At 39.5% G+C, this 121,896-nt stretch overlaps 1 protein-coding gene, 1 non-coding gene and 1 pseudogene across 7 annotated transcripts; all 3 read left to right on the top strand.

Annotated features, from left to right (window-relative positions):
- Positions 1–23,801: 23,801 nt before the first annotated feature.
- ABL2 (ABL proto-oncogene 2, non-receptor tyrosine kinase) lies at positions 23,802–119,399 on the top strand. Of its 6 annotated transcripts, none has more exons than XM_027565449.1 (13): positions 23,803–24,275; positions 100,119–100,181; positions 101,413–101,583; positions 105,258–105,553; positions 108,723–108,995; positions 110,058–110,142; positions 111,089–111,266; positions 111,832–112,016; positions 113,317–113,469; positions 114,343–114,432; positions 116,940–117,113; positions 117,657–117,890; positions 118,200–119,399. In XM_027565449.1, the coding sequence occupies exons 1-13, from the start codon at positions 24,119–24,121 to the stop codon at positions 119,378–119,380; spliced, it is 3,240 nt and encodes a 1,079-aa protein (XP_027421250.1). In that variant the 5' UTR covers positions 23,803–24,118; the 3' UTR covers positions 119,381–119,399. The 6 variants fall into 6 exon arrangements, with proteins under 6 accessions (XP_027421248.1, XP_027421249.1, XP_027421250.1 ...); XM_027565452.1 differs by lacking the exon at positions 23,803–24,275 and adding an exon at positions 96,714–96,880; XM_027565447.1 differs by having other exon boundaries at positions 23,802–24,275; positions 117,657–119,399.
- Positions 35,131–35,202, top strand: TRNAS-GGA. The gene has a single exon. It is a non-coding gene; the product is annotated as a tRNA-Ser (tRNA).
- Positions 87,151–89,150, top strand: LOC113906807 (annotated as a pseudogene).
- Positions 119,400–121,896: the final 2,497 nt, after the last annotated feature.

The following is a 121,896-nucleotide window of genomic DNA, read 5'->3' as shown; positions in this document are numbered from 1 at the left end:
TTCAGCAGCGTGTTATTCAGCCTCCATATGTTGGAATTTGTAATAGTTTTCCTGTAATTGAGGTCTAATCTTACTGCATTGTGGTCAGAAAAGATGCTTGGAATGATTTCTATTTTTTTTAATTTACCAAGGCTAGCTTTATGGCCCAGAATGTGATCTATCCTGGAGAAGGTTCCATGTGTGCTTGAGAAAAAGGTGAAATTCATTGTTTTGGGATGAAATGTCCTATAGATATCAATTAGGTCTAACTGGTCTATTGTATCATTTAAAGTTTGTGTTTCCTTGTTAATTTTCTGTTTAGTTGATCTATCCATAGGTGTGAGTGGGGTATTAAAGTCTCCCACTATTATTGTGTTATTGTTAATTTCTCCTTTCATACTTGTTAGCATTTGTCTTACATACTGCGGTGCTCCCATGTTGGGTGCATATATATTTATAATTGTTATATCTTCTTCTTGGATTGATCCTTTGATCATTATGTAGTGACCTTCTTTGTCTCTTTTCACAGCCTTTGTTTTAAAGTCTATTTTATCTGATATGAGTATTGCTACTCCTGCTTTCTTTTGGTCCCTATTTGCATGGAAAATCTTTTTCCAGCCCTTCACTTTCAGTCTGTATGTGTCCCCTGTTTTGAGGTGGGTCCCTTGTAGACAACATATGTAGGGGTCTTGTTTTTGTATCCATTCAGCCAGTCTTTGTCTTTTGGTTGGGGCATTCAACCCATTTACGTTTAAGGTAATTACTGATAAGTATGATCCTGTTGCCATTTACTTTATTGTTTTGGGTTCGAATTTATACCCCGTTTTTGTGTTTCCTGTCTAGAGAATATCCTTTAGTATTTGTTGGAGAGCTGGTTTGGTGGTGCAGAATTCTCTCAGCTTTTGCTTGTCTGAAAAGCTTTTGATTTCTCCTTCATACTTGAATGAGATCCTTGCTGGGTACAATAATCTGGGCTGTAGGTTATTTTCTTTCATCATTTTAAGTATGTCTTGCCATTCCCTCCTGGCTTGAAGAGTCTCTATTGAAAGATCAGCTGTTATCCTTATGGGAATTCCCGTGTGTGTTATTTGTTGTTTTTCCCTTGCTGCTTTTAATATTTGTTCTTTGTGTTTGATCTTTGTTAATTTGATTAATATGTGTCTTGGGGTGTTTCGCCTTGGGTTTATTCTGTTTGGGACTCTCTGGGTTTCTTGGACTTGGGTGATTATTTCCTTCCCCATTTTAGGGAAGTTTTCAACTATTATCTCCTCAAGTATTTTCTCATGGTCTTTCTTTTTGTCTTCTTCTTCTGGGACCCCTATGATTCGAATGTTGTAGCGTTTAATATTGTCTTGGAGGTCTCTGAGATTGTCCTCATTTCTTTTAATTCGTTTTTCTTTTATCCTCTCTGATTCATTTATTTCTACCATTCTATCTTCTAATTCACTAATCCTATCTTCTGCCTCTGTTATTCTACTATTTGTTGCCTCCAGAGTGTTTTTTATTTCATTTATTGCATTATTCATTATATATTGACTCTTTTTTATTTCTTCTAGGTCCTTGTTAAACCTTTCTTGCACCTCCTCAATCCTTGTCTCCAGGCTATTTATCTGTGATTCCATTTTAATTTCAAGATTTTGGATCAATTTCACTATCATTATTCGGAATTCTTTATCAGGTAGATTCTCTATCTCTTCCTCTTTTGTTTGGTTTGGTGAGCATTTATCCTGTTCCTTTATCTGCTGGGTATTCCTCTGTCTCTTCATCTTGTTTAAATTGCTGAGTTTGGGGTGTCCTTTCTGTATTCCGGCAGTTTGTGGAGTTCTCTTTATTGTGGCGTTTCCTCGCTGTGTGTGGGTTTGTACAGGTGGCTTGTCAAGGTTTCCTGGTTAGGGAAGCTTGTGTCAGTGTTCTGGTGGGTGGAGCTGTATTTCTTCTCTCTGGAGTGTAATGAAATGTCCAGTAATGAGTTATGAGATGTCTATGGTTTTGGGGTGACTTTGGGCAGCCTGTATCTTGAAGCTCAGGGCTGTGTTCCTTTGTTGCTGGAGAATTTGTTTGGTGTGTCTTGCCCTAGAACTTGTTAGGCCTTGTGTGGTGCTTGGTTTCAGTGTCAGTATGGAGGCGTTTGATGAGCTCCTGTCAATTAATGTTCCTTGGAGTCAGGAGTTCCCTGGAGTCAGGGTTTGGACTTAAGCCTCCTGCTTCCAGTTATCGGTCTTATTTTTACAGTAGTTTCAAAACTTCTCCTTCTATACAGCACCATTGATAAAACATCTACATTAAAGATGAAAAGTTTCTCTATTGTGAGGGTCACTCAGAGAGGTTCACAGTGTTACATGGAGAAGAGAAGAGGGAGGAGGGAGTTAGAGGTGACCCAAATGAGATGAGGTGGAATAAATAATGGAGAGAGTGGGCTAGCCAGTAGTCACTTCCTTATGTGCACTCCACAACTGGACCACTCAGAGATGCTCACAGAGTTATACAGAGAAGAGAAGAAGGAGGAAGAAGACAGAGGTGGCCAGAAGGATAAAAGGGGGGAATGAAAAGGGGGGAGACAGATCCAGCCAGTAATCAGTTCCCTAAGTGTTCTCCACCGTCTGGAACACACAGAAATTCACAGAGTTGGGTAGAGTAGAGAGGGGTTAGGGAGGAGACACAGGCGACCTGGTGGAGAAAAAGGAGAGTCCAAAGGGAGAGAGAGCAGTCAAGCCAGTAATCTCGCTCCCTAGTGAAAAATGGGTCCTGAAGATTGGGTTCTTAAAGGTACAAAATTGGTAACAAATACATAAAAGCAAAAATTAAAAATCTAGAGTAGAGTTTGGAATTTCAAAAATACGGTGTTAAAGAAAAGAAGAAGGAAAAGAAAGAGAGAAAAATGAACAAAGAAAAACAAACAAGGTCGCGAAAATTATAAAGAAAATACAGGTACAAAATTGATAACTAATACCAAAAAGCAAAAATTAAAAATCTAGAATAGAGTTTGGAATTTCAAAAATACAATGTTAAAAAAAAAGGAAGAAGAAAAATAAATAGAGAAAACAAACAAACAAACAAAAAACAAACAATGTCGCAAAAATTATAAAGAAAATACAGGTACAGAATTGATATCAAATACCAAAAAGCATAAATTAGAAATCTAGAGTAGAGTTTGGAATTTCAGGTATACAATGTTATATAAAAGAAGAGAAAGAAACAGAGAAAAAAAAAAAAAGTCACAGAAATTATAAAAAAACTATAGGTACAAAATTGATAACATATACCAAAAAGCTAAAATTAAAAATCTGGAGTAGAGTTTGGAATTTCAAAAATACAATGTTAAAGAAAAGAAGAAAAACAAACAAACAAACAAAACAAAAAAACAAGGTCCAAAAATTATAAAATATATATATATGAAGTTTGCTGAAGAAGAAAAAAAATAGGGTTTTTTTTTTTTTTTGCAAAGTAATATGTTATAAAAGTGAAAATTGAAGGAACAATAGAGGACTTAAAAAATTTTTTTTTAAATTAAAAAAAAAAAGAAAAGAAAGAATGATTGTAAAAATAGTAAAAATATATCTAGGACTTTCTCTGGTTTTGTTGTGAGTATTGTGGGTTCAGTTCATTTTTGGCTAGTTCCTTGGTCCGACTTATATTTCTCAAGATCTATAGGCCCCTTCCTATGTAGTCCATAGTAACCATGGGGTTTTAATCTATTGCCTGTAGCTTCCAAGGCGTTTCCCTCTGTTATAGCTTCTTCTGTTTGCTGGTCTCTTCAGTGTCTGGTTTCCGCCCTGACACAAAGGGGACGGTGGAGGACACTTTTTTTTTTTTTTTTTTTAGGCTCACTTGTTCAGTCGCGCTGTGGGGAGGAGGGAGGGATGCTGCAAACAAACAACACTGGCGTGGGCTCGCAGTGCCTCAGCCACACTGGGTCTGCCCCCGCTCACGGCGCGTGTAGCCTCCCTGCCCACACTGCTCGGGCTCTAGGTTGTTCCGCCGGGAACAATCCGAGGCCGGCCCTGGGCTGCATGTACCTCCCAGGTCCAAGCCGCTCAGGTTCAGGCACTCGGGTAGTCCTCAGAGGCGCAGACTCAGTTGGGCCTGCGTTTTGTGCTCTTCCCAGGTCTGAGCAGCTCAGGTGATGAGGTGTTTGGCGAGCGCCAATGCTGCGACTTATCGCCTTCCCGCCACTCGGTTATCTGGGTGTAAAACCGGCGCACCTTCTCAGGCAGATGTTGACTGTCCAGAAACCCAAGAAGTTTTAGTTAGCAAAGAAGCCTGCTTACAGTTTTATAGATAATGTCTCTCTGGGGCTGCGATTGCCCCCTTCCGGCTCTGGCTGCCTGTCACTGGAGGGGGAAGGTCTGCAGCCGGCTATCTCTGTTCAGTCCTTTGTTCCGTGTGTGGGCCTGGCGGTGTCTCAGGTTAGGGCTGGCTTTTTGCGAGGTAGATGTCCCACAGTCTGGTTTGCTAGCCCAAATTATTTCACTCAGATAGCGCTCAGGGTATTCTGGCCAGATTCTTACTCTAAGCGATGCAGCCCGCGCCGCGCCTCCCTGCCCAGCCCCCGCTTGCTAATGGCGTGTGCAGGCGTCTGTGCTGCTTCTCCGCTGGGGGAGTTACCGTAGGGCTTGCAATCTGCGAGTTTTAATTGTTTATTTATTTTTTCTCCCTGTTATGTTGCCCTCTGTGCTTCCAAAGCTCGGCACAGATTCGGCAGTGAGAAGGTTTCCTGGTGTTTGGAAACTTCTCTCTTTTTAAGACTCCCTTCCGGGGCCGGAATTCCGTCCCTCCCTCTTTTGTCTCTTTTTTTTTTGTCTTTTATATTTTTTCCTACCTCCTTTCGAAGAGTTGGGTTGCTTTTCTGGGTGTCTGATGTCCTCTGCCGGCGTTCAGAAGTTGTTTTGTGGAATTTACTCGATGTTTAAATGCTCTTTTGATGAATTTGTGGGAGAGAAAGTGTTCTCCCCGTCCTACTCCTCCGCCACCTTGGTTCCTCCCCCCCAAACTAGTACCATCTTGATACGAAGCATAATAAGCACAGCCAAAAGTGAATCGTTACAAGGCTTTTAAATTGCCCACTTAAATTGCATCAGAGTAAGGCAACAATGCTTCTGGGCAGGAAAGCTATGACAAACCTAGACAGTGTGTTGAAAACCACAGACATTACTTTGCCAACAAAGGTCCATATAGTCAAGGCTATGGTCATCCCAGTGGTCATTATGGTTGTGAGAGCTGGACTGTAAAGAAAGCAGAATGCCAAGGAACTGATGCCTTCCAACTGTGGTGCTGGAGAAAACTCCTGAAAGTCCTTTGCACAGCAAGGAGATCAAACCAATCTTAAGGAAAATCAACCCTGAATACTTGTTGGAAGGACTAATGCTGAAGCTGAAGCTCCAGTATTTTGGTCATCTAATGTGAACAGCAAACTCATTGGAAAAGTCCCTGATCCTGGGGAAGATTGAGGGCAGAAGGAGAAGAGGGTGTCAGAGGATGAGATGGCTGGATTGCATTACTGATACAATGGACATGAACTTGGGCAAACTTCAGGAGATGGTGAGGGACAGGGAGGCCTGGTGTGCTGCAGTCCATGGGGTCTCAAAGAGCTGGACACGACTGGGCAACTGACTGAACAACAACAAGGCAAAATGAATGATCCTTACTGTGAACTGGTAATCAGTGCTGCAAATATCAGCCTAGGAGTAAAAACAGCCATCAGTGACTACATAGATGGGGTAATTCGTGTTGGAGCCATTTGACACTAAAACAGTCTTGCTTTCAGTATCTGTTTCCATCCTATGGAGGAGTTTCCTATTTAGTGGGATTTTTCAGTGCTACAACTCCAACAACCTAGAAAGGTTGATCTCTCTAGTTCTGGCAGCAATCCCTAAAATGTCAAGAGAGACATAAGAGATTGGCAATGCTCAATTTCAGAAATATATTCCTCTGAGACTATAATCAATTCCTAACTAGTAGATGGAGCTTCCCTGCTGGCTCAGTGGAAAAGAATCCATCTGCCAATGCAGGATATGCAGGTTTGATCCCTGGGTTGGGAAGATTGCTGGAGTAGGAAATGACAACCCACTCCAATATTCTTGCCTGGGAAATCCCATGGACAGAAAAGCCTGGTGGGCTACAGTCCATGGAGTGGCAAAAGAGACATGACTTAGCAATTAAACAACAATAACTGATAGATAACTTATCAGTATACATCCCAAAAAAGCAGTATTCACTGAAGACAGCCATTGTTCACTGTTTTTACAATTCTAATATACTGTTGTCCATTTTATTTTATTATCATTTTTTAAATAAATTATTTTTATTTATTTATTTGGCTGTGCTGGGTGGGTCTTAGTACACAGGGTCTTTTGTCTTTGTTACTAATACAACACTGTAAATCAACTATACTCCAATAAAATTAAAATATAAGAAAGGAAAAAATAAAGTACCCTTGTTTCTTTTCTTGATAAGGTTATTAGTCAATGAAGTTAACTTCATAGACCTATATATTTTTTTTGGTAAAGCACTGAAACTTTCGACTGAAAAAAATTCGCAACCTAAAAACTGAGAATATGCTTCACTCGAGGACATTAATTGAGGACTCTAGCTTGGGAAATCAGCCTCTCAGACAGCTTTGATGACTCTCCCAAAGAGGTAAGGGAGGAGCCAAGATATACAGGAAATTTTGCGGAAAAAAATGTAGTCAAACATTAAAAGATTACTGCTAATCACACAGGAAAAACAGACATATCAGGTTAATGAGTGTGGGCTTTTTCTATGTATGCAAGAGTCTTGGCTTGTTAAAATTATTCCTTTGATATGGATCTTAACAATCTAGGGCCAGTTTTCTGTATTTCTTCCCCTCAGGAAGAAATACCCCTCAGGGTACACCTTTGGGTATTGTTGCAGTGACTGATGGCTTTATGGCCACAATATTCTCTTTGTTTACTGAAACGGTAGGCAACATTCTCTGTCCATCGAACTATTTGAGAGTAAGTCGCTGATGCAATGTGCCATTTTTCCTTAGATGTGTCATTATTCCCTAGTATATGCATGTATGCAAAATTGCTTCAGTCATGTCTGACTCTTTGCGACTCTATGGTCTGTAGCCCGCCAGGCTTTACTGTCCATGGGATTCTCCAGGCAAGAATACTGGAATGGGTTGCCATGCCCTCCTCCAGGGGATCTTCCAAAACCAGGGATGGAACCCGCATCTCTACGTCTCCTGCATTGGCAGACTTGTTCTTCACCACTAGCACCACCTGGGAAGCCCATTCCTTAGTATATTCGTGTGCATTTCCTATAAACATTCTCCTATGTAATCACAATACAACTATCAAAATCAGAAAATTAACACTCGTGCATAGGGATCTTCTATTTCAGAAGCTATTGAAGTTTTGCCAAATGTTCCTTAGAATAAACAGAGCAATCCAAGATGATATTGTCTTTAGATTGTGATGCCTCTTTCTTCTCTTATTCTGAAATAGTCTTTCCTTGATTTTCATGATGCATTTTTGCAGATTAAAGAATGTAGAATGTCTCACATTTTGGAATTTCAATGTTTCCTCAGTCAAACTCATTTTTGGTAGGAATATCCATGTTCTCTATTTGTAACCTGTCAGCGGGAGCAGGATTCTGATTAGTTATGGTGATGTTATTTTATTTTGATCACTTCATTAAGATGGTATCTGTTTTCTCCATTGTAGTGTGTCTTTATTAATAATTACTTATTAATAAGTGTTTTGTAGGGAGATTCTTGAGAATGTATATAACTCATGATGTCAAACTTTCAAATTATTTATCTATTAATTCATGTAAATATGGACTTACAGCTTCTTATTTTATTCAATAGTTTTCTCCATTTCCTTATCTCTAACATCCTTCTCAAATAGTGAGCAACCTGGCTCTCATTATCTTGAATGTATTTACTTTTTTCATAATGATTTATTTTGATGCTCAAATTTTCCAGGTTTGTAAATGAGAGCCCATTCACACCAACCCTTGTGTTCTTTCAACATGCCTCACTTTCTCTGAGCATTGCCTTCTGGCATAGATCTAGAGTCATCTATTTTCCTGCCCCAGGCTTGTTTCAGACCATTTTCTAAGGAACTCTTGTTCTTTTTAGTAGAGACTGGTGTTTAGAAGCCAAGATCTAGGTACGAGATGTGCTATTGCTATTGGGGTGTTTCTGATCTCAAATCGTTTCATGGTCAGAGTAGGGAATATTATATATTTTAAATTATATATCATATTTCATAATTACTAGTAAATACAGATTTACATTTCAATCTATGTAGATAGAAAAACCATGAATACACCCAGAGCTGGCATCATGGGTATGAGACCTGTGTGGTTGCACTGAACCCCATACTTAGAAACACAGCTGAAACTTGGTTTAAAACTCTGCTTTCACCATCTTGAAATTTTAAATTTTGAACAAGGAACCCTCCATCTCCATTTTGCACAGGGCCCTACAAATTAAGTAGTCAGTTCTGAATACACAAAAACCTTCCAGTATAGTGTAACACCATAGGGTTCCTTTTAATTTTTCTCTTTCTGTATTTGTAGCTCCTTCCCCTGGTAGTGAGAAACCTGGTTAACATTCTGAATAAATTATAAATTTACTTATTTGATTATGCCCCTTGTATGTAACTAATCTCCCATGACTGCTGCTTCCTCCCTTATGTGGATACTCTCCTCATAGCATTTAGACTCTGACACCCCAGGCTGAGTTACCCCTTCCACATGGTTGCACTTCTCACAATATTCAGGTTCTGACAGTTCATGCAAGACTGTTTCTCCATGGAGACACCCTGCTCAACCTACTTGGGCTCTGACACTCCCTCTCCCCACTGGCTGGCTGTCTTCCCAACATGAATTCTTCTTCACCCTCCTGGGGCTCTGACAGCTCAGAATGAGCTCTGGAGGTACAGTTTTTATACAAAGAAACAAATGGATATAGACTAGACTAGAGAATATGAGTATATCATAAGAGTATATATTGTTTCCTGAAATGTTTAAATTTCAGTCATATACCAATGTGTGAGTATGTGAACATACATCCATGTATGTGTGTGTATCACTGGATTGTAATGTAAAATATATGCTTTTACTATGGAGCAGGGTAAAATAAAATTCAAAACCACTGATACATGCAGTATGATTCCAGTTTTGCTTTAAAAAAATGGAATCCACCCCCACACACAAAATAAAAACATTATAACACAGGGTGCCCACCCTAGGACACTCTGTGATGACCTAGAGGGGCAGGATAGGCAGGGAAGGAGGGTGGGTAGGGGAGGGAGGCTTAAGAGGGAGGGGATATGTGTATATATATAGTTATGACTGATTCTCAATATTGTATGCAGAAGCCAATACACCACTGTAAAGCAATTATCCTTCAATTTTTAAAAAAGTAACAATATGAGGCGATGGATGTGTTAACTTTATTGTGGTAATCATTTCACAGTATATATGTATATCAAATCATGTTGCATGCCTTAACCTTGTGTAATGTTATATGCCAATTATATTTCAATAAAGCTGGAGGAAAAAAGTGAACCAACTGTTAGCAATTGAAGGAAGGCTTAAAGGACAACTTTGAGTTTTTAATCTATGTTCTGTATAACTCTAATTCTTAGGACAGCAGAAGTTATTATTTATTTTAAAGATAAAACTAACAAAAACATACATGTATGTGGTGTATCTATACACAGAAAATTGAAAAGAAAAACATCAAAATATTTATCTTTTTGGTGTTATAGACATGGTACTATAGGCAATATTTGGTATTATAGACAACATGGTGGTATTATAGACAACCTTTGTATTTTTCTGTATCATTTTCCACATTTTCGAAATCTCTTGAAATGAGAATTTATTACTCTGGTAGTTTTCCATTTACATTTTCAAAAGAAATGTACTTGATAAATTATTTGTAGGAAAGATAGAAAGTAGAGATTTCTAACGGAGAAGGCAATGGCACCGCACTCCAGTACTCTTGCCTGGAAAATCCCATGGATGGAGGAGCCTGGTAGGCTATGGTCCATGGAGTTGCTAAGAGTTGGACACGAATGAGAGACTTCACTTTCACTTTTCACTTTCATGCATTGGAGAAGGAAATGGCAACCCACTCCAGTGTTTTTGCCTGGAGAATCCCAGGGATGGGGGAGCCTGGTGGGCTGCCGTCTCTGGGGTCCCACAGAGTGGGACACGACTCAAGCGACTTAGCAGCAGCAGCAGCAGCAGAGATTTCTAATGTTCTATTTTACTTAAAGGCCACTTTGCATAAACCAGACACTGTACTAGAAGCTGGGATACACTGGTAAATGAGACCAACCTCTGCCCTCATGGAGCTGAGAATCTAGTGAGGAAGACAGCTACTAGACAAGTAATTACAATAATGGGGGATAAGTGTTGGTAGTGGGTAATGAATTGCTTTGGAAGTGCATAGGATTTTGAAGGCAAGATAATCTAACCTAGATTAGGGGTTGGGAAGTCTTCCCAGGGGAAGACTTGGGCTAAGAGACAAGTAGGACTTAGCCAGTCAACCTGAAAAAAGTACTACATTTTAGGCAGAGGGAACATTGAGATATAAACTCAGCTTGCTTCTTTTGCAGAAAGCAGAGTCACGAGAGATACAGTTAGGAAGCTGGAGAAGAAACAAGGAAGCTAAGGAAAGTCTGTCAAGCCCTCTTATGGAAAACCTGTGAAAATATCTTTGCAGCTTCTTCATCTGCACTTGCAGCCTTTCTACATAGCTCAGGGGAAAATACAGTAGTTTTGAAGTCAATAATCACTTATTCACTAAAGGAAGACACTTGTGTGTACAATAAAGGATGGCATTTCTATGAAATTGTCAGCTTTTTTTAAAAAAAAGTCTTCATTTATTGCTAAAAGTTTATTATCAGTCACTTCAAAACATTAACATGTTGGGAAAGATCCTTTTTTTTTTTTTTTAACATGTTGGGAAAGATCCTAATGGAGTATCATTTACCTGCTTTATAGACGTCATTTTCCAGCATACCATTTATGTATGAGTGTGCATTTCTTCTCAGTCATGTCCAACTCTTTGCAGTCCCATGGACTATAGACCATGAGGCTACTCTGTCCATGGGATTTTCCAGGCAAGAACACCGGAGTAGGTTGCCATTTCCTCCTCCAGGGGATCTTCCCAACCCAGGGATAGAGCCCTTGTGTCTCATACACTGGCAGGCAGATTCTCGGCAGACCCATGTATGAATGATATACATTAAATAAATAAGATTGAAGCACAGCATTTGTATTGGCTGTATTGATTAGGGTCACAACAACAACCAAAAATCTCAAACTAGCGTTAGCAAAAAATGGATTATAAATATAAATGCTTGCTTTTCACTCTGCTTATCAATTCCCTGTTCTTCTCTGCTCCAAATGAGGGGAAACATGGATGCCAAAACATCTTGCACATTACATCTCACAGTCCAAGTTCTCAAAGAAAGGTTGCTGCTGCTGCTGCTGCTGCTAAGTCGCTTCAGTCGTGTCTGACTCTGTGGGACCCCAGAGACGGCAGCCCACCAGGGTCTCCCGTCCCTGGGATTCTCCAGGCAAGAACACTGGAGTGGGTTGCCAGTTCATTCTCCAATGCATGAAAATGAAAAGTGAAAATGAAGTTGCTCAGTTGTGTCCGACTCTCAGTGGCCCCATGGACTGCAGCCCTCCAGGCTCCTCCATCCATGGGATTTTTCAGACAAGAGTACTGGAGTGGGGTGCCATTGCCTTCTCCCAAGGAAAGGCTAGCCCCTCTCAATTTCAATTCCAAAATGTTCGGGGAAGGATTGTAATTGGCCACGCTTGGGTCAACTGATCATCCCAAGACCAATCATTTTGGCTGGGGGTGAAGAGTGAAGCAATTTTGTTTTATTCTGAGAGATTCACATATATTAACTCCTCATACAACCTCTGAAGGTATACATTAATATTAACCTCATATTATAGATAAGGAAATAGAGCGAGGAGTCTTCAGAAGGAAGGCATCAGTTCAGTTCAGTTCAGTTCAGTCTCTCAGTTGTGTCCGACTCTTTGCGACCCCATGAATCGCAGCACACCAGGCCTCCCTGTCCATCACCAACTCCTGGAGTTCACCCAAACTCATGTCCATCAAGTTGGTGATGCCATCCAGCCATCTCATCCTCTGTCGTCCCCTTCTCCTCCTGCCCCCAATCCCTCCCAGCATCAGAGTCTTTGCCAATGAGTCAACTCTTCCCATGAGGTGGCCAAAGCATCAGTCCTTCTAAAGAACACCCAGGACTGATCCCCTTTAGAATGGACTGGTTGGATCTCCCTGCAGTCCAAGGGACTCTCAAGAGTCTTCTCCAACACCACAGTTCAAAAGCATCAATTCTTCGGTGCTCAGCTTTCTTCACAGTCCAACTCTCACATCCATACATGACCACTGGAAAAACTATAGCCTTGACTATAGCCTAGACGAACCTTTGTTGGCAAAGTAATGTCTCTGCTTTTCAATATGCTATCTAGGTTGGTCATAACTTTCCTTCCAAGGAGTAAGCATCTTTTAATTTCACAGCTGCAGTCACCATCTGCAGTGATTTTGGAGCCCAGGAAAATAAAGTCTGACACTGTTTCCACTGTTTCCCCATCTATTTCCCATGAAGTGATGGGACCAGATGCCATGATCTTTGTTTTCTGAATGTTGAGCTTTAAGCCAACTTTTTCACTCTCCTCTTTCACTTTCATCAAGAGGCTTTTTAGTTCCTCTTCACTTTCTGCCATAAGGGTGGTGTCATCTGCATATCTGAGATTATTGATATTTCTCCCGGCAATCTTGATTCCAGCTTGTGCTTCTTCCAGCCCTGCGTTTCTCATGATGTATTCTGCATATAAGTTAAATAAGCAGGGTGACACTATACAGCCTTGACGTATTCCTTTTCCTATTTGGAATCAGTCTGTTGTTCCATGTCCAGTTCTAACTGTTGCTTCCTGACCTGCATATAGGTTTCTCAAGAGGCAGGTCAGGTGGTCTGGTATTCCCATCTCTTTAAGAATTTTCCACAGTTTATTGTGATCCACACAGTCAAAGGCTTTGGCATAGTCAATAAAGCAGAAATAGATGTTTTTCTGGAACTCTCTTGCTTTTTCCATGATCCAGCAGATGTTGGCAATTTGATCTCTGGTTCCTCTGCCTTTTCTAAAACCAACTTGAACATCTGGAAGTTCACGGTTCACATATTGCCGAAGTCTGGCTTGGACAATTTTGAGCATTACTTTACTAGCGTGTGAAGGAAGGCATACATCATAGCAAATGCTGAAGTTAGCCCAAACAAACTGGTAGCACTTCTGGTACCCCACACCCACCATTTCCTTTCTGACAATTCTTCCCATTACCCATCCAGAGAAACTTTCATGATATTCTGCGTCTTGCTGTTTTTTTTTTTTTCCCAGATAAACTTTGGAGATCTTTTTAAGCACTGTGTACCAATTTCATTGTTTTGTTTTTTTTTTTTCACCCACTGTTTAGTATTACATTAACTATTTCTATGTTGATGAACAGTTACTCTGGGTTCAATTTTTCACAATTAAAAACAATACTGTGACGATACTTGAACATGTATTTTTGTGTAATTTTTAGGAATTGCTGGGTAAAAGAATATATAAATTGTATACACAGTATGTATACTGTTTTTAGGAACCAAGTATATGTATTGACAGGTACTGCTTCAAAAATGGGTTTCAATTTACACACGGCCCAGTTTGTCCTTCATACTAACCTCAACAACTCTAAACAGGTAACTTGTAAATCCTGGGGCATAGATAGGGGTTAATGTGGGCTCAGAGAAGGGACATCTATTCTAGTGTGTCAGTTAAGGCTTCTAGGAGGAAGTGACTCCTAGGCTGAGATGGGATGATGCTAGGTGCCAAGGAACACCAAAAATTACTAGGAAATCACGAGAAGCTACGACAGAGGCAGAGAACAGATTCTCCCTCATAGTCTTCAGAAGAAACCAACCCTGCCGACATCTTGATCTCGGACTTTTAACCTCAAGAACCATGACAATAAAATACTGTTAAGTCATCCTTTGGTACTTTGCTACAACAGTCTTAACCTCATTCTCCAGTAGATTAGATTGTTTACATTAGTTTGCTAAGACTTTGCCCTAACAAAGTACCACAGAATGGGTTAGTTAACAGATATTTATTTTCTCAATCTTCTGGAGGCTGGAAGTCTGAGATCAAGGTGTCAGTAGGATTGGGGCTTTTTCTTATTCTTTACAAAAAACTTTTTTGTTGTTGTTGTTGTGCTGTGTGCCATGGGGGATCCCAGTTCCCTGACCAGGGATCAAACCCATGCCAGCTGCATGGGAAGCATGGAGTGTCAACCGCTGGACCACCAGGGAAGTCCCAGGGTTGGTTTCTTCTGAGACCTCTGTTTGGTTTGTGAATGGCTATTAAGAAATGAAATATTTCCTGCCATATCAGTAATCAGGGATGTCACAGTCATCAGCAATTGCAGCCCTCCAGTGTGAGACACTCAGGAAGGAAAGAATACCTGCCATTTAGCAGCCATCAGACTGCAGCCACTCCCTCTGGTGAGCCCTGAGGAAACTCAGGATGTGAAAACACAGGATATTGGCCTCAGATAGCTAAGGTGCATGTCAAAGGAATGATTTCAGTGAGCCCCGCCTCTTGCATCTTCCCATACATAGGAAAGCGCTAAATTCCCTAACTTGGGATATCTGATTTTCTTTAATTTACAAAAATCTTTTGATTTTCATACTACCTGCCCTTTGTTGCAAAGCTTCTATATATCCTGGCTCCCCTCCCCTCTCACCTCTTCAATGCAATTCTTTCAGGGTTACTGGAGATGCTGCCTCTCAGGCTTGAAGTCCTAAAAATTCCCACCAAATAACTCTCAACTTTTGTGTTGTGAATATTTTTTTAAGTCTACACTGTCTTCTCCCTGTGTCTTCACATACTCTTGCATTTGTGTGTCTGTATTCAAACTTCCTCTTATAAGGACATCAGCCATATTGAGTTAGGACCCACCCTTAGGGCTTCATTTTGAGTTGTTAACCTCTTTAAAGACCCTATCCTGAACCTTTGGCTCAATGGTAAAGAATAAGCCTGCCAATGCAGGAGACATAGGTTTGATCCCTGATCCAGGAAGATCCCATATGCCATGGAGCAACTAAGCCTGTGTGCTACAACTACTGAGCCTGTACTCCAGAACCCAGGAACCCCAACAACTGAAGCCCATGTGCCTTAGAACCCATGCTCCGCAACAAGAGAAACCATTTCAATGAGAAGCCTGCACACCACAACTTGAGAGTGGCCCCCACTTTCCGCATCTAGAGAAAAGCCTGTACAGCAATGAAGACCTAGCACAGCTATAAATAAATAAATAAAAAGTGTTCTGACCCTACCCTCAAATACAGTCACTCCGTGAGGCACTGGGGGTAGGGCTTTAACATATGAATAGGGAGGGAGGTGTAATTCAGCCCACAACAAGAGGCCAGTGGGAGAAAACTGATACAGTAGCACCAACTGCCAGACACGTGAGTGAGGCCATTGCCAACCTTGCAGCTCGGCTGAGGCTCTAGCCAAATGCTCCTACGTGAGTGAGCTTAGGTGAAATCAGCAGAACTATTCAGATAGTCCACACAAATCCAAAGAAGTCAAAAATCACTGTTGTTTTAAGCCACTGGGTTTTGGGATAGCTTCTTATTCAGCAATATATAACTGAAAAAAAAAACAAACCCATTTCATGTAAATTCTAAACTGGGCTCAGTTCCACTACACTAGTTAGTGATAGGCTACCTGTTAAGTGGATTGTTCAGTCAGCTATTTCATTATTACCATAGAAAAGAAGTGGTGCTAATTTCTTAATTTAAAATGAATAGACATTATTGCTACTAGTTTATATAGCATTTTGCCCATTGTTCGAGATAGTCTCTTAATAATTTATAAAGTTTTTAAATCAAAACAATATTGAATTATAGACCCCTGGGACTGAAAGGAACAAGAGGTCATTTACTCCATCTCTTTATCTTCAAAGAGCGTGACAATTCTATTCCAGCCAGATAAGAATCCTCCTCCTCACTGACATCCAAAAAAACTTTTAAAATGTCGATCTGTAAATGGAATGATATTTGGCACTCTCTAGGCCTTTAAAGATTTAATACAGTGATGCAGAGACAAACCACACTTAAAACTCAAAGTGCTGCGTGCATAAACAACTTAAAAAGAACAGATAAAAGAGATGTGATGGATATAGGCATACTTGAGCATATTGTGGGTTCATTTCCCAACCACTGCAATAAAGCAAATATTGCAATAAAATGAGTCTAACAAATTTTTTGGTTTCCTAATGCATGTGAAAATTTATGTTTATATTCTGCTGGTGTCTACCAAATGTGCAATAGCATTATGTCTTAAAAATGCCACAATGTACATACCTTAATTAAAAAATACTTTGTTACTAAAAATGCTAATCATCATTTATGCTCTCAGCAAGTCAGAGTAGTAACATCAAAGATCTGAATCACAGATCACCATAACAAATATGATAATAATGAAAAAAATTGAAATGTTGCCAGAATTACTAAAGTGTGACACAGAGACACAAAGTTAGCAAATGCTATTGGGAAATGGTGCCAACAGGCTTGTGTGATGTAGGATTGCCACAAACCTTCAATTTTTTTTTTTTTAAACAATATCTATGAAGCACAATAAAGTGAAGTAGAATAGGTTTGCCTGTATATACAATGGAATTTCATTTATGAAAAAGAAGAAAATCGTGCTATTTGCAGCAACATGAATTGACCTTGAGGGAAGTGTGTTAAGTGAAGTAAATCAGACAGAGAAAGAAGATTATTGTATGGTATCATTATATGTGGAATCTTGAAAAGCCAAACTCATAAAAACAGAGTCTAGAATGGTGGTTAGCAGGGGCTGGGGGTAGAGGGGAGAGGAGGATTGTTATTGGTCAAATGTACAAACTTCCACTTCAGTTCAGTTTAGTTCAGTCGCTCAGTCATGTCCAACTCTTTGCGACTCATGGACTACAGCATGCCAGGCTTCCCTGTCCATCACCAACTCCCAGAGCTTCCTCAAACTCATGTCCATCGAGTTGGTGATGCCATCCAACCATCTCATCCTCTGTCGTCCCCTTCTCCCCCTGCCTTCAATCTTTCCTAGCATCAGGGTCTTTTCCAAAATAAGTCAGTTCTTTGCATCAGTTGGCCAAAGTACTGGAGCTTCAGCTTCAGCATCAGTCCTTCCAATGAATTTTCAGGACTGATTTCCTTTAGGATGGACTAGTTTGACCTCCTTGCAGTCCCAGGGACTCTCAAGAGTCTTCTGCAAGACCACAGTTCAAAAGCATCAATTCTTTGGCGCTCAGTTTTCTTTATAGTCCAACTCTCACATCCATACATGACTACTGGAAAAACCATAGCTTTGACTAGATGGACCTTTGTTGGCAAAGTAATGTCTCTGCTTTTGAATATGCTGTCTAGGTTGGTCATAGCTTTTCTTGCAAGAAGCAAGCATGAGTAACTTTCACCTACAGGGTGAATAAGTTTTGGGATCTAATGAACAGCATGGTTATTATAGCTAATAATACTGTATTATATACTTGAAAGTTGTGAAGAGGGATTTTAAATGTTCTTATAATAGAAACGGAGAAGGCAATGGCACCCCAGAAGGCAATGGCACCCCACATGGGGTCACTGGGAGTCGGATACAACTGAGCAACTTCACTTCCATTTTTCACTTTCATGCATTGGGGAAGGAAATGGCAACCCACTCCAGTGTTCTTGCCTGGAGAATCCCAGGCACGGGGGAGCCTGGTGGGCTGCCATCTATGGGGTCGCACAGAGTCAGACACGACTGAAGCGACTTAGCAGCAGCAGCCTGCCGGTGCCAGCCGGCAAAGTCAATCAGGTCCCGAGAACATGCACGGCGGGGCTGAGAAAGAAAATTACAGCAAAGGATTTCTGCAACAAAGATGGGGTTGAGAGGTTCAGACACGTCTCCACAAAGGGAAGCGGTCTGACACCAACTTTATTCAGCATCTTATATTTATACAGAAGAGAGTGAGAAAGACAAGACAGTTGACATTTTTTCTTGGTTGGCCTATACATCTTACAAACAGTCGCAAGAAATCTTGAGAGCATGGGAATGGCACCCTGTTATTATTTCTTACACCAGATAACATTTCTCTGTGCGTGAGAAGTTTGCACAGAACTCCATGTGCCTGCAGTAAATAAGCGCCTAATCTCTGGGGTGGTGGGACAGAGAGCTATGTTTGCAAGCAAACCCTCAAGGACTGAGGCAGCTCCCAGAGCTGTGTCCTTCGGACAAAGGACCCTGTTCTCACGGGCAGCTCCCTGCAGCAGCCAGTACTCTTGCCTGGAAAATCCCATGGACGGAAAAGCCTGGTAGGCTGCAGTCCATGGGGTCACTAAGAGTTGGACACGACTGAGCGACTTTCCTTTCACTTTTCTCTTTCATGCATTGGAGAAGGAAATGGCAACCCACTCCAGTGTTCTTGCCTGGAGAATCCCAGGGACGGGGGAGCCTGGTGGGCTTCCATCTATCGGGTCACACAGAGTCGGACACGACTGTAGTGACTTAGCAGCAGCAGCATAACAGAAAAGAAATGGTAGGACTTCACTGGTGGTACAGTGGATAAGAATGCACCTGCCAATATAGGGGACATGGGTTCCATCCCTGATTCGGGAAGATTCCACATGCCACTGAGCAACTAAGCCCAAGCACCACAACTGTTGAACCTGTGCTCTAGAGCTGGGCAGCCACAACTACTGAGTCTGTGTGTTGCAGCTGCTGAAGCCTGCATGCCTAGAACCTGTGCTCTGCAATAAGAGAAGCCTCTGCAATGAGAAGCCCATGCACCGCAGCAAAGAGTAGCCCCCACTCAGCACAACTGGAGAAAGCCCACACGCAGCAACAAAGACCCAGCACAACCAAAACTAAATAAATAAATATTATATAAAAAGAGAAATAATAATAGTATTAACTAACTCCATGGTGGTAATCATTTTACAATATACGTGTATCAAATCCACACACTGTACACCTTAAACAATGTCGTATGTCAATTAAATCTCAATAAAGCTGAAAAACTGGAAAAATCCTGCATATGAAATTATATTTTTCTTCCAGTTTATCTACATAAACATTTTGAGTCCATGTAGATAATATAGACAGAGGTTAATATAACTATACAAGTATATGCATTGTATAGGTAAAAGAAAAGATTTTGAGAAACCTGATAGCTGCCAAATATTTGAAGGGCTGTTATGCAGAAGAAAAGTGAAAAGTAATCTGTGTAGTTACTGGGTAGAACTAGGAATAAGGGTGAAACAGATGGAAATTTCAGGGTGGCATGTATCATTTTATCTCTGCTGCTGCTGCTGCTGCTGCTGCATCGCTTCAGTTGTGTCCAACTCTGTGCGACCCCATAGATGGCAGCCCACCAGGCTCCCCCGTCCCTGGGATTCTCCAGGCAAGAACACTGGAGTGGGTTGCCATTTCCTTCTCCAATGCATGAAAGTGAGAAGTGAAAGTGAAGTCGCTCAGTCGTGTCTGACTCTTAGCAACCCCATGAACTGCAGCCTATCAGGCTCCTCCGTCCATGGGATTTTCCAGGCAAGGAAGAACTTTTTGACAATTAGAATTCTTGGAATTAAATGGGCACCCTCACTGGAATTACTGTACAGGGAATTCCAGAAGATTATCCTAGATGATCTCTGAGGTTCTTTCCAACACTATGACATTGAACCATGTGTCAAAATTAAACACATTTCGGAGATATGCGTGCATGTGTGCTAAATCACTTCAGCTGTGTCCGACTCTGTGCGACCCCAAGGACGGTAACTTGCCAGTCTCCTCTGGCCATGGGATTCTCCAGGTAAGAATACTGGAGTGGGTTGCCATGCCCTCTTCCAGGGGATCTTCCCCACCCAGGGATCAAACTCACAACCTGCATCTCTCACATCTCTGGCACTGGCAGGTGGGTTCTTTATTACTAGTGCCACTTGGGAAACATTTGGGGGAATGTAGAAAAAGCTAATTGAATTTTACAGGCAAATAATCATTATCAGCTGTGGCTGTTTTAGGTATAGGCTGAGTAGAGTACAGGGGAACTATTGTGTGTCTATGGATAAGTCTGAGATTTTCCTAAGAAGGAGGCAAGATCTGAGTAGATTTTGTAGATTGTAAATTCAAGTCCTGAATACTGTAAAGGGAGTCACTTCGGTACCGTATTGGGGAGAATCTGAGTATTGCAAAAGTGAAGTGAAAGTCACTCAGTCATGTCCAGCTGTTTGTAACCCCATGGACTTTACATTCCATGGGGAATGTCGGCCAGAATACTGGAGTGGAGAGCCTTTCTCTTCTCCAGGGGATCTTCTCAACCCAGGGATTGGAACCAGGTCTCCTGCATTGCACGTAGATTCTTTACCAGCTGAGCCACAAAGGAAACGCAAGATGAGTAGCCTATCCCTTGTCCAGGGGATCTTCCCAACCCAGAGATCGAACTAGGGTATCCTGCGTGGCAGGCAGATTCTTTACCAACTGAGCTATTAGGGAAACCCTGAGCATTGCAAAAATCAGAGCTAAAAAGGAAGAAATCCTAAAGTAGGCTTATTGAATAAAATATACATGCCTACCATAGAAGGGGTGAGAGTTTGAGCAACAGGAGTTGATGAACATTAGGCAATTATAATCCAGGGTATACTGGGAAATAATTTTAAAACATCAGGTGAAAGTTTTAGACCTTGTACATTATGAAGGGGAGGGGAAGCACAGTCAAAGCAATGACAGGAAGAGGTATTTTTGTTTTAGTGAATTGTTTGGTGCTAAAGGTGAGGAATCTCAAAAGAAAAGGCTAGTAGCAGGAGAATTCAGCAGAAAGATGACCTGGATATCCATACAAATGTAGAGAAAGAAATATGGACTAATATGGGAGATAATGTAAGACTGGCAATACCCTGGAAATCCAGATGAGTCAAGACAGGGATCAGTGAAGCACCGCTTACCTGTTCCTTGCTTCTGAAAATTGTGGTATTACTTCTATTACAGGGAAGGTAAAGATGATGAGTATCTTTGTCTTCATTGTGCCTCATTGATGACGATGGGTTTGATTTTTCATGCCATCCCCTGGCCATTGCTCAGGTGAGGCTGTCCCTATGCTACTGTGCACCATGCACTCTACCTTTTTTTTTCATCTGGTTTCTATACCTGCCTGGTCTTCATCTGGCTTTTGCTCCTGCCTGGAGTTCACAGCTGCCCTCAATTCAGCTTGAGCTAGTACTACTTGGGATTGTTTTAAGTGTTTCAATGGTTTCAAGTGTGTAATTCTCAGGTGAGTCACTTGGGCTTGATTTTATTGAGATGAAATAGTGTCCCACACCTAAGTAAGTAGTTTCTCCCTGGTCTATTGCCCCTCACTCCCATTCTGAAAATTCCCATTTCACTTTGAAAAATATATCTTATATTTGCCTTAGTTTTGTGCTCCATCGTGTCTGACTTCTTGCAATCCCGTGGACTATGGCCCGTTAGGCTCCTCTGTCCATGGGATTCTCCAGGCAAGAATACTGGAGTGGGTTGCCCACTTCTCCACCGGCATCTTCCCAACCCAAGGATCGAACCCACATCTCATGCATCTCCTGCATTGACAGGCAGATTCTTGACCACTGGGAAGCCCTTGCCTAAGTCTAGGCAGGATCTTAAGAATCCATGGTGGAGGAATCTTCATATGCTAAACAAAAGTAGTATTTCACATATAATAGTTTGCATGTGCAGGTACTGGTGATGACCAGGTAGGGATGCCTAATAAAGTGATATGATTCCATGTGTTTTTATTGGTAGATTGGTGTTTTTCTTTTTAGTTAAATGCAAGGTGTCAGGTGGTGGTGGTGCATGGCTCACCTGAATAAATACTGTAGAATTTGTTCCATGATCTAAGCATATTGCATTTGAAAAAATTAGGCCTGGAAATTTGATGAGCTTCTGAAAAAATTACATTTTTTTGGTACTAATAGTGCTTTTTATATACCAAATACTGTTTTAAGTGCCTTATTTTACATTAGCCAATTTAATTGTCACAACAGCCCTATAAGGTAGGTACTATTGCTATCACCATCACCTCACAGATGAGGAACTGATGCACAAAGAGGTTAAATATTTGCCTAAGAACAAATAGCGAACATGTATGTAATCAGAGCTCAGTTTTGAACTTAAGCAGTCTGGCTTAAGTGCCTGTCCTTAACCACTGCACTATGCTATACCCATCCATTGCATACTGTTAAAGAATTAGCAGAGAACCCAGATCTGTTTCCAAGTGACATTCTCTCAGATAATAAAATCAAACAGCAAAACCAATTCTGGCTCTATGATCACCTTTATCCCTTATCAGTGATTTCTATTTTTTTTGCAAACACTTTGGGAATTAAAAGGAAAAAAAGTATTTAAACACAGGAAAACTTTGATCCAAATGAAAAATTCATATTGTATCCAGTGCTAAAGCACAGTGTTTCTTTTGCCATTTGGTGGGCAATTTCAGTTATTTCTGATGATACCCTGGATGGCAATGGAATAATTTCATAGAGCTTTTATTGTAGTGAATACTAATGGTTCATCTTTCATCCTGAGATCTTTCATCTCTCCAAAGGAGAGCTCATCCACCTTTTCTCCTGGACCTTATCTTCCCAATGGTTGTTTTGTTGGTTTTTGCAATGGCTCCTATACTGTGCTTTCAAGCAAATTTTCAGTAAGTTACCTCCAATAACTGATACTTTTAATAAAGGACATAGGGAAGCTAATTGAATAGCTAAAAATAATTATCAGGTTAAGAATGTAAAAAACTGAATATTAAGATGTGAGAGTGTGCAGTGAGGGGGAGATAAGTGAATATACAAATATATGTCTGTGTGCTTGCGCTTTAAAAACATTTCTCTTTTCTGCCTGAGTCACTGTCTTTGGACAATACAGGCAAAAGTAAGTTCTGACTCAGAAACAGAGTCAAAGGTAATTTTATTTTTCTGTCATCAAAAGAAGACCTGACCACGTGCACTGTATATAAAGCATGCCGGTGTGAAGATTAGCTTTACTGACAAGCGACGTAAGAGTAACAGAAACACATACGTAGTTAGATGGTAAAGAAGTTCAAGAGGACTTCATGATAATATAATAGGAGGAATCGGGTTATAACTGCTTCCCCAATGAGATTGTAGAGTACAGACAACCAAGGTGGGTGCAATTTCCCATCATGAAATAATTTCAAAAAATTACCATGAAATAATGTACTTTATTATGTTCACGTAAATTTTATATCATTTAATTTTGACTGTATGTCTGCTGCTGACACGGGTGTTTAAAGGAATCCTCCAGGGTATTTTAGATAGCCTCACCTGGATGGCAAGCACCAAACTTCTTGTGCTTTTCCGTCCCAGCTGAGTCGGCTAAAGAACTGTGCGCCCTGGGCGCTCAGCGCAACTGATTGATTTGACAGGTGGAGGTGGGACAGGGAAACCTTTAAACCGACCGACCCCCCAAAAGGCGGTAAGCGCGTTGAACCGAACTTGGGAGGGGTCGGCTAAGTGGATTCGGACGTGGGAGGCCGAGCTGCCGCGAAGGAACAGAGGGCGGAAAGACCTAAAGCAGCTGTAGACGTGCCAACGAGGTGGGTACCGGGGGTGGAGGTGGGGGTTGACCCACCCTGCGAGGAGGCGGGGGCGCGCGGGAGGGGCGGGGGCGCGCGGGAGGGGCGGGGCCGCCGGGAAGCCCGCCCCCTGAGTATAGCGGAGATGACTGGTCGGGTTGCGGGCAGGAGACGCTCTGTCCCACGCTCTCCCAGTGCTCGGTGGTTTAAAGATGGCGGCGGCGGCAGCAGCGGCAGCATTGGGGGCGCGGAGCCGCGGGATGGGAAGGGAAAAGGAGAACCTGTGAGGCGTCGGGAGGCAGCGCGGCGCCTGCTGTGAGGAGTCGGGTGCGGAGCCGCAGGCTGCCGGACCGCTCAGGGCCGGGGCCTGGGTTGGGAAGGAGAGGCCGGAGCAGCGCCTGGAACCCCGAGGCCAGAGCCGAGGAGGAATGTGACCAGGGGTCGTCGGGGGCGCGGGAGTAAGCTAGCGCAGGGATGGGGCAGCAGGTGGGCCGCGTCGGGGAGGCTCCGGGGCTTCAGCAGTCGCAACCCCGCGGGATCCGGGGCAGCAGCGCAGCCAGGCCCTCTGGTCGCAGGCGGGACTTGGTGGGGCGCACCGCAGAGGCCGGCTTCAATATCTTCACCCAGCATGGTGAGTGTGTCCGGGAGCCGGCGTGAGGACGTGGGGGAGGCCGGAGGTGGAGTTGGGGCGGGGTGGGAGGCAGACAGGCAGCCCTAGGGGGTCGAGCGGGTGGAGGGGTGCCCGAGAGTGGGGGCGGAATCGGCTGCCATCTGGGCCAGTCACGGGAGGCGAGTCACACCCCTCCCCCCTCCCGTCTCCATCCTGGCTGGCAGCTCCCGGGGGCGGAGGAGGAAAGAGAAGTGGTCTTAGGGATCTTGGATGGACTGTCGTCTACACTGGACACGACTGTGCGGCTCGGGGGGGACGGTGCATGGTATCCTCAGGGGAGAGGAGACTGAGGGAGGTGTAAGCTTAATCCAGGTGTTAGCATAAATAGGTTGTTATCGAAGGGACCGTGAATTGTGCCTGGAGGGATTGGGAAACAGGAACTGAATCTCAGGACGTAGTGGTTTGTGAAGTAGACGAACAAGCCAGGCAATGAGCGGTATTAGGATAGTGAACAGTGCCCTGAAATACACTTCTATGGGAAAGGTAAGAATAGTAACTCAGCATTTGAATTTTTTTCTTTTTTCCCCAAAGTGGAACTGAAGGGTTTTGCTAAACCATCCTCTGTTCTTCTCTTTTTGAAGTGAAAGTGAAGTGGCTCAGTCGTGTCCGATTCTTTGCGACCCCATGGACTGTAGCATACCAGGCTTCTCAGTCCATGGGATTTTCCAGGCAAGAGTACTGGAGTAGGTTGCCATTTCCTTCTCCAGGGGATCTTCCCGACCCAGGGATCGAACCCGGGTCTCCCACATTTGTAGGCAGATGCTTTACCCTCTGAGCCACTAGGGAAGCCCCTAGTGGGGCTTTTGTGTAGGACACAATTCTGAGATGGCTGGCAGGGGTTTGACGTGGGTGGGCATAGTTAGGACTTTGGGTAGGAACAAGAGTTTTTCTGCCAGTCATGTGTACATGTATACAAACATATATCCTCTCTATGGTCTGGAACCTATTACTTTGGCCTCATATAAAGGTATTTTTAAGTTGTCTCCATCTCCAGTTTTTAATATCTGTTGATCATATAATACTCCAAGAATTTATGTATATTATATGCTTGTCCCACTGTACTAATGTGTAACTTACAAATGTACACAGAAGCAGAATTTAAGAAAGGATGAGATGAAAAAATAAACAACAAGAGTTCTAATATATTCTTTCCTGCAGTCCAGGGAAGAATGGACTTTTTTGCACTCCTCTTAGCTGCACCCACACCTTTTGAGGCCACTTGTCTAAAGGAAGAAGGGAAGAAAACTGACCTTCATGGAGTTGAGATACCCTAAGATCTGAGGGAGGCTGAAGAAATAGATGTGACTTGTATATAAAGGACTGGATAGTTGAGGTTGGCTGAGCAGCAGCAAACTGGACTTTCACTGAAGAGGCATAAGGAAAATAATAAAAGAGAAAAGAGGGTGTTCTTTTCTGCATAGTGTAGGGAAGAAGAGGAAGGAAATGTGAACTGTTCCTTAGAAATGGAGTTTTGGAGGAAGTTAAGACAAATGGTCTTATGCAGAGAAAGAGATGGTGAGTTGTATCAGAGTTCTGGGTTTGGACTTTGTGAACAAGCTGAGTTTCTTAATGGAAGAGAGGTGATTTGGGCCATTCGAGTGTTATATGTCTTACTATTAAAGATGCGAGTGAGCCTCTCTTCCAGAGATAGGAACATTTTTTGAAGGTGCCATATAAGTTAGTCTTTATTGAAATCACTTCCTGCATTGCAGGAGGAAAGAATGGGTAAATAGTTTTCAGGGAAGAAGTGATCCAAGTAGCTTTGCGTTGTGGAAGGTGTTAGTATGTATTAAACTTGGCCTGGTGGGCAATGGTGATCCTCTTCGTTTAGTCTCTATTCAAGACCTAAGATTTTCTGAGGAGGAGGAGGTCATGAAGAAGGGAATAGGAAGAGATTTTGAAGGGTGGATAGGATTTGGATCTATGGAGCAAGAAAAAGGGCAGGCTGTGCAGGAGAAACAAGTGTGGACAATTGAAATGAACTTATTTTGTTGATGAAATAATGAGCAGACATCTGTCATGAATGAAGTAAATCTTGCAGGAGTGAATCCTTGAACAAAAATTGCAGGAATCAAGTTCTGATCCTGGCTTCACCTGGCTGGATGATTTAGCTACTTACTGTCTTTGGGTTTCTTGTTAAATGTTAGATTGGATGATCTCTAAGGTACCTTCTGACTCTAAGATATTATGATTCTAATTGAGAAGCAGTGGGAAGAAAACTTTGATTACGTTGGGTTATGGACTGAGTTATCGAAAATGTGGCAGAGGAGTTTATATCCTTTCACTTGATTGGTTAGTAAATAGGATATGTAAAGAAACCTAAGTATGAGGTGCTCAGAGACTTGGCCTTGAATGGAGGCAATGGAAACAGGTGGGGTTGAGTTTGAGAGATACTTCATTCAAACAAACAAGTTTTTTGAGCACCTATTATGTACTGGGGATGCTGCTGTGAACATAACAAGGTCCCTGTCCTTTGTGTATCTTAAGGGACTTTATGATCTGATGTAGAGGATGAAGGAAGAGAGATGACCCTGAATACTTAAGGTTATGAACTCTGGAGCCATTCTGTCTGGATTTGAAACCTGACTTGACTGCTTATTATCTGTAACCCTGGGCAAGTTATTTAACCTTTTTGTGCCTTGGATTCTTCATTTGTAAAATGAGGATAATAAGAATACCTGGTAATAATAGTACCTAGATTAATGAGTTAATGTATGCAAGGCACTTAGAATATGCTTGGCATGTAGTAAGGGCTGCATATGTTTTGGTGTGGCCATTACTCCTCCTCCTCTTATTAAAAATAAGGATGAATCAAAGACAAAAAGATTTTGAAATTGCTTTTATTGACAAGTTTGGAAGTTACAAGTTGATTGAAAAGATGGGAACATGGTAAGTTTGTTGCCAGAGACTAGTTTGTAAAGAATAGAATTGGCAAATAATACCTAAACAAAGGAGAAGTGAGTACTATTTTTAGACAGATGGGTATTTATAAACTTCTATAGCTCAGAGTTTCTCAACTTCTGCAGTATTGACATTTTGAGGTGGATAATCCTTTGTTATGGGAGCTGTCCTGTGCTTTATAACGCGTTTAGCATCATTCTTGGCATCTGCTAAGTAGATGCCAGTAGCACCTCTTTCTGGTAATCCCCACCCTCTCCTGTTGTAACAACCAGAAATGTTTCCAGACACTGCTACATTGCCCCTAGGTGAGAACCAGTGCTTAGAAACACATGGTAAATTCTGGTTTGAATGAATAAATTGAGTTAGAAGCTTCTTAGTGGACCTATTGTTTGACATTTACACAAAAAACCTGGCAACTAGTGTGCAAATCAGTCTTGAATTTCAGTATTGATGTATTAGCACATAATTTCATATATTAAAGCTAGGCCTGACAGACTGAGTTTACATGTAGGTTTAAATGTAGATTAAATATTGTATGTAGTCAGAAATTATGCACGTTATAGAAATGCTTTATCAGAGTCCATGATTTTTTGGTATTTTCTCATTGAAAATGAGAATAGTATTTTTTATTAAAATGTAAGTTGTTATAATAACTTGCTTTGCCAAAAATGCTTTTTGTGAATGTAATGTAGAAGGAATAAAAATAGTTGGGCTGTTTTTGGTGTGAAAGAGGTGAGTGCTGTGACTTTTCTGAACTCTGTTATTGAACCTTTTCGGTGAGCTGACATTTCATGATTGGTAATCTAGGCTTGAATACTTTTTCTTTTTAATATCTGATATACCTCACAACAATTGAGTGATTTCACTTCAACTTTACTTTCTTCTCTCACTCATTTGCTGTAAATGCTATTAAAAATAAACCTTAAGTTGTGAAGTTTTGAATAATAAAATTTTTCCCTTTTTAAATCAAGCTCATCATTTTAAGTGGTCTCATTTACTTATTTAGGATCTGTAGTTCATGTTTTAATATTGCAGAATGAAAGACGTAGGCACCACAGGTTGTAAATGATACGGTAGAAAAGAACAGGAAGGCTGTTTGCAAGGGAATTTTAATTATGGTGACCTAGTGTAGTGGTCACTGATTCTTACGAGAACTAAACTTTTACAAGTAAGTCAGCTGTTATATTTTTATTAACCTCCATATCTGTGTAAGACACAAGTATATAGTTGTGTGTGTGTATTTTTAGAAGAGTAACAATAATTTGTGGCACAGATTCTTTTATTACAGCCCAATTGACAGTAAGGTCACAGGTAAATTTTGAAATCTGAAGTTTCTCCTTAAGGGTCTTCAACTTGCTTTAATAAGGAAATAAAAGCCAAACAAAAGAAAACCCAGTATCTTTACCCCTTCCTATCCCTATAGTGTAATCATTGTTTTCTTTCCTCTCTGCATTCTTAACTATCAATGTCAGTAATGATGATAATTTATATTTGTGTAGTTTTTTAAAGAGCTTATGAACACCTTTTATGTCCTTTATCTTATTTTGATTTTTTCAATTATAATTGACCCTTGAACTACACGGGTTTGAACTTCAAGAGTCCACATGTAGGCAGATTTTTTTTTCAATAAATATGTACTGTAGTTTTATTGTAATAGGTTGAATCCACAGATGCCAGCCCCCGATGTGGAGGACCCACCTGTAAAGTTATAAGTGGATTTTAACTTCTTGGAGGGTAGGCACTCCAACCCCCAAGTTGTTCAGGGGTCAACTGTACTCTGAAATAGGTGAGGACAGATACCAATCTTCCCATTTTATAGATGCAGAGTAAAGAGAATTGAGTGACTTCTCAAGTATTTCAGCACACAGCTCTTTAAGTTATGTGCTGAAACTCAAGCCTTTGTCTCCACATCTTGCCATTGTGTAGAGATTTAAAGAACGTAAGTTTTAAAATTAGGTAGAGTTGGATTCAGATGTTGCCGTGTCTTACATTAGTAAATGGTTATAACGCCAACCTCAACAGTTGAATTAAATAATAAAATTTTGTAAGGCTCGTAAGTAATAAATAGTAGTGTTGTTGGCACTGTTATTTACCTCAAAATGATTGTGAAAATGACGAGTCTCATATGAAAATGTTGTAAGCTATCGTAAAAGCATTCTGAAATGTAGCATTGTCTTAGTATTTACATTTTAAATCTGTTTTCTCTAAGTCTATTTTTCTCTCAAGCTACTCTTGATTATTAAGGGACTTTAAGAAAGCAGCAAAAAGATAGGGGAATTTTGGGACTCTGAAATCACCTTAGGCCTGCCTTCCTTGAGGTTAAATGTTATCCTTTTAGGGTGATTGGTTTTACGGTTCTTTTGTACTGGTGTTTTTCTTCCTTCAGAGAAGTTGAACCAGAAATACAAGGCAAGGCAAATGTAAAGTTTAGGTTGAGACCTCATTTTAAGCTGGCACATTTATTCGCTGCTGCTGCTGCTAAGTCACTTCAGTCGTGTCCGACTCTGTGTGACCCCATAGATGGCAGCCCACCAGGCTCCCCCGTGCCTGGGATTCTCCAGGCAAGAACACTGGAGTGGGTTGCCATTTCCTTCTCCAATGCATGAAAGTGAAAAGTGAAAGTGAAGTCGCTCAGTCGTATCCGACTCGTAGCGACCCCATGGACTGCAGCCTACCAGGCTCCTCCATCCATGGGATTTTCCAGGCAGGAGTACTGGAGTGGGGTGCTATTGCCTTCTCCGAGATTTATTTGCCAGTTAATATATAATGACTTTTTATTTTGTAATGTCCTTCATTTAACATCCTTTAAGACCTTTTTGTGTCTCCTTACTTAATGTTAACCTCATGAATCTTAACAGATTTCTTCTGCAATAGATAAATTTGAAGTTTCACTGTTGATACTTCACCTAATTATATAGAGCTGTTCTCAAACTTTTGTGTGGAGACCCAGATTGCTGGGTCCTGCTCTGAGTTTCTTATTTAGGTCCAAGGTGGGATTTGAGATTTTGCATTTCTAACAAATTTTCGGTGTTGCTGGATGCTGCTGGTTGGGGCCCCACGTTGGGAACTGTTGGTAATGTGAGAATAAGAGGAGTGGTGGATCAAAAGTAATTCAAAGATTGTCAGTTGTCAGAAGGCATAATGTATTGACTCTTCTACTTAAAATTGGTTTATAATTCCCTTTGTTCCAAGTCTGGTGTCCACATGCAAGTGTCCACTGGTCTTACACCACCTTTTTGTGTCAGGAAAAGATGCTTTGGCCTCAACCTTTTTTTTTTTTAAATCTCTGAAAGTTTATATGTTGAAATTCAGTTGAGAGATGCACTTTTTAAAGAATTTTGTGTCAGGAAAAATGGAGGGAAGAGACATAGGGTTCTGCTGATAGACCTAGAGTGGGCCCTAGTCCCTGGAAGAAGCCGTGAAGAAGTAATTGCCACTTATTGAGTGCTGCTGTGTTGGCAAGCATGTTCTAAGTACTTAATATCAGGGTTTTTTTTTTTTTTTTTTTTCACGTAAACTCCATAAAATCCTGCTGTCCAAATTGAAAAAGATTATAGGCCAAAGATGGGATACCTGTTTGTGATTCTACAGGTATGGTATGATGGTGCCTAGTTTCCTTTTGAGGTTTGTGTTTATGTATTTGTATGTGTGTGTATATGGGAAGATTACTAGTTTTTTCTTTTTACCCCATCTCTCTTGAGACCAATGATGAGGTTTTCAGCATGGGAGACCAGGGTTGGGCTTCCCAAGTGGCTCAGTGGTAAAGAATCCACCTGCCAGTGCAGGAGACAAGGATTTGATTCCTGGGTCAGAAGGATCCCCTGGAGAAGAGAATGGCAGCCGATCCCAGTATTCTTGCCTGGAAAATCCCAGAAACAGAGGAGTCTGGCAGGCTATAGTCCATGGGGTCGAAGAGTTGGATACGACTGAGCGACTGAGCACACAGGAGACCAGCATTAGATCTGTATATTGACTCTGTGACTATGGATTGAGACTTAGGTACCATGGTCTAACACAGGGAGCAGTAGGCAATCACAGTGCAGTTTGAAATCTCATGATAATGTTGAACTACTGGCTTAACCTCTAGATTTAGTATTACTAACACTTCTTATTTAAAGACTGACACCCCTACCCCCGTTGATAGATTATACCTTTCCTTTTCTCTTTGTATTGGTGTGTTTATAGCCACTTAAAGTGATCTGTTTATCATTGCAATATGCAACTTATAAGGATGTTTCTCCTTTTTAGGTAACATGACAATCTTTTTGAAAAAATTAATGTGACATTCCAGAGTATTTTCTGTATTTCTATGTTCAATTAATAGTAATTGCCTGTGTTAATGTTGCAAAGAGAATTTTTAGGTACAATTTAGGCAGAATTGCTGTCTCAAAGAATGATGCTGTTTTAGATACTGATTAAGACGCTGATGAAACAGTTGAAAAACTAGCCTTGTTTTGTGTGTCTATGTGTGTAGAAGTACATGTTTTGTATAATAACTCTTGGTTATTAATCTCTGCATTTTTGGGTTGAGGGCATAACTATAAAATTTGATTATTATACTAATTATAGTGATTTCTCAGTTCAGTTATTTTCAGTTGAACTTTCACTCAAATGTACAGATTAATATACCCATTAAATATAATACCATGGCAAGTATAATTTTGGTTGCTTAAAAAAAGAACTATATCGAGCCTTTTCTGTCTCTTTTCTTCATGGTATAACTGTGCTGAGTCTATGGTGGTGGTGCTTCAGGCTCCTCTGTAGTGAACTCTGCCAGTATTGGCTTTTGATCCAGCAGAACACAAAGCTCACCAGCAGGCCCAGGCAATTTATATTCCCTGACTTGCTTTCCAAGGAAGGGGAGGGTCTAGAAACCTTTCAGTTGATGTGGTCAAGGTCAAAGAAAATGTTCTGTTCTGGCTTAATATACAGTATGTACACAGATAATTTTGTTAACACATTCCTTTCTCTATGCTAATTCCAGCAAATTAAAATAATAGTTAGGACTAAAGAGTGCCACTTAGCGTCTTGTGGTTCCAAGTAATTACTAAGAAAACATTTTCTAAAACTAACAGTGCTAACCGGCACAGTTCTTATCACCCATCTGTTTCTTATGGGGAAGAAAGGTTGACACTTGAAGGTATTTGTTATAGTAGCTTTTTTTTATTTTGAAATTTGCATTTTTAATTGTATAAAAATCTCTAAAGAGGTATGTGTGTGTGCTCAGTCGCTTAGTTGTGTCTGACTCTTTGTGACCCCATGGACTTAATGTGCCAGACTCTTCTGTCTGTGGGATTTCCCAGGCAAGAATACTGGAGTGGGTTGCCATTTCCTTCTCCAGGGGATCTTCCCAACTCAGGGATTGAACCCGTGTCTCCGGCATTGGCAGTTGGATACTTTACCAGTGAGTCACCAGGGAAGCCTATATGTAGTACATATATCTGAAGCATATATAGGTGTTATTTCACACTGTTATTTCTCCATGTTTTGCAGAAAGAAATGTCATTTGTGACTAGCATCTAGAATAAAGCATGTAATTTATTGTATATGTATGCAGTGAGGAAGGTATTAAGTTTGGTAAATACATTCCTAACGTTGACAATTCATAGTCACAGTGCTACATCAGTGGTTGAGACCTCTGAGCATTGATTTTTGGTACATGTAAACCTTTTAGCTGTGAAAAAGATGTGTTCTATGGATACTACAGAGGAGTTCCAGATTCTCTCCAGATTGCTTTGGGACTTGTGTCTAGCTTCTGAATCAAAATATGTATTTTTAATTTTGATAATCCATTAGCTAACTCTAAGACCAGATTCTTATGCTATGTTTAATTCTGTGAAACTGAGATTTAATTTTTAAGAAGGTATGAGGAAAGAATATTTTCTTTGATAAATATGTATTTTTATCAGAAGTTAACTTTCTGATACCAATAAACTCTGGTCTATTCAGAAATAGAAATAAAATGTGAAGAAAGCTTTTTTTTTTTTAAAAGAAGTATTTCAAACATACAGAAAAGTTCATATAGTAGAATGTCCAGGTACCCATCACCCAGATTTAACAATTGTTAGTTATGTCACATTAAAAAAAATTATAGAGACAGTTGAATACGCTTTGCAGACTTTCTCAAACCCATTCTTCTCTCCTTATCCTGAGGTTAACACTACCCTGATGGTGTTTATCCTTCCCTTCCACATAGTTGGATTTTATTCCACTTGTAATTATCTATAGAGTGTATGTGTGTGTGAACACCAGTTTGTAACTTTGTATGTTTGAAAGATTTACATAAATGCTATGCCAGACATATCATCTTGCAGCTTTATTTTTTATCCTGTGTGATTGAGATATATCCGTGTTGAAATCATATAGTTCAGTATTCCATTGTATACCACAGTTTATTCAGTTTTCATATTGATGGTAGGTTGCTTCCAGTTTTGCATAAAATAGATGGTTGGAGCTGCTATTTGTTCTGACCAGAAAGCTCTTTTTAGTTATTTTTATCAGAGAAATATATGCAGACAGTTTATAAATAGTCAAAGAATATGACAAGTTTTGGTGGGGGGGTGGGCAACAGCCCCATCCCTCTTCCCAGGTCAGCAGTGTCCAGGATGGCAGTTACTAGCCACATGTGACTGTTCAGCAAATGTTCTTTGTCCTAATTGAGAAGAGCTGTGTTAAAATAACATTACATTTTGAAAACTCAGTACGTAAACAAGAATATAAAATATCACATTAGTATTTTTATGTTCATTACCTGTTGACATGATAGTGTTTTATATGCCAGATTAAATAGATTATTAAAATTTAATGATTAAAAAATTTAACTTTGCTGCCATAATATGTAAAATGACATATTTTTGCTTACGTTTGTGGCTCCCATTTCTGTTGGACAGTCTTGTTTTAAATAAGCTCTGTGAGAGCAGGAACTTGATCTTGCCCACCACCAGAGCAGTGACAGGCACAAAGCTGATGCTCGATAAATTTAAATGAGTTGATACATTCAGCAGGTGTAGAGAGGGTTTTTTTTTTTTTATTGTTCACTTAGGGTGCTTTGAGTTTTCTTTGCAGTTACTGATTGGTATAAAAGTTACTTTGAATTTGGCTTCATTATCCAGTGTATGTTTTTCCTTTTACTACCCTATTTTTAGCTTAACTACACTTTCAAGTCTTAGGATATCATAAAGTTTTCATTCTGTCTTTATCATTATATTTGTAATTTTCTATTTTGAAGTGAAGTGAAAGTCACTCAGTTGTGTCTGACTCTTTGTGACCCCATGAACTATACAGTCCATGGAATTCTCCAGGCCAGAATACTGGAGTGGGTAGTCTTTCACTCCTCCGGGGGATCTTCCCAACCCAGGGATCGGACTCAGGTCTCCCACATTGTAGGCTGATTCTTTACCAGCTGAGCCACAAGGGAAGTTAATCCTGTTGTTTGGGAAAATTCTAATGGATTTGTAATTTCTTTGATTTAATTATTTCAGATTACCGATTTCTTGAGATTCTTAGCTGTCTTCAAAGAGAAAAGTCATCTTGGCCATGGCATGTGTCAGGATGGCTTTAGCTCTGTTAAATTTTCTACCAAGCTATTGCTTTCTCAAGTCCGGGGTCACGGTTATCCTTTTATATTTATGTTTATTCTTTTTTCTTAACATATAAAATCTTTTTATTTTAAAAATTCTTCCTCTTTTTTTCCTCTAGCTTATTGGGATATAATTAACATAATATTGTGGAAGTTTAAGGTACATATACAGCTGTTTGATACTTTTATATATTGTAATGTGATTACCATTATAGTATTATCTAATAACACTTCCATCAAGTCACATAATTACTATTTCTTTTTTGTGGTGAGAACATGTAAAATCTACTCTTAGCAGTTTTCAAATATATAGTATGGTGGTGGTATAATCACTAGTCCCTGGTGGCTCAGAGGTTAAAGCGTCTGCCTGGAATGCAGGAGACCCGGGTTCGATCCCTGGGTTGGGAAGATCCCCTGGAGAAGGAAAATGGCAACCCACTCCAGTACTCTTGCCTAGAGAATCTCATGGAGGGAGGAGCCTGGTAGGCTACAGTCCATGGGGTCGCTAAGAGTCGGACACGACTGAGCAACTTCCCTTTCACTTTCATGCTGCTGTATATTAGATCTTCAAAACTTGTATAACTGGAAGTTTGTACCCTTTGACCAGTGTCTCCTCATTCCCCTACTTCTTAGGCCCTGTTAACCATCACTTTTCTCTCTCGCTTCTCTGAGTGCAGCTTTTTTAGATTTCCACATATAAGTGATATCATACAACATTTTCCTTTTTCTGTTCGGACTTACTTCACTTAGTGTAATGCCCTCAAAATTCATCCAAGTTGTTGCAAATGGCAAGGTTTCCTTCTTTCTCATGGCTGAAATATTCTGTTGTGTGAATGTATATACACACGTATTTATCCATTCATCTCTTGATGGACACTTAGGTTGTATTCTGTCTTGGCTATTGTGAATAATGCTTAGTGAACATGGGAGTGCAGATGTACCTTCAAAATCTTGTTTTCAGTTCCTTTGGATATAAACCCAGAATAAGATCATTGGCTCATATGGGACTTATGTTTTTAATTTTTTGAGGAACCTCTATACTGTTTTCTGTGGTGGTTGCACCAGTTTACATTCCCAGTAACAATGCAGAACAGCTCCTTTTTCTCCACATTCTTGCCAATCCTTGATATCTCTTGAGGTTTTTTGGTGGCTTTTCCCCCCCTTTGGTTAAATGATAGCCATTCTAACCAGAATGGGGTGATAGCGCTTTGTGGTTTTGATTTGCATTTCCCTGGTGACAGTGATATTGAGCGCCTTTCCACATACCTGTTGGCCACTTGTATGTCTCCTTTGAAAAAGTGTGTATTCAGATTCTCTGCCCATTTTTAATTTCTTTCTTTCTTTCTTTCTTTGGCCTCATGGTGCAGCTTGTGGGATCCTAGTTCCAGGGATTGAACCCAGGCTCTCATCAGTGAAGCACAAAGTCCTAACCACTGGGACCACCAGGGAATTCCCCGCCCATTTTCATTTTTTCACTTTCTCACTGTTTTTGGTTGCGCTGCATGCATGTTATTGCGTGCGGGCTTTCTCTGGTTGCAGAGAGTAGGTGCCACGCTCTAGTTGTGGTGCATGGGCTTCTCACGGAGGTGGCTTCTCGTTGCCGAGCACAGACCAGCTTCAGGAGTTGCAGCGCTCGGGCTCGTTAATTAAGGCGCACAGGCTCAGTAGTTGTGGCACAGGGGCTTAGTTGCTCTGAGGCATGTAGAATCTTCCTGGACGAGAGATTGAGCCTGTGTTCCCTGCCTTGGCAGGTGGATTCTCATCCTCTGTGCCACCAGGGAAGGCCTCTGCCCATCTTTTAACTGAACTGTTTTTATGCTATTGAGTTCTATAAAATTTTTCCTCCTTAAGATTAAGAGCTTGGTACATAGATGCTCGAGAAGTCTGTCTTAAATGATTATTTCTCAATTTTTGTGTAATGCACCACCTGTCTGTGGTTTTTGGTTATCCTTCTAGTTTAGGAAATTTTGACTCATTTCCCTGGTTTCCACATTATTTGCCCAATTTTCCCTGTTTTCTTTATATTTATATATTAGTTCTTACTGATCTTTTTTCAATACCTCACCTTTTTTTTTTTTTTTTACTATTATAAAGTTTCATCAAATTTATTTTGATTTACTTATGTTGAACTATAGGTATTACATACTCTCTGTAGTTACTTCTTTTCCCGTAGCAGTTTTCTGTGGTTATAATATGTGTGAGTAGGACTCTTGGTTACAAGTGGGAAAGACTAACTCTAGATTATGTAATACACAGAAAATTTGTGTGGAGATAGTGGAGACTCAAGGACAGGAATGTAGTTAGGCCGGCCCAGAAACAGGAAGTGGAAGGCTGCTAAAATCTCAGGCAATATTTATTTATTCTGTCTCTTGTTTTTTCTTCTGTTTGCTCACTTTATTATCTCTTAGACATTTAATTCATACCACAATTTCCTTTTTTTTTTTTGGTAATCTTTCCTGGTCAAAAGGATGGTCGATATTAAACTAAGGCTCTTAGTCTCAGTTGCATATTCTCAGGGTTGGAATCACCGCTGTGATTGGTGGTCAGATCACCTCTGTAGCATTGACATTTTAGGCTGAATGATCCTTTGTGGAAGTTGTCCTGTGCATTGAATTTAGCAGTGTCTCTGACCCTATCAGCGAAATGCCAGTAGCACTCACCATCTAACTGTAACAACCAAAAAATATCTCTAGATATTGCCAAAATTCCCTTGGAAGTAAAGTCACCCCTGATTGAGAACTCTAATCTAGAGTGTACTTGACTGCTCTGGGCTTACCACTGTGTGAGAAGGATGTTTCAGAAAAGCCTTGTGAGCTAGACAGGTCCTCAAAATGTCTGAAAAGTGTTTCCAGTTTTTTGTAGCAGCTATAAATTTAACACTGTTTTTCATTATTTTAGGTGTTTCTTTTTAAAATATTTTTTTCTCATTTAAAGTATTTGATATTAATATGTTTCTTATTAAAATCTTAAACTGGCACTGTAGAACTTGCTGTTTTTGGTCATTACTCTGAATCTCTAAATTTCTCAATCTCCTGCTGATTTGTTTCTTTTCCTTGAGGGTGAGTGTATATATATGTGAGGATGTTGGTTGTTTTAAGATAAAATTTATGACTTTGGTAGCCAGACAGGCATAGGTAGAATATACTGTTTTTTTTTGGGGGGGGGGGGAGGGGATGCTGCATGGCTTGCATGATCTTAGTTCCCTTATCAGGGATTTAAACCTGGAGTTCTAACCACTGGACTGCCAGGGATTTCTCAGTTATCTGATATATTTAATTTACAGGTAAGTAAACTAATGCTTAGGTACATGAAACAAGTTGATTATGGACATGTAGCTTAGAAGAGCACAAAAAATTAGGGTCTAATTTTTATTATCTTTCTAGGTTTAGTTTGTAGTTAATCTTTAGTAGTATTTATGTAATAATAATCAGTGTTTATGTGCCAGGCTCCATGCTTCAGATGTTCTCTCATTAGTCCTTGGCAAATAATGAAAACGGGTCTCATAATAAGACATGTCTGACTCTTAATGCTATTCTCCTAACCATTGTGCTTTAATAGTAACATCATAGCATTGGGAAAGGATTGGGTGCTTGTGTCCCAGACTCTTTATTCTATGATATCACTTAATCCTCAGCACAGCCTTGGAAGCTATACATACTAACTGGTTTTACCTATGAAGGCGTTTAGCTGAGAAGGAGTAAGTATCTTACTTACCTTAAGGCCACATAACTGACAGGAAGCAGAGCCTGACTTGACTTGTGGTTTTCCCAAGTTTCTGCTGCACCTAGGGGGAAATATTACACTGATGCTCCACTGTCTTCACAGAGCTTTCATGATAATAAAATAGAAGGAAAAATATAATATAATGTATATCAGATCAGATCAGTCGCTCAGTCATGTCCGACTCTTTGCAACCCCACGAATCGCAGCACGCCAGGCCTCCCTGTCCAACACCAACTCCTGGAGTTCACTGAGACTCAGGTCCATCAAGTCAATGATGATATAGTTCACTTTATTAAGGATAATAAATATTACCATTTTGTTTATTTTGAGACTAGTCTTCGTGCACTTGTTTGTGACTCTTTAGGAATTTTATAAAATTGAGTTTAAAAGAAATACTAATAAAAGAGAGCTAGATAATTACTGTTAACAGGAAAATAGTTTTTAAAAAAATCATATTTAAGAGATCATTTTTTATCCTACCAGGAATGACTTTTTGTTTGCTCCCTCATCTTGATATAAACAGTTTTCACACTTTGTAGTTCTTGAAGCTTTTGGGTTTTCTAGTTGAGTGCTTTTGATTATAACAGCAGTCAGTGCCATTTATAAGTATGCTGTTAATATTGTGGTTGCTGGTGTTAGACTATGTAGGTTTAAATCCTGGATTAAATTTATGATTTAACATACCAATATTTTGACGTGAGTGGAAAATAAATAGCTTGCTGCGGTAATACATAGTTGCTAAGGTCTCTTAAGGTTCTGAATTTTTTATATGTATCTGTTTCCTCATCTGTAAAATAGTCATGTGAAATATTATAGAGTTATGAGAATTAAATAATTATTATATGTAAAATGCCTCATAGAGTTATGAGAATTAAATAATTATTATATGTAAAATGCCCAGAGGTACGTGATAAATCTTAAGTCCTCAAAAATTGGGTTTCCCTGGTGGTTCAGATGGTAAAGAATCCACCTGCAATGCAGGAGACTTGAGTTTGATCCCTAGGCTGGGAAAATCCTCTGGAGGAGGGCATGGCAACCCACTCCAGTATACTTGCCTGAAGAATCCCCGTGGACAGAGGAGCCTGGAGGGCTACAGTCCATGGAGTTACAAAGAGTCGAACACGACTGAGTGACTAAGCATAGCATAGTATGTTTTTTTAAAGTTGCCTTTCTAACATGTTTGTTGGTTAATATACTTAACAATTATGGTAATATTAAGACTGAGATAATTTTGATAACTTAATACCAAGCAGTATATTGTATTTAGGTTTCTTCTGTGTCTAAGTGTAATTCCCGGATTTCAGTGCTTCTGAATATATAGGTAAGTATAATGTATAGTTTTATTTTGGTACAGTTATCAGCATTCTGATTGGATATTTCTAGCTCTTCAGTTAGATCAGTCTTCTCTTTCACAGAGGGCACTTCGAAAGTATCCTGAAATGCCTTCTCATTCATATGAATAGAATAATTGTAGGGGCCTTAAGAAAAAAAAGGAAATGGTGAAGCAGTGGAGTGAACGCCAGTAGAAGTGTGTGTTATATGTGGGTACTCTGGGGATCATGACTCTCCATTGATGGGAATCATTGTAGATCTGGGCCTAATGGAAACTAGAGCTAGTAAACCATTAGAAATCAAGACTGCATACTCCATCTTTCTCTTTTAGGGGCTGTAAGGTTTTAACAACTTTTTTTTTGCTCTGTACATCTGTTCGGTTTTTCTTTCTTCCAGCTGGCTTTCTCTGTTTCAGCTTGTGGTATATGGAGTGTAATGGCTGCTTAGCTTCTTCAGCATGACAGCTCACAGTGTATTCTTTTGGCATTTATCCCTGCTGCTAAATGGCTCAGTCTTTTTCTCTTGTAAAATTTAAGACATTTATTTATTTACTGAATGCTCAGTACCTTTGTATAGTTCAAAAATCAAATGGTGCAGAAGTGTTTCTGCGACCATGTTTTCCTTGGCCAGTCAGATTTGGGCAATCCAAACCACCAGTTTCTTGGGTATACTTTCGGGGGGGGGGTAGTGTGTGTGTGTGTGTGTGTGTATCCCCCCAGTCCCCCAGTCCTTTTTTTCTTTAAGACCAATGGAAGCATATTGTGTAGACTGTTTTGCATCTCACTCCTACCCCTCCTACTTAATTTGTCTTAGAGATTCTTCCATGTTAGTAAATAAAGAACTTGCTTTTTTTTTTTTTAATGCATGGCTTTTCATTGTATGGATGAATTATTTGTTTTCAAAAGGTACTGTGTAGTGAAAAATGTATCATTTTAAACATATGCTAGGAATAGCTATAGAATAAAAGCCTTGAATTGGAATTGCTGACAGGATATAGGGATTTCAGAATAGCCATTTACTGAATAACTGTCTTTACCTTTTTGTATACTAAAATTCTGTGTGCATTTGGTTTTGTTTCTGGATTTTCTGTTCTTTCTGATTTGCCTAATTATGTGTCAGTATCACACTGTTTTAATTATTGTGTTTTTATGATGTGCATTATAGCATGGCGGTTAATAATATATAGACTTCTGTGCTAAACTGCCTTGCTTTAAACCTTTACTTCCTTAGCTGTGTGATCTTGGGCAAGTTACTTAATATCCCTGTAGTTCAGTGTCCTTATTTGTAAAATGGAGATGATAATACCTATCTATAAGGTTGTTATAAAAAAATAAATGAATTAATAAACTGCTTATAGATATAAAAGCAAAGTGCTTAGGAATAATGTTTGGCATGTTATTAGTGCTATGTAAGTATTAGCTCTTCATTGTTTCTACCATCCAGTCTGGCTAGTTCATTTCTCTGTATTTGCAGAATATTACTGGCTATTCCTCCTTGCCTTTTTTTTTTTTGTATTAACTTTAGAGTCAGTTGGTTTGTCTAGTTAGATAGAATAGGTTATGGGTTAGTAACAATAGCTCCTCCCCACCCCAGTCTTAGGGGATTAACATGTCAAAAGTTTGTCATTCACAATACCTGTTCAGTGAAGATCACTGTGTGTATTGGGGGAGGGGGGTCTTGGCAGAGGTGGGAGAGGGATTCTGCCTATTTGGAGCTTCCCTGGTGGCTCAGACAGTAAAGCTTCTGCCTGCAATGCAGGAGACCTGGGTTTGATTCCTGGGTTGGGAAGGTCCTCTGGAGAAGGAAATAGCAACCCACTCCAGAACAGAACATGCGTCCCATGGAGGGAGGAGCCTGACAGGCTACAGTCCATGGGGTCGCAAAGAGTCGGACACGACTGAGTGACTTCACTTTTGTCACCCAGAGACCCAGGCTGACAGTCTTACATCATCATTCTAGAATGCTGGCAATTGCATTGCAGAGGGAAGGAGAGATTGTTGAATCAAGTGCTAGTGGAAACTTTAAAAACCAGAAGAGGCATCAGATCAGATCAGATCAGTCGCTCAGTCGTGTCCGACTCTTTGCAACCCCATGAATCGCATTTCTTATATTTCATTGACCAGAGCAAGTTGTTTGTCATCACATCATGCCATGGGGATGAGGAAAGTGCAGTTTTGCTATGTGCCTGGGAGGATGGAGAGCAATAATTAACTACCTTAGTTTGCTCTGTTGGTTGCTAAGTATTAGGTCATTCTTTGTGTTATATGCAACACACTTTTTGTTGTTTAGTCGCTAAGTCGTGTCTGACTCTTTTGCAGCCCCATGGACTGTAGCCCGCCAAGCTCCTCTGTCCCTGGGATTTCCTAGGCAAGGATATAATGCAACACACTAAGCCTTTCCTTTAGAGAGAAGACCCAAATTCTATCAAGTAACTATGCTGAGCTCAAAATCTTTAATCTCTGAGTCTGTCAGTCAGATTCAGGGGAGTGTTCCTTGGTCCAGACAGCTGTGAATAAAAGATGTTATCAGCTGGTCTGTTAGAAAAGCATCTTAGTATCTTCTCAGGTTCTTTGGTTGTGGGAATGGAGATGTAAAAATAACTTCCACTTTCAACTCTATATATGTCTATATTATTTGACAAAATTTTTTACAGTTAGCAGATACTGTGTAAAGAGAAATATCTTAAAGACAACCTACCACAAAAGAATCCTCTTACATCCTATTTATGTTAATTAAATAATGTTTAAGTGACACAGCCAGAGCTGGACTGTAATGTAAGACTTATTCTAGCCCACTGTGCTTTCCAGTGTACCAAGCTGTCTCTCTTAATGCATGGACTTTGGTGTTACAGCTTTTTAACAATAATATGAATGTAGTTTTTGTTGTTGTTGTTATTTGCAATGCATACAGAAAGGAAAAAAGTTTACTTTGAGGAGGATAATTTTGGTGAAGATAATGAAAGTGAAGAATTATCTAAGACAGTTCCCTGTGTTATTTGTACAAGTATAAAATGTTCATTTATTACAGAGATCTTGCTTCATCTTTAAACTAGAAAAGGGGGTGAAAATCCATATATTTACTACTCGTTTCCTTCATTTCTCTAAGGGGAAAGGAAAAAAATTAGTTTGTTTTACTGTAAAAGTGGCATATTTCATTATAGAAAAGAAAGAAAATGAGCAAAAAGTAAAACAAACCCCAAACCCACCTTCCTGTTCTGGTGTGTATCCTTTTAAACTTTGTTTTCATAGTTTGTGTTGTTAACTAAAAAGTATATAAAACGTGTGTGTTTAGTCACTCAGTTGTGTCTGACTCTTTTGTGACCCCATGAACTGTAGTCCACCAGGCTTTTCTGTCCATGGGATTTCCCAGGCAAGAATATAGGAGTGGGTTGCCATTTCCTTTTCCAGTGATCTTCCAGACCTAGGGATAGAACCTGGGTTTCCTGCATTGGCAGGCAGATTCTTTACCACTGAGCCACCAGGAAAACTGTGTATAAAACATTCATGAAGTTTTTTTGTTAATTATTTTTTTTACTTTATATATTTCAAAACTTGTAAATTTCTCTTTCTAGAACTTCTGTTTTATTTATCCTCATTACATTATTTAACTTTCATGCTTTTGTCTTAGATTTTTGTTATTCATGTTTCCTTAGATAAGTTCTTCATTGAAGCCCTCTTCTGTATTCTTTGGAGCTCATATTAAGTATATTTAAGGCCAGAAAACATTAATGGGAGAGACTAGAGAAAAAAGCAGAAGGCATTTCAGCAATTATTTCGGGGTACTGATCAGGATACAGATCAGTCACTAAATCACGTACAGTCCAGCGTTGCTTAATTTGCTGATATAAACCAAAACTAAGAAAGTGTGACTTTCTATATGTGTATTTAAAAACCTTTCCCCTTTTTCAGTTCAGTCGCTCAGTCGTGTCTGACTCTTTGCGACCCCATGAATCACAGCACACCAGGCCTCCCTGTTCATCACCAACTCCCGGAGTTCACCCAGACTCATGTCCATCGAGTCAGTGATGCCATCCAGCCATCTCATCCTCTGTCGTCCCCTTCTCCTCCTGCCCCCAATCCCTCCCAGCATCAGAGTCTTTTCCAATGAGTCAACTCTTCGCATGAGGTGGCCAAAGTACTGGAGTTTCAGCTTCAGCATCATTCCTTCCAAAGAACACCCACAGCTAATCTCCTTTAGAATGGACTGGTTGGATCTCCTTGCAGTCCAAGGGACTCTCAAGAGTCTTCTCCAACACCACAGTTCAAAAGCATCAATTCTTCGGCGCTCAGCTTTTTTCACAGTCCAACTCTCACATCCATACATGACCACTGGAAAAACCATAGCCTTGACTAGATGGACCTTTGTTGGCAAAGTAATGTTCCCCTTTTTAAGCTGAAGTAAGATATTCCTATGGTCTTAATTTTACTTTGAATAGCACATACTTAGTCTGAGGAACTGGCTCGAAAATAAAAATGTGGAGGAGGACAGCAAGGTTATGTTCTATTCCCTTTAAAATGTCATGAGTTGTTTAACTTCTTTCAAGAAGAAGGAAGCGTGGGTTTACTGTCTAGTTTTTAGGTGATGATTTATAAAAGAATGGAGAAGGCTGTGGAGCACTCCTACAGGGCTAACAGCTAATTTGTTACTATACATAGCAATGTGTAGAAATGTAATGGAACCGAGGCTTCCTTTTTTCTTTTCCTTTTTAAAGTATTACAGTTTACTGGGTCTGTTGCAGTATAAACAATCAACAATATCAAATTGCATCGAATAATTTTATCCCAATGTGCTAAGATTAATTTAACTGTCTTTAAGTCTTAAAAGGATTTTTTTTCCTCACAAATATTCTCCTTTAGGATAGATACAGAATTTAATCATAACATTGTGTATCTAGTATACTTGTGGCTTGTGAAGGAATTTTAAAAGTTGGGCATAGGTAGCTGATATTAAAAAAATATAAATCTCAGGAAAGGAAATTTTAGTTAAAATGATAGGAAATGGGGACACATTTTGGATAGAAAGCAGGGATCGCCAAAAACAAAACAGCAAAACATTGTTTCCAAAGAGAACATCTAAGTGGTACAGAAAAAACTGAACATAGCCAACCTGAGATGATAATCCTTAGAACCCCCTGCTTACAAGGTTGGCTCCTGACTGGCATCTGGTAACTTGGATTTTGAGAGGGTTTATTTCCACCATTCCCAGAACTGTGAAGAGTGGTTCACTGTCTAAACTGTTAGCACAAACAATGTGGTTTATGCTAAACACCTACTTTCCTTCTGGGAGTCCTACGAAGTAGGTAGAGGGTGTCTACATGACCAGTCCTAAGAAAAACCTTGGATACTGAACCTCTAAGGAGCTTATTACTTTGTGGACAATAACACATATTGTTAAAACTCATGACTGGAGGAAGCGTGTGTCTTTTGTGACTCCCCTGGGAGAAGACTCTTGGAAACTTGTCCCTGGTTTCCTGCAGCCTTCACTCCATCTGACTTTTCACTTTGTTGATTTCGCTCTGTATCCATTCACTTCAATGAATCATTACTATAAGCACAACTGTGTGCTAAGTCATCCTAGTGAATCATTGAACCTGGGTGTGATCTTGGGTACCACTGCCCACCCTCCAACACAGCAGTGGATCCAAGGAATTTAAACTGGGTTGTACCGTGCTCATGGAAAAAGCTTCTACATGGAAGCGAGCAATAATGTTTTTTTTTTTTTTTTATGTCTAAATAGGGCTTCCCTGGTGGCTCAGTGGTAAAGAATCCGCCTGCCAATGCAGGAGATGTGGATTTGATCCCTGGGTCAGGAGGATCCCCTGGGGAAGGAAATGGCAACCCACGCCAGTGTTACCTGGAAAATCCTGTGTACAGAGGAGCCTGTGGGGTCACAAAGAGTTGGACACGACTGAGCAACTGAGCACACGTCTAAATAGGGTAGTAGATAGAATAAGTGAAATTAAAAGTAATTTGGGGGTCTGCAGGAGAGGGAAAAAACTCTTAATCTATGACTGAGAAACTTCAGTCCAAGGTTCTATTATTGTGAAAATGGATCTTGATGGCAGGCTATCTGCTAAGGTTCTGTACCTCATAGAAATTTTATTCTAAAAAGAGAACTTAAAATGAGACAAGTATGACGCAATGCACTGTGATATAAAAAGCACAGGGATGTTGGAGCTAGACAGGTTTCAGTCAGAATTGGGGTTTATTAATTGTGTGCATTGTTTGAACTTGCTTATCTCTTCATCATAAAATGAGGATGATAACACTGGCCGTGCAGGCGGCTTGATCGTTAAACAAGATAATGTGTACAAATCTCCTACCACTATGTGTCGCACATAAATGGCTTTACAAGTTGTTAGTCTACTTTTCTGTTTTTCAAGATTTAGAGAGATTGGAGAAATTTAAAGGAGAGAAAGAGAGTGAAGTGAAGGGTGAAGCTTGTTTTTCTCTTATTGGTTTGATGGGAAATTGGGTAGGAAGGTTAGTGAGGAGAGAAGAATCATTAAGTTTTAGAACATGGAATTTTAAATTTATCTTCAAAATCACCCAGGAACTTTTTATAGTTTAAAAACTAAGAATATTTTAAGTGCAAACTCAAGAAGGGATGAGAGGAGGCATAGCAACTCGATGAATGTGACACTTGAGTGTTAGCAAGTTTCGGTAACTGATTAAACACATCCAACCTAATCTCTCATGAGGAATACTCCCTGGTGATAACGGGACAGTTTTGACTAATTTATAGGCATGATTTCCTATTAGAATTTTTAGAACCAGTGTTCAGAAATAATGGCATCTTAAAATAGAATTGTGTAATTCTGGTATATATGTGTTTTTGTTCTTTTTATAACTTTTTATTTTGAAAGTTATGATTATAGAATAATTACAAGAAAAAATGAAGAACTCTTTTACTCTTTGCCCTGTTTCCCTCATTGTTAATGTTTTCTGTTTCTTTTTTTAAAAATTACTTATTTATTTTTGGACGTGCTGGATCTTCACTGCTGCTCAGGCTTTTCTCCGGTTGTGGAGAGTGGGGGCTCCTCTCTAGTTGTGGTACTCGGGCTTCTCATTGAGGTGATTTCTCTTACCATGGAGCACGGGCGCTAGGGCACACAGGCCTCAGTGGTTACGACACATAGGTTCAGTAGTTGTGGCTCCAGGGCTCTAGGGCACAGGCTCATTAGTTGTGGCACACGGGCTTAGTTGCTCCATGCATGTGGGATCTTCCCGGATCAGGGCTCGAACCTGTGTCCTCTGCATTGGCAGGCAGATTCTTTACCACTGAGCCACCAGGGAAGTCCATCCCAGGTTGTTAATGTTATATATCAGTTGTTTTATTATATTGCCTCCTTCCTTTTCTGCCTTTTACTCCTTTGCTTCCTCTGCTTAACTAGAAGTGTGTATCAAAATCACCTATAGAATATTAAAAAGAAAAAAATGTGTTCCTGCTAAACCAAGGAAAAACACCCTGCCTGGTAATTTGGATAGGTACATCAGATTAAGAATTAGTTCACTGTAATATGATAATAGGGGCTTCCCCGGCGGCTCAGTGGTAAAGAATCCTGGCAGTGCAGGAGATGCAGGTTCAGTCCCTGGGTTAGGGAGATCCCCTGGAGAAGGGAAGGGCAACCCACTCTAGTATTCTTACCTGGAAAATCCCATAGAGAGAGGAGCCTGGTCAGCTACAGTCCATGGGGTTGCAAAGACTCGGACACGTCTGAAGTGACTGAGCACAGCACAGCCATCATAATAGATGTGAGGTGCTGATATCATTGTGGCTTCAGTTTGCACTTACCTAGTGATTAATGATGTTGAGCATCTTTGCATGTGCTTATTGTTCATTTATATATCTTCTGAGGAGAAATGTCTATTCAAGTCTTTTGCCCAAAAATAAAGCAGGTGTTTTTGTTGAATTGTTGGCCTTTTAAAAAAAATTTATTGATTGATTTTTGGCTGCACTGGATCTTAGTTGCTGCGCGTGGGCTTTCTGTAGTTGTGGCAGGTGGGGCTACTCTTCATTGTGATGTGTGGAGTTTTCATTGCGGCGTCTTCTCTCGTTGCAGAGTGCAGGCTCAGTAGTTGTGGTGCATGGGCTTAGCTGCTCCATGGCATCTGGGATCTTCCCAGGCTAGGTACTGAACCTCTGTCCTCTGTGTTGACAGGTGGATTCTTAACCACTGGACCACCAGGGAAGTCTCTGTTGGTCTTTTTTTTTTTTTCTGTTGATCTTTTTTGAAATGTCTTTTGTTTCTTCATTTAGAATCATTACTCTTACTCACTGGAAAAGACCCTGATGCTGGGAAAGATTGAAGGCAAAAGGATAAGATGAGATGGTTAGATAGCATCACTGACAGAACCTCCTGAGTTCTTTGATCATCTTTATGATCATTACTCTGAACTCTTTCTCTGGTAGATTGTCCCTTAGTTCTTTGGGTTTTTCTCTTGTTCCTTTATCTGAAACATATCCCTCTGTTGCCTCATTTTGTCTAAATTGTTTTGTATTTTTATGTATGTAACAGGTTAGTTATTACATATGTATGTAATAGGTGTGTAATAGGCTTGTAACCTGTGTAATAGGTTTCTCGACCTTGGAAAGGTGACCCTCTGTGGGAGATGTCCTAAGTGTCCTAGCAGTGCACGTCCCTTGCAGTGTCACCCAAGGACCAGGCACCAGCTGGTTTCAGGGTGTTGTCTGGCTTGAGTTTATGGATTCCGTCTGCAGGCTGCTGAGATGTAGTTTTCTTGGCTCTAGTGTCTGCCCCCTGGTGAGTGAAGCTGCTCTTGTGCAGGCTTCCTGGCAGGAGGGGCTGGTGCCTGCCCACTGGTGGGTGAGCTGGGTCTTGGCCGTCAGGTGGGTAGGGCCATGTCTAGGGGTGTGTCTCAAGGCACTTGTGGGCTTAGGAAGTCTTAGGCAGCCTGTCTGATGATGGGTGAGACTGTGTGCCTGCCCAGTTTGTTTGGCCTGAGGTGTTCTAGCACTGGAACCTAAAGGCTGTTGGGTGGAGCCACGTCTTGGTGCCAAGGTGTCAGCCTCCAGGAGAGCTCACTCAGATGAATTCTCCCTGGTATGTTTGCTACCAGTGTCTATGTCCCTAGGATGAGCCACAGCTGGCTCTCCTGCCTCTCCAGGGGACCCTCCAAGACCAGCAGATAGGTCTGGTCCAAGCTTCTATCAATTTACTGCTTTTGCCCTTTGTTCTGGTGCATGAGATATTTACAAGTGAAGTCTTAATTTCCTCTCATTCTGTGGAGCTCCTGCAGTCAAGCCCTGCTGGCCTTCAAAGCTGTATGCTCTGGGAGCTCCTTTTCCTGGTGCTGAACCCTTGGGATGAGTGGTCTCATACGGGACTCAGAATTCTCACTTTTGTGGGAGAACCTCTTAATTTCCAACTTGAGGGTTCCCCACTCAGGGGTGGGAGGGTATGGGATTTAATTATATTGCAGGCCCATCCCTCCTACTTGTCTTGTTGCAGGCCCATCCCTCCAACCACTTGTTGTGGTTCCTTCTTTGTCTTTAGTTGTAGAGGATCTTTTCTGGCAGGTTCCTGTTTTTGTCATTAATGGTTGTTCTGCAGTTGTGATTTTGGTGTGCTCCTGAAAGATGAGCTTAGACTCCTTCTACCCTGCCATTTTGGCTGCTCTCCTTTTTATGGTATCTTGAATTAGATTTGTTCTATGTTGAAATGCCCCACAGACACTTAGGCTATGTCATGGGTTACTCCCATGAAATCACTGCAGAATACTGCTGAACACAAAGCCTGAGGCTTCAGATACCCTGCTTGGCCATGGGCTTGGCAATCTCCTTCCAAGTAATTTTCCTAATAAACTTCCTTTGCATTAAATTGTATTATTAGAAAACTGTTAAAGGAGATTGATTTTGAATTTCTAAATTGATGCTCATTTTATGTAACAGTTCCTGGAGGAAACTATACTTGAAACAGTGGAAACAATGTTTTATCAAGAAACAAATTTGATTCTGTCTTTCAGGGCCCCCATTGAATTCACAATTATGAAATTTTAAAAAAAGTTAAAAAGTTTTGCTTTGACCGTGGGAAAAAATACGCTTTTCAGGTAGGATTGTTAGTGAATTTGTTATGATCAAATACATAAAAATTCAATTTAATAACCAAAAAAAACCTGTTCCTCATCAGTCCACTAGGGGATACTCCAGTGCTTAAGAAGAATATTGAGTTGCTACGATAGTTTGAAAATTATCTCTTAATAAAATTATTACTTTCCTGTTTGCTTACATTTAAAAAGAATACACTTTTTAGGACTGGTTTGGGTTATTAATTTGACAGTAATAATCATCTTTGGGAGAATTTGCAGCTTTATTAAAGTATAATTGACAAATAGAAATTGTGCAGATTTAATTAAGGCATCAAATTGTATGTTTGCTGTGTTTTAGTGTATGTTCATGATACAGCATGCATGATGTTTTGATGTTTACATTGTGAAATGAGCACTCCAGTCGAGCTGATTAACATATCCAGCACCTCACGAGGTTATTTTCTTTCTCTTTTTTTTTGTGGTGAAGTCACTAAAGACCTACTGTCCTAGCAGATTTCAAGTATACAAATACATTTTTAACTCCAGTCCCTATGCTGTACATTAGATCTCCAGAGTTTATTCACCTTGCATAATTGAAATGTTGTACTCTTTGACCAGCATCTCTCTATTCCCTCCACCTTGCCTGCACAACGACCATTCTGTTCTCTGCTTCTGAGTTTGACTATTTTAGACTCCATGTATAATTGAGATTATGGGATTTCCTGCATTTTTTATAGTGTGCAAATTCATAATATGATTTGTCAGCTGCTTTTTCAGATGGTGTTGTCTTAGATTTCAAGCACTTTAGAAAAACTGGTTATTTCATCCTTAGTACAGGAAAGTAATGGTTCTAATTTATTTTGTAAGTTGTGTTCTTCCTTGGAAGATCAGAAAAGCTGATACATGGTTTTAATTTGTTACAATTTTCTCCGTTTCGTTATAATAACATACATCTTAGCAAGTATAAAATACGACCTTAGTTGCACGTAATGCAGAGGATAATTTATGCTACTGTTAAAGGAATTCAGCAGTGTTTAATATTACCTTGATTTCTTTTTAGTAATTTAAGGAGACTCGATGCAGTTACTTATTGCCTTAAAGAAAAATGTATAAAAAGTTGAGTTCCATTTTTAAGTTAGCAAAGACTCAAGAAAATAATTTAGACTCTTTGTGTTTATTAGGAAAAGGTTATCACACTTAGTATTTCAGAAAATACTTTAGTTAACCAAAAATTTATTGTTTTTCCTAAGCCATTTTTTGATTTTTGTGTGATGTGATTGTATGAGTTTTCTACAAAGCATAAAATTCATTCCTATGTACCTTGAACATAGATTCTTTGATAGTTTTTTTCAAAGAATTTTTTTTTTTTTGATGTGGACTCTTTTTAAAGTCTTTATTGGGTTTGTTACAATATTGCTTCTGTTTTATGTTTTGCTTTTTTCGCCCTGGAGGCATGTGGCATCTTAGTTCCTTGACTAGGGATCGAACCTCCACCTCCTGCATTGGAAGGTGAAGTCTTAACACCTGGACCACCAGGGAAGTCCCTGAACATAGATTCTTTAAAGTGACTTATCAGATTTAACTCATCAATTCATCTGATTCCTGCTATTTATAAGTACAACAGATGGATGAAATCGTGATAGCATGATTTGAAAATAGAACGTCAGGCAATCTGGAATAAGAGCAAGTATATATATTTCTCCAATGAAATTGAAAGTGGTATAGGAATTACTGAGAATTTGTTTTAATGTGAGCTTGGGTGATAATTTGATAGGATATTATGATGATAACAGTGTTGTATAGAAGGATTGCACTGTATTTTCTTTTATCTTTATACCCCTGGCAAAATGAGGAGAGAGCTAGAGAGTGTTGGGGTAATCCAGCCTTTTAGTTATGCATCTGGTTAGCTTTCCCTGGTGGCTCAATGGTAAAGAATCCGCCTGCCAATGCAGGAGACATAAGAGACACAGGTTCGATCCCTGGGTTGGGAAGATTTCCAGGAGAAGGAAATGGTAACCCACTCCAGTATTCTTGCCTGGGAAATCCCATGGACAGAGGAGCCTGGTGGGCTGTAGTCCATGGAGTGGCAAAAGAGTCGGACCTGACTTAGCAACTAAGTAACAATGCTGGAGCATATCTTAGAATATTCTTTGTTACTGCTGTCCTGGTGACAAAATTTCTGGTAACAGTGTCCTTGGCAAACAACCTCATAGTTACTTAGTACAGATGTTACCACACTTGGTGTTTTGATGGCTGTTTTACCTTGTCTGAATGAACTAGTGAATGTAGTTAACAGCTTGCTAGTGATACTAGAGTAAGAGAATTAGTTATTATGATTCAAGAGTAAGGGAACATTTAAGAAGGAACATAAAACTTCTTGTTGTGCTCTGAGAAATTCCTGAAGAATCTTACTAAACTATCCAGGACAGGAAGAACGTCATGCTTTTACCATTAGTGTCCCATGTCTTGAAAATAAGAATGAACTGGGAAGGTTATGTTATTCCAGCATAAATATATGTATTTTTAGTTAATTTATTTTTTAATTGAAGGATAATTACTTTACAGAATGTTAATTTCTGCCAAACATCAACATGAATCAGCCATAGGTATACATAGTCCCCTCCCTCTTGAGCCTCCCTTCATCTCCTTCTACCTTCCACCCCTCTAGGCTGTTACCTAGCTTTAGTATTACTATCAACTTTTTAAATGTTATTAAAATTAATAGAAAGTTAACATATTAATATAGTTCAAGATTGAAATTAATGCATTAATATAATAAGTGAAAAGTTAACACACTAATATAGTATTAACACGTTAATACAGTTCAAGACTTAAGAGACATACATTTAATCGTCCTGTATCTCTCTCTCTTCAGCCATCCAAGTCTCTTCTCTAGAGGCAATCAATATTCCCAGTTTAAATATACTTTTAACATTTATTATTTAAAGGACTTCTTTGGCATGCATGAATAATTAAAGTTGATAGCATGGATTTTAGACTCAGATGTTTAAATTTTTCATTTACAGTTATCCCTTGGTATCTGCAGGGTTTTAGGACCCTCTGCAGATGACAAAATCGGAGGATGCTTAAGTTTTTTTTATAAAATGGTGTAGTATTTGCATATAACCTACACATACCCTCTATATACTTTGAATTATTTTGTGATTAGTTATAATGCCTATACATTGTAGATGCTATGTAGGTAGTTGTAAATACTGTGTACAGTATTTCCACCCTGAAAGCCTTTGCTGCAGATAGTTTTGCTGCAGTTTTACCACACAACTACTTGACCATAAAATAACTTTGCCTCAAATGCTAAAATAGCAAAAAAAGAAAAGAGACATTAAAAAGGGCCTAATGAAATGTGAAAAATTGAAAACAAAAATTTTAAAGCAGTAGTACTCCTATTATGAAATGTGAAAATAGAAAAATACTTGAATGTTATGTGAAATGAGATAAGATTCATTGTTATAGTTGTATTCAGATATATTGAGAAGAAAGCAATACTTCTTTCTCAAAGTCAGTCACTAAGGATATAGGATATAGTGTTGAATGTAAGTTCTTTACACTATAAAAAATTTTGCTGTTAAGTCTCTTCAGGTCTCTCTGGAAGTAAAATGGACAAGGGAGATGGCTATTTCTTTACATGTAACATAGAACTGGTAATATTCATCTGGACTACATCTAACCATTCCATCACATGTCCATCCTTATATTTTGCCAGATCATTTAAGCTAGATTAAGTGCCAAATACCAGAATTCTGTCTGCGTCACATTCTTCACTATTAAATAACAAGAAATTTTCACCATTTTCAAGAAACTTAAACTCATCAAGAATCACGTAACCATTTCTTTTTGGGGGGATAGGAGTAACTTGAGTCTTCTTTTGTGTCCAACTTCTAATATCAAGTGATAAAATTGGTAAAGATGGTGTTACAGAACAAGCTGTTGTGTCTAAATTAGCTGAAGAATCAATAATTAATGCTCTTGAAGACTAATGTGAATTATTAACCGCCTCTTTTGTAGTTGCCATAGCTTGGTAAACTTTTGGTTTTATTGGGTGGAAAGGATGACTGTGTCCACCAAAAGATTGGGAAGAACCGATAGGTTATCATTTTTTAGTGTAATAAATCCAGAACTGTTGATCAGTTTATCTTTTAATGCAGAATGGCCTTCTGGCCAATTAGTTGTTTGGCCAAACTGCTTGCCACAAAGTGTGTCATGGTGAAAATACCTAGAACCTATAAATACAGTGTAAATGCTATGTAAATAGATGCTGGCATGTTGCAGATTCAAGTTTTACTTTTTTGGAACTGTATGGTTCACCCTTTTCATTTGAAAAGACCCTGAGGCTGGGAAAGATTGAAAGCAGGAGGAGAAGGGGATGACAGAGGATGAGATGGTTAGATGGCATCACCGACTCAATGGACGTGAGTTTGAGGAAGCTCCGGGAGTTGGTGATGGACAGGGAGGCCTGGCATGCTGCAGTCCATGGGATCGCAAAGAGTCGGACACGACTGAGAGACTGAACTGATGGTTCACCCCTCCCCCCAAAAAATTTCCATCCATGGTTGGTTGAATCTTGTCAATGTCTAACCCATGGATATGATGGGCTGACTACATTTAATATTTGCACTATCTTGGTACTGGTAATATGGCATTGAACAAGTGAAACTACCTGCCTTCTTGGAGATTGTATTGTAGTGGGTAGAGACAGGCTCTAAATATTTATTTACTATATCATGAGTTCTGAGAGAAAAATAAAGCTGGGTAAAAGGACAGAGTGATAGGGGAGATGCAGGTTTGGATAGAGTGCTCAGAGAAAGCTTCTGGTAGTGTTGATACCAACCAGAATTGTTGGCCTTTCCCTATCAGTAGAAATCAACTAGAGAGGCCAGACCAGAGCCTTTGTTGAGGGCTCTGTTGCAGCAAGGGGGAATGAAAACAAAAGGTTTCCTGCTTGGTTACTCACTGGTGGGTGGTGGTGGGGAGTGGTGGGGAGGTGGCAAGAGCATAGGGACTTGTCCAAGGATCGGGTCAGAGGGGTGGCTTAGGTGTTTTGCTCCCCACTCTGGTGTTGTTGGGTGCAGGGGGGCATGCTCAGTCCCCTGCTTTTGCTCCCAACATCCTCTTTTAGCTCTTGGTTCTTCAGAAGTTTAAGTAGGGATATGGGGCCTTTTTGCATCTTTTGTCCAGAGTTTGCCCCCACTGGGCATGAGTGCAGTTATTGGTTTGTCCAGGTACAAGCATTGCAGCACTGCAGCAAAGGGTCTCAGGTCCCAGCCTGTCTAAAGATGATATTTCAGTAGAGAATTGAATGATCTGAAGGACTGAGACTTAGGACTTCCAGGAGAAGTATTTCAGAAAGAAGACCATCGGAGACAAAATTCTGAAGGATATTTGTAAAGCAGAGGTTTTTGTCCATCAAGTATGGCAGAGGAGGCTAAACTGGCTAGAGAGGACTGGCATTGGGGGAGAATGCTAGGAGATACATAGAGGGAGAAGGGAGGTAAAAATTATATGAATTATATGTAGGATGGGAATCTATTGTGGTAGGTTAGATTTTAAAAGATTCAGTCTGGGGACTTCTCTGGTAGTCCAATGAGGCTCCATGCTCCCAATGCAGGGGGCCCAGGTTCCATCCCTGATCAGGGAACTAGATCCCATATGCTGCAACTAAGATCTGGCACAGTCAAATAAATAAAAATAAATTTTTTTCTTTTAAAGGTTCAGTCTGTCTGTTCTGTGGAGAATAAACTCTTGGGGGCAGAGGTGAAAACAGACTAGTTATGAGTCTGAAATAGCCATAGAATAAATCTGTGGCAATGTGCTAGATACAGTGACCTTTATCAAATTAGTCTGGTATCATTTCTCTCTAGGATTTGACTTCTAGGTTGAATAATAGGGTAAGAAAAGAAAAGTGAATTCATAATGAATGATTATTTTTAAATGGTAACTTTAGATATTATAGTTAAACTCTGTAATAATTTAAATTTGTTTGTATAGATCCCCAAGCATCACTTGCATCTTAAAGAAATATGGTAAGATTCCACAAAGAACCTCCTTTTATAGTAATATTATAGTATATAGTAAGTTTTTTCTTAAGCCTTCCAAAAAAGGCTGTGTTGCAGAGTTTTGCCAAATATCAAGTGCTGTTTTTTCCTCTCCAATTTGACTAGGTGACATTTTGAATTTGAAGTTGTTTTGGTTTCTTCAGCATCTATCAATATGCTGAAAAGTATTTAAAAGTCAAAATTCTTATAAGACTTTAAGCAAGTAGGTTGCTGGTGATGAAAATAAATGGAGTATAAAAATGTCAACTTGTAAAATTTAAACTTTCAAGTGACTGAGAAATATCTCAATTTGCTGGCAAACCTGCCGTGTTTGATATTGTGGAAAGGAGTTGCATCAAAGGAGATTTGAGGATCTCAGAACACTTAATATCTAACTGGATGAATAAAGGCACTTTGAATCAGAAGTGAAATCATGGATAACGGAGACGTAAAGATCAGACATGGTAAAGATGTAGGAAATACAAAAGCAATACAGACATTGTGAAGCCTACATAGATAGTTAATGTTGGAAGGAGAAGAGGAATAGAGTATGAGAGTTAAAGGGAAAGCCAGTATATTGAGAGTTTATGAAAACTTTTAAATAAGGAATTGCTGGATCCAGTCAAGTTTAGGGACTATGTTGAAATTGAGATATGAGATAGATGGAGCCGCTGGGCTAGATAGCTGGTGTTTGTCATGTGGAATAAAACTGAAACTTTGTTCTCACAGGCTCCCCAGGTTCAGTTCCCGGCCAGTGAACTAAGCTCTCTCTTCTTCTGGACAGCTCACTGCTGTCTCTCTGAATGATCTCTGTTTCCAAGGCAAACCATTCCGTATCACAGTAATCCAAGTCTATGCCCCAACCAGTGAGGCTGAAGTTGAACGGTTCTATGAAGACCTATAAGACCTAGAACTAATGCACAAAAAAGATGTCCTCTTCATTGTAGGGGACTGGAATGGAAAAGTAGGAAGTCAAGAGCTACCTGGAGTAACAAATTTTGCCTTGGAGTACAGAATGAAGCAGGTCAAAGGCTAACAGAGTTTTGCCAAGAGAACGCACTGGTCATAGCAAACACCCTCTTCCAACAACACAAGAGAAGACACTACACATGGACATCACCAGATGGTCAATACTGAAATCAGATTGATTATACTTTTGTAGCCAAAGATGGAGAAGCTCTATACAGTCAGCAAAAACAAGACCGGGAGCTGACTGTGGCTCAGATCATGAACTCCTTATTGCCAAATCCAAACTTAAATTGAAGAAAGTAGGGAAAACCACTAGATCATTCAGGTATGATCTAAATCAAATCCCTTACGATTATACAGTGGAAGTGACAAATAGGTTGAAGGGATTAGGTCTGAAGGGATTAGAGTGCCTGAAGAACTATGGACAGAGGTTTGTGACATTGTACAGGAGGCAAGGATCAAGATCATCCCCAAGAAAAAGAAATGCAAAAAGGCGAAATAGTTGTCTGAGGAGGCCTTATAATAGCTGTGAAAAGAAGAGAAGCTAAAGGCAAAGGAGAAAAGGAAAGATATGTCCATTTGAATGCAGAATTCCAAAGAATAGCAAGGAGAGATAAGAAGGCCTTCCTCAGCGATCAATGCAAAGAAATAGAGGAAAACAATAGAATGGAAAAGACTAGAGATCTCTTCAAGAAAATTAGAGATACCAAGGGAACATTTCATGCAAAGATGGGCACAATAAAGGACAGAGGTGATATGGACCTAACAGAAGCAGAAGATATTAAGAAGAACTATACAATAAAGATCTTCATGATCCATATAACCACCATAGTGTGATCAGTCCCGTAGAGCCAAACATACTGGAATGCAAAGTCAGGTGGGCCTTAGGAAGCATCACTACAACGAAGCTAGTGGAGGTGATGGAATTCCAATTGAGCTATTCCAAATCCTAAAAGATGATGCTGTGAACATGCTGCACTCAGTATGCCAGCAAATTTGGAAAACTCAGCGGTGGCCACAGGACTGGAAAAGGTCAGTTTTCATTCCAATCCCAAAGAAAGGCAATGCCAAAGAATGTTCAAACTACCGCACAATTGGATTCATCTCACACTCTAGCAAATAGTGCTCAAAATTCTCCAAGGCAGGCTTCAACACTGTGTGAACTGTGAACTTCCATATATTCAAGCTGGATTTAGAAAAGGCAGAGGAACCAGAGATCAAATTGCCAACATGTGTTGGATCATCAAAAAAGCAAGAGAGTTCCAGAAAAACATCTATTTTTGCTTTATTGACTACGCCAAAGCCTTTGGCTGTGTGGATCACAACAAACTATGGAAAATTCTTCAAGAGATGGGAATACCAAACCACCTGACCTGGCTCCTGAGCAATCTGTATGTCGGGCAAGAAGCAACAGTTAGAACTGGACATGGAACAACAGACTGGTTCCAAATCAGGAAAGGAATACATCCAGGCTGTATATTGTCACCCTGCTTATTTAACTTATATGCAGAGTACATCATGAGAAGTGCTGGACTCGATGAAGCACAAGGTGAAATCAAGATTGCCGGGAGAAATATCAATAACCTCAGATACACAGATGACACCACCCTTACGGCAGAAAGCGAAGAAGAACTAAAGAGCCTCTTGATGAAAGAGGAGAGTGAAAATTTGGCTTAAAAACTCAACATTCAGGAAACTAAGATCATGGCATCCAGTCCCATCACTTCGTGGCAAATAGACAGGGAAACAATGGAAACAGTGACTGACTTTATTTTCTTGGGCTCCAAAATCACTGCAGATGGTGACTGCAGCCATGAAATTAAAAGACGCTTGCTCCTTGGAAGAAAAGCTATGACCAACCTAGACAGCATATTAAAAAGCAGAGACATTACTTTGTCAACAAATGTCCATCTAGTCAAAGCTATGATTTTTCCAGTAGTCATGTATGGATGTGAGAGTTGGGCTATATAGAAAGCTGAGCATCAAAGAATTGATGCTTTTGAACTGTGGTGTTGGAGAAGACTATTGAGAGTCCCGTGGACTGCAAGGAGATCCAACCAGTCAATCTTAAAGGAAATCAGTCCTGACTACTCATTGGAAGGACTGATGCTGAAGCTCCAATATTGGCCACTTGATGTGAAGAACCGACTCATTGGAAAAGACCCTGGGAATATCGAAGGCGGGAGGAGAAGGGAAGGGGATGACAGAGGATGAGATGATTGGATGGCCTCACTGACTCAATGGACATGAGTTTGAATAAGTTCTGGGAGTTGGTCATGGACAGGGAAGCCTGGCGTGCTTGGGGTCCATGGGGTCGCAGAGAGTTAGACACAACTGAGCGACTTCACGTTCACTTTTCACTTTCATGCATTGGAGAAAGAAATGGCGACCCACTCTCTAGTGTTCTTGCCTGGAGAATCCCAGGGACGAGGGAGCCTGGTGGGCTGCCGTCTATGGGGTTGCACAGAGTCGGACAAGACTGAGGCAACTTAGCAGCAGCAGCAGAGCGACTGAACTGACTGACAAACACTCAAAAAAAGATCTCTGAATGTGAGTTCCAAAACTGTTACATTACACATTATGTAGTTATAGCCTACAAAGACATTGATAAGTTTCTCTATTCTTAATTTCTAGTAATTTCATCTCCTTGTATAGGATTCCTATAGTAATTTCATCTCCTTATATAGGATTCTTTATATAGGATTTCCTTTGAAAAACCCACTGAAGCATTCTTGCCTGGAGAATCCCATGGACAGAGCAGCCTGGCTGGTTACAGTTCATGGGGTCGCAAAGAGTTGGATATGACTGAAGCGACTTAGCAGTATAGGATTCCTAAGACTTATAAAGTAGTTATTGAGAGTTTCGAGTTGATGTTTTAGAAGATAACTTCAGATTTTTTATAAGTACTTACAGAAGGAACTTTATCTAGAAAAGTAGTATATATTTTTATTAGTAAATTCTCATGTGTTTTTATGAGTTTTTATTTTTGACATAGTCTTTATCAACAGCTACTTACTATCTTTCAGATAGTAAAGGCTACCCTTAACTCCAATTATGTAATAATTTATTTTTATTTCTGCTGCTGCTGCTGCTAAGTCATTTCAGTTGTGTCCGACCCTGTGCGACCCCATAGACGGCAGCCCACCAGGCTCCCCCGTGCCTGGGATTCTCCAGGCAAGAACACTGGAGTGGGTGGCCATTTCCTTCTCCAACGCATGAAAGTGAAAAGTGAAAGCGAAGTCGTTCAGTCGTGTCCGACTCTTTGTGACCCCATGGACTGCAGCCTACCAGGCTCCTCCGTCCATGGGATTTTCCAGGCAAGAGTACTGGAGTGGGGTGTCATTGCCTTCTCCGTTTTATTTCTATGTAAGTTAAAACAAAATAAGACATAGCTTCAGTTTGGTTCATGGTATTAATAAGGTTTGAGCTGAAAATAACCTTAGGATGATCTCTTCCTTTTGCCAGCCTTAATTTTGCAGATGGGAAAATGGAAATAGTAGATTTTCATATCTATGACAAGAAAAGATTATACCTGAGGTCTTCTGATTTTTGATTCAGTGCTTTTCTGTAAGTTTTACTTCTGTTTGTTTTGCATTACGATTTTTGACTATTTCAATTGTATATTAATAAAGACAGTTATTTTTTGTTGTTAAATTGCTGCTTTATGATTATCTTGAGTGGTACTCTCTTTACATTGAGATGCTAACAGCCTTAATTATCTTCCTCTAAGAGGAAGTCAATTGGACTTTCTAGGAATATAGTATCGAAACCTTTTAATCTTAATTTCCAGCTTTCTGATTGTGTTTATTGCTTTCTTACTTATTTTGATTTGAATTAAATTTTGCATTGCTGAATTTATTTAGAAGAGTTAAGTTTGCAGTGTATAAGTAGAAATTTTTTTGTTAAAAACTTAGAAGGCCTTACTAATTTTAATAAGAAGGATCAGTTTAGCTTTATAGGTGGATTTATGGCATATTTTAGGAGATGCATTATTTTTTTTTTGAGGTATAGATAACTGCAAGTAGATTCAATCGTTTGGCTCATAAGAATCATTGAAACACTTGATTTGACAAGTAGCTAAGAATGTTTTTAGTAGTAGTTTAATGTGCTTGTTTAAAAAATTGAGAATGTATCTTTATAATTTAAAATTTTAAATACCTTTATCCTTAAAATTTTGTTGATATTATTTAGCAAGTCAAATATTTGTAGATATGTAGAAACAAACTTTATTAATTCCTAAGAAAATATTTACAGTTTCCAAAACTTTGAGGTAATGAGGCTGTTAAAATACGCATAAATATTGAACCCTAAAGCTGCCTGTTGTATGTAAAATGGTATATCTAATGATTCCAGCCAAAGTGGAGGGAAAAATGGAAGCTGGTTATAACTGAAATGTGCTCTTTATGGAAGTGTTGTGAATTAAATTGCTTTCTTGAGCAATATTTGCATAGCCAACTATACTCAACATTGGTTATAAAATTAATGATTGGTAGGAAAAGTCACAACTATTAAGTGGCAAAGGAAAGATCACCTCAACTCCTTCAGTGCCCAGCACCCGCGTCCTGAAGGTGATGCGCACTGTTTTCCTTGATTGTGAATTTTAACCAATAGCTGTATGTAATGGGCTTCCCAGTTGGCTCAGTGGTCAAGAATCTGCCTGCAATGCAGGAGGCTCAGGTTTGATCTCTGAGTCCAAAAGATGCCCTGGAGAAGGAAACGGCAATCCACTCTAGTATTCTTGACTGTGAAATCCCGTGGACAGGGGAGCCTGGTGGGCTACAATCCATGAAGTTGCAAGAGAGTCGGAAATGACTTAGCGACTAAACAACAACAGTAAATTCTATGTGATACAATTGTTTTCCTCAATTAGTTGTATCCAGTTTGAGTTTTGAAAACTGTAGGAGAAACACCTGTGCCTGTCCCTTTTACTTGAAAGATTTTAACTGGAAAGTATGCTACAACAATAAGTTGGAATTATTAGTAGATATAGTCAAATATTGTCCTGTAGGTAGTTTCCAGTAAAAACAACACATAACAAATATGTAGTCAAAAGTTTCTGAAACTAAAAAAAGGATTGTTTGTTACACAGTAAATCAGTTTAATGGCAGAGTGGTTATATTTAGCATTAGTGGTATTATTAAACTAATATCAGTTTTAATGGTTTAAAAATATAGTCATTCTATTACTTTCTTTTGAAACATCTTTCCTGGCCCTTACTTAAACATTTTGATGCATTTTGATGCAGTGGTTTTCTTATGGTAGCATATTTAAGAAGCTGACTTAAATGTAATTTATATCTTTTTGTTTTGTAAGTTTTATCTTCTCAATTCTGAATGTAGTGTAGTGGGAACAGTGACTTGGGCGCCAAAATCACTGTGGATGGTGATTGCAGCCATGAAATTAAAAGACGCTGCTCCTTGGAAGGAAAGCTATGACAAACCTAGACAGCATATTAAAAAGCAGAGACATCACTTTGCCAACAAAGGTCCATCTAGTCAAAGCTGCTATGGGTTTTCCAGTAGTCATGTACAGATGTGAGAGTTGGACCATAAAGAAGGCTGAGTGCCAAAGAATAGATGCTTTTGAACTGTGGTGTTGGAGAAGACTCTTGATTGTCCCTTGGACAGCAGGGAGATCAAACCAGTCCATCCTAAAGGAAATCAGTCCTGAATATTCATTGGAAGGACTGATGCTGAAGTTGAAACTCCAATACTTTGGTCACCTGATGGGAAGAGCCAACTCTTTGGAAAAGACCCTGATGCTGGCATAGAATGAAAGCAGGAGGAGAAGGGGGCGACAGAGGATGAGATAGTTGGATGGCACAGTCGACTCAATGGACATGAGTTTGAGCAAACTCTGGGAGACAGTGAAGGACAGGAAAGCCTGGCATGCTGCAGTCCATGGGGTTGCAAAGAATTGGACATGACTTAGGGAACAACAACTGGAAGGAACGAGTTAAAAAGATAGAATCTGTATTCAGAAGTGGTTGCGTGAAATTGAGATTGCTGAGAAGGGTGTATTGCAGGGTGTGACTGAGGTAAGGTTATGTTTAGTTCTTTGATCTTCACAGCAACCCTATGATGTGGATAGTGTAAGCATGTTATATGGATGAACAAACTGAAGTTCAGAGAGGCTGGACAATTTCCCCAAGGTCACAAAGCCAGTCGGCTGCCTAGGACTTAGACTGTATTACTCTGACTCTCACTCAGTACTCTCTCCTCTACCATACTGTATCAATTTTCTGAAAGTTGGTGACTTGTTATTTTCGCTTTGAACATAAATGGCAGTCTTGAGTGAAGATTTTTGAGAATATACATAAAAAAATTATTTTCCTCTTCAGGAATCTTCAGAGACTAACTTAGGCATAAGGGTGATGTTAGAGGGGTTCGTTGCTACTGTTAAGCACTTAAACACATTAAACACTTAAATAAGACAGTTTTTGTTTAAACTCCCTTTTTTAAGGGGGTTTAAGGTGGGTGGGGACAGGACAAATAGGAATGTACTGTTCTTTCAGCAGCATGCCTGGACAGACAGCTGTGCTCTTAGAATGTGTCTGCCCAAATCCATGTGCATTCTTTATGGTGGCAGCTTGCACCATGGCAAGTCTATAGGAAAGGATAGTGGGCTATTGGATGGGGTCCATTTGCGATATGATTCTCTTCTCTTTCGCCGTAAGATAGTAAATATCGTATTTTTTTTCTTTGTGGTCTTACACATTTAGCTTTGTGGTGGGGTCCAGACTTTGAAGAGTTTTTAAACTTTGAAAGAAGAATGAGGGAATTAAGTATAATATGAACTCATACATTTATACATTTTGTAAAAATGTTTGCCAGAGTAGAAAAAATTGGGTGTCTAAATTGCAGATTTTTTTCTCTTCTTTAAAAGGTTGTTTAAATTGTGGCAAAATACAACGTAAAATCTACCATCTTATCAAGTGTTTTAATATGCTCTGGTTGTATTTTGTTAATACGATATTCTGTTTAAAATGAATAGTTCTCTGTGGGTAACTCTTAATGCACTTTGGCCAGAGGGACTCTGCTTTTCTGTTACCACTCTTCTATCTGCTACTGGTACGGAAACTTTTTACCCTATCAGAGTGGAGTCTGGTGACAGAGTAAGAGAAGAGGTAGACCTTAGTTAGCTCCTGGTGTTCATATGGTATCTTTGAAACATGGATCATATCAGCTCCTTTTTTCCCTGTGAAGCCTTCTGCCAGCTCTTCAGAGAGATAGTATAGGAAAGCCTGAATCAGAGTATATCGAAGTCTGATCTTGTCAGTTCCTTAGCTTTTTTCGTTTCTTACCATCTTCAAGATGAGGTCTGAACTCCTTAGCAGAGCATCCAAGGCTTTCATAACCTCGTGCCTGCCAAGTTTCGTGCATGCTCTCTAGGCTTCGGCCATGCTAAAATACATGTTGTTCTTTAAACATGGTCTATGCCTGGCAAGTAGTAGGTAGTCTAAAAATACTTCTTGAAAGAATGGGAAAAAATACACGTATGTGTACATATGTATATATGCATGTCTCTCAGTCGTACTTTTCTACATGCCAACGTGTAACTTTTATTCCAGAGCTGACTCGGCTTTCCTTTTGAGACTCAGGCTAAGAATCCTCTTTTAAGAGGCTTTCTCTGCTTTTGGCTACACTCACTAGCCAGCACTCTTGCTCTGTGGTACCAAAATATTTAGGCCACATCTCTGTATATAGCCACTGAGTTACTTTTTTATTTCTCCCACTAACGTGAGATTGAGGGCCAGAGATCATGTCTTATTTACCGCATTACTCCCTAGCTCTTTACTTAATCTTCACAGGTACTTTCTGTTACAGAAAGTGTATAAGATAGCTGTTGCTCTTGTTTCCTAATATTTACATTTTGTAGCATTATATATTGAATATTCCTGGCTTTTAAATTTGCCTTTCCAAAGTGAAAGGGAGTGGAATTGCTGGGACATGTGATAAATCAATGTTAAGCTTATTGAAGAACCACCAAAATGTTTTATTTGGAAGCTGACCATTTTATATCTCTTCCTGTAGTGTACTGGGATTCATTCTTAGGAGATAGTTCTACTTATAAGGCCTTTGCTGTGCCATTCCTGCTGCTCTGTCATGTTCGACTCTTTTGTGACCCCATGGACCGTAGCCCACCAGACTCCTCTGTCCATGGGATTTTCCAGGCAAGAATACTGGAGTGGGTTGCCATTTCCTTCTCCAGGGGATTTTTCTGACCCAGGGATTGAACCCATGTCTCTTGTGTCTCGTGCACTGGCAGGCATATTCTTTACCATTGCACCACCTGGGTATGCCATTTAACTAGTAATATATTACCTTGGATGAGTCTGTTAATTTCTGTTTGTATTTCAGTTCCTTCATCCTTAAAAATGGTGTTTGAGTTAGATAATCTTTAAAATTTCTCCTGGGGATTCTCAGGTGGCTCAGTTGTAGAGAATCCACCTGCCAGTGTAGGAGACCTGGGTTCTATCCAGGTCTTAGATACTTCTCGCTGTATTGAGTATTTTATAAGTATTTTTTTTTATCACTGATAAGAAAGCAGGTTACTTTTAAGAATGTAGCATCATTTACATGTAGATAATTATCTCTAGATGCCTAATAGAAGCTTGAAATAAAGGGGAGAAAGGCATCAAGGAAAACTGAAAACACACACAACTACGGTTACATGTAGCACTGCAGTTACATACCAGAGTGTGTCACACATATAGTGAGTAGGGAGGCCAGAAGTCTTGGATCCTGTGTGAGGGACACTCTGTTAGAAGGCCATAACACTAATAGGCCATAATGAGTTAAGGTAAAGAAGTTTTAGGAAGAATTTTTCCCTTGGTTACTGATGATTGAACAGGGAGAACAGTCTGAGTAGCTCTTATTCCCTGACCAATAGCTTTTAAAGTGGTTATGTAACCTGTTAATATACAGTTTACTTCAACTTTGCAGGAAAAGGGCTGTCTTGTACACTTAAGTATTTTACAAGTTGATTTTTAGTACCTATTTTCCAGGTAGCCCCAGAAAAACAGAATTTGTGAGAGAGGTAACAATTTTAGTCTATTCTTGCTTCCCCAGTGAATTACATGAAGTAATTGCTATTCAATTAAATGAATTAGGAATTCCCTGGTGGCTCAGTGGTTAGGACTCCATACCTACATTGCTTAGGGCATAGGTTCCATCCCTAGTTGGGAAACTAAGATCTTCCAAGCCACATGGTGCAGCAAAAAAAAGAAAAATAAATTAAATGAATTAATTGCTATTAAATCCAAGGTTCCTTATTTTCCTGTTTATTTGGGTTTCAGTGGATAAAGAAGGAAGCAGTGTTAACAGCTCATTCCCCTTCTGATAATGCCCTTTGTCCCAGGACAAGATACCCCCAAAGACTGTAGTTGGAAGGGGATGGTATGTCATAACTATTCTCGGAACTTGACTTGGCTGTTTCTGTGCTGCTTTGGCAGAAGCCAAAGGGTTGGGTTGGATCTCAGGGTATCTTTGAAATAATCAAGATACTTAGTGTAGCAGCCCAGCCTGCAAGCACTTTTTGTTTGTTTGTTTGTTTTCAAATCTCTCTAAATCCTTGTTCTTCTTGATAGTAACATAAACCTGCACCTCACTAGTCCCTGCCTTTTCCCCAGGGTGTTTAGTTACAGATTTTTTTTTTTCCTATTGCTATACTCACTCCTAAATTTGGTTCATCAAAATCTAGAGTTTTACTTTGAAAAAATGATCAACTACTTGTATTTTTTTTTTGAATAGGAAAATGTAGCAGCATTAAAAATGAGCTGCTTTTAATAATAGCCTAATAAGGGTTTTGTTTTTGTGAATAGCACTTGGTTATCCAGATATTTGCCATCATCTCCCAAAGTAACAGATTCAGAATTTTAAGAACTCTTTAATGCATATAGTTAAAAAGGAGCTATGATTGATTTTAGTCTGTTTCTTATAACCTCTTTTGATTGTGCAGACTGGTAAGAATTTCTAGCCTGTAATCTCCTTTATTAATTTGCTTCATCATTTCTTTCATCAGCTTTTATGTTTTACTGGCTAGGGCATGAGCTCACATTCTCATTTATTAGATTTACAGGAGAGCATGCCAGACAGTAGTAAAGCTTCCTAGGATGTTTGTCTGCTGGGAGATTAAAATTAAGAGCTAGATTCCTTAAGGACATCCATCTAGGGAGAGTACCTCTCCCTTCCCATCAAATAACTAATTTATTTCTTTTAGGTAGCTTCAGATTTGTCTGTTCTTATGTTCTAAGTAAGCCACCAGATATTCGCTAAGCTTTTACTACTGAAATATCCTTGGCTGTGGAAGTCTAGCTTTTACCAGCTCCAAGTGACTGATAGTGGCTTTTCTTTTCTGAGGCTAGTCAGGAAACAGAAGGCTGATTCCAAAGAGTAAAGGAAAAAGGTAAAGGAGCTGGCTCAACATCTAATATCAGTCTGGCCTAGCATTCTGTCCTTATTCTTCTCTATGGTTTTGGCATCCCTAACTTCCTGTTGCTGCTGTGGCCATGCATGTTTTCTGCTTTGCCTATTCGTGCCAAAACCCACAAACAGACAAATCCCCCAAGAACCCCTTATCCTTTATATTTTCTAAAAGTGCTCTAAGAAATTTCACAGGGAGTAGCCAAAGGGAAAGGCACTAAGAGAAGGTCGAGAGATAACCCCTCTTTTACTTCTCTGCCGTCTCCTTTTTGCTTAGAGTCAATAGAAAAGTTGAGGGACATCAAAAAAAAAATTGTAGAAGGTTATAAGACTATATCTGGACTGAATAAAGTATATTTATGTATATTTAAAAATTTTTCAAACTGATTCTCAGGTGTACATAAGCAAGGGATTTCAGGGGGGAATATCAAAGAGAAACAAACTTGGTATTGATATAGAAATATCAATAACCTCATATATGCAGATGACACCATCCTAATGGCAGAAAGCGAAGAGGAACTAAAGAGCCTCTTGATGCAGGTGAAAGAGGAGTGTGAAACGCTGGTTTAAAATGCAACATCCAGAAAACTAAGATCATGGCATCCTGTCCCATTGCTTCATGGCAAATAGATGGGGAAAAAATGGAAGCAGTGACAGACTTTATTTTCTTGGGCTCCAAAATCACTGCAGATGGTGACTGCAGGCTTGAAGTTAAAAGACAGTTGCTTCTTGGAAGGATGACTAATCTAGACAGCGTATTAAAAAGCAGAGGCATCGCTTTACCGACTAAGGTTCGTCTAGTCAAAGCTATGATTTTTTCAGTCATGTACTTCTGTGAGAGTTGGACCATAAAGAAGGCTGAGCACCAAAGAATTGATGCTTTTGAATTGTGGTGCTGGAGAAGACTCTTGAGAGTCCCTTGGACAGCAAAGAGATCGAACCAGTACATCCTAAAGGAGATCAGTCCTGAATATTCATTGGAAGGACTGATGCGGCAGCTGAAACTCCAATACTTTGGCCACCTGATGCGAAGAGCTGACTCATTGGAAAAGACCCTGATGCTGGGAAAGATTGAGGGCAGGAGGAGATGGGGACGACAGAGGATGAAATGGTTGGATGGCATCACTGACTCAATGGACATGAGTTTGAGTAAACTCTGGGAAATAGTGATGCAGGGAAGCCTGGTGTGCTGCAGTCCATGGGGTCACAAAGAGTCGGACAACTGAGTGACTAAACAACAAAACTATAGCACCAGAAAGGTTTTGGGTGTCTGCAAGTAGTAGAGATGGGCTAAGTTGCTTATTCCTTGATCCAAGATGAGGAGGGTGGGAGTAGGGGTTCCCAGGGCATGCAGGGGATGGGAGGGAAAGTCAGAAACAGAGGGACAGAACATGTTGGGAGTGAAGAGGTGCTCCACAGCTGTGTCTAAGGCATATACCTAGGTCAAAATACAAAACAAAACAAAACAAAACATAAAGGAAATTTTTTTGTTTTTATTTGAAATTTGATATGAATACACACAGGCACACTCACAAATGATTACTAAGGGGAAACCATAATAAAAATTCCATTTTACTAATATATTTGAATCTTTTATCCCCTTGTAAATAAAAGTATCATGCTTCAGGGTGTTTTTGAGTGTCACTGTAATTTATTCTTTTGAAAAACATTTGTTTTGCTTCTGTATAGTCAGTCACATATCCCGTTAGGTTCAAATGTCATTCTTTTTTTAATTAGGATCCAGATAAGACCTATTTATCTCAAGGATATTTTAAATAATTGATAGAACACATCATATCTAATGTAATTGCTATGTATCTTTAATCTTCTTATGATCTATAGGTTCTTTGCCTTCATTCTCAATATTATTTTGTGCAAAGGAAAAGGTTATTTCTAAAAAGTCATTGAAGGCTTTGTAGCTTTAAACTTTTAGATACCCCTCGTCCAAGGTAAGGAGCAATGGCTGCGCTTTGCTGGAGCAGCCGTGAAGAGATACCCCACACCCAAGGTAAGAGAAACCCACGTAAGATGGTAGGTGTTGCAAGAGGGCATCAGAGGGCAAACACACTGAAACCATACTCACAGAAAACTAGTCAAGCTAATCACACTAGGACCACAGCCTTGTCTAACTCAGTGAAACCAAGCCATGCCCCTGGGGCAACCCAAGATGGGCGGGTCATGGTGGAAAGATCTGACAGAATGTGGTCCACTGGAGAAGGGAATGGCAAACCACTTCAGTATTCTTGCCTTGAGAACCCCATGAACAGTATGAAAAGGCAAAATGATAGGATACTGAAAGAGAAACTCCCCAGGTCAGTAGGTGCCCAATATGCTACTAGAGATCAGTGGAGAAATAACTCCAAAAAGAATGAAGGGATGGAGCCAAAGCAAAAAGAACACCCAGCTGTGGATGTGACTGGTGATAGAAGCAAGGTCCGATGCTGTAAAGAGCAATATTGCATAGGAACCTGGAATGTCAGGTCCATGAATCAAGGCAAATTGGAAGTGGTCAAACAAGAGATGGCAAGAGTGAATGTCGACATTCTAGGAATCAGTGAACTGAAATGGACTGGAATGGGTGAATTTAACTCAGATGACCATTATATCTACTACTGTGGGCAGGAATCCCTCAGAAGAAATGGAGTGGCCATCATGGTCAACAAAAGAGTCTGAAATGCAGTACTTGGATGCAATCTCAAAAACAACAGAATAATCTCTGTTTCCAAGGCAAACCATTCAATATCACAGTAATCCAAGTCTATGCCCCAACCAGTAACGCTGAAGAAGCTGAAGTTGAATGGTTCTATGAAGACCGACAAGACCTTTTAGAACCAACACCCAAAAAAGATGTCCTTTTCATTATAGGGGACTAGAATGCAAAAGTAGGAAGTCAAGAAACACCTGGAGTAACAGGCAAATTTGGCCTTGGAATACGGAATGAAGCAGGGCAAAGACTAATAGAGTTTTGCCAAGAAAATGCACTGGTCATAACAAATACCCTCTTTCAACAACACAAGAGAAGACTTTATACATGGACATCACCAGATGGTCAACACCAAAATCAGATTGATTATATTCTTTGCAGCCAGAGATGGAGAAGCTCTATACAGTCAGCAAAAACAAGACCAGGAGCTGACTGTGCCTCAGACCATGAACTCCTTATTGCCAAATTCAGACTGAAATTGAAGAAAGTAGGGCAAACCACTAGACCATTCAGATACGACCTAAATCAAATCCCTTATGATTATACGGTGGAAGTGAGAAATAGATTTACGGGCCTAGATCTGATAGATAGAGTGCCTGATGAACTATGGAATGAGGTTCGTGACATTGTACAGGAGACAGGGATCAAGACCATCCCCATGGAAAAGAAATGTGAAAAAGCAAAATGGCTGTCTGGGGAGGCCTTACAAATAGCTGTGAAAAGAAGAGAAGCGAAAAGCAAAGGAGAAAAGAAAAGATATAAACATTTGAATGCTGAGTTCCAAAGAATAGCAAGAAGATATAAGAAAGCCTTCTTCAGCAATCAATGCAAAGAAATAGAGGAAAACAACAGAATGGGAAAGACTAGGGATCTCTTCAAGAAAATCAGATACCAAAGGAACATTTCATGCAAAGATGAGCTCGATAAAGGACAGAAATGGTATGGACCTAACAGAAGCAGAAGATATTAAGAAGAGGTGGCAGGAAAACACAGAAGAACTGCACAAAACGATCTTCATGACCCAGATAATCACAATGGTGTGATCACTGACCTAGAGCCAGACATCCTGGAATGTGAAGTCAAGTGGGCCTTAGAAAGCATCACTACGAACAGAGCTAGTGGAGGTGATGGAATTCCAGTTGAGCTATTCCAAATCCTGAAAGATGATGCTGTGAACATGCTGCACTCAATATGCCAGCAAATTTGGAAAACTCAGCAGTGGCCATAGGACTGGCAAAGGTCAGTTTTCATTCCAATCCCAAAGAAAGGCAATGCCAAAGAATGCTCAAACTACCGCACAGTTGCACTCATCTCACACGCTAGTAAAGTAATGCTCAAAATTCTCCAAGCTAGGCTTCAGCAATATGTGAACCATGAACTTCCAGATGTTCAAGCTGGTTTTAGAAAAGGCAGAGGAACCAGAGATCGAATTGCCAACATCTGCTGGATCATGGAAAAAGCAAGAGAGTTCCAGAAAAACATCTATTTCTGCTTTATTGACTATGCCAAAGCCTTTGACTGTGTGGATCACAATAAACTGTGGAAAATTCTTCAAGAGATGGGAATACCAGACCACCTGACCTGCCTCTTGAGAAACCTGTATGCAGGTCAGGAAGCAACAGTTAGAACTGGACATGGAACAACAGACTGGTTCCAAATAGGAAAAGGAGTTCATCAAAGCTGTATATTGTCACCCTGTTTGTTTAACTTATATGCAGAGTACATCATGAGAAACGCTGGACTGGAAGAAACACAAGCTGGAATCAAGATTGCCGGGAGAAATATCAATAACCTCAGATATGCAGATGACACCACCCTTATGGCAGAAAGTGAAGAGGAACTAAAAAACCTCTTGATGAAAGTGAAAGTGGAGAGTGAAAAAGTTGGCTGAAAGCTCAACATTCAGAAAACAAAGATGGCATCCGGTCCCATCACTTCATGGGAAATAGATGGGGAAACAGTGGAAACAGTGTCAGACTTTATTTTCTTGGGCTCCAAAATCACTACAGATGGTGACTGCAGCCATGAAATTAAAAGATGCTTACTCCTTGGAAGGAAAGTTATGACAAACCTAGATAACATACTCAAAAGCAGAGACATTACTTTGCCAACAAAGGTCCATCTAGTCAAGGCTATGGTTTTTCCTGTGGTCATGTATGGATGTGAGACTTGGACTGTGAAGAAGGCTGAGCGCCGAAGAATTGATGCTTTTGAACTGTGGTGTTGGAGAAGACTCTTGAGAGTCCCTTGGACTGCAAGGAGATCCAACCAGTCCATTCTGAAGGAGATCAGCTGTGGGTGTTCTTTGGAAGGAATGATGCTAAAGCTGAAACTCCAGTACTTTGGCCCCCTCATGCGAAGAGTTGACTCATTGGAAAAGACTCTGATGCTGGGAGGGATTGGGGGCAAGAGGAGAAGGGGACGACAGAGGATGAGATGGCTGGATGGCATCACTGACTTGATGGACATGAGTCTGAGTGAACTCCGGGAGTTGGTGATGGACAGGGAGGCCTGGCGTGCTGCGATTCATGGGGTCGCAAAGAGTTGACACCACTGAGCGACTGATCTGATCTAATTTGATTATATCAGCTGCTTTCTAGATATGCGTCAAACTTTCTTGATGGTTTTGAAAGAATGCGTGTTGAAGTTTTTTAACTAAAGTTTTTATTTATAATTTATAATTTTTTTTAGTTATTTGTAATTTTTAATACTAGTTGCTAAATGTCCAGATTGGACTTGTTATATACTTATTTTACAGTGTACAGTTTTCCATAATATTCTGAGTAGACATTTGTCTGAGCCTTTAACTCAATATTTTTAGAAGACATTTGCTTGCTTTTTGGCCAAAGTTAAAACAGAGCTAGTCCGTGTGTACTGAATATTTTTTAATAGGGATAGGTGAAAAGGCTTTATGACATGATTTTAGGAACACCAGCAGTCTTTTTCTGTCTATGGCTAAAATTCTTTGGGTTATTTCTTTCATTTTTAACTGCGTAACCTATTAAGATGTAGATATCACTATTTAGGGAGGTGGTGGGATTCAGTGCCATTATTTGTGCATTAGCATCTTAATAGAAGTTACTTATTATATCATCTTTAAATTCTAATTTTTCTAGAGGCTTTGCCTGGGGGAGTGAAAAAGTGAAAGTGTAGTCGCTCAGTCGTGTGCCGACTCTTTGCGACCCCGTGGACTGTAGCCTACCAGGCTCCTCTCTCCATGGGATTCTCCAGGCAAGAGTACTGGAGTGGGTTTCCATTTCCTTCTCCAGGGGATCTTCCCGACCCCAGGGATCGAGCCTTGGTCTCCCACATTGCAGGCAGGTGCTTTAACCTCTGAGCCACCAGGGAGGCCTGGGGGAGTAAACACCCTGAAGTTGTTGTTTAGTGAAAATAAATGGAGGCCATTCTCTTCCCCTAATACCACTCTCCAATCAAAGGTAAAAGCACTGCAGTCCTTCAGATAGAAAGAGATTTACCTGGCACAGTCTATGTGCATTCATGTATGTGTGCATACAGAAAATAGTAGAAGTATTGTGAGGGGTAAAGTCCTTGGGAAAGAAGGAGACATTCATAAGGGAAGTCAGGGAAGGCATAAGGGAATGTCTCTGGGGACCAAATAATCAAGCAGTCAAAACTGAGTTGGTTAATATAGTGACTCAGGGTTCACTACAGTTGAGACAAGTTTTTCCACGTAGTGACAGTGCATGACACAGATCAACGTAATCTGGAAATTGTTCTTATCTTTAAACAGGTTTGCTTGCTGATACTAAGTATTAAAATACCTCTGAGTTAGGAAATTTTCTATTTTCTGCTTGCCTTAGTTTTTCAGAAAATTGAGACTTAGATAAATATCACTTCAAAACAGCGATTTCAGATGAAAATCAAAGTATAATACAAATGAGAATAAACCCTTTTGCACACATACGGAATCCAACCAGTCTCTCAAAACACCAAGCATCTCAGGAGAAGGATCAAAAGCCAAAACCAAGGGACTTTAAACAATTATGAAAAATATAAGCAGGGAAAAGTCAAATATAGAAAATAAAGTAGTTCCTGTTGAATCACTTAAGAACACTAATTTCATTCTAACTCTATAGAAAAATCTGCTAATAAGGTAATTATTTTATTCATTAAGACCAAACATTAAATAGTACCTCTTTAAAAAAAAATAATACAAATCCCCAACATAGTTGTATTTGAGAACAAAGAATTAAGTGCAGAGTGGAAACTTCAGTAATCTGTTAGCATTGATTAATACATACAGAAATCCTCATTCACTCAAATTTTTGTATTATTCTGTTCAAGGGACTATAATTGTGATATAACTGCTGACTGGCAATGTGCGCAGAAGCTCATTGATAATTCTACTAACCTCTTCATAACACACATTTTGGACCCACTTACAGCAGGTTTTACCATTGGCAAGATACTAAGGGGTATACAAAGATGAAAGAGACTGCTCAAGGAACTTGACATCTAAGCTAGAAATCTGGTTAGAATAGGTTCATTTTACACTGTTAGGAAATAAACTGCATGTACTTAATAGTACTACACCTACATACAAAGAAATGCACATAAAATTCAATAAGGAACTCTGTCAAACTTCACAGAATGAGTTTTTATGTACCCAAAAAAAGAACAGTAAAGTCACCCAACTAACGACTCTTGGTCACAAATGTTCCTTATTGATGCTAAGAAACTTCCCCACAGTGGGGGAAATCACAACACAGACCACACATAAATACCTTTCTCTTCACTAAAAGTAATCATAGAGCAAAAGCTTAAAACAATTCATGACAAAGCAAAAAGCAAATCAACTCACCTTAAAAATAATAATGTTATCAGCATTTTCGAAGAGCAAACAAAGACTGAATTAAAAGTTAGTATATGCTGCACTTCAAGAGAAGGTAGCTCCTTAGCCAGGTCTTATTCTAAGCAAAGTCATGAAGTAGTCCTTGACATCCTTTTCCTGACTTCCCTTATGAATGTCTCTTATGAATGTTTTTACCGTTACTTATTGGATATTTTTGGCGTGGTTAATATTACTAAATGAACTAGAATTTGGCTGAAAACTTGAAGCCAAATTTTACTGGATGAATAAGTCATGCTAGTTACTCTCATATAGCAGTGTTTTCATACTTTTTTGTTCACATGTTTCCTATAAGGACTTTTGGAGAATCTAGGTTAGAGAATGTAACTGTAAAAGAATAGTATGAGGGAGACGTATGTATCTAATACAAACAGGTGTTGGTCACATGAATCTAATCATGTATTAAATTAATAGAACTGTACCCCAAAAGAAAATAGATGTGTACTCTCTTGCACATATTTTGGGTGACATCTAAAAAAGTTTTCATCCCAAGTTTAAATAGTTGCTGATTATATGATTTTTGATGTGTTATAAATAATATTTTAAAATAAAACATTGTTAAAAAAAGTAAGAATCTAAATATCACAGTGATTTATCGCTTACCATTACCATCTAACTGCTGAAAGGTGTTGGTTATTCTTGTTTTCTCTGGATTTGTGTTTCTGTCCTACTTCCCTCATTGAATTTTATCCTAATGTGGCATTTTATTGACCGTCCAAACTCATATCATAGTTCTCTGCATCTAAGATAGGTATATAAATTGAAATTGAATGTCTTTTAGTTTCTCTGTGTTTAAAAAATTGTATGCTTGATTTAGGATTCTAACCTGTTAGTACATAAGTGTGTTAGTTGCTCAGTCATGTCCAACTCTTTGCGACCTCATGGACGGTAGCTTGTCAGGCTCCTTTGTCCGTGGAATTTTCCAGGCAAGAATATTGGAGTGGGTTGCCATTCTCTTCTCCAGCGGATCTTCCTGACCCAGGGATCGAACCCAGGTCTCCTGCATTGCAGGCAGATTCTTTGCCTCTGAACCATGGGGGAAGCCTGTTAGTACATAATCAAAACAATATACATTTTTGATATTTAAAAGTAAGATTTTATTAGAAATACGTTAGATCAGCTATTGCTGCAAAAATGCTGTGTAGCAAATAATCTGAAATTTTCAGTGATTTAAAACAGCATTTCTTTTTCTCTCATGAGTCTCTGAGCTAGCTGGGCTTTGGTTGATCTCAGCTGAGTTTTACTAGGTTCAGCTGGGTTTGGCTCCAAACTCCTAGGTCTGCTCTGCATGTCTCAGTCTTCTCTTGAGGATAGTGAAAACACCAGAGGGATGAGAAGCACACATGAAGGCTGTTAAGGCTCTTAATTCATAATTGGCATCCTGCCCACACGGTTGGGCCAAGAAAGTCATATGACCAAGCAAGCCCAACCTCAGTGGGGCAGGGAAATATTCTCTCTCTATTCTAGTGGAAGAAAAGCTGTGACAAACCTAGACAGCATATTTAAAAGCAGAGACATTACTTTGCCGATAAAGGTCCATATATTCAAAGGTGTGGTTTTTTCAGTAGTCATGTATGGATGTGAGAGTTGGACCATAAAGAAAGCTGAGTGCCGAAGAATTGATGCTTTTCAACTGTGGTATTGGAGAAGACTCTTGAGAGTCCTTTGGATTGCAAGGAGATCAAACCAGTCAATCCTAAAGGAAGTCAGTCCTATTCATTGGAAGGACTGATGCTGAGACTGAAGCTCCAATACTTTGGCCACCTGATGCGAAGAGCTGACTCATTGGGAAAATCCCTGATGCTGGGAAAGATTGAAGGCGGGAGGAAAAGGGGACGACAGAGGGTGCGATGGTTGGATGGCATCACCTACTCAGTGGACGTGAGTTTGAGCAAGCTCTGGGAGATGGTGGAGGACAGGTAAGCCTGGCGTGCTGCAGTCCATGGGGTAAAAGAGTCGGACACAACTGAGTGACTGAACAGCAACAACATTCCAGTGGTAGATAACTGCCGAGTCTTTGGGCCAAAGATTTGGATGTATATTTTTGTAACAGGGAGGAACTGAAAAATTGAGACTAACAGTCCAGCCTGTTTTGTGCACTAAAAAAGATAACTTTATGTATTTTTGGCTGTGCTGGGTCTTTGTTGCCGCACGGGCTTTTCTCTAGAAGCAGGGAGTAGGGGCTACTCTAGTTGTGGTACGTGTACTTTTCATTGCGGTGGCTTCTCTCGTTGCAGAGCATGGGCTCTAGAGCGCACAGGCTTCAGTAATTGCAGCTCCCAGGCTGTAGAGCACAGGCTTAATAGTTGTGGCACGCAGACGTAGTTGCTCCATGGCATGTGGGGTCCTCCCAAACCATTGATCGAATCTGCATCTCCTGTGTTGGCAGGCGGATTCTTTTCCACTGAGCCACCAGGGAAGCCCTATTTTGTGCATCTTTTAATGAGATACTTTCTTTCATATCCGTGGATTTTATTTACTAGAATTTCTGAGATACCTAAATTGAGATTGGAACCTGTAGAAGTTAGCCAGGCAAAATCTGGGTAGAGGCAGTGGGCCACAGTATTAGTGGGTAAGGGAATAATATTCGACAAAATCAAAGAGGGTTTGGGGAATTAGAGAGTTGGGTATGTCACAAGCATAAGATGAGAGGCTGGCTGTTTACCAAAAAGAGAATGGGTAGTAGAATAAGGCCCAGGTCCCCACAGAAGAGCCTTTTATGCCATGTGAGGGAGATTAGACTTTAACTTGAATGCAATGTGGGGAAATCATTGGAAGGTTTTAAGCAGAGAGGTTATGTGATCAGATTTTCCTGTGCTCTAGAAGAAAAAAATCATCTTTGTCTATTTGTGCATTTTAGATAGATGTTAGATGGTAGCTCAGACAGTAAAGTGTCTGCCTACAATGCGGGAGACTTGGGTTCAATCCCTGGGTCGGGAAGATCCCCTGGAGAAGGAAATGGCAACCCACTCCAGTACTCTTGCCTGGAAAATCCCAAGGACTGAGGATCCTGGTAGGCTACAGTCCATGGGGTTGCAAAGAGTCAGACACGACTGAGTGACATCACTTGACTTCACTTAGACCATGGCAAAAACCTAGGTGAAGAATGAAGGTAGCCTAAACTAAGGTTGTGGAAATAGAGCCTGAAAGAGATGATGTTGAGCCACAGAGAATTAAAGTATTTTTATCTAGGGAGTACATTGATCATTTTCATTTATATGTAATTTGAATGTTAGAATAAGGGCAGTTTTTCAGTTAACATCAGTCCTCAGTCTTTAATTTTTATAACGGTATGAACGCTAGCCTGCTTGCATGCATGCTACGTTGCTTCAGTCATGTACGACTCTCTGTGATCCTGTGGACTGTAGCCCGCCAGGCTCCTGTGACCATGGGATGCTCCAGACATGAATACTGGAGTGGGTTGCCATGCCCTCCTCATGGGGATCTTCCTGTCCCAGGGATCAAACCTGTGTCTCTTAAGTCTCTTGCATTGCAGGCAGGTTCTTTACAGTGGTACCACCTGGGAAGCCCAACAATGTGTGTTAAAAAGGATTTTACTATTTACTACTTGTAAATTTTTTTGTTGTTCAGTCGCCAAGTCATGTCTGACTCTCTGTGACCCCATGAACTGCAGCATGCCAAGCTTCCCTGTCCTTCACTATCTCTCTGAGTTTGCTCAAACTCATGTCCATTGAGTCAGTGATGCCATTCAACCATCTCATTCCCCGTCACCCCCTTCACCTCTTGCCCTCAATCTTTCCCAGCATCAGGGTTTTTCCAGTGAGTAAATAGTAAAGGATGGTTTTTTTGAATCCCTTGGGAAAAAGAGTTAATAAATGAATGTCTTATTGAAGCTAGAGAAACACTATTTAGCTGTTTGTTCAGTGACTTAGTGTATATTATCTATTTCCTTGGTTTAACTGTTCCTTCGTCCATAATTCAGAATATTCAGAATACATATTTGGGGGCTTCTCTGTTGGTTCAGTGGTTGAGAATCCACGTGCCAGTGAAGTAGACACAGGTTTGATCCCTCATCTGGGAAGATCCCACGTGCCACAGAGCAGCTAAGCCCGTGTGCTACAACTATTGAGCCAGTGCTCTGAAGCCTGGGAGCTGCAACTACTGAAGCCTGCATGCCTAGAGCCTGTGCTCAGCAACAAGAGAAACCACTGCGGTGAGAAGCCCCCGCTTGCTACAACTAGAGAAAAGCCTGTGCAGCAGCAAAGACCCAGCACAGCCAAAAAATAAATGAATGAAATTATTTGTCTGGAAGAAAAATTCTTGAAATTGTTACTGCTATTAATGGCTTCTAATTGCCAACAAGATAAATCTGCAATTCTTGGTATGGCATTCAGTGTTCTCCAAGATTTGGTCCTTGCTTAGCTTTCCTGCTTGAGTTTTCTTAGCACTTCATTTCATGCGTATATACCCTCCTCCGCACAAAGAACAAGTGGAAACCCTGGGGTCACACTAATTTCTTTTTCAATTTCCATCATGTGATATCACAGTTTGCTGTCGTTAATTCCTTTATTTTTAATGCCTTCATCCTCATTCACTTGACTTCAGATCGTTGATAGAAAAATGACTTGTATGTCTTTAAACTGGAGGTAATAGATGAGGCCCAGATTTCATTTTTCCAGTTTACAGATATATCTCAGGTGCTTTTTATTGTGCTTGGTACAAAGTGGATGTTTGATAAATATTTGAATAATTATTGATGAATTAATACTGAGAGTAGGCATTTTAGAATCTCCTGTGGATTGAATTATTTTGTTTACGTGGGCACAGACATCATATACATTCCATGCAGAGATGTGTGTGTGTGTATGTGAATGTATGTAAGCAGTTGTTGCATGCTTCCCTAGTCTCAGTGAAACAGCTGACTCCTTGGATTACAGAGGATTGTATTGTAGATCTTTAGGAATGGTCTAGGTTTGTTTGTGAGTCCCTCCCTAGGAATGTTAGCTCTGAGCTTGCATTCAAGTCATTGTACCAGGTGTTAGTTACACTGACTTTGAGAATTCCATGAGGGAAAGAGGATTGGCACATTCCTTTCATCCCTCAGATATTTCGTTATCTTCTGCTTAAATAACGTTGGCAGTGACACATTGCTGTTAACATGCAAAGATCTTAGAATGCTGAATTCCACAAATTTTGTGTGCTTTGGCAGGCTATTACTTTCCTCTAAACTTTTATCACAATTCTTAAAGGTATTTATTTATATCTAAAATAAGTGTGGAAAGTTTAGATTCTTAAGCTGCAAATTCTCATTTGTAGGTATTTCTAAAATTTAGTGTTCTGCGATATGGCATGACTTTTTATTTTCATAACTGGTGTGAAAATGTATATGCTTCAGCTCCATTTTTTTTCCTTTTTTGTTTTTATTTTTAAAATTATCACATAGTAAAGTTGGGTTTTTTGTTTGTTTCTTTTACAGTTCTGTGATTTTAATCTCTGCAGATTTGTGTAATCCAATAATCAGAACAATTACATCATTTCAAAAAACTTTCTTGTGCAATCTCTCTGTATTCACATCTTTCTTCCAGTCCTGTACCCTGGCAACCACTGGTCTGTTCTCTATCATTATGCAGTTGACCTTTAAATATTAGGTTGGTGCAAACGTAATTCCAAGAAGACTGCAAGGTAATGATACTCAGTTAGAAAAACAATCTGAAATGGCAAATTTTGAAGGGATAGGCAGCCCACCATGTTTTTGAAATATAGATTATTTAAAGTGGTGTGTTAATTCCTGATGTATAGCAAAGTGATTCTCTTTGTGTATGTATATATCAATATATGTGTGTGTGTGTGTATATATGTATTCATGTATATTTTCAGGTTCTTTTCCATAAGCCATTTTGAGTTTATTCTTAAGCCATTATGAGTTTATTCTTGTATATGGTATGAGGGAGTGTTCTATCTTCATTGATTTACATATGTCCGTTTAGCTTTCCCAACTCTACTTGCCAAAGAGACCATCTTTTCATCATTGTATATTCTTGCCTCTTGTTGAAGATTGATTTTAGGTGTGTGAATTTATTTCCAGGGTCTCTGTTAAGTTCCATTGATCTATACGTCTGTTTTTGTGCCAATATCATGTTGTTTTGACTATTGTATAGTCTGAAGTCTGGGAGGGTTATGCCTCCAGCTTTGTTCTTTTTCCTCAGGATTACTTTGGCAATTTTGGGTCATTTGTAGTGCCATATAAATTCTAGTATTGTTTGTCCTAGTTCTGTGAAAAATGTCATGGACAATTTGATAGGGATCACATTAAATCTATAGATTGCTTTGAATAGTATTGCCATTTTAACAGTATTCTTCCAATCTCAGAGTATGGGATGCCTTTCCATTTCTTGACTCATCTTCATTTTTTTTTTATCAGTGTTTTATACAACATATAAGTCTTTCACCACTTTGGTCAGGTTGGTTCCTGGATATTTAATTTTTTTGATTTGATTGTAAAAGGGATTATGTTTGTAGTTTTTCTTTCTGATATTTCATTTTTAATGTAACGAAATACAGCCAATTTCTGTATGTTAATCTTGTATTCTGCTACCTTGCTGAATTAGTTTATTCTTGTAGTTTTTGTATGAAGTCTTTAGGGTTTTCTATGTATAGTATGTCATCTGCATAAAATGCCAGTTTTACCTCTTACCTTCCAATTTGGACACCTTTTATTTCTTTTTCTTGTCTGAATACCGTGGCTAGGACTTCCAATACTGTGTCGAATAGAAGTGGTGAGAGTGGACATCCTTTTCTTCTTCTAGATTTTAGTGGGAAGTCTAGCCTCTTTTTTAAACAGACTGATCTCTTAAACTCACAGGGAGAACATCAAGAAATCATCTGAATCAGAAATCCCATTATAAACAGCTGTTGCTGATAATTTATGAAACAATCTGTTAGTACATTTGAGTCACTGTCTTGTATAGGACTACTTACCACTCCTTCACTGGCAAGATGTGATAATCTTCATGTGCTCTGTTACTGTTACACCATCCATTACTTTAGTTGTGAGAAGAAAAGAAGTTAGCACAGACCCTCTCTGTGTATTGGAAAATTAATTGGTTTTGGACATCAGGTTCTAAGGATCACAGCTAAAAAGAGATTATCTGTCCTTAGAGTATGCATTTTAACAACGTTAAACTGGATGAAACCAGTTTTCATTGGAGCATCCAGTATAGTCTGATAGAAAAGGCAGAAACTTCATTGCTAAGGTCTGAAAATAGGACTTGGTATACATTCCTTCTAATCAGCATTTTCATCTTCATCAACCAAATAACTAACTTTTTATGTAGCTCTTATGTTGTATCAGACACTGTTTTAGCATCTTTACATAGAATAACATTTAATTCTTCTGCCACTTCTGTAAGAGTAGGTACTATCATGCTCTCCTTTTTGGATGCAGAATCTGAGGCATAGAAATGTTAGCTTGACGAAGGTCACACAGTTAAGTGTAGAACTAGTATTCAGACACAGAGAATCTGGCTTGAGAGTCTCTGCTCCTTACTGTGCTCTCAGTCAGTTCATTCAGTTGTGTCGGACTCTTTGCAACCCCATGGACTGCAGCATACCAGGCTTTCCTGTCCATCACCAACTCCTGGAGCCTGCTCAAACTCGTGTCCATCAAGTTGGTGATGCCATCCAACCATCTCATCCTCTGTCGTCCCCTTCTCCTGCTGCCTTCAGTCTTTCCCAGCATCAGGGTTTTTTCCAATGAGTCAGTTCTTTGCATCTGGTGGCCAAAGTGTTGGAGCTTCAGCATCAGACCTTCCAATGAATATTCAGGACTGATTTCCTTAAGGGTAGATTGGTTGAATCTCCTTGCAGTCCAAGGGACTCTCAAGAGTCTTCTCCAACACCACAGTTCAAAAGCAGCAATTCGTCGGTGCTCAGCTTTCTTTATGGTCAACTCTCACATCTGTACACGACTACTGGAAAAACCGTAGCTTTGACTAGATGGATCTTTGTTGGTAAAGTAATGTCTTTCCTTTTTAATATGCTGTCTAGGTTGGTCATAGCTTTTCTTGCAAGGAGGAAGCGTCTTTTAATTTCATGGCTGCAGTCACCTTCTGCAGTGATTTTGGAACCCAAGAAAATGAAGTCCGTCACTGTTTCCATTGTTTCCCCATCTATTTCCCATGAAGTGATGGGACCAGATGCCATAATCTTAGTTTTCTGAATGTTGAGTTTTAAGCCAACTTTTTCACTCTCCTTTTTCACTTTCATCAAGAGGCTCTTCAGTTCCTCTTGGCTTTCGGCCATAAGGGTGGTGTCATCTGCATATCTGAGGTTATTGATATTTCTCCCGGCAATCTTGAGTCTAGCTTGTGCTTCATCCAGCCCGGCATTTCTTATGATGTACTCTGCATATAAATTAAATGGTGACAATCTACAGCCTTGACGTACTCCTTTTCTATCTGGAACCAGTCTGTTGTTCCATGTCCAGTTCTAACTGTTGCTTCTTGTTGTTGTTGCTGTAAATAGAATGGCTTTATTTGTTTTCAGAGTTATTAATTGTTCAGTTTCCAGGCTCATAAGTGCCAGAGGTAGAATTTCAATCTCACTCCAAAGTTGTCTCTTTGAGTATAGTCATACATTAAAATTAAAAATGCATATAGTTTGCATTATGTGGTCTGTTTATCTGAGAAATTGAATATTTCTATCAGAGTTAAGATGAGGAGTAATAGTGGTAATAGATGTAAGTGGTTGGCTTAGATAAGCAAATATTCATCAATTATTAGATGTTAATTTTCTCCTATTCCCTATTTTCTAAATTGCTCCTAAATGATGTGGTGCTCAAAAGTCCAAAATTTAAGTTTTGTTTCTGTGGGTTTGGTGTAACATTGCTTTTTTCAGCCTCTTATTCTTCCCTGTCCTTTATTTCTTTTTCTCACAGTCTGGCTCAGCATTTAGAAAATGTTTTGATATCTGATTTATATTCTTCCTCAATCTATCCTATAAGTGTTGTTGTTCAGTCGCTAAGTCATGTCTGACCCTTGGTGATCCTGTGGACTGTATGTAACCTGCCAGGCTCCTCTGTCCATTGGATTCTCCAGGTAAAAATACTGGAGTGGGTTGCCATTTCCTTCTCCAGAGAATCTTTCCCATGCAGGGATCAAACCTGTGTCTCCTGCATTGGCAGGTGAATTCTTTACTACTGAACTACCAGGGAAGCCCATAAATGTTACCAGTGAGCATGATATTCTGTCCTTCTACCATCAAGATAGAATTAGTGGGAATCTAGCAAAACTGATCAGGGAAGTTGATGTTAGTCATACTTTCGGGTTAATTTAAATACACAAAGCCACTACTCTTGACCTGGGCCTGGTGTTCTGGTGAAGAAATGCTGCTAGTTCCTGCTTGTAAGAATTACATGTTTTTATCTTTTGGGTACCTATAAAGTATTCTTTTTCCTTCCTTTCTGCTCTTCCCTCCCCTCTTTCCTTTTTCCCCCTCCTTTCTTCCCTTTTCCCTTACAGCTCTCACCTGATCTTTGATCTTGTAACCTGGAAGGACCTTATTGGTGGTGGTGGTGGTGGTGGTGGTGGTGGTGTTAAAGCAGAGTTTTTTGCTACACCATGTTGTAAATTAAGCTAGTGATAAGAATGAAGTTTGGGAAAAAAAAGAAGTTTGAGTCATAGTAGACAGTCATGTAATACATAGTATTTATGTAGTACTTATAGTACTGTGTATTTTCAGACAGATCTTCTAGTAAAAATAACTTTAATAGAGAGCTTTATTAACTAAGATTATCATTAAAATTTTTCAGTGATTTTGTAATTTTATTGATATCTTGTTTTAAGCTGGAGAGTTTAGCAATGAAATCATAGGGATTGAATTCTGAGTATGTTTTTATAGATTATTTGAACAAATATGTGTATATGTATGTATTTATTACTATCAGTCCTAAACCAAAAGAACTTTGTAACTTGAAGTATGTTTTTTCCCTTCTTACCTCTAATCATTCATGCTTTAGGGAGAGTTCTATTGGTTTGGACAGCCAGTGCTGCTGAAATAAGGATAATGAATAAGGTCTTTGTTTCTTTTAGTTCAGGCCATTGGAAATATGAGTTCAGCCAGCAGGAAATAGCTTGCAGCCGGGACTCAAGTATAGGGAGTGTAGTATATACACATACACACGCCTCTTCACAGACATTGGAAAACTAGCTCCACCAGTCTGAAAAAGGAGAAGTCAGCTTTTTTGATTTTTAATATCACATGAAAGGATAACATACCAAGTTATCTGCAAGGCAGTGACAAGTGTCCTAAAGAATAAGGTTAGAGGACCTTTAGAGCTCGAAGAAATATTTCCTAATGATAACCACATGTACAATTTTTTTTGTTGTTTGGGATGTTTGTGAGATGAGAAGTAAAGACACCTTCTGTTTTGGTCTAAATATAAGATTCTTCAAAGAAATGAAAGTTGTTAGTTAATTAGAGAAAAGGTGGTATTTTTTTAATGCATTTTGAGTTCTGGCATGACTTATACAAATTTTTAAAACTCTTCTCTGAGTTATTGTGCCTTGACTGTGGAAAAATTTGTAATTGCTCTGCTGCTGGAAGTAAATTCCAGAAATTTCCAGTTTCTTTTGTTGAAATAGACTGGTTGGTGAACACATGTATGTCATTCTGATTCATCTCTTAGGTTTGACTTTAAATGTCATTCTATGCATAGATAGACGAATTGAGGTCATTCCACTTGCGGAGTCTGGCTGTCTTAAAATTCTTCTCCAGAAGGTAAGAAAAAAAACATTTCTCAGTAGTTTTTGTACCACTCTCTACTGAGGCAGCCTCAAATAGTAAAAGGAGCACGGGCTTAGGAGTTATATAAGACCTACACTTTCGAATCCTGGCTTCACCAGCTTACTTTGGAACTTGAATAAGATACTTAGCATTTCTGAGCATTTGTACATTGGTGATAACAAAAACCTGTCCTTCAGGGCTATAGTTAATATAAATTGTAAAGTATCAGTGAAGGTATGTAAAAGTGCCTAGTTTATAATGTGTATTCCATAAATGGTAGCTATTATTGTAATCATACTATAGAGCTAGAATTGCTTTGAGTTGTTTTAAATTTGCATGGAAAACATGCTGGTGGGCGTTTTGTGAACATTAATTAAAAAATACTTGAGTGCCTGCTATATGCACAGTGCAGTTATTAGTACAGAGAAACATTAGTGATCATATTGTTGAATGCAAACAGGTATCTGTTTAAGGAATCTTATTTGCAAATGGCTGGATGACTCTTTCCCAAATGCAAATACCTTAATACTATCTCACAACAACTATACCTTCAAAAAAAAGGACAAATGATAAAGTGAGAAATATTGAGAAGGGGATGCCATTAGGGAGATACTAAAGAGTTCTCTTAGAGACAACACAATCCCTGAGTTCTGCTTATATCACTCCTTTAAACTCTCTTGAAAGAATTCTCTTTCAAGAATGACATCTGCATGTGGAACTAATTAAGCAAGGCAGATACACTTTCTGTTAATAGAAAGAGTTTTCCCCTCAAGCCCATTGAAGAAATAGTTAGCTAGGACCAAACTGTAGATCATACCTCCATAGTTGCATGAAAAGACCATACCTTCTAATAAAAAATAGGAGAAAAACACAGTAGATAGCGAAAATGTGGCCCAGTCAAAATCTCTGAATATAATAAATTACAGCAAGTTTTTTGGGTAAGGTTTTGGCAATTTTTTGGACTCCAAAATCAATACAGGTGGTGACTGCAGCCATGAAATTAAAGGATGGTTGCTTCAAGAAAGAAAAAGCTATGACCAACCTAGACAGCATATTAAAAAGTAGAGACATTACTTTGCTGACAAAGGTCCGTCTAGTCAAAGCTATGGTTTTTCCAGTAGTCATATATGGATGTGAGAGTTAGACTATAGAGAAAGCTGAGTGCCGAAGAATTGATGCTTTTGAACTGTGGTGTTGGAGAAGACTCTTGAGAGTCTCTTGGACTGCAAGGAGATCAAACCAGTCCATCCTAAAGGAAATCAGTCCTGAATATTCATTGGAAGGACTGATGCTGAAGCTGAAATTCCAATACTTTGGCCACCTGATGCAAAGAACTGACTCATTGGAAAAGACCCTGATGCTGGGAAAGATTGAAGGCAGGAGGAGAAGGGGACAACAGAGGATGAGATGAGTGGATGGCATCACCGACTAGATGGACCTGAGTTTGAGCAAACTCTGGGAGTTGGTGATAGACAGAGAAGCCTGGCGTGCTGTAGTCCATGGGATCGCAAAGAATCAGACACGACTGAGCATTTGAACTGAACTGATAACAAGTTCTCCATTTCCTTGAAGGTGAAGTTGATAGTCAAGATTTGAATTCTGTTCTGTGAGGAAGATGAAGATCTGTGAAGGGAGAGAGGAGACCTCAACATCTCCCTTGATGTTGACCAATACATAATTAAGTATGACATTTAAAAATAAAACTATAAGCTCATTACTTTCTGAAATAGACTTTTTGAAAACTTTGCTATTTGGTTTTAAGAACATATGATGGCTATTTTTACTTTTGGGTAGTTGATATTTTGCCCACAAAATGAGTAAAATACTTTAAGATTGGATTATAACATGTTTCATTTTAAATTTGGTTCATCCTTGAAAATTGAAATTGTTTATGCTTTATAAAGGTATAAAAACTACTTACCTATTGATGAAGTTGCTTTGAATTTCTTTCTAAAAAGCATATTGTGGGACTTCGTTGGTGGTCCAGTAGACTAAGACTCCAGCCTTCCAATGCAGGGGGCCCAGGTTCGATCCCTGGTTAAGGAACTTGATCCCACATGCAACAACTAGAGACCTGGCATAGAGAAATCAATCAATAAAGCATGTAGCTTTTATAAATCTTGAATCTTAGGAATCTGAATACATAGAAGAAAAATCTAAATGATATAGATCAAATTTGCACACGTCCTAGTAAATCTACAAACTAAATTCTTTCTATTTCCAAGTTCCAAATCTTAAGTTATAGGAATTGGTAGCAAGGAGATCAACCAGTCCATTCTAAAGGAGATCAGTCCTGGGTGTTCTTTGGAAGGAATGATGCTAAAGCTGAAACTCCAGTACTTTGGCCACCTCATGCAAAGAGTTGACTCATTGGAAAAGACTCTGATGCTGGGAGAGATTGAGGTCAGGAGGAAAAGGGGATGACAGAGGATGAGATGGCTGTATGGCATCACCGACTCGATGGATGTGAGTTTGAGTGAATTCCGGGAGTTGGTGATGGACAGGAACTGCGTGCTGCAGTTCATGGGGTCACAAAGAGTCGGACACAACTGAGCGACTGAACTGAACTGATATACATTAATTTTAACGTCAAGGCTAAAAATTGATACGAGTATGTGTTTGAGAACATGTGTAAGAACAAGATAAACTGGATATAAATGTATGAAGAATATTATCAGTATTTATTTCTGGGTGATCAGATCCTGATTGCTGTTAATTGTCTTCCTTACTGTGCATTTTGGATTTTAGAACATGGGCAAGTATTGCTTCTGTAATTAGGAAAAAATGACATGTCAGCAGATATTAAATATATATTCTAGGAAAATGGTTATGAGTCACGCATATAATCCATGCCTTTGAGTCGGGTAGTACTGGAGTCAGACATTTAGGGAGTAGTACTTTGTATTTTTCTCTGTTGTACGATTTTTCCTCCCTCCCAGATAACAGTATCAGTGATGGCTTTCTCCTGGCTGGCAGCATAGAGGCCGTAGGATGCCTGGAGTTGCTGTAAAATATGTGAACCAGCAGTGTTTTATCAGAGCTCTGGTGGCCTTCCTTAACAAGTCTGGAAGCTGAAAGTCCTTGAATGGGTGGACATCATCACACTGACCAAGCATAAAGAGGTTGCTCCTTACAATGAGAACTGGTTTCTACACATGAGCTGCTTCCACAGCATGGCACCTGTACCTCTGGGGAGGAGGTGGAGTTGGCTCAGTGACCAATATCTGAGGGCAAGGGGGGACCCTCAGATACAGTATCATGCCCAGCCAAGCCACTTCAGTGGAAGCTTCAGGAACATGGCCCATTGGGTCCTCCAAGCCCTGGAGGGGCGGAAAATGGCACAAAAGGACCAAGATGGGGGCTGCAAACTGACACTTCAGTGATTGGGACAAAATCACCGGACAAGCAGCATCTGCCAAGAAGAAGCATTAGAACCAATGATGCTGGGTTACAAATTGCCTCATTCATTAAAAAATATTACCAATGATAAAAACCCTGTAATTGTAATGCAGTAAAGAGTTATATGCAGAGTACGTCATGAGAAACGCTGGACTGGAAGAAACACAAGCTAGAATCAAAATTGTTGGGAGAAATATCAGTAACCTCGGATATGCAGATGACACCACCCTTATGGCAGAAACTGAAGAGGAACTACAAAGCCTCTTGATGAAAGTGAAAGTGGAGAGTGAAAAAGTTGGCTTAAAGCTCAACATTCAGAAAACGAAGATCATGGCATCCGATCCCGTCACTTCATGGGAAATAGATGGGGAAACAGTGGAAAGTGTCAGACTTTATTTTTGGGGGCTCCAAAATCACTGCAGATGGTGACTGCAGCCATGAAATTAGAAGACGCTTACTCCTTGGAAGGAAAGTTACGTCCAACCTAGATAGCATACTCAAAAGCAGAGACATCACTTTGCCAACAAAGGTCCGTCTAGTCAAGGCTATGGTTTTTCCTGTGGTCATGTATGGATGTGAGAGTTGGACTGTGAAGAAGGCTGAGTGCCGAAGAATTGATGCTTTTGAACTGTGGTGTTGGAGAAGACTCTTGCAAGTCCCTTGGACTGCAAGGAAATCCAACCAGTCCATTCTGAAGGAGATCAGCCCTGGGATTTCTTTGGAGGGAATGATGCTGAAGCTGAAACTTCAGTACTTTGGCCACCTCATGTGAAGAGTTGACTCATTGGAAAAAACTCTGATGCTGGGAGGGATTGGGGGCAGGAGGAGAAGCGGACGACAGAGGATGAGATGGCTGGATGGCATCACTGACTCAATGGACGTGAGTCTGAGTGAATTCTGGGAGATGGTGATGGACAGGGAGGCCTGGTGTGCTGCAATTCATGGGGTCGCAAAGAGTCGGACACGACTGAGCGACTAAACTGAACTGAAAGAGTTATAAACATTATTTTGGGTGAAAGTGAAAGTTGCTCAGTCGTGTCTGACTCTTTGCAACCCCATGGACTATATATGTAGTCCATGGAATTCTCCAGGCCAGAATACTGGAGTGGGTAGGCTTTTCCTTCTCCAGGGGATCTTCCCAACCCAGAGATTGAATCCAGGTCTCCTGCATTGCGGGCAGATTCTTTACCAGCTGAGGCATCAGGGAAGCCTGAGAATACTGGAGTGAGTAGCCTATCCCTTTGCCAGAAGATTTTCCCAGCCCAGGAATTAAACCGGGGTCTCCTGCATTGCAGGTGGATTCTTTACCAGCTGAGCTATCAGGGATTACTTACTGACCCAAAGAGAGTTAACCTTGTACAAGTTTAGGGGCTCATCAGTTGTTTGTTTTTATTTTTGTACCTTTCACTTCTGGTTAGTCATGCAAATCTTCCCACTTGAGCTCAGCACATTTATTCTTTCAGTGAATTTATTTTCAAGGAAGGGACAACTTTTAGACTACAGAGGAACTAAAATTTTAAATTATGGTGTCAAGTTTACTAAGCACTTTACATGCATTTAATCTCATTTAAGGATGCTGTAGAGTACTTGCCATTATTTTCCTGTTTTACAAATGAAATTTGTAAGATACTTAAATAACTTAATGAAGGACACCTCAATTTTTCACTGGCAGAGCACAAGGTTTCTTAATACAGAGTCTGAAGTCTTGGATTTAAAAAACAAAAAGCTTGTTAACATTTGAGATTGTAGTCTTTTTGTAATCAGAGGCCAATATTTGTTCCTAAAGATGTGAATGCTGAGAGTAACGTAGTATAGTGTGAAATTGATGCTCTTTCTTATTAGAATGCTGGTTAGCTGCTCTGTTGGGAGGTTGAAGGTTAATAACAGGTACGATATGGCCAGTTTAGAGATCATCTAGTTTTTACATAGCTTTGTTTCTTTATCTCAATAATAATGGAATTGAACATATTTTAAGGACTGCCATTAGATCCTGAAATATTAGTGAAAGTACCCCTGTCTTAAAAGGGGAAAAAGTGGAAGCAGTGAGATTTTACTTTCTTGGGCTCCAAAATCACTGTGGACTGTGCCATGAAATTAAAAAGATGCTTGTTCCTTGGAAGGCAAGCTATGACAAATTTAGTGTATTAAAAAGCAGAGACATCACTTTACCGACGAAGGTCCATCTAGTCAAAGTTATGATTTTTCCAGTTGTCATGTTTGGATGGATGTGGAGAGTTGGATCATAAAGAAGGCTGAGCGTGAAGAATTGATGTTTTTGAATTATGGTGCTGGAGAAGACTCCTGAAGAGTCTTTTGGACAGCACGGAGATCAAGCCAGTCAGTTGTAAAGGAAATCAACTCTGAATATTCATTGGAAGGACTGATGCCGAAGCTCATTTAACCTACTTATATGATTGTATTTGAAATAAGTTGCCTGTAGCTGGATCATATATCTGCGTTTAGGCTGTTGTCATATAATGTAATTATTAATATGTGGATTTAGGTCTGCTGTTTTTATTTTTTTCTGTTTGTTCTTCTGTTTCCCTTTTTTTGCCCTCTTGGATTATTAACACTTTTTCTTTTTAGTTTTGCTTTTTTGTCTGTTGTATTTTTGGCTATATCTCTTTGTATAGGTTTTCTAGTGGTTGCTGTATGGATTTCAGTATACATATTGAACTTTTCACACTCTACCTGGATTCATCATTTTACCACTTCGAGTAAAATATGGAAGCCTTACTGTCATACAGTTCTCTCTTCCCTCTTTATGTTACAGTTGTTACATTTACCTGCATTGAAAAGTCCCTGCAATGGGGTTAACATTTTTTGTTTCTAACCATCAAGCATATTTTAAACAACTCAAGAAGAGAAGAGTAGTCTATATGCTATTTACTATTTTTGTTTCTCTTTATTTATTCCTAATGAATAGTTTCCTTCTGGTATTTCCATTCTGTCTGAAGAGCTTCCTTTAACAGTTCTTTTAGAGGAGGTCTGCTGATCGCGAGTTCTTCCCTTCAACTGAGAAGTCTTTGTTTCATCTTAATTTCTAAATATTTTCTGTGATTATGGAATTTGGGGATGACAGCTTTTTTCTCTCAGCACTTGAGATAATGTTTTTTCATTTCTTTTTAGCCTTCAAGTTTTGAAATTCAGTTGTCAGTATTCCAGCTCTCTTGTAAGTGTGATCCTGCAATGAAGTAGTGAAACTCCTCACCTTACCTCAGTCTCTTAACGGACTTTACTTCTGGCCTAGAGCCTGATGTATCCTGCCTAGTAGATGCTTTGCACATCATACTCACTCAATAAATAATTAACTGGATGAATGAAATGTGATATAGATTAAAAGAGCCAATATTTTAATAATTTAATAAGTGTGGATGTAGAGTGGGTAGTATATATAGTTCTCAGATTTTCAATGAGTATATATTACTTTTATAAACTGAGAACAATTTAGAAAGAAAACGTCATACTAATAACTTTGTTGTGTTTAGTCTTACTGGCTTTCATTTATCATTTTTTGGTGATAATTTTTTCATGCTCACTTTCATTTTATTTATTCTCTAAAATGTTAAAGGTGGTATTAGATGGCTTAGGTCATTAAAAACAGCATAGAATGAAAAGTTTTTTAAAAAATACTTTGAGTGTCTTTTGTTAATTTTTATAGTTTTCTAACTTAGATGGCTGTCGTCATTGAAATTCATTCCCCACAGAGCTGTTTGCATATCCTTTCAGTGTCCTTAATGACTTGATGAACCTTGCCTAATTTTTATTGTGGGAGTTGTGTAGGCTTTTTTGTTTTCCTTTTTTCTTTGAGCTGTGTGACTACAGACAAGCAATATTTAATATAAGGGTTAATGTGAACTCCTGAGTGTCCTGTCACTGTAGCTATTCTTTTCTTATCCAGAAATAATACATAGAAATTAATTATTGTCTGAACAATAGTTGCTTTTGTAGAAAAGTATTGAATTATTGAGAATTTTTTTAGGGGGTCCCTTATTCAGTGCTGTATAGTGCAATTTAGAGGGGGGTTGACATGCTTTAGCAAAAAATATTTGTTGATTTGTATTTGTGTGTGTAAGTTTATAACATAAATGGAGATGTCTAGTTGCCAATTAGGAACTGAACAACATAAACAGCACTGATTTTTTTTTTCCAACTTCACGAATGAACCTCTTAATTGGCATTTTTTTCATGTTCATGATCCAGAATTTAAAAACTTAGTGTTTATTCTCAGTTGTCCTCATTTAAGACTGTGGCATTTGGCATGAAATATTATGCAGCTGTACATAGGAAAATAACTATTTCTATGTGCTACTGTGGAGTGATCTTACAGTTAAGTGAGAAGAGCAGAGTGGAGAAAGAGTGTGAAATATCCTACTGTTTAAGAAGAAGGGCGGGGATGTGAGCATGTATCCATTTACATTAAAACAGTGTAAGAATAAAGCATATAAATTTAGGTTTCCTCTAAGGAAGGAGTGACTAGGATAGAGAAGGGTGCTTCATTATGTAGATTCAACTTTGGAACCATGTAAATATTTTATGTAATGAAATAAAATGTATAAAGCAGAACTGAAAAATTGAAAATAAAATGAAGCAGATTAACTCATGTGGATATCCTTGTAGCAACAGTTCTCAAAATTTGATTGTGTTCAACAAATCCCTCTGTTGACATTTGCACTGATGGTGCCAAAGCACTGTTGGTAAAACTGCTTAGTCCTTGATAGAAATCAAGGTAGTGACATTAAACTGTACCTAGCCATCACTGCATTGTCACCGCCACACTCTCGCTAAGAATTTCCTTGATGAAGCAGTAAAAATGATTATGTTTATAAACAGTCTTGATTCTCAGCTACATGTCTTTTTAGTATCCTATGTGACAGAATGGAAAGCGTGCAGAAAGCACTTCTCTTGCTCACCGGATGCTATGGCTGTGTGTAGAGAGACCCGTGTCCACGTGTGCTGTGCTTCTAACTGAGCTGGCTGCTCTTTTCTGGGAACCCTGTTTTCACTTAAAAGATTGAATGACAAACCATTCAGAATTGGGATTTGGTAGACATTTTCTTGAAAAATGAATGAAGTAAATTTGCTATTTCAAAGAAAACAGGGGAAAAAAAGACAAAGAAAACAGGAATTGTTGGAAATGGTAGAATTTGGGCTCTTAAACAAAAATTAGAATTTTATAAAATTAGTAATAACCATTGTGATTGTGAGAACTTACCTGGTACTCAAAATTTTTGTGGTGAGATTGATGGTGATAGTAATGAACAGGATGTATCAAAGTTACATAATGGAATATATCAACATTTAGTGGATATATTTCCAGATGATCAATACATGATGTTAAAAAATGCAGAGTACAAGATAGACTTATTTCAAGTACAAGTTAAAATAATTTTAGTTTGACAGATTATAAAAATTTTATCTATTTGGTTTCAGATTTCAGTATACAGTTAGGCTTTAAAGAACTACTAATTGTCGAGTTTTGGTATAGTATCAGAGAAGAATATCCATCATTATCTGAAAGATTGTTAAAATATCTTTTCCTTTTATACCTCCATATCTGTGCACAGTTAGATTTTCGTATACTTCAACATAACATCACAGTAGATCAAATGCAGAATGAAGGTTCATCCATCTCGTTTTAAGACGGATATTAAAGATATATGCAAAAAATGACAGTGTTACTATTACCTCTTAATTCTTTTCAAGAGTAGTTATTTTTAATAAAATGTTAACATATGAGTTTATTGTTATTTTGAAATTAATATTACAATTTCTCAGTTTTAATTTCAAACATGGTAGATAATGATAGATACAACCTACATGACAGAGGTCTTTGGAGAGTCAATACTAATTTTTTTTTACAAGTTTTTAAGAAATATTTATTTATTTATAGCTGTGTTGGGTCTTTGCAGCACACAGGCTCTTCCTTGCTGCTCATGGACTTTTCTCTAGTTGCGGTGCATGGGCTTCTCATTGTGATGGCTTCTGTGGCAGAGCGCAGGCCCTAGGGTATGCGGGCTTCAGTAATTGTGGCTCACAGGCTTAGTTGCTCCTCGACATGTGAGTTCTTCCCGCACTGGGCGTCGAACCCATGTCCCCTGCATTGGCAGGTGGATTCTTGACCACTGTACCATGAGGGAAGTCAAATACTTATTTTTTTACTTTAAAAACTGTAATTAGAAAATATACATAGCATAAAACTTACCTTTTATACTATTTTAAGGTATACAGTTTAGTAGCCTTAAGTACATTCACAGTGTTACATAGCCACCCAAGTGCAGAGCTAGATTTCCAGAGCTAGAATAGCTTCTACATATTTCATATAAGTGGGATTGTACAATATTTGTCATTCTGTGTCTGACTTATTTCACTTAGCATGATGTTTTCAAGGCCCATCAATATTGTAGCATATATAAAAATTTTATTCCTTTTTATCGTTGAATAAATTCCATTGTGTGTACCATATTTTGTTTATTCATCCTCTGTACTCCTGGTTACAATATAGGAGGATTAAAAAATGGAACTATTCATTATTGATAATTTAAATAGCAGATTTACTGATTAAATAGTAAATCATATGGTATAGAATATAGATATCTATAGAACATGAATTATGGAGCCTCTTTCCCTTTTATTTTTTGTAATTCAGGGAAGGAGAAATTCAACCTGGTATTTGAAATTCTGAGTCATTAATTTGAGGTAACCCGTTAGTCATTTAACTCTTACTTTCCTCATTATGTTAACAGTACTGGCTTCATAAAAGGTTAATTAGTTATTACCTACACCAGAGTCATTCTTTCTTTAAGCTTGCATTATAACTTTTGTAACATCTTTATTGAAGGCTGTATCAGTTTTACTATCAATAATTTTACCCTGTTACTTTGGTTGACCTGGAACCTAGCACAGTGGCTGGTACATAACAGCTACTTAACAAATATTTGTATAATAACAGACATTCTAGAATTATTTTTGTAGGTTATATCCCTAAAGTCATCCATCATTGGTGGATTTCGCTAGTTTCATTCTTATAAGGCTCTTGAGTTTTATTTAACTTTGTTCTATATATTAACAAAGATTAGGCTTTTACTTTCAAAACCTTTAAAGTTTTCAGTACTATCATGCCACGTTTTTAACCTTTATTAAGCAATAGAGCCAAACTTTTACTGAAGGCCCTCATTTCCTGGCTTCTGTGCTTATGAATCAGATTGCAACTATTTCTTTAACTTTGGATTTGTGGTTTCTTGAACTACTTTAAGTGATGCAAAAGATGACTGTTGTTAGGCGTTTCCTCTCTTTTAAAAGTGTATTTGGTGTTTTATTGTAAACATGTTTTCTCCAAGGAAACTTCTGTACATCTCACTTCATCATCTCCTAGGAATGAAATCCCAGCTACATGCAGTGACGCCTGTGTATTTTATCATTTGTTACTCTTGTGTGTTGGTTTTTACTTATTTAGTTTTTCAAAATGTTCCAGAGTTCTTGAAGTAACTCTATTCTGACTCAATGTTTTGCTGATTACTAGACATTTCCCTTTAGGTAACTCTCCACCCACATTGGACTTGTAAATGTTACCCTGCCATTGGTTCCCTTTGGCCACTGAGTTCATGAATAAGTGTCACATGCATGTGGTATTGCTTGTCAGAGGCTAGAATTCCAAGACTTCCTCTGTACAGAGAACAGTTAAACTTTCGTGCTTCTGGGCAGAGGAATGGTCTTTGGGATGGTTCTGCTTCCACCTAATTGTTATGGCAGAGATCAGGACACATCGCTTTGCTGTCTATGCCATGAGGCCTCAGAAACGGCTCTCCCCAGCTTGACAGGTATGATAACAGGGGTGATCATTTGCGGGAGGGTAGATAACCACAGTAATCAAGCCTGAATGAGATTCCAAAAAATTTGTACTGCTATCGTTGTTAACATCTTTATTCTTGGCTAGTGAAGCTTCATGTGTTTTTTCCCTGGTAGGGCCTTAGTAATAAAAGAATAAATGAATAATGTGCAGTATTTTTTAGTTTTAAGATATGTGTGGCTTGATATTGAGAACAATTGAATGGTTTATCCAACCACCCTAGTTTTTAAAAGCAGTATTAAAAAGTATTAGCTTCCTTAGGGATTTGCCTGGTGGTTTAGTGGTTAGACTCCACACTTTCACTTCCGTGGGCCCATCTGGGTTTAACTCCTACTTGGGGAACTAAGATCCTTCAAGCCACGTGGCATGGCAAAAAAAAAAAGTATTAGTTTTTAAGAATATGCAGTCAAAGTAGAATTCTGGCAAGGTAAGTGTTTATAAAAATGCCTGGAAATGCCTGCTAAACTGAAATTTTTTATTAATTTCTCCAATTAATAACTGACAAATTTCTACTTAAACTGATAAAATTTATTGAATGACTAATTGGTGAAAGTGTTTTTAATAAAATTAAACATTAAATTTAGGAATTATCTGTGAATTTGAGTTTGAGTCTTGTTTAGTCCTGATAATTTTCTGTACAAGCTACTCTTACTAGTTTTACCTTATTTTTATTGTATCCTACAGGCATATCAGTAGAAAAAAATGACCTTTTCTTAATAGGCATAATATATTTCTGCTGGGACCTATTTCTGGGTTCCATATTCCATAAGTAAAAATTAGAGTCTTCTGTTGCCTCATCGTGAGTCCATGATGTGCCTCCATAATAGTGATTAACGAAGGATAACTCGCTATCTAAGGTACCTTATATATAGTAGTCACTTAACATTGTTCAAAAATAAAACATTCCCAGCCTGCGCACTTGTATTTGGGCAGATGCAGTAGCTCTGAATCATCCAGATTTGTCTGTCTTAAGCTGACAAGGAAAGGAGCATAGGCTGGATCTACTGGATAACACTGTGGCATTTACTTTCTATAGACCCCCCAGCCCTTTTTGTCTTCATTCCTTAGTTTTTTTGCCTCCATTTAGCTCTTTAACTCCTTATGATTTAAAACATGTTCATTCTCAAGAAAATGTTAGGATGTTTCTTGTCTTTGGAAAATTTCCTCTTTTGTTTGGTGCTAGTGGGTAGGATGGTGTTTAAGTGGATATCCTGTGCAGGCAGATTGTACAGGAAACTGACCCTTAGTTCTATGAGAACAAAAGAGTGAGTGGGAAGAAAGAAGAAAGGAAGGAAATAAGATCTTTTGACTTGACCAAAAAGACTGTAAAAACCAGAGATGGGAAGAAGGGGATTGGAGAATAAAAAGGATTGTTTTCCAAGATGTGGTTCTTTTTGTACTTTGGCCTCTGAAATGATTGTCTTCCTGTATTTATTATTTTGTATATTTGAGAAATGTACAGTATTGTTTGGCATGTGTATATGTTTTAAGTTTTCATAAAATTGTGCTGAAGGTCTCATTCTCTTTTCTCCTTTTGTCACTTAACATGGTTTTAAGAGGCTGACTTGCCTTTCAAAATCCTCCTTTGAATTTGATGGAGTTCCTCTCCAGTACAGATGACTCACGTGTCATAGACATATCCTTGCATTTTGACAGTCTGTCATTCTACTGTCATCAGTGCAAAATCCAGTTTAAATGTGCTCATCTAATTTAAATGCTTTCTTTTCTCTGAAACCTTTTCTGACTGCAGAGTTTTGTCTTCTGTCCTCTCAGTGTATACTCTGTAAGTGTAGCAGAATGTGTGATTCATTTATTCAATAGATTGTTTTTGAGAGCCCCTTATATACAGTAACTGTTCTGGGTGCTTGGAATTTATCAGTGTACACAAAGCAGATAAAAATTACCTGTCCCCATAAAACTAATATTCTAGTGGGGTGGGATAATAGCTCACATGAATATGATGATAGACAAGTAAATTGCATTTTGGGGCGTGATAAGATCAATGGAGAGAAATTAGTAAAGGAGACATAGGGGATGTGGAAGTGTTGTCAGGAACAGATGCATTTTAAAGTAGGATGGTTAGAGAATGCCATACCAAGAGGGGAACATTTGGGTGAAGTGTCGTGTCAGTGGCTTAGGGAAGGATGTTTTGGGCAGGTGGAAAAGCCAGTACAAAGGTCCTGAGGTGGGAGTGTGCCTGCCTTGTTCAGGTAATGGCAGGGAGGCCAGTAGTCAGAATGAAGTAAAGTAGGGAAGGAAGAGTAGGAAGATGAATTGGGCAAAGGCCCTCGTAAGGACTTTAGCTTTTATTCTAAGATAGGGAGCTGTCAAAGAGCTCCAAGTTTGGTCATCCTAGTTTATTTCAGTGGATAGTACAGCTGTTCCTATTCACTATGCTTATGTGCTTAAGAAGCAAGATACCTGTTTCAGATTATCTTTTCAGGACATTTGGACATATCTCAGGTTTGTTGTAACTTTCTTAATGTAAAATGATTTAATTAGCTGTGAAAATTAAAAAACACATTCTTTTTAAGAGGAAGAAGGAATGTGAAGAAGTGAAATAAACTGTTAGGAAAGCATCTGACCTACAAGAGGAATTTCTGTCTATAGGATATCGACAGCTACGAAGCCATTTAAAAAACACTGGTTAATGCTATTTTAAAAGACTGCTTTTTTTTTTTCTCATTGTTTCCTGTCACTTATATTTTTATGAAACTTAGTTACTAATTCAGTCAAAATTACTGAACACATATTATATGACTCTTGCTAGAAAAAAAGATAAAGTTCTTATGCTAAGAAGCTTATTTTGTAAAGCTGGGGAAATGAACATAAATGGAGGATAAAAATAAGAGGTATTACTGTAGCAAGTATAATGTATATGAGGCTTCCAAGGGGAGGTTACATTGAAGTTGAGTGTTTTTAAAATGAATAGAAGTCAGTCTGTCAAAGAAAAAAGAGGAATGATTTCACATTCTGGGAAGATAGGACTATGTGAACAAAGGCAGAAAGGCAGGAAGCATCATGGTGTTTATTCAAATTTAAAATTCAAGGCGTGGAATGGGAGAGAAGGGAAGCTGGAGAAGTATTAATAGGTGGAGATATGATTATAAGAGACCTTGAAGGCCTTGTTAAAAGAGATTTTTAGCTTGATGGTGAACTATTGAAGTATCTTAAGAAGAGTGACATGGTCAAATTTTTGTTTTAAATAGATCACTTTGCCAGCTGTTTGGAGGATGGATTTGAGGGAGACAAGACTGGAGGCAGTAGTCCAGGTGAGAGATGTTGGGAATCTGAACTAAGACATTGGCAGTACAGGTGGAGAGGAGGGCTTGGATTGGAAAATAAAACCACGGATTCAAGGGGTTTTCTTCTTCATATATGATAAAACCAAGTTTAAATTAAAAATGAGTGGAAGAGAGGGAGACATACTAGAAAAGAATTGTTATATGACAGAGGCAGTTGCATAGTGGCAGAGTGCCACTAAAACCCATTTTTAGTGACTAAGAAAATTGCTACTGAAAGAACAGTGTGTTTTTGGTAGGATTATTCTGAACTGTGAGAAGCAGGTGATCTTAAACTAACATGGTGTAAGGATCACCTATTTGTTTAGTGTAACTAAATTTAGGAACCACAAAGCCTTGAAGAAGAAACCAGGTCTTACAAGGCTTCAACCATTACAGGTGATAGAAACTCAATAAATCATGTCCGTTGCCAGCTGTATTTTGAGTCCTAATTAAGTTACAGTATTTTATTAAAAATGTATGAAAAGAAAATAAGGAAAAATTGTTTTTTATTAAAACAATTAACAGTGGAAAGCTGTTATGTTATAGACTGTACATGGTAGTACAAAGGTATTTTGGGATGCCAAGAATATTTTGTATTAAACCAAAATACTTTTCTGTTTAGTAGATAATTTTAGGGTTTTTTTTTCTAAAAGCACTATTTCTATAATTTTCTATATGTAAATGGAGGGCCTGGATTAATACAATCTATACATATTTCTTAAAAATCTCTGTTATCTTTTCTGAAATTTGTTTTATATGGAGATAGTAAGGGGAGAAAGGTACTTTGGGGGGACTTAACTTCATTTATAAAACATACCTATTCCTTCTTAAAACCACCATCATCTAGACAAAATATCTTGTGTGTTTTATAAAATGAACTGGCATTTCTTTTTGAGATTTTTTTTTCTTTCATTTTGAGGAAACTATGTTTCCTATTCATTTACCTCTGATTTTGGTTCATGCATAAGCATCACAGCTAAATGCTCATTTTGTGTTCTTTGCTCTATCTTACTATGTTTTCAACAAGTAGATTTCTCTCCTGCTTAGGAGACATGCCATCTGCTCATTCTTCATGACTCCACAACCACGTGTATGGTTTTGTTCCTTGCTGGAGCCATCAGTATAATGCCAACAGCTAAAATACTGTCTGTGTAGTGAATTCAAATGAATCTCCAGCTGTTGGACTTGGTGTAAACTCCTTTCTCTCTATGTCTTTCAGAAGCCTTGCATCGCCCCTACGGTTGTGATGTTGAACCCCAGGCCCTGAACGAAGCCATCAGGTGGAGCTCCAAGGAGAACCTGCTTGGAGCCACCGAGAGTGACCCTAATCTCTTTGTTGCACTTTATGATTTTGTAGCAAGTGGTGATAACACACTCAGCATCACTAAAGGTGAGCTTCTACGTGACATCCTCTCACTTTTCAGTTTTTATTAGTGGTTAAGAAATAATGGGATCTGTTCTGGATTCTGCCTCTGACTGGAATTAGGTAGGTAATTTGGGCCCAGATACCTCTGATTCATTGGGGATAATGCCACCTTATCTACTTCATAGAGTTTTCATTAAGGCTAAAATGAGACAAAGTACATTAGAAAAAAAACACTGCACAATATATACATAAACTCGACTCCTTCTCAAAATTCTGTTCTATAGATAATATGCCAGCATCTGTCTGCCACAAAGGTAAGGTTTACCGTACACCTCTTTTCAGTGAACTGTGGCTCACTAAGAGTCGGGTTTCCAGACCCCAGTGCTACTCTTAAGTGTCGTTTGTGGGCTGACTTCCTGTGAGAACCATTCGTTACCAGTCTACACTGAGATTAAGAACTTGTACTCAAAATGTAAAACAACTACATTGCTAAGTACACTTATTATTTAGTTCAGCTGACATTTCTTTTTTTTAACAAAGCTGAAGAAAGTGGTCCAGTGATTCCCACTCTGGCACAAGCATCTTACCTTGCTGTGGACCTGCTTTGGGTAGCACTGGCCTAGACAACTTATCTCTCATTTGTGTTTGTGTGTGTTAGTGAAAGGACTAGCAGGAAGGGTTTCTATTGCAGTAACACTCACAACAGAGTAGTAGTACTGTTTTCAGTAGTAAATTCTTAACAAAGAGAACACCAAGAACATAATCATGTAAAAACCATCCATTATTGGTTTTCTGAAGAGGACAGAAAATGTGGAATTTTTATGAGAAAGAAATAGGAGTGTGGGCATTGTCATTGTATACATGAGTTGGATTGATAATCTGCTTATATTTTTCTTGTCTTTTGAATGTATTAAAGCTTCCTACTAGGAAAAAATAAGATTCTGGATAATTTTTAGCTACCTGAAAGTATAAATTAAATGATTCTTTGTCAAACAATACTTCTCTTATTTGTAAGGTTTGAAATGAGATAGTAAATGAGAGTGGATCACCAAATTAAGAAGACAGGTCTCCACTCAAGGAATGTTACCCTGAAGTAAAATATTTTTATACATCAATTCTTAAAATCCAGCCAGATTCATCAAAGGCAGAAATCCTTAAAACTGAGTTTCTGGGGTATATGTATATCCCAGAGTGGGGATGATGGTATGTATACATGCATTTGATGGTATTTGTATGTGTGTGCAACTGTGTTTTATGATGGGAGGAAAATTTTACAGTTTTAGGATACAGGAGTTCAGAAATATTTTATACTCTGTGTGGTAGGTAGTCTCTTTGGGCTACAACACAGTCTTTTACTTTAAGGTGCTTCATTGGGAAAGTTGGTGAAGGTGACTCAGAACACTCTTTCCTAGATACAATTTTCATGTCAGTATTTTCCAAGATTGCTCAGTCACCAGCGATACATTGATAAAGAAAGCCTTTTGATTCATCAGTTACCAGTTATACATCTCAAAAAGTGGGATTTCATTTATCTTATAATCAACAGTGATTTCTTTTAAGGGCTTCCCTGGTGGCTCAGCTGATAAAGATTCTGCCTGCAGTGCAGTAAACCTGGGTTTGATCCCTGAGTTGGGAAGATCCCCTGGAGAAGGGAATGACTGACTACCTGCTCCAGTATTCTGGCCAGGAGAATTCCATGGGCTGTATAGTCCAAAACCTATGAAATGCCAGGTTTTTATCCAGGTTCTTATTTTTAATTTAATATAAAATATTGTCATGCTAAAGCTGTTTTTTTATTTTAAAAGACAAAATATATTTTTAATTAAATAACAATACTTATTTTAGTAATTTCTTTGAAGGCAATATTTTGCCTGAATTAAAAAATCAGGTTTCTCTGGCAATAAGGTCAATGTTTATTCCATTGTTAATCTTCATGGTACTCAAAAGTTCCAGAGTAGAAAATTCTCCTCCCAACTGCCAAAAAAGAGAAAAACAAATAGCCCCAAACCTAGAGTGTTCGACTATATCCTGATTATGATGACCTGTCATTATCAGTTCTTTGTAAGGAAAAATAATGTACTTGGTAAAGAACTTAGTCTTCTCAGTTTCTTAAGAGTATTAGAGAAAAGCTGCTGACTGACAAGTCTTATATAGCTTTTCTGACAGCACTAAGATTTGTTTTCCCTGCAGATATGATTGGGGAGTATTTATCAGCACGCTTGTGCATTTCCACCGCCACTATCTACACACTATCTACCTGTACACACAGGTAGTGTGTGTACAAGTAGATACAGATAGTGTGTAGATAGTACACACACTATCTACCTGTACGTGTGTATATTTTCTGTGTGTGTGTGCGTGCGCACGTGCACATACCCGAGTTTTTTCTCACTGAATGTCTCACAACCCAGGGTCTTAGTGAGATAGTAGGGGCAAATAGAAAGTCATATTGTGGCAAACATTTCTGTAGACCACTGAAAAAAGATGACTGGCAGAATAATAATTTTGAGTTTTTCCCCAGCAGTCTTTGCTTGGTAAGTACTGGGCCATGTGCTTTTGATTGCTGCGGCTTTCTTCTGTTCTCTGACACTGAGAGGTGGATGTGAACTCTACAGGAAGGCTTGCATCTCTCAGATATGGGGGTGTAAGGCCTTATAAGGATTTATATTTTTTTTATGACCTTGCCATGCAGCATGTGGGATCTTAGATCAGGGATCAAATCCATGCCTCCATGTATTGGAATCATGGAGTCTTAACCACGGAACTGCCAAGGAAGTCCCAGGAATCTTTAAATTATCATTTACTGATAATGATATCTCTTACCTTTTCTGTTTTGCCTGGGCTGCAAGTACAGGATAAGGAAGCATGTTTAGGGAGTCTGAAGTTGATACTCACAACTTTATTAAAGAAATCAAGGACATTGAAATTGATAGCAAAGATACTCTGAGTAACTTGAGTCTTAGGCTCCAACTTTAGTCTCAACTTCTCTTTGCCACACACTAGTTTGAGAGGAGCAGATGGGGGATTCATTCGTTATGGGGAACGGGAGGGAAATTATTTTAAAACTTCAGTCCTGGAAAAGATTGTGCTTTCGAGGTCCTGACTGCCGACCCCTACCTCCTCACTTTTCTTTCTGAAATATTGCTGATAGCTCTGTGGTCTGTGCTTTTTTGTTTTTTGTTTTTGATTGATGGTTTTTGTAGCCTTGGCCAACTGAAATTTAGAAGTAATTTTGTGTTTTACATGTCTAATCCCTAATCCTTGATTGCTGTTAGCACTGAACCATATATATGTTCTGTGACCATATATATGTTTTGAGGAAAAAATTCATTTCATTTTTTTTTTTTTTAAGAAGTGAGACCATGTCCTATTCCAGACATTTGAGTGACCTTTTATTCTTTGTGTGCTACCTTAGTTATGTATATGGAGTTTCCTGTAGTATAAAAGCTTTTGAAACCCTATTGATAATGCCAGAAAAACATGTCTAAGTATGCTTCTTTTGTTTAAGCTACAAGCTAAAAATATCAGTCAGGCTATGATGATAGCAAAGTTCATTTTCATTATCTTTAAAAAAACTGTGCTGGTTTAAAAGTTCTTGATTCATTTTTTCAGTGAATTTCAAGCTTGACAGTAGACTGTTTCTGTTTAAGATAAAGTCTTACATCTTTTCTTTCCCTCTGTAATGATCTCCTGGCCAGGTGAAAAGCTCCGAGTCCTTGGTTACAACCAGAATGGAGAGTGGAGCGAAGTTCGCTCTAAGAATGGCCAAGGCTGGGTGCCAAGCAACTACATCACCCCTGTGAACAGCCTGGAAAAACATTCCTGGTATCATGGACCTGTGTCTCGCAGTGCAGCAGAGTACCTACTCAGCAGTCTGATCAATGGCAGCTTCCTGGTGCGAGAGAGTGAGAGCAGCCCCGGGCAGCTGTCAATCTCGCTCAGGTACGAGGGGCGTGTGTATCACTACAGGATCAATACCACCACAGATGGCAAGGTAAGACTGGCCGGCAGCCACCTCTTGGTGTGAATGGGCCTGCTCTTTAGAAGCAATATTCAGAATGATGAAAGAATACAATTTTTATGTCTGACATGAAAGAAACTAATCACTGATGTGAGTTTGAGCTGTTTGGCACATGAGAGAGAGCTTACTCTTTTCAAAACAGTACAGTAATGGAAATTAAAAACAGTATTACATTAAGAGTTTAAAGATGAGCTAGATTTGAAGATGAAAAATGAAGGAAACAGCTGTATAAGTTAACTGGTATCAGTATACAGATATGCACATATACATCCAATACATTGTGTGGAATTTTATAAATTAAACCTTTTATCTATGAAAATTATAATAATCTCTACCAGAAAGTTTAAAGAGTAAAACTTTAGGCTTCTGAGACTGATATTGATCATTAATGTATGTTAATGTAAATAGGTCAATCAGTCATTTAGCACTTTGCAGGTTAGAAAGACCAACTGTTTAAGAATGGCTATGTTAGAATGGAACTGTCTTACTTTATAAATGGTAAAGCGTAGGTTTATATCAGTTCTTCTATTGAACAGTAAATGTATAGTTATGATGTGCAGGCTAAGTTGCTCTGTGGCCTGTGGGATCTTAGTTCTCCGACCAGGGATTGAACCCACATTGCCTGCATTGCAAGGTAGATTCTTAAGTGTTGGACCACCAGGGAAGTCCTTGAATAATAAATTTAGATTGAATTGTTTCTTCCAGTCTTTCTCTCTTTATGATATGCATAGTAGGGGAAAAGCATAGGCTTTAGAGCAAGCAAATCTGGTTTGCTGGGTAACTCCATCATTTATTCACGTTGTGACCTTACTTAAGCCTCAGTTTCCCATCCCATTTTATTGGAAGCATTCAGTGAGATAATTTCCATAAAAGATAATGGCTGGTAAAAGGTAGGAAACAGTAAATTATTAATTTTATTTGCATCACCCAATAAGACATATTTTTTCTTCAGGAAACCAAATAGAATCAGATAAGGGCCACTCAGCAGAATCTACTTATGGTTGTCTTCCCAACAGAAGTGAGTGCATGTGTGTTCAGCAGACATGTACCGGAATATTCATAGCAGTGTTATGTGTAGTAGCCAGAAACTAGAAACACTCAACTGTCTGACAGCAGTAGACTGAATTAGTAAATTGTGGTATGTATGTAAAATGGGATCTCACACAAAGTGAACACAGTACTACTACACACATTACTAGGAAAAACTATGACCCACTGGCTGTCCACTTTTGCAAATAAAATTGTATTGGAATACAGATACACCCATTTGTGTATGTATTGTCTGTGGCTGCTTTCTCAATATTAAGGCAGACTTGAGTAATGACAGAAATGCTATGGCCACAAACCTAAAATATTTACTATCTGGCCCTCTAGAACAGTCATAGATGAATCTCTTACACATAAAGTTGAGTAGAAGGGATTAGTGATTACTGAGGAATGGGATGAGGGGAGTGGGAATGACCTCTCACGGGTCTGGAGTTTCTTTGTAGGGTGATGAAAATGTTCCAAAATTAGATAGTGGTAATAGTTGGACAATCAGTGCATTTATTAAAGATCACTGTATTGCACAATTGAAATTGTGAATTTTGTGGTGAAATGTATGAATTATATCACAGTAAAAAAAAGTTCGGTGAAAGAAAACAGGCACAAAACAATACTTATTGTGTGGTTCCATTTGCATAGGTACAGTTCACAATCTAAGCTAATCTAAGGTGTTAGAAGCCAGCAGAGTGGTTACCTTTGCAGGGGTCAGTAGCTGGGAGGGCAGGAGGGAGGCTGCCGGGTGCTGGTAATACTATAATTCTCTTGGGTGGGAGATGTTTATCATGGGTGAGTTCACTATAGAACTCATCGGTTCTCCATTTATTGTATGCTCTTCTCTATACACTAGAATCTCTTTTTAAAAAAATAAGCAAGCTCCCTTGGAAGATAAGGCTCAGAGACTGCTATCCTACTTTATCCTTCTTGCTTATCACAAATAAACTACTGTTTTGTTTACTTTCTGAAGTAAAATTGTGGCTCTTTTTAAAAAATTGCCTGGACACTCAAAAGTGCCTCTTAATGAAATAAAAATCATAAGATATTTGAATACCCTCTCTCTACCAAAAAATTAAATCAGTGGTTTTCAAATTATGTTCTGTGTAAGATTCTGAGGTGGGAGTTCATAAGCTTTTACAGGAAGCCAGCCTCTTACCTACTTTAATCAGCACTTCTCTTCCTTTATCTTCTATATTTGGGTTCCTTCGTTGTTTAGCTTAAAAATATTTGAAGACCAGTGATCTTGATGATCCAGAGAGATAGAAGCTTTTCCCCTCAAGACTCAAGCTACTTTAGGAATCATAAGAAGAGTAGTTTAAATGAGATTAAACTGAAGTTCTCTGTCCCCCCACCCCAACATCATGGTTAAATTCTTCCGTAATTCTTCCATTTATCTCAGTAAGATAATGCCTTATTTTCATCTTTTTTTAAATCAGTATTTTAAAAATTGAAGTATAGTTGGTTTACAGTGTTGTGTTAATGTGTGCTATACAGCACAGTGATTGAGTTATACGTATATCTGCGTTTTTTTTATATTATTTTCTATTGTGATTTATCATGGAATATTGAATATAGTAGGACCTTGTTGATTATCCACTCTGTATATGATAGTTTGCACCTGCTGTCCCCAGCACCCATTCTGTCCCTTCCCCGACCCCCTCCCTCTTGGCAGCCACCAGTCTGTTCACTCTGTTTGTGATTTTTTTGTTTCATAAATAAGTTTATTTGTGTTGTATTCTAGGTTCCACATATAACTGATATCATATGGTGTTTGTCTTTCTCTTTCTGACTGACTTCACTTAGTATGATCATCTCTAGTTGCATTCATGTCGCTGTGAGTGGCATTATTTTGTTCTTTTTTATGGCTGAGTAATATTCCGTTGCCACACAGACACACAGACACAGACACACACACACACACACACACACCCCCCACACCCACACCCACACCCACATCTTCTCTATCCACTCATCTGTCGATGGACATTTAGGTTGTCTCCATGTTTTGGCTATTGTGACTAGTGCTGCTTATTTTCATATCTTGAGAGCAGTGAGGTAATGACCCCTTTTCAGCTGGTTTATTTTTCTCTGCTCTTCTCACCAGGTATACGTAACTGCTGAGAGCCGCTTCAGCACCTTGGCCGAGCTTGTTCACCATCACTCCACGGTGGCTGATGGGCTGGTGACAACCCTACACTATCCAGCACCCAAGTGTAATAAGCCTACAGTCTACGGTGTGTCCCCCATCCACGACAAGTGGGAAATGGAACGAACAGATATTACCATGAAGCACAAACTTGGGGGTGGTCAGTATGGAGAGGTTTACGTTGGCGTCTGGAAGAAATACAGCCTTACAGTTGCTGTGAAAACATTGAAGGTGGGTTGCTGAGATTACAGTTTTCAGGCATCTTTTTCTTTTGTGCTGAATCACTTGGAAATACCAGTGTGCCCTTCTTTAACTTTGGAACACTTTCCACCCACTGGTGCCAAGCACATCAGCAAACCCTGGTGCCACTGCTGACAATGCAGGGGCAGATTACTCACTACAACGCAGTGAAACCCACATATGGGGAAGGTTTGTCTCTGGAGGCTGTTGATACAGATCTTGGTGGGAGGTTAGAAGCAAATTATAACTTGTAAAAGCAAAGCAAGCTGTTTTCCTTCCTCAGAACAACCCCTGCTGGGCAGAATTCTCCATGCATTGTTGGAGAATCACTCTCTTGTTCTGTCCTTTGTCTCCCTGTTGCTTGCTTCTCCCATCTCCCTGAGATTAGATCACCTTATTCTTCATATTCACAGAAATCTTCTTCCTGATGCCAGTCTGTCTCTCTCCATTGAGCATCCTGGTAGCGAATTACATGTTTTGTCACTCATCCCATTCTCTGAAGATTTTCTCATGTGCCTCAGTAACTCTGAAGGACTCCTAAGGACTGCTCTTTACCTCTGAGTAGGAGTCAGTTCTTTTACCAAGAATTTACTAAGTGCTTGTTCTGAGTGTGAACCAGTATGCACAGCCTTGCAGACATATCTTGCTCCTTAAGGAATTTGTCAGGAAGGCAAATATGTAAACAGCTAATTGTTCTGGCTCCTCGTTCAGAGGCTTAAGGTATCTAGAAAGAGACTTTCAGAGAATTGAATGGTCTGTCCAGGTCTTTTGTGTTTCAGTTGTGCTAGGACGTGATTGCTGAATTATACTTACCCTACTAAATTTTACTTCAGTTTCAAATACTGAATAAATTAAAAGAGACATTTTTCTTTCTTAATTGGACTTATACAGAGCATACTAGGCAGCGATAAAATCTCTTGAAGTAAGTGCTAAAATATCCAAAAGATACCCCTTTTTAAAACTGAGGTTTTAGGAGTGTGAGTTGACTCATATGATTAAGATGGGGGCTTGTCCCTCTCCTTTTTTTCTTTCTTATCTTCCCCCCCTTTCCAGGAAGATACTATGGAGGTGGAGGAATTTCTCAAGGAAGCTGCAGTGATGAAGGAAATCAAGCATCCTAACCTGGTACAGCTATTAGGTGAGGGAGCTTGTCTGAACCATGGGTTTCCTCAAAGATGCTTGTCCCCCAACCCCTGTTGTCCCCAGTCCTCCTTTTGTATCACCATGGCGGAAGCTCTCAGTATAAATCTATTTCAATAAATGGTTGTTATTAATCAGAAGTCTCTGTGTTTTAAAATTACCCAAGAAACAGTGACCTCATTGATTGCAATGTATGAAACTGCCCAGCTTGTGCTGATTGCCCCAGATCCAAAGTCAGAGTCATTCGAAATGATACTAAGCCACAAACTATCCCAAAATATTTTTTACAAAATAGAGAGACATTAAGCAAAGGACTGTTGAACAGAAACAGATTAAAAATTGTGACCACCCAAGTGCTTTGCAGGGATCGATAGGCTTCTCACCTATTCAGGTCACAGAGAAATCTTTGACTGAAACAATTGCCCTTTTAAAAATAAGGCCAGTTTCTTTGGGTGTTCATTGAGCCAAACTATCCCAAAGGAAATCGCTTCTTTTGTATTTTTACTGGGAATCTGCTGTGTAGTAATGAAATCCTTGCAGTCTGGGCTCATATAGTCTTTACCGTGTGCACAGTTGCTGTTACTTTTAGATAAACATTGTCAGCAGGAGGCAGTTGAGGATGTAAAATCATGGGCTCATACAGAACTCTATAGAGGTATTGGTGGTCCTGACCCCTTAAGGAATTAATACAAGTGACTCTACCTTTGTTCAAACAGGCACATTCTCAAAATGCATGTGAATTTCCAGAGCATGGTATCATTGGAAGTAGAAACTCACTATCATCCAGCTTCTTAACGTTGCTATGTTCTTTTCAGAGAACGAAAGGGCAGGAAAGGAAAAGATTACTGCTGGACTAGATTTTTAAAAATTGTCAGTTATTCTTGCCAAAGTGGTTGGCATGTTTAACTACGTACTAACAAAACAAGCTGTCTTTGAACCATCAGGTGTGTGTACCTTGGAGCCACCATTTTACATTGTGACTGAATACATGCCTTATGGGAACTTGCTTGATTATCTCCGAGAATGCAACCGAGAAGAGGTGACTGCAGTTGTACTGCTTTACATGGCCACTCAGATCTCGTCTGCAATGGAGTATTTAGAGAAGAAGAATTTCATCCACAGGTGTGTAAAACCCGATTATCACTTGTGACTAACCAGGAAACTGACATGCATATCAGATAACTCAGGAAAGTAGTTTTCTCTTTCACAAGGACCATTGTAATGTCATTTCCAACTTAGAAACCTACTGTGTCCTCTGATGAAAGTACTAATGCAGGGCCTTTGCTGTTCTCAGAACAGAAGGCTCTTTATTTTGCCCAGGACTAAGTCCAAGATCATTTTGCTCCATCTAGTGGCTTGATTTTAAAAATAGTTTTCTGCCTTAGTAAAGAAACTGAAACCTCTGTTACCCACCTCTGAAACCTATCCCAGTGTACTTATAAATGGGAACTGGTTTTCTGAAGCCTGCTTTATTGTGGCATCATGTAACTGCCTCTTGGTGAGTATTCTGCAAGAGATATATAATTAGTGGCTTTCTACCATGTTACAATTTTCATGAAATACTACCATACCTGTCAGCACTTACTTATCAAACTCTGCTTGCAGCACAAAGAACTGATACTAGAGCATTCATGACCATTTTCCAGAACCATCTGAATAGAATCACAGCGGGGTTTCTTTCCCACAGGGATCTTGCAGCTCGTAACTGCCTGGTGGGAGAAAACCATGTGGTGAAAGTGGCTGATTTTGGCTTAAGTAGACTGATGACCGGAGACACCTATACTGCTCATGCTGGAGCCAAATTTCCTATTAAATGGACAGCACCAGAGAGTCTTGCCTACAATACTTTCTCAATTAAATCTGACGTCTGGGGTAAGGTTGGACAGGACATTTTTCTGTGTCTCGTCATTTTCTTTATACTTTAAATGCTTAATTCTTTAGAGCTGCTTTTTTTGTATATGATCAGTATCCTCTGCTGTTACACCCATCCTTCTTCAGTTATTCAGCAAGCATTTATTATTAATAAATACTATCTGCTGGGCATTTGCAGGGTACTTACTGTAGAAAGAAACTGTAAAGAATAAAGTTAAAAAAAAAAAAAGTTCCTACCTTGGGAGCACTCACAGTCTAGATACTATATTGCACTGAAGTTCTAACAATCCTCTCTATAAAGCTCCCTGTTTTCCACGTTAGACTTTATTGCTTGTGTCTAGAGCACTGTGACACAGTATTTCTGAAGGTGAGAACCTGGTGATTTACTGTTGGTGGGGGCTAGTTCTGGGTGCTGGGGATGATACATTCCCAAAATGATAGTGTCTTATGATTTGGGACTCCATTTCAGGATATTGAATTAATTCTTGGCCTTTATTATTTTCTTTTTTTCTTTTGCTGTTTTAAAATGTATCTTTTCAAGGAAGGCATGGTGAAGTTTTATCTAGAATTTGTCTTTGTAACTGATCTTGTTTCTACCGCCCTGAAAAAGAATATTATTTAGTAGTGACTTGGGGGACAGAACGAGTCAGGATGTTTGGATTTTGGGCAGTAGAAATAGTCGAGAATTCTAGATCATGTTTTACCAGCAATCTCAAACTCAAGAGTAACCTGTGACAGAATCAAGCAAATTCTTTCATCACATGTGAATTTTATTTGATTTCAAATGTGTCCATTTTTATATTCTTCCTTTAGTATTAGTGACTTAAAAATTGTGCAACTCATTAAATAGATTGTAAGTTGCTTTAAGAATAGTTTTGATTATACCCCAAACTTCTTATATGGCTCTGGTTTATTCTCCCTCGTTGTAAAGGAAATCCAAATAAAAATTGGGAAACTTATTTATGTATTTATTCTGGTCACATCTTATGTGGCCCTTAGTTCCCTGACTAGGGATTGAACCTGTGAAATGCTTTCACCTGCTGTGAAAGCATGGAGTCTTAACTACTGGACCTCCAGGGAAGTCCCCAAAATTGGGAAATTTAAAGAAAACTGTCTTTAGATTATACCTAAACTTTTCCTGTGGAAAATATTTTGAAGAACAAGTCATGTTTTAAGAATTATAAGAGTATACTAATATTGTAGCATTGTGAAAATTTGAAAGAGAAGTTACCTAATGGTATAAAATAAATAATAAATCAGAAGAAACATAAAAGCTCTTTTTTTACAATCCCTTCTGCAGCTTTTGGGGTGCTCTTATGGGAAATTGCTACATATGGAATGTCACCATATCCAGGTATTGACCTGTCTCAGGTCTATGATCTACTGGAAAAAGGATACCGAATGGAGCAGCCTGAAGGATGTCCCCCTAAGGTGTATGAACTTATGAGAGCATGTGAGTATTCTTGCAGATTTTAATTTTGAAGTAGTTTAAATGAGCAATTCTGGATGATTAATAACAAAATTGAAAACATTTTTCCTATCAATGTTGTAAGATTGTATTCAACCTTGTGACCTAGAATTGGTCACTGATCAACCAATTGGGCTACTGTATGCTCTACTACTGAGTCACACTGGAATCCTAAGAATCATTGTCCATGGCCAAGTACTCACTCAGTTTCCCAAAAGATTTGCCTGTATAATAAGGTAATAAAAAATGGATTTGGAGATTAGGTTGGGGAGGGTTGCTCTCAGCTACGCAAAATGAGTGTTGAAGACTGGAGAATGCATGAAAGTGACTTCTGTGATGTGTAAACAAGAGCATCTGACTTCTTAAAGATGAAAAAGTAGGGAGGTGAGTGGTGAATTAAACCACCATGTATTTGAGTCTCATTATTTTCTCATTGAGCATTGACTGCCTACTGCTGTCATCAAATGTGAATTCCAAACTCCCCTTTTCTGATACACTGTTATGTTTTGGAATGTGTACAACTAATTGTGAGTGAGTGAGTGAGTTTGAAGAGAGGTTTTACTACTTTTCATTTTTCCAATGGAAGAAAACTTTTCTAAACCATCTCCCCACCCCCTCTGCATCCCTCTAGTGGAGGGAACAGGAGCTGAGACTGCATAGAAGGACTGGCCCTAGGAAGTGGGTTCATCGCACCTCAGGCTGGGACTAAGAAATAGCTGCCTCACTGTCACTGCAGACTTGCTGTAACTGTGCTTTAGCTAGCACATGTCCCAGAGCATGGAGCTCACCCTCAGGTGGGCCCTGAATATTTAGTTTCTGCCAAGAAGCTTTTACTACTCTTCTCTTTTGGTTACATAGGCTGGAAGTGGAGCCCTGCCGACAGGCCCTCTTTTGCAGAAACACATCAAGCTTTTGAAACCATGTTCCACGACTCTAGCATTTCTGAAGGTGAGAACCTGGTGATTTACTGTTGGTGGGGGCTAGTTCTGGGTGCTGGGGATGATACATTCCAAAAATGATAGTGTCTTATGATTTGGGACTCTATTTCAGGATATTGAATTAATTCTTGGCCTTTATTATTGTTTTCTTTTTTCTTTTTTTTCTTTTGCTGTTTTAAAATGTATCTTTGTCTCTCTAGCTCATATTTTTAATATTGAAATATTTAAAGAGTATGAACAAAGATTTAGCTGTAAGGGTGTTACATCAGAGTGTAGTTTATAATACTGAAAAATTAAGAACATTTAAGTATCCAGTATGTTAATTATTACATCCCTATAATTGAGTAGTTAAAATGATATTCTTAAATATATTGACACAGAAAGGAGTTTAGAAAAAGAATGTTAAATAAGCTAAGCTATGAACACTGAGAATCTGTTTCTTATGTAAAAAACAAGTATATGGACACATACAGGAAGTTTCCTACTTTTGTGTATAATGTCTCTTTAAATTTCCATGCAAAAGTCAAACAGTAAACGTACTTGTTGGTACTTCCCTGCTGGTCCAGTGGCTAAGACTGTGAGCTTCCGATGCAGGGGACCCGGGTTGGATCCCTGGTCAGGAAACCAGATCTGTCATGCCCCACCTAGGAATTTGCACACTGTAACAAAAGATCCCCCATGTCTCACTGAAGATCAGAGATCCTGCATGCTGTACCTAAGACCTGGCGAGGCTAAGTAAAAATAAATACTGAACAGATTAAATGCCCAGTCAGAGAATAAATAAACTTCTTAGGAAGAGAGAGACTGGACTTCCCAGGTGGTCAAGTGGTTGAGAATCTGCCTGCCAATGCATAGGACATGAGTTCGATCCCTAGTCTGGGAAGGTTCCACATGTTGCGGGGCAGCTGAGCCTACGCGCCATAACTACTAAAGTCTGTGTGCTCTAGAGCCCATACTCTGCAATAAGAGAAGCCACCACAGTGAGCCACCACACTGCAACCAGAGAGTAGCCACCACTCACCGCAATTGGAGAATGCCTGAGAGCAGCAGCAAAGACCCAGCGCAGCCAAAACTAAATAAATACTTGAATAAATAAAATTAAAAGGATAGGCTATTCCTTGAGAGCTAAAAACACAATTCTGTCTAATTGCCTATTAGACATTTTTGTGTAGTTCCAGAGTTGTATACATATTTTTTCAAATTTTTCTTTTTCTTCATAATTGAACAGAGCTCTCACTACTTAAACTCACGTTAAAAAATGTTTGAAGAAGAAATTAGGCAAGTTGATTTTTTTCTGCTTCCTTTAGTGATTTATCGTGTTTTGCTAAGAAGAAAGGAAAAAGTACACCACCAGAGTTTAATGACAAGTATTTCCATCCTCGTCCTTCTATATATGGAACTTCTACAGGTTAGGGAGGGCACAGCTCACCCTCTGGGCCAAATTAAGCAGCTCCCTATCAGAGCACTTTTCTCTGTACCCTTTAGTTCATGTGGAGTCAAATCCTGAATATCATTGGAATCTCATTGGCATGGCTTGAATTATGTGCTATGTACCCACGCTTGTGGGGGATCAATTTTGGAAAATAATTACCAAAAATGTTGTAAATTACAAAATTCCAAAGTTTGACTGATCCATACTTCATTTTTGTTCAAGAATGGATAGCAAAGTGAGTCTTTGCCTTATTAAAAGCCACGAATCCCATGGCCATTTTTAATCAGCTGAGGCTTACTAATAGGGTGAACACATTTTCAGGAGCCTCATTTGCTTCATTGGCATGAAATGTATGTAGCCTCCTTTTTTTTTGCAAGGCACAACCTGAAAATAAAATATCTGCAAATAGCTGTTTGCTTTGTTCAACCTCTGAATAAGCATTTAGTAAATAAGAATATCCAGTTGACCAGTGTGCATGTGAAATCACCCATTATCAGAGAAGTACAAAATAAAACAATGAATGGCCAGTACACACCTACCTCAGAAACGCTAAAATTAAAATCAGACAAACAAACATCAAACTCTGGCAAGCATGCGTAGTAACCAGAACTTTCCTATAAGTTAGTGGGGATGGAGATTGGGACAGCCAGTTTGGGAAGGCAGTTTGGCCCTGTGACCCGCCGGTCCTGCTCCTGTATCTAGCAGACGTGCATACCATTGTTGCAGTCAAAGACACATCGTAGGATGTTTCTAGCAGTATATTCATAATAGCCCCAAACTGGAAACAACAAGTATTCATCAAGAGGAGAATGAATGAATTTTGGTGTATTCACATATTTGAACAATACACAGCAACAAGAAAACCCCCTGCCACATTCAGTAACATGGATGAATCTACAGCTAGAATGCTGAGCAAAAGTAAGCCCACACTCAAAGGGTACATACTTTGTGACTCCACTTACACGTTTTAGTACTCCGTTCTTCAGGTCCTCTCAGTTGTCTGCCTTTTCTGAAAAGAGAAAACTCCCTTTTTTCTCTTTTGTCATGAAATTGTTCTTTTTCTCATTGCCCTGTCCTCCACACAGAGGTTGCTGAGGAGCTTGGGAGGGCCGCCGCCGCCTCGTCTGTGGTTCCATATCTGCCTCGACTGCCTCTGCTTCCTTCCAAGACCCGGACGCTGAAGAAGCAGGGGGAGAACAAGGAGAACATCGAGGGGGCACAAGATGCCACAGAAGATTCTGCTTCCAGTTCAGCACCAGGTACGAGTCCCTAGGAAGGTAGAGGCAGACTGCCTCGTTTAAAGAGCCATGGGCTATGAAGCTTTTATTTCCACTTTCCTGCCCGTCTTCCTCAAGGCAAAGGGTGGTGGGCATCTGTTTTATTTACCACTCTAGTCCACGGCTCTGCATTGCCAGTGTTAGTAGTCGTGATCTGTCCATTCGGCACACAACTCTGCCTCCCACTCCATTTCCTAAACTCTTGATTCTCAAATAGTTGCACTCCTTATGGTTCTGGCAAAAATTTCTTTCTGAGTCTGATAGGTGAAGCCAGGTTGTGCTGTAGTTGCTAGAGAAAAGATGGATGTTGAGGTAAAAACCAGCAGGTTTATTTCTTTGTATTTATATCTCACATCACATTTGGAACAGCAGTGTGACATGATAGTGTATTTATTAGTTTCCTCCGAGTGTCCTGCTAACACTTGACTCTTAATAGATGCCAACAACACTCTTCACTGTCTTCACTCAGGCGAGTCACTTACTTTTCACAATACTGATTGGCTGTTATTATTTTTTTTAAATCAGGGTTCATTAGAAGTGCACAGGCCCCCAGTGGGTCCCCAGCACTGCCTCGAAAGCAGAGAGACAAGTCACCCAGCAGCCTCTTGGAAGATGCCAAAGAGACATGCTTCACCAGAGATAGGAAGGGAGGCTTCTTCAGCTCCTTTATGAAAAAGAGAAACGCTCCCACACCCCCCAAACGCAGCAGCTCCTTCCGAGAAATGGAGAACCAGCCCCACAAGAAATACGAACTGACGGGTAACTTCTCATCTGTTGCTTCTCTGCAGCATGCTGAAGGGTTCTCTCTCACTCCTGCCCAGCAAGAAGCGAGTCTGGTGCCACCCAAGTGCTATGGGGGTAGCTTTGCACAGAGGAACCTCTGTAATGACGACGGTGGCGGGGGTGGGGGCAGCGGTGCTGCTGGGGGCGGGTGGTCTGGCATCACAGGCTTCTTTACACCACGCTTAATCAAAAAGACGCTGGGCTTACGAGCAGGTAAACCCACAGCCAGTGATGACACATCCAAGCCTTTTCCAAGGTCAAACTCTACATCTTCCGTGTCCTCAGGGCTTCCAGAGCAGGATAGGATGGCAATGACCCTTCCCAGGAACTGCCAGAGGTCCAAACTCCAGCTGGAAAGGACAGTGTCCACCTCTTCTCAGCCAGAAGAGAATGTGGACAGGGCCAATGACACGCTTCCAAAAAAATCAGAGGAAGGTGCCGCTCCGACCAGGGAGAGACCAAAAGCCAAACTTCTGCCCAGAGGAGGCACCGCTCTTCCTCTCAGAACCCCCTCTGGGGATCCAGCCACTACAGAGAAGGATTCTCCAGGGTTGGGGGTGGCTGGAGTGGCAGCTGCCCCCAAGAGCAAGGAGAGGAATGGTGGGGCACGACTTGGCATGGCTGGAGTCCCAGAGGATGGCGAGCAGACCGGCTGGGCTTCTCCAGCCAAGACTGCCGCGGTCCTCCCAACCACTCATAACCACAAAGTGCCCGTCCTTATCTCACCCACTCTGAAGCACACTCCAGCTGACGTGCAGCTCATTGGCACAGACTCTCAGGGGAATAAATTCAAGCTCTTATCAGAGCATCAGGTCACTTCCTCTGGAGACAAGGACCGACCCCGCCGGGTAAAACCAAAGTGTGCCCCGCCCCCACCACCAGTGATGAGACTACTGCAGCATCCGTCCGTGTGCTCAGACTCCACGGAAGAGCCAGCCGCCCCGACTGCAGTCCAGCCCAAGTCAGAAACACAGGAGGGAGGGAAAAAGGCGGCTCCAGGGGCGGTGCCCACCAGTGGGAAAGCTGGGAGGCCTGTGATGCCTCCACCTCAAGTGCCTCTGCCCACATCTTCCGGCTCGCCAGCCAAAATGGCCAATGGCACAGCAGGTACTAAAGTGGCTCTGAGAAAAACCAAACAGGCGGCCGAGAAAATCTCAGCCAACAAAATCAGCAAGGAGGCCCTGCTGGAATGTGCCGACCTACTGTCCAGTGCCATCACGGAACCTGTGCCCAACAGCCAGCTGGTGGACACTGGCCACCAGCTGCTCGACTACTGCTCAGGCTACGTGGACTGCATCCCTCAAACTCGCAACAAATTTGCCTTCCGAGAGGCTGTGAGCAAACTGGAACTCAGCCTGCAGGAGCTGCAGGTGTCTTCTGCAGCCGCTGGCGTGCCCGGGGCAAACCCTGTCCTTAACAACTTACTGTCATGTGTACAGGAAATCAGTGATGTGGTGCAGAGGTAGCCACTGGAAGCCAAGTGGGAACATGCACACATTTCTGAGGGGAGAGGGAAAGGGACTTGTTTTACTTGTGTTCTCGTTTCAGAAAATGGAAGACTGATACTTGAGTGTGTTTCTGTGAAGTACCTCAGATCTCTGAGTTCTCACGTTTACAGGTTCATCTCAAAAATAACAAAAAGCAAAATCCATAGGAGAGAGGGAAAATAGATGGGGGGCAGGGCAGTCGTGGGCCAAATCAGAAGCTGCACTGAAGCATCAGGGACATGCCTGTCGAGCTACGAAGGACCGAGCCCAGCCCGTCCTTACCTGGAGTGATGTGAGCTGGCCAAACAGGGCTGTCCAGCGAGGCTGCAGGGCCTGTGCCCAGACAGCGGGGTGGCTGTGGCTCTCACTTTGCACCACACAGAAGGGATTGACTAGGGGCCCCAGTAGGTACTAGTGGTACTGATCTCAGTGAGTGGGTGGGGACATGCCAAGAGGTTTTGTTCAAGGCTGTTGGAAGCCTTGAACCCCCAAGGTCACGGCTGCAGTAAGAGCTGCAGATCAGATGGCTGGATGCAAAACTGGGAAACATGGCCCTATCTGTACACGCCTGTCTGTTGGTGTGTTAGTTGGTGCCAGAGGTAAAGAACGCTAGGATGTGTGTTCAGGGAGATTGAAACCTCCTCCTACATTGTATACTGCCTAGCAGAAGCCACTTCTCCCAGGCTAGTGTATGATTTCATAATGGATGAGGATGGGCTTTGTGCTCATTGGTGCCTATCTGTGATCCATAGGCATAGAGGGTCTCTGGGGGTTTCTTCTGCCCCTTGCTGGGCAGGCTGTCTTCCTCGGTCCTGGCAGCATTCAGGGCATTAACCAGCATTGAACACTATTGAAAATAATGGTCCTGGACAGGACTCTCAGGAGAGTCCCTGCATACTGACATACTGGCCAAGGACTTGAGCAGCTATGTATGTTTCTTTATCAACTAAAGTGCCAGGGAAAAGGGTGTCTTCTTGAAACCCAGCATTCAGCCGAGGAGCCTGTGACTGAGGGGAAAAGCTGGCTTGGTCCTAATGACTCTTTCTCTGTACCTTTCCTCTCCCTCATCACCTTAGACCCAATCCAGGTAGGGAGTCGGGAGAAGCATTCTCTCACTCTGTGTGGATTTCAAATGAATCACCCTAAGTTATTGTCACATGCTTTTCTTCTTTCACTGACTCCCCCTGCCAGTTGTTGTGCTTGTTTGTAAAGATCATACTGGAAATACTCTTTGATATTTATTTTTTCATTTCACCTCTATTTAAAAATGCATAATTGAAGGAGCAGGTCATTTTCAGGGGACGCCGATAAGATCCTGGAAACCTAATGGTTCCTTTTCCTTCCCTATTCAGTTATTGTTACAGAAGTTAATTAGGATCACTTCTGAATTTAGAACCAAATCTAATTGATTAGATGTTATTAATACTCTTGATACCAGGTCTAAGTCCAGTGACCACTTCATTCTCTTTTTAAAACTTTCTGCCCCCTCCATTCCTGCCTCCAAAGAGAATGCAGTATTTTTTAAAAACTCATTTTTTTTCTCCCAAAGGAATATAAACTTAGGAAGATAGGAATTCAACACTGATGGACAGTGAGTTTTCTTCCTGGCTTTGTCATTGATCCACTGTCAGCCCCGTCGCCCCTTCTCTTAATCTATTAAATGGAGGTAATGATACATGTTCTCAAGGGTGTTTTGCAAATAAGTGTATAGTTATCCCTTTGAGAGCCTCTCTGGAAAGCTCTTGAGTGCAGTATTGTTATGTATGAATACACATTTTTCATTCTCCTTTTTCATCATCTTTGCTTGGTGATGAAATTTAAAACTGCTGAGATTATACTAATCAGGCTAAGGGGAAAAATGGTTTTAGACAGAGTTTGGCATCTTTGACCAAGAAGAAATTTTAGTTTTCATTAGAAAGAAAGGAATTGATTCTTTCTGTGGGTGTTCCAGAGGAGTCCCAGGCAAAAAGAAGAAAAAAGCAGGGAGGAGACCGTATTGGGCATTCCTTTCAGGGGTTGGGTGATCCCTCTGTTACTTGTTGGTGGAACACAGGTAACCAGAGATCTGGCTCATCTCTTTGTAATGTTTAGAAGAGTTCCCTTTAACTTGGATTTGAAAACCAACAATCCTCCGGCCACCTTCTTCTTTGCCACTCTCCTTCATCATATACTTCCATAAACTTGAAATTGTTTTAGCAATTAGCCTTTTAAGGGTGGGGCAGGGAGAGCTAAAACTTTAGAATATTATTATGCTGCTTTTTAAGTTTATCCCTGTCATTGTGGATGCAAGTTGAGGGATTAGAATCATTTTTCAGGGGATTTTCTTTCTTTCTTTTTTAAAGCAAGGGGTCTTTTCTTGAAAGCTCTGAAATTAAGCCTTGGAGGAACACTACTGAGTGTATTTAAGCTCCCTGGTTTTCTCACCGAAGAGCAGTCTTTGAGGGTGAGGGCTGGGTCTTACTCAGGGGTAGCACCTGGCTCTGTCTCATTCATAG

This window comes from Bos indicus x Bos taurus, chromosome 16 (assembly GCF_003369695.1).
Source record: "Bos indicus x Bos taurus breed Angus x Brahman F1 hybrid chromosome 16, Bos_hybrid_MaternalHap_v2.0, whole genome shotgun sequence".
In the NCBI taxonomy this organism is placed as follows: Eukaryota; Metazoa; Chordata; class Mammalia; order Artiodactyla; family Bovidae; genus Bos; species Bos indicus x Bos taurus.
Note: the sequence above shows the minus strand (reverse complement) of the source record. Positions and strands in the feature narration are given on the sequence as shown.

Bases quoted from the DNA above. Each gene is read 5' to 3' on its own strand.
- ABL2 (XM_027565447.1), top strand. From the start codon at position 24,119: ATGGGGCAGCAGGTGGGCCGCGTCGGGGAGGCTCCGGGGCTTCAGCAG. The intron at 105,554-108,722 runs GTAAGACTGGCC...TCTTCTCACCAG, and splicing joins ATACCACCACAGATGGCAAG to GTATACGTAACTGCTGAGAG. The intron at 108,996-110,057 runs GTGGGTTGCTGA...CCCCCTTTCCAG, and splicing joins TTGCTGTGAAAACATTGAAG to GAAGATACTATGGAGGTGGA.